We start from the raw sequence: 144,179 nt of genomic DNA on the forward strand, positions 1-144,179 counted from the left end.
ACTAGGGGTCAGGTCACACCTGTAGTCTACAGATAGTCAGGTTAACGGGAAGTACTAGGGAAGAACCGGTCATGATGGTTGATATAGCTGGTACTGAATATCCTTTTCTTGTAGACACAGAGGCGACCAGGTCAGTGATAAAATCTCCTGTTAATTTACAGGTGACCAAAGAGACAGTACCAACAATGGGTGTAACAGGTAAAGTGCAACATTATCCTTTAACAAAGTCCACAGAGGTTACTATTGGGCCGTTGCATACAAGGCATTCTGTCCTTCTGGCTGCTGCGGCTCCTACTAACCTGCTGGGTAGAGATTTGTTATGTAAGATGGGATGTGTCATATATTGCACCCCTGATGGTGTATTTCTAGATATCCCAAAAAGAGTTGCGCACGAGGTGCGGGATATGTTAGACACTCCCCAAAGGATAATGTATCACTCTACCAGTTTAAATGAAAATCCATCTCAGGTAGATCAAATGTTGTCCCAAATTCCAGATTCCTTTTGGACTAAGGATGGACAGGACACTGGATTAATGGCAAACGTAAGCCCCATAATGGTAACTTTAAAAGGCGGAAGGCAAGCTCCAAAAATTCCCCAGTACCCACTAAAACAGGAGGTAGAATTAGGAGTTTTTCCAATAATTGAGCGATTATTACAACAGGGAATTTTAATTCGTACAGCTAGTGTAGCCAACAGTCCCATCTTCGAAGGTGAAGAAGAGTGGTGGGAGGGGTTATAGGCTGGTACAAGACCTTAGAGGTGTTAATAAAGTAGTAGAGAGACAATTCCCCATAGTGCCAAATCCAGCTGTCATTCTTATGCAGATCCCTCCAAATGCAACCCATTTCACTGTCATTGACTTCTGTTCTGCTTTCTTCCCTGTGCCTCTCCACCCTGACTGTCAGTATTTATTCACATTTACATACAGAGGTGTACAATATACATGGACACGGTTGCCCCAAGGTTTCATAGACAGCCCCAGTATCTTCTTCCAGGCCTTGCACGACTATTTACAATCTTTTCAACCTGCCAATGGATCTGTTCTAATTAGGGGTGAGCGGGTTCGGATTTCTGAAATCCGAACCCCCCCGAGCCCCCCCGATCCGAGGCAGATCCGAGTCAGGCTCGACTTTTCCCACCTGACTCGGATCTGAAATCGAGGCAAAACGTCATCATCCCGCCTTCCGAGTCTCGCGGGTTGTGGAACCTATATAAGGTACCCGCGTCGGCGCCATTTTCTCACTCGGCTGTGGACAGTGAAGAGGGAGGGTGGGAGTTAGGGCTGGCTGTGTAGTGTAGTGTAGTGTAGTGCAGAGTAGTGTTGTGCTGTGCTGTGCTGCGCTGTGCTGCTGTTGTCCACTACTTCAAAGTCCATAGGGACTGGCTGTGTTGTGCTGTGCTGCTGTTGTTAATAGGGGCTGTGTCCACTACTTCAAAGTCCATAGGGGCTGGCTGGACTGTGTTGTGCAGTCAGTTCTCCATAGGGGCTGTGTCCACTCCAAAGTCCTGTGCAGTGTCCCAGTCCTAAAGGGGTGCTGTAGTGTTGTCCAGGGGGTGCTCTGTCCATCAGGGGTGCTCCCCCCAAGTGCTAAAAAAATAATATTTTTTGTGTGTTTGTGAATTGTGTGCGCAGTAGCCGCACGTGCATCAACAAAGTAGTGCCAAGCGTGCGTCTGTGTCATAAGTAAAGGGCCGGCTGGCTTGACCGTTAAAGGGTGCTGTAACCCCCAAAGTACACTCCAGTCCAAACCAAAAAAAAAAATATTTTCTGTGTTTGTGAATTGTGTGCGCAGTAGCCGCACGTGCATCAACAAAGTAGTGCCAAAGGTGCGCCTGTGTCATAAGTAAAGGGCCGGCTGGCTTGACCGTTAAGGGTGCTGTAACCCCCGAAAGTACACTCCAGTCCAAACCAAAAAAAAAATTATTTTCTGTGTTTGTGAATTGTGTGCGCAGTAGCCGCACGTGCATCAACAAAGTAGTGCCAAGCGTGTGCCTGTGTCATAAGTAAAGGGCCGGCTGCCTTGACTGTTAAAGGGTGCTGTAACCCCCAAAGTACACTCCAGTCCAAACCAAAAAAAAAATTATTTTCTGTGTTTGTGAATTGTGTGCGCAGTAGCCGCACGTGCATCAACAAAGGAGCAGCGCCAAGCGTGCGCCTGTGTCCCATAAGTAAAGAGACGGCTAACTCATTTCTTAAAGGCTGGTGTAACCCACAAAGTGCACTACTCTCCAGCAAAAATAAAAAAATATTTTCTGTGTTTAGCCGCACGTATATATCAAATCGATATAACATAAATGGAGGCCCAAACTTTCTCCGATAAAAATAAAATAGAGAAAGATCAAGAACCACTTCCTCCTAGTGCTGAAGCTGCTGCCACTAGTCATGACATAGACGATAACATGCCATCAACATCGTCTGCCAAGGCCGATGCCCAATGTCATAATAGAGGGCACATACAATCCCAAATGACAAAGTTCAGGAAAATGACCTTGAAAAAAACATTTAAATCAGCTGAAGAGAAACGTAAACTTGCCAATATGCCATTTACGACACGGAGTGGCAAGGAACGGCTAAGGTCAATCCCTAGTATGTTCATGACTAGTGGTTCAGCTTCACATGACGATGGAAGCCCTCCTCCCACTAAAAAAATCAAAAGAGTTAAGCTGGCAAAAGCACAGCGAAGAACTGTGCTTTCTAAGAAGATATCACAAATCCCCAAGGAGAGTCCAAGTGTGGTGGTGGTTGCGATGCCTGACCTTCCCAGCACTGGACGGGAAGAGGTGGCTCTTTCCACCATTTGCACACCCCCTGCAAGTGCTGAAAGGAGCACCCACAGTCCACTTGCTGATATGCAAATTGAAGATGTCACTGTTGAAGTACAACAGGATGAGGATACTGGTGTAACTGGCGCTGAGGAGGAAGTTGGCGAGGAGGATTCTGATGGTGATGTGGTTTGTTTAAATCAGGCTCCGGGGGAGACAGTTGTTGTCCGTGGGATGAAAAAGCCCATCACGGTCATGCCTGGGCAGAAGACCAAACATTCCACCTCTTTGGTCTGGCAATATTTCTATCCAAATCCGGACAACTGTCTTGCCATATGTACCTTATGTAAAGGTGGAATAAGTAGGGGTAGGGACGTTAACCACCTAGGAACATCCTCCCTTATACGGCACCTGCAGCGCGTTCATAATAAGTTACTGTCAAGTTCAGAAACTTTGGCTAAGACCGTAAGCAGTCCAGGGACACCTAAATCCCGTTGTCCTGTTGTATCCAAGCGCCTGCAAACCACACCGTCAACTCCCTCCTCGTCAATTTCCTCCTTAGTCAGGATCGGAAGTAGTCCTGCAGGCCATGTCACTGGCATGACTGACTCTCCTATCCCGGATTCCTCCGGAGGATCCTGCATTGCTACGCCTTCTGCTGCCGCTGCTGCTGTTGCTGCTGCTGGGAGTCGTTCATCATCCCAGAGAGGAAGTAGGAACACCACTACTTTTACTAAACAATTGACCCTCCAACAGTCCTTAGCGAGGAGGATGAAGTACGACAGCAGTCATCCTGAAGCAAAATGTATAACTGAGGCCTTGACTGCTATGTTGGTGTTAGACGTGCGTCCGGTATCCGCCATTAGTGCAGTGGGATTTAGACAATTGATGGAGGTAGTGTGTCCCCGGTTCCAAATCCCGTCTAGATTCCACTTCACTAGGCAGGCGATACCGAGACTGTACAGAAACGTCAGAAAAAGTGTCCTCAGTGTCCTGAAAAATGCCGTTGTACCCAATGTCCACTTAACCACGGACATGTGGACAAGTGGAACAGGGCAGACTAAGGACTATATGACTGGGTAGATGTATCACCTTACGCAGCAACAGCAGCAGCGTCACCAGTCGCAGCATCTCAGAAACGCCAGCTCGTTCCAAGGCAGGCTACGCTGTGTATCACCGGTTTCAGTAAGAGGCACACCGCCGACAACCTCTTAGAGAAACTGAGGGAAATCATCGCCCAGTGGCTTACCCCACTTAGACTCTCCTGGGGATTTGTGATATCTGACAACGCCACCAATATTGTGCGGGCATTACATCTGGGCAAATTCCAGCACGTCCCATGTTTTGCTCACACAATAAACTTGGTGGTGCAGAATTTTCTGAAAAGCGACAGGGGCGTGCAGGAGACGCTTTGGGTGGCCCGAAAAATTTCTGGCCACTTTCGCCATTCAGCGACTGCGTGCCGAAAACTGGAGCGCCAGCAAACACTCTTGAACCTGCCCCGCCATCACCTGAAGCAAGAGGTTGTGACGCGGTGGAACTCAACCCTCTATATGCTTCAGAGGATGGAGGAGCAGCAAAAGGCCATTCAAGCCTATACATCCACCTATGACATAGGCAAAGGAGGGGGTATGCACCTGACTCAAGCGCAGTGGAGAATGATTTCCGTGTTGTGCAAGGTTCTCCAGCCCTTCGAACTTGCCACACGTGAAGTCAGTTCAGACACTGCCAGCTTGAGTCAGGTCATTCCCCTCATCAGGCTTTTGCAGAAGCAGTTGGAGAAAGTGAAGGAGGAGCTAAGACGGAGCGATTCCTCTCGGCATGTGGGACTTGTGGATGAAGCCCTTCATTCGCTTTGCCAGGATTCCAGGGTGGTCAATCTGTTGAAATCAGACCACTACATTTTGGCCACCGTGCTCGATCCTAGGTTTAAAGCCTATGTGGTGTCTCTCTTTCCGGCCAACACAAGCCTGCAGAGGTGCAAAGACCTGCTGGTGAACACACTGTCAGCTGAAGCAGAACGTGACACGTCAACAGCTCCTTCTTCATTTTCTCCCGCAACTGGGGCTGCCAGGAAAAAACTTAGGTATCCTAAGCAACCCGCTGGCGGTGATGCAGGGCAGGCAGGACCAAGTTTGGACATCTGGTCCGGACTGAAGGACCTGGCAACAATTTCTGACATGTCTACTGTCACTGCATATGATACTGTCACCATTGACAGAATGGTGGAGGATTACATCGGTGACAGCATCCAAGTAGGCATGTCAGACAGTCCATACCTGTACTGGCAGGAAAAAGAGGCAATTTGGAGGCCCCTGTACAAACTGGCTCTATTTTACCTGAGTTGCCCCCCCTCCAGTGTGTACTCCGAAAGAATGTTTAGTGCAGCCGGGAACCTTGTCAGCGAAAGGCGTAGGAGGTTGCTTCCACAGAATGTGGAGAAGATGATGTTCATCAAAATGAATTATCAGCTCTTCCAGGGAGACCAGCCTCCAGAACGTACAGAGGGACCTGTGGTGGTGGATTCAAGTGGGGACGAGTTAATACTTTGTGAGGATGAGGATGTACACACTGAAGAGGGTGAGGAATCGGTGGATGAGGAGGATGAGGATGACATCTTGCCTCCGTAGAGCCAGTTTGTGCAGGGACAGATTAATTGCCAGCTTGTTTTGTGGGGGCCCAAACGAACCAATCATTTCAGCCACAGTCGTGTGGCAGACCCTGGTGCTGAAATGATTGGTTTGTTAAAGTGTGCATGTCCTGTTTATACAACATAAGGGTACGTGGGAGGGCCCAAGGACAATTCCATCTTTCACCTCTTTTTTTTCTTTGCATTATGTACAGTTTGGGGCCTAGTTTTTCAAACTGCCATCCTGTCTGCCACTGCAGTATCACGCCTAGATGGGTCACGTGTTTGTGCCGCCCACTCGTGTCGCTTAGCATAGTCATCCAGCTACCTCGGTGCAACCTTTTGGACATAAAAACACTATTGTGAGGTGTGAGGTGTTCAGAATAGACTGGAAATGAGTGGAAATTAAGGTTATTGAGGTTAATAATAGCATAGGGGCAGAAAAACCTACACATTCTGTGATTTTAGCTGTTTTTATGCTTTTTTAAAAAAAAATACAGATCCAAAACACAAAACCCAGAACCCAAAACACGGAAGGGTGGTTTTGGCAAAACCAATCCAGATCCAAAACACGGAGAAAGATCCAGATCCAAAACCAAAACACAAAAAGTGGCCGGTGCACACCCCTAGTTCTAATTCAATATGTGGACGAGTTATTGCTATGTTCTGATTTATTTATGTCTGGTTTGAATGATACTAAACTTTTGTTGCTTCATCTCTCGCATACAAGACACAAGGTTGCTAAGGACAAACTACAGCCGTGCCAATCCAGAGTAAAATATTTGGGACACTGCCTAACCCAGGGGTTAAGACATCTCACAAATGATAGAATCCAGGCCATACAGAACATGACACTGCCGAAGAATCAACAGCAAATTTGTACCTTCTTGGGAATGTGTGGATACTGTAGAATGTGGATCGCAGGTTTTTCTATTTTGGCCTTGCCTTTGCAGGACTTAGGGCCTGATTCAGAGCCGGACGCTATTTGCGCTCGCTCGTCAAGAAAATAGGGGTGGCTATTCAAATGAACCGTTCGCTGTTTGCGGTCTGTTCACGCCTCTAGGTCTCAACGAGCATACAAAACTTGCGGTCGTTTTTTGGGAAACTACGCCCCCTGGCCGCTCGCATCCTACGTCATGTCCGCTATTTATTAGATTAATCGAGTACATCGACCAGCGTATGAACTGCTTGCTATTCTTGTGGTTGGTTTTTGCTACCACAATTTTGCGAGCAGTTCTGGCTATAAAATAACCCAGTGACGTGGTCAATGATGCTGCTGTATTAATTATGTACACCCATAAAACGCCCGTTTTGACCTTTAAGCACGCCTGCGTTCTGATCTCCACTCCCCATTTTCAAGCACCTTCCCCTGTTACCACCCACAAACGCCTCATTCTGTCACTCAAAATAGCAGGCATTCGCAATTTAGCGAACAAACGATTTTCGGCCGCACTGACTGGTTCGCGCATGCGTATTATGATCCGTACGCATGCGCAGTTGGGCAAACATCGCTCGGAGCGAACGAGCAGCCACTTGCGTCTGGCTCTGAATCAGGCCCTTAGTCTCTTCCTCAAAGCCCGATCGTGTCATACACACAGAGGAATCAGAGCAGGCTTTCATTAATCTTAAGGATAGTCTGACAAAAGCACCTGCATTGGGAATACCTGATTATGAAAAACCTTTTGATTTGTATTGTATGGAAGCCGATGGTTGTGCTGCAGGTGTCCTCACACAAAAACATGGTGATGCCAGTAGGCCCGTAGCATACTACAGTGCCCAATTGGACACTGTGGCAAGATCACTCCCCACCTGTTTGAGAAGTGTAGCAGCTACCGCTCTATTGGTGAGTAAAAGTGAGGACGTAGTATTGGGTCATGATATGATTGTCTATACTCCCCACGCTGTATCTGCTCTGCTGAACTCTGCTCAACCAGACATGTCTCTTCAGCTAGGTTTACCAAATGGGAACAAGCTCTAAATGCACCTGCAAACATCACTGTTAAATGTTGCAGCACGCTGAGCCCAGCAACGTATTTACCATATGTACAACATGATGTACAAAGGGTGGAAGGAGACGCGTTGCTGGCGGGAGGTGAGTTCAGCAGACATAATGATGCACATGATTGTATGGAATATCTGAATCAGACCTTTACTGCTAGACCTGACATACATGACACACCTTTAGAGAATGTAGATGTAACTTTTTACACGGATGGGAGTTGTCATAGACAAACAGACACAGGTGAATTATGTACAGGTTATGCTGTTGTAAATGTCACAGACATCATAGAAGCTAAACCTCTTGGTCCTCCTCACTCAGCCCAGGTGGCAGAGTTGGTAGCACTAACTAGAGCGTGTGAACTGGCAGCAGGCAAGTCTGCTAAAATTTACACTGACTCGAGGTACGCGTTCGGGGTGGTGCACGATTTCGGGGCTCTATGGCATCTGAGAAATTTTATGACAGCAGCAGGCACACCAGTTGCACACTCCCGACACATCAAACATCTTTTAGAAGCAATCCAACTGCCCGAAGTGGTGGCAGTATTTAAGTGTAAAGCCCATACATGTGAGGATGATCTGGTGTCACTGGGCAACAACAGAGCTGATGAAGCTGCAAAATGGGCAGCAGGGTTAAAAATGTTTTCTCCAACTGAAAAAATTATGTCTTTTCAAACAATTGATATGCTGAATTTAATTGAGATGCAAAATTTGTGTTCAATCCAGGAAGTCTAAGGGATGTAGGCAAGAGTCCTCCGGGCTCTGGAGGGACGGACAAGGTAAACCAGTAAACCAGTAGCCCCCAAGGCATATTACCCCAGCCTGGCTGAGGCAGCACACGGTCTGACTCATATGGGAAAGCAAGGTATGTGCAAATTGGTAAGAGCATACTGGTGTGCACCAGGTTTTTCTTCACAAGCAGAAAAGAGAGCAATGTCCTGTCTGACCTGCTTGAGGAAGAACATAGGGAAAGCAATCCCTACTGAACCGTCCCACATTCCACCGGCTGATGGACCTTTCCAGGTGATACAAATTGATTTCATCCAATTACCACCCTGCAGGAATCTCAAGTATGTATTGGTGTGCACTGACGTATTTTCTAATTGGGTTGAGGCCTACCCAGCGGCCACTAATACTGCTGCATTTACTGCCAAGAAAATAGTTCAGGAATTTGTATGCAGATACAGTATCCCTAAAATCATCGAGAGTGACAGGGGTACTCATTTCACAGGTGATGTTTTTTAAAATATGTGTAAGCTGATGGGTATTAATAGCTGACTTCACACCCCCTACCGACCACAAGCCAGTGCCAAGGTAGAGAGGATGAACGGGACTATTAAAAATAAGTTAAGTAAATTCATGACAGAGACTGGACTAGGTTGGCCAGAAGCATTACCATTGGTCCTGCGTAGTATAAGGACCACTCCCAGACCCCCTCTAAATCTGTCTCCCTTTGAAATACTGTTCGGTAGACAACCTCATTTGATTATAAGTCCACAGGAAGACTTGAAAGGTAACAACGAGGTAACTGTAAGGTATCTTATATCAATGAGTAAGCAATTAAAACAGCAACAGCAGAAACTGAAATTGTTGCCCCATGATATGCCTGAAACTAACTGTCATGATGTTGAACCAGGAGAATATGTTATGATCAGAAATTTCTGGCGTTCAGGTTGTTTGATCGGTGGGAAGGTCCGTACCAGGTGCTGCTGACAAGTACTACATCTTTGAAGGTGGCTGAGAGAGATACCTGGGTCCATTCCACTCACTGCAAAAAGGTCAATCAACTGGCGGAGAAACAAGTCGGAGACAAGGCTGATAGCATGGACTTGTTGATCGCGAGCTTGTTCCGGGAGGATTGAAAAGGTCGTAGTGAGATACCTGAACTAAAAGAAATTTGAAGGTCTTGTTGTGGCAATGGACGGGCCTGCTGTGTTCATTTTCATATTCTCTTTTAGAGTGTTCACCATTCTGGTTGGTTCTGGGATATCCGATTTCTGTGATGGGGGACCGATTGAGGAGATGGGAGCTGATGGCAGTGCTGATGGAGTGGAGTCAGAAGGAGTGCAATGCCAATCAGGGGAGTGTCTGACCAATCTTAGTACTGTTATTGTTAAGAGAGCTGTTATTCCGGATACTCGGGGACGGTGTGGAAGTTTATAGTCTGAAGATTCCTGTATTTGTGAGCTTTGATGAGAACTGTATTCAACGGTGCCAGCCTAAATATAACCCGTACTGGGGTGGGTATCCTTTAGAGGATTATCATAGCATGGTAGGCAAAATATTAAATCAAACTGATTGCTGGGTGTGTTCACATGTGCCACAGGGACAGCATAATGTAGGGTTGGTGCCATTTCCACTGAATAGCACGGAAATTTTAGAATTGCAAAAAGGGAAAACATTGGATGGAAAATTCCTCTCATCCAAACCACCTCATTTTAAACTCTATCAATTCCAAGTAGATAGATCACTTTTGTGTTTGAACATAACCAACCCCAATAAACCCGGGAGTTGGGAAGTGACAGGAAATAATCAGACGATGACCTTTTCACAGAGAGCTGATAATAAGTCCGTAAATCATGATCTGTTACGTTCAATTAAATCTAGCGGGAAACATTTTAGGTACCGATATACATTGAGTTCCACCAAAGAAATTATTGGTAAGGTACCATATGGTTATTGTGCTAAAATAATACAACCAGAAACTTGCATATACCAGATGGAAGAGCCTGAGATAGGATTGTTTGCAAGGGAAATGTGTTTAATGATAATGATGCATACTATCCCTTATGTTCTCCCCGATAATGTGTATTTTATATGTGGAAGAAAGGCGTATAAGTGGCTCTCCCCGAGTTCCGAAGGTTTGTGTTACCTGGGAAGGGCAGTCCCAGAAGTTATGACCCTCACACATGTTGAAATGCTTGGTATCCATAAAAACACACCATCACCATACCTTCACACGCAATATGAACACAGAGACAAATGAAATATGATACCTGGTGACGTGCATAAAGCCACTCAGTTAATTAGTGACACAACTGGCTTCCAAGTTTTAGTCGCACTGGATCCCACCAGGATCGCTCGGGGTACATTAAATTTTAGATATATTCAGGGACTTGCTAAATTTATAGATAATATCAGCGAGATGTATGATGACACATTCAGGTATACAGGGAGAGAATTGCAAGCGTACAAGAAAGAACTGGTGCAACACAGGCTAGTGTTAAATTATTTAACTGCTGTTACTGGAGGGTACTGCGTAACTTTGACCACCCAATTTGGAGTAAAATGTTGCACCTATGTCACCAATGATACCATCGACCCCAAGGAGGTGATAGACCGGAAGATGGATGAAATTCTGCAGCTAAAATGGGAGTTTCGTAAGAACCTTAATGCTTCAGTGGCTGAAGTAGGGGAGAAGATAGGATGGGTTTCATGGCTGAACCCAGTGAAATGGTTCTCAGGTCTAGGGGAATGGGTCCAGGAAGTAATCGCCAGCATAGGCAAATTCTTGATCCTTATACTGATTGTCATCATAATAATTGGCATATGTGTCCGGTGTGTTCCTATTATGTTGAAGTGTGGAAAATATAAAAATAAAGTAAAACGAAAGAACAAAATTATGATGGTGGTCAGTAATGACAATATGAATACCGAGGTAAATATAGAACTGCATTACAACCCTGAACTAGGAAATACCATCATTTAATGTATTATATTTAGACCTGCATAGAATGTATTATTGAAATGTTATTTTTAAAACACCTCAGATAATGTAAAGTCTCAAATTCCCCTTCAAGACTGCCTTTATAGGAGGGTGTATCCCCACACCTTTCACATGATCTTCAAAGATCCGCGGTGTGCGTATAATAGAAGTTTTGTGTCCCCACTCAGAGACACATTATTGATGGATTAAGAACCATCCTGTGCCATCCCATAATAACACTAAATAATATATAAATGTAAGCCTAAATTAATCTTTAAAATCAGATTGTGATAGCATGTTGTTCGCTATCAAAGGGTGGACTGTCGAAGCTGGATAATTGGCTGAGACAAGATCAGCTTAAAATTAGATCGCAAAGACGCCATCTTGCGACTGGCCGCAAGACGCCATTTTAGAAAATGAGATGGCAAGACGCCATTTTGCGAATGGCCGCCCAAGTGTCATTTTAGGTAAACTCACACTTAAGTACATATGGCGATATTACTATTAGCATCATGCGATTGCATCTTTCACCATTTCTCATACACACATTAATACGCACAATTGCGCTGTTAACTAGTCGCATATTAGCGAATGCATAAGATCCTGTATGAAAACGCTGTTTATTAGCTTCATGTGCACGCATCTGCCCCAAGTTAACTAGCGTCTTTATATCAAACCCCAAATACATACACAGTACATATTCACATAAAAGGTCTCATAAGCTTTAAAGTATAAGATTCAAGTTTGTTCATTTATTATAATTGCTGAGAAATAAAGGTTATTTGGTAGCTAAGGTTTAATACATGATAAGTAAGTCATGTTTGATATTATACTGATCTGCACTCTTTCAACAGCATTTTGATATCGTCAGTGTGAAGATCGCAAGATGCACTCTCAACTTATGGACCGCAGAGACTTAAAGCACCGAAATGTACATTATATGACCAACTGTTAGGATGAGCATGAGGCAGGAAACCAGAGACAATCAGTTGTTAGAGGCTGGACTATGTCTATTTGAATCAACCTGTTAAATGCTCTGCAACAGATGCATCCTCCTGGGAACCAATGGCATCAGCGACAAGCCTCTCTATTGTGTTGTCTGTTTCTGTGAGAGTATAAACGTGTGTGTTGTGACCCCAGTCTGAGGATTCTTGCTGAATGCTGATTGACGGGGGTTTCTTGCTGATGCCTACATCTGGTCCAGAAGCGCTGCGTATGTATAACTGTACTTGGGTCTGTATAATTCTTTGCGCTAAATTGTACTTAGATCATAGCGTGTAACTGTCTGTACTTTTACTTGACATATCACTTTGTGCTATGGAACCACAGGTAAAAGGTCTGGAGTCTTTATTTACTATATGACTGCGTACGCAAAATAGCGTCATCCTTAGAGGTTTATAGGCAGGATATTAGAAGGTATAGGCAGGATATTAGAAGGTATAGGTAGGAGTGTATAGAGGTTCTAATTCAATATCCTTAACTGTTATGCGCACCCTGACATCTATAAAATACCATGCAAGGCATCTGGTCAAATAGGTTATGAAAATATGAATGGGTATGTATACATTTACAGTATATGCACTATGCAGTAAAATCATCAATACATCATGCACATGGAATATCTGGGGCTGGACATCTGAGACAGAAGAACCTGAACTCACAGCTCAGTGATCCACAGGGGAGACTGGATTCCTGGCTGTGGACAGATTATGGTCCACATGGGCCTGGAGCTGAAATTTACAAAGGGCCTATTGTGTGCCGCCTCAGGGGGTGTGACTACTGATGCGGTGGGGCATGACCAGTGCTGTGGGGGTGTGGTCTGAACAGTGAGTGTGGTATGCATCACGGGCTGTAGCTAGCGCCTTCCTTTAATCACCTCCACTCTGCTTATATCAACAGTGTGATGTGAAAGTCTACAAACAAAAAAAGAAAAATGGCACTTACTGATCATATGAATTTGAACCCTCTCTACAAAAGAGCATGTGGGTCAGTTAGTGATGTCATGATTGTGACATCTCTCTATATAAAAAGGACCTAATCTTATTACTAGTTATACCAAGAAGATATTCGATCTATATCCCATAGTGAGAACAACAAAAAAAAGCGACTCAGCGAGGCTTATACCTGTATACATATACAGTATATGTACACACACACATACATTATGTATGTAAAAGCAGAGAGAGGCGGCACACCAGGGACTGGCACAATGTAGAAAAAATATGTGGTGACAAGTTCTACATTGTGCCAGTCCCTGTAGGTATTTATGGTTTGGTTTTGGAAGGCACCAGGGCATCATATACTGAATTTACCGAATTACTTAAGAGTTCGGCGGCAGCAGTATGAGGTGACAGTCTCCTGTGGGCCTATTTTCAATGGGGGGCCTGGAGCTGCAGCTCCACCCGCCCCATTGTTAATCTGGCCCTGTAAGGACACCATTCACTTCTATTATTTATATGAATTTTGAGGTCTGTCATATTTATTCCTCTGTACACAGGATAGAATTAATCACACACTATAACTGGACAGTGCCACCAACTGTTCAAATCATAGCAATTAGTTCACTTCAACTGGAATTACTAAGAAAACAATACTAAATTGGAACCGAGTAAAGTATTTATTCGATATGTCAGTAGCCTGCAAGAAAATCCATGCCCAACACACATAAGTATTTCTTATCTTGAATATGTATTAACATTTCAAAAACAGATCTAATTTTCAAAGGATGAATAAAGGTTTGTAGGTACTGTACCAGTTATGAACATTGGGTGGCACCAACACAGAACCCATTCTAAACATGCAGTATTTACAGTACAATTGAATTTGTAGATTACTCTAGGGTAGGATTACTATATTCATTATGAGCCTGATGTAGAGTTGGGAGTATACATTGCTCAAAAGCATTGTGTATGGAAAATAATTGTATACTACCTATCCTGAGATGAGCCCACATCTGTAGTATATGCGCCTTATTTGCTACTAATCACAACACTAGTTACAAATGACTAGGCTTACCATACTGCCCCTTTAAACTGGGACACTCATGGAGTAAATGGCAATGTGCGAAAACACTGGTCCTGTGGCTGGCTGTCTTCAAGCCTGCATTTCACCTATTTTCAATCAGCCACAGAATCTGTGTAATTCATGAGTGTCCTGGTTTAAAGGGGCAGTATGGTAAGCCTACAAATGATACACCTCCGAAAAGGCATATGTTGGCTTATGTCCTGGTCTTGCCTATTTGAGAACACCCATTCTCTCCCTGTACTGCGTCTACAATGTAAATGTAAATGTGTTTGAAATGTGCATGACTCTATGTCACAGGTTCTCAAACTCAGGACCTGATTCAGAGCTGGACGCTATTTGCAGATGGTCGTTCCAAAAAAGGGGCCGGCTATTTAAATTGAGCGCTCGCTCTTTGCGGTTTGTTGAAGCCTCTATGTCTGAGCGAGCGAACGAAAAATGCGCTCGCTATTTTGTAAAGACGCCCCTTTGCCGTTCCCATCACACGTCATCTCCGGTATTTATTAGATTAATCGGGTACATCGAAAGGCATCTGAACTGCTCGCAGTGCTTGTGGTAGGTTTTTCCTACCGCAATCACTGCGAGCAGTTCAGGTTAAACGACAAATAAGTGACGTGGTCGATGACGCTCCTTTACTAATCATGCACTTCCATTAAACGCCCTTTTGACCGTTAGGCACGCCTGCGTTCGGATCTCCACTCCCCCGTTTCCAAGCACCTTCCCCTGTTACCACCCACAAACGGTACATTCTGTCAATCAAATTAGCAGCCCCTCGCTGTTTTGCGAGCGCACGATTTCCGACCACAATGACTGGTTTGCGCATGCGCATTATTACGACCCATATGGAGCGTACACACGGTCAGATTTGTCAGACTTGTCAGATTTGTCAGATGAACGACTGAACGATTAAACGATTTGAACGATTTGACCAAAGTTTTGAACGATTTGAACGATTGAACGATTTTTAACTGCATTAAAATGAATGGAATCGTCCAAGTCTGACTGCAAACCCATCAGATGTCAGATATCGTTATCTGACAAACGGGAACGCGCATCGTTGATCGTCCATCGTTCAGGCATGTAAGATATGAACGATTTTTCATCAGATATGAACGACTGAACGATTTTTAAATCGTTATCGTCCATATCTGAAGAAAAAATCTGATCGTGTGTATGCACCAATACGCATGTGCAGTTGTGCGAACATCGCTCAGAGCGAACGAGCGGCCACTTACGAGCGGCTCTGAATCAGGCCCTCAGTCCTCAGGACCCCAAACAGTGCATGTTTTCCAGGTCTCCTCACAGAATCGCAAGTGAAATAATTATCTCCACCAGAGGAACTTTTCAAATGTGTCAGTGAGTAATGAATACAACCGTGCACCTGCTAGGTGACCTGGAAAACGTGAACTGTGTGGGGCCTGAGGACCTCTATATCATCCATATTTGCACGTGCTCAATTTTGAAGTACTCGCAGTGCGAAAAGATGCAAGCTACCCTCTGTGAACAGGCATAAGTTCACTTCTGCAAATGCCCCTGTGTGCGTGATTACTAACCTGCCATGAGGTGAGGTGCCACTGGGGGCAGCATGTAGGTGGCAGCAAACCCTCTCTTTGATTTCCAACACTGGCATGAAGAGGTGACTATTATGGTGGGAGGTGAGGTGTGTGGAAGGATTGTAAAGCGTTTATGTATTTATTTGTATGCTGATATGAATCAGATGGCCTATAAATGCCTATAGGCCAGTAGCTTATCAAAAATGTAGTCTGGCATTTCACAAAGAGTGAATGGCACAAGTGGCAGGTCCCCCCCTTACACTTCTCCCCTGCCCACTACATTGCTGTGTGCAGGGCTAGGGAAGGAGGCTACTTCCACTGAGCAGTAGCAGTCTCTGCTCTCTCTCCCTGCCCAATGCGCCGCTGTGCTGCTATACAGCGGTAGTGGGCAAAGGAGAAGTGTTATTGGGGGCCAGCTCCCGACTCCTCCTGGTTCCACCCTGAATGCCACCAATCACAATCGGTGTCCTGTTCCTATTCTACTGTATATTTTACATTTTGGGGAAAATGTAGTAAAGGGTGGTATGTGTGTCGGTTTGGAACTGCTACACATCGTGGTGTTTAGTAATGGTAAAACAGACAGTGGGTTCACCCAAACTGTCACCATATAGTTAACTGACCAATCAGAAGGTAAGAAAGCATAACACATTTACTAGGTGGGCAATCATTATGTAGTAATCAAGGTATAAAAAAAAACATAACAACTATCTTATGGGGGCAATATTATTTAATGAATATATTACAGGACTCAATATTAATTATATTAAGCTGTCAATATCAAATAATTGCTAATAAGGCCATAAAAAAGTATTTATGATGGGTAAACAGTTATTATTTTATGATGTGTGCATCCTTAGTGACATAAAATATTGTTTCACCAGATACATTTGATGGCTCTATTAGTAATCATTTCATATTAGAAACTTAATATAATTATATAGATAATGTTAATCTAATTATTGTGCCTCCTCATCTTCTTATTTACCAGATTTTAAGCTTTCTCACTTGTCACAAATGCCTAATCTTTTCTGATAGTTTTTCTGTCAAATATGGTAATTTCTACCCTTTACATGTGAACAATCGGGACGACGATATGTAGTGTGAGGTTTTTCAAAAATTGGTCGCTTTTATATATCCATGATTTGCATTAAATAAGAATGAGGACTATGGCAATTTATATGAATGCTGTATTTAAATGATTATGATAATAAAATCTATTATATCCATATGCACTGCAACCCATGTTGGGGAGTGACTGAGGATCTCTACTCTTATTGATCAGGGATCTCAGTGGTGAAGGTCATAATTTGATTGCTGGCACTTTAGCTTCTCAGTTAACCCTTGCAGGAGGATGAGCACTGAACCCATGGAGGAAGCGGGCAGGAAGGGGCACTGTACCCATGCAAAGGGCTAGCAGTGTACCCATGCAGACACACACTCTACCCATGCAGAAGGGTTGGCATTGTACCTATGCAGGAGGATGAGATTTGCACTGTACCCATGGAGGAAATGGGCAGTGTACCCATGCAGGAAGCGGGCAGTGTACCCATGCAGGAAGGGGCACTGTACCCATGCTGATGAGCGAACAATGTACCCATGCAGAAGCACAGACACTCTAGTCTACCCGTGCAGGAGGGTTGGCATTGTATCTTTGCAGCGAGGATGAGGTTGGCAGTGGCACTGTACCCATGGAGGAAATGGGTAGTGTACCCATGCAGAAGGGCAAGCAGTGTACCCATGCAGAAGCACACTCTAGTCTACCCATGCAGGAAGTGGGTACTGAGTGACTGTACCCATGCAGGAGGGTGGGCAATGTGCCTATGAAGGAGGGCGGATACTGTACCCAACCCATGCAGGAGGTCGGGCAGTGTACTCATGCAGAAAGCGGGCACTGACTGTACTCTAACCCATTAAAGAGGACGGACAGTGTACCTATGGAGAAAGCGGCCATTGAGTGACTGTCTCAAACCCATGCAAGAAGCGGTCAGGTCACGGACTATAGTGTGTGTAGTGTAGTGTAGTGTAGCATGTATGAAGGCGGGCAGTGTACCCATGCAGGAGGGCGGGCACTGTAGCCGGCCTGGAGTCCCCTCCCAGCTCCCAGTACAGAGGAGGGGCAGGGGCTGGATGTACCTTGAGCAGCTGAGCAGGAGCAGACAGAGGCAGCGAGCTAGTGCTGGTTACACAGAGTCACAGACAGACAGCTGGAGGGGGAGCTGTGTCTAGAGAAGGAGACACGGATCCGGTACCCTGCTCTGGTGCCTCTACCCTCGGATCTTGGAGGTGGCACCTACTCTATAGATGCCCCGGTCTCTGACAGGGGTGCAGGAGAGTGACACAAGCGACCTTGGACGTGCCGTGTGTGAGAGCCCGTAGCCGACCGCCCCCTCCTCCCCTGTGACCGCTGCTACCTGGCTGTCACACAAGATGCCAGGCTATGATTACAAGTTCCTGGAGAAGCTCAGGCGCAAGTTTGTGTGCCCGCTGTGTGGCAAGGCGATGAGGGAGCCGGTGCAGGTGTCCACCTGTGGCCATCGCTTCTGTGACACCTGCCTGCAAGAGTTCCTCAGGTAAGGGAGGAGCAGTCATTCTGTAGCCCTTTCATTTTCCATGTACCAGTGTGTCCATTCTCCCTGTCTTGTCTCCTTTTGCCATATGATTGCTTGGCCTATGTCTCTCATATTGACCTGTCCTACCAGGGTATCACTTCCCAGGCTCAGTCAGTGCAATGTTGGAAAGCCTCATGTACAATGCAAAGTAATCAGCTGCATGCCCTTTGCATTTGTTTGCAGATCTGAGCCGAGCTTTTCTCAATACCAGTGTCTGTCATGTAAATATTCTTTATATTTCCACCCTTGCCCTGAGGAGCAGTGCTCTGCACAAGGCTGCTCTACTGGTTGTGTGCTGAGCAGCTCCTGTGATTGTCACCTCCAGTACAAGGAAGAGGTCTGAATGGAGCAGCAGGAGATTGCATTGTGCTGTGTGGTTGCTGGTTGTCAACAAACACAACAACTGAAAAGTGAATTTGTTGTGAAGCAGGCGAAATGCACAGAAGTGTTTAGGAAATAGGTGGAGATGAAGCTGTTAGTGGAATAATGGACAGGACAAGGGGCTGTGGATGCCCTTCAACTTAATCCTTTGTTCAGATCCTTTCTGCCTCTTACAGTCAGGAGGATTTACAGTGTCTTCGGTGCCTGTAAAACTGCCAAAAAAATCCTCATCTTTGTTGCCAGACGTATTCCCCATATACACTCGCTGTCAGACACACGGACAAGCTCACTTTGATTGCAGTCAATGGGATTTCACGCCTTAACTTTTTTTTTAAATCCTGATTGATTATAAACTCTTGCGGTTCTATGTGGCTTAATTGTTTTTTTGCCCCCTCTTTTTATTGGTCTTCTTTAAAAAAAAAAAAAAAAAAAAAAGCTGCAAACTTGTATTCTTCCTATTAAATTCTCATTTAAACATTTGCTCTGTGACATTAGGGGCTATTAAATAACATGAGACAGTGTGTGGAAGCACATGCTCTTTGACCTGTATAGATGTTTAAAGAATAATGGTACAGATTTAAAAGTATACACTACATCCATAGCATTGTATGTAGCTCCCAGGAGCAACTTTGTTATTGCTGTCATTAAAAAGGGTGCAGTCTTCTTCTAGAGTTTGTAAACATTTGCAGGGAAGGTGTCCTTATTACAACATTTTATTTTGCATGTAAACTGGTTATGGCAAAACCACAATTGCCACAAACGTAAGAGACATTGGTATGATAAAATTAACTTATGTCAACATTCTCCAAATTCTATCTGTACATACCTGGCCTAGATTCCTGCATCAAGTTATAGATATGTAATACTACTTTGGATGAATTCTCACATATTACTTTGGGGAAGAAAATAAGCACACAGGTGTATTTGTCACAGAAGTAAAAAGCTAAATTACTAAAAGGACTTGTAGTTGCTTGGTTGTGCGCGATTAATCACCTGCCATTACTGCGCTCTTTGCAACAGCTTGTTGCCTATGGGATGGACTACATAGGCATTTTGTTATTGGTTTGTTGTCCAAAAATTGCCTTCCACCAGGCAATGGCGGAACTTAACTGTGTTACTTGAACGTTTAAGTGATTAGTCGTGTCAGTTGACAGTAATAGGATGAATCTCCTATTCAGACGATTTTGGGCAGGAAATTTTGACATGAGTAATGAGATTGCAGAGGGCTTAATCTCATGAGATTTAATCGCAAAGACTATAAAGCGCCCGTGTGGTTTAGGCCTAAATGCACACAAGACATAATTAGCATTAGACTCACCTGCTGATGTTGTATAGCTGTTTAACTCATTTATTAGGCTGTAGCTCAGGGGGAAGGGTGGGAGATATTTCTGCTATATGCAGCCATCTTATTTCTGGAATAATTGTTGGATTTAAAAGGTGTGTGATGTAAGGGCTGGGGATGATCTGTACATTGGTCTTGTGAAGTTAGAGGCATGTTGTGGGTGAGTAACCGTACAATATCCGGCTCTCTTATGTCTCACAGTGGATCCACCCAGTTACATGCCCCCCGGATACACACCACATGCTAATATTGGGAGGAGGATTCTGTGTTAATACTTTCGTACAGCTACCGATGTCAGATTCTTAATCCTCAGCTAAAAGTGTTTTTCAAGTATTTGATAAATGTAATCCTAAATATGTAACATTTTTGCCACTTTTAATCATTGTGCCTGAGAGTCAACACACATGGTGGCCACCAGAGGGAACTTGTCTAGAATCAATGTGATCTTAGAACTCTAGCAATTTATTTAGTGGTGGTGACTTATTTCCTATGGACCCCAGTTATTCATTTTGTAGTTCTGTGTTGTCCCACTGGCAAATAAAGTTATTGGTCAAAGTGTCCACTTACTTGAATTAGGGCTCGATAAATACAGGGTGACAGGTCGCCACGGCGACTAAGAATTCAGTCCGGGGGCCTAGATTTTCTACGGTCTGCTCTATACTTTGATCCCAGTTTGCTGAGTCTAGAGTAGACCATTGTGAGTGACAAGAGGGAAGTTTCCACACTTCATGTGTAATGATAGAAAGTCTGCTGAATGAGGGCCCATCCTCATTTCTGTATTGGAGGAGGAGGGTTGAGAGCACTATTTCTGTTTTGACTGGCCAATTTTAAATCTCCCGCTGCAGAGCTCATCTCAGCTTTGTCAAACCGGGTATCATGGTTGCCTGATTCTGGCTGTCACTGAAGAGCTGCATGAGTAGGAGATCCTGTTGCCGAGTTTGATAAATGACACTGCAAGGCTGTCACTGTCCCCAGCTGGAGAGCTGTCAGGAAATGCACACTGCATGGGGTACACAGGGGTTTATGTACTAAACCTTGAAGAGAGCTAAAGTGGATGGAGATAAAGTACCAACCAATCAGCTCCCTGCACCCATTATAAATACGCCCCTGACTGTGTTTGAAAATTCAGTTAGAAGCTGATTTGTTGGTACTTTATCTCTATGCAAAGCTTAGTACATAGATCCCATAGTCATGTAAATTGACTGTGTTGGGCAGGGCAGAGCAGTGGGTCCTGGGACCTAACCGTATGTAGCTGGATCGCAGATGACATTGGTTTGCACATTTTGTCTGGTATTACTGGAGAGATCCTGGGTTGGCATGAGATACCATTCAATAGGAGTGTCCCCGGCCTGTCAGGTACAGTACCAGTCATCAACCCACAGACTTGCCGAGAGTAAGAAAGTGATGGAATGTCATGCTGGGGATATCTTGTCAGTTATAAGCAGTCAGAGGATTGTAGAACTACGGAAGGTATTATGCAGGCCATGGTCTACTGTTCAAAGATTTAGCATTTAGCCAGTAATGTGTATAGATTACACACAGTGTGGAATGGAGCGCTCTGATATTCCATCCAGCCCATTTGGCATCTAAGCCATGCTCCCGTATTTGGCTTCATTTAACATCTTCCCCTATAATATTATTCATTGGAGGCACTACTCTGGTATAACTGAATTGGGGGACACTAATGTGTGACACACTATGAATTGGGGACCAGCTAGGGGCATGTGGCAGGTCCTTGTTATAGCTGCTATGACACAACTTTAAAGGTCCTCCAATATAACTCTTTTGACCAGTAAAAGTTCTCTGCTACTAGGTTTCTGTAGTTACCTCTGCTGAATTCATCTTTAAAACAAGACAGTGTTTTCCTTAATGACTTCAGCACTGGAAGGTACAATATGAAATTAAACGGGAACTAGGGGAGCAGAGAATTAGGATGAAGGTGGCATAGAATAGATTTTGCAGGGGTTGGTTTACCCAATCCATAAGTGGAAGCCATTAGAGGCCAGGAAGAACATTTGCACTTAAGGCAATGTAACATGTAACGTTGACACCCACGCATTACTAAAAACGTGGTCTTTTGGGAAACATGATCAGACTGTTGAAAATCTACAATATAGGTGCTAGAGGGTGAGTTCCACATTCTTCACTCTGCAAGAAGTTATTAATAAAACAGAGTACAGAGATGATAAATATTTAATGGATTGTGTATAGTCCACCTCCCCCTCATGTGAGGTTTGTAAGCTTGGCTCTTACAGTACTTGCAGAAAGTTATTGTTACTGCTCAAGTTATGTGAAACCGTTTAACCTGGGTAAATATTTGTATCACCAAGCTCTGCCATATGCTCATTATAACCAGCTCCTGTGTAAGCTTTGCCTCAGTGTCCTCTAAAAACTCAAGCTGAACATTTTCTGACTTCTATTGATCGACTATTTAACTCTTTCTCAGCTATGTATAATAACCACGGAGGAATACATTAAAACTAAGGTGTTATTAAAACCTAAAATAACTAATGTGCTTATTGCTCAATTTACAGGATAATGATAACTAAGGAAGTGTTGCCTTCACAAGTATGATAAATGCAAGTTGAATAGCTTCAGTAGGTAATAATAATGGGTTGCAAGGACTTTGATAGCTGGACATTGCATTGCAGTAGGCTGCATTAATTTGCAGCAAACTAGTCTAACCTTGATGTAAAGTTGACTGTGAAAGTTTAACGAATGTTAATTTCTATCGTTTTATTTCATCCCGGTTTTCTGCCTGTCCAGATCAAACTAAGCTAAATAGTTTTGTATCTACATGGACATATGGACAGTCACTATCAGAATATTATCTCCCTACTCAAGTGGAACATCGCCTCCAAAACATTGTCCTTATCTTACTTCAGGTCTGTCCAATGTGATGAGTGAAGTGGGGGTTTCTACCTGCTATTGGATGACATCATGTTTTCAGTAGAACCTAGACAATACAATATATTAACATGTATGTTTCCTTCCTCTTTGAAATATGTGGGCAGTATGGTCATAGCTTATCGGCATGCTTTCTGGTGTGTGAAGACCATAATAGAGAGTAGGACAGCTGATGCCCTGTAGGCAAATAGATGAATTAAGTACTTGGTACACTTGTCAATAGGTAACATGATTACTCATGGTTTCTAAGCATTAATATTAACACTACTTTAAAAATCTTATAAATCTTCTGTAATATTATAAATATACTATATCCAGACACTTTGTACTTGCTACCGCTGGGGTTGCAGAGCTTATGATCCATCATGTGTTAATTATTTCCTTGGCCTTTATTGATAAACCTTGGCCAGGATCATTTCCCTTTTTGCCTTGGTTCTCCTCTGTTTTCCAGGTCTCTCTCTCTTGCTTATCTCTGATTTCACGGCAATTACGTTTTGTTGTTACAACAATGATTTTGATCATGGTGAAGCAGGGACATTTCCTTCCTTATTTCCTAGAAGACATATTTTGGTATAAAAAGCAAAAAATGTCACGTTTAAGTTAGTGTAAAGTTTACTTTACAACATCTGATAGCCGTTGTAATGAACAAAATTGTACGGTGTGTACCCAGCTTTACTCCTCTCCCAGTTATGCATGCGTGTCCCTGCAGCAACAGAAATTTAAAAATATGTACAATGCTTCGTATCCAGCTGTCATCAGTTAGGCCTATAAATGTGAAACCTCTATTGAAAAAAAAATGCATAAAATATAAACAATTGGTAACAATTTAATGAAACATTTTTTTCACTCTAATATATATATATATATATATATATATATATAGCAGCACACAGTAGCAGCGGCACTCCAAAAAATCAAGAATAGAAGCTGGGTTATAGAAACCTCAAGTTTTACTTCAACGTTGAAGTAAAGCTTGAGGTTTCTATAACCCAGCTTCTATTCTTGATTTTTTTTGGAGTGTCGCTGCTACTGTGTGCTGCTATTTGTGATTCCTGCAGAAGGCACCCACATTCACCTCCAGAGGATGAGTGCCGACCCCATGTTGTAAAAAAGAAAAAAAAAAATTATATATATATATATAATTTAATTTAATTTTTTTCTCTTGAGATGATAGACTCATTGTCCACATGGGAAACCTGCTCAGAGAGGGTGTTTTGGCCTTTGAGATGTTTAGCCATTAAATAAGACTTAATAATAATGTGTTTTCTGTATTGCTTAGTTCATTGGATAAGCAGAGCACTGGAGATAAGAGCTGCATAACCATTAATTCATTCCCTCCCCCACCATCGTCTGGGACATGATGAATATCCCCTCTCAATCCCTGACTTCATTAAGTGCCACTTGGCTGACACACAATGGCTGCTGCGCTGTGAGTGACACGGGGAGGAGTTGGATACACACAAGGAAAGGAGGGAGGGGGTTCATATCAGCAGCTGTTCCTCATATTGCTGCCTGTGCACGTGTACGTTGATACCCCCAACTCACCCGAGGGCTCTTTATACACACTTGTCAGTCTGATGAATGCATTTCCGGGCAGTTTTCTGAGTTTGTGCATTAGGAGGGGAGGGGATCAGTTTCTGCAGGTTCAGCAAAAAACACAAAACACTTCTGCTCAAATTTGTGTACTAACAAATTATACCTGTTCAAATCAACACTTAGAATTGGCCTAAACGTGCGCAAGTTTGTTTGTGGTTATACACAGGAGCATGTTCGTCAGTACAGATTAGCATAAAACATAGCTTGCTATACAAAGCATTAAAGGCCACAATAATATACACTGTATAAGCTATTATATTGAAATGAAGAACCAAGTGGACCCTCTGTCTTGGAGAAGCTTATTCAGAAAGATGTGGCCAAAGAGGGATTGTCTATTTTTTTTGCATGCTTTTAAATAATACTCTTATGCTATTAGCATTCTACAGCTCTCTTACTTTCCTGTTCAAAACTGATTTCTTTGGTATAATGTTATATCTTTAGTTAGACTGATAATTGAAGACGATCAGGGAGAGAGAGGCACAAGTCTGCAATCACATAAATAGAGCTTCTTACTATCCCACAACTGTATAATTTATAGGGAAAGCTGCCATGACCTGATTAACATAAATATTAAGCCTTTCTCCACTCTGGCTGTGTGCGCCAAGCGTGGGGGACAGGTCCTGTCTTGTGGAAACCTCATTGTTTCATGATAGTGTGAGGAGCAGAGACGGGGCCTGCTCATACCTGTCCTAATATATCATCAAGGAACTTGACAGTGATACACATGGATGCATATATGGTTATACACATCAGAAGAAATGAGTGTGGCTGCATATTCCCCCTAAAACATTGGACAAAGTATGGTCATTTTCGCTGGCCTCACTTTTTGCTTACTTTGTTTCCATAATCTGTCCTGTTGCTGTTATTCCAAACATGTTATTGTATATTTATCTTTGAGAAGGGACTCGCTGAACCCATCAACACCCTAATACCACAACTGAGGCACATAAGCATAGACACAATACAGAATTGTTGTAAATACAAAAAGGAACAGACATTAAAAAAAAAAAAAAACGGAACCTTTTTTTTTTCTTTCATTATTTACTCTGTAATGCAAGTTCTAGACTAATCTTTTCAGAAGATCTACAATAGTAATTGGAATGCTGCTGGTCCCTTACAATCAGTACATACTGGTCACAGTAGAGCTAGAGAACCGGTTGGGTGTTTGCACGAAATTAAGGCCGCACCCACAGAGCTGCTCTGCCACCTGCACGTTATATGCTGCTAACCTGCTCCCTCCGCTAGCTGGAGCAAATTGCGCCATGGAGCAGTCCCCAGGGCTTTAGATACAGGGGGACGTTTGTAACCTGAAATGTGTAGGTGCTAATGCAGCTTTAACTTTGATCAATGGCAAAAGATGTTCTTGCAGCACACACCCCGGTTTTATCACTATGTGGGCATGTCCAGCACTCCCGGAGATGCCGGTCTGCCCCCAAAGACCCTCCCCACACTGCCGGCTCATCCTCAGTGAATGGGAGCCGGGAGCTGCACAATACCATCACATTAAGTCACCTGTGGTCAAGCATGGATATCCTTAAAACCTAACTGTTAAGGTACCTTGAGGACCGAGTTTGGGAACCTCTTCTCTAGAACAGTGTTTCCACAGGGAGCACTAACAGTGCATGTTTTCAATTTTTCCTAGTTGGCGCACAGGTGTATTCATTACTGGCTGGCACATTTTGAAAGATCCACAGGTGGAGCTAATTATTTCACTTGCGATTCTCTGAGGAGACCTGGAAAACATGCACTGTTTGTTCTTCCAGAGGAATGAGTTTGGGAAACACTGGTCTAGGTCATATGCTGGTAACTAGGCTAATACATAACCTACTGTGACTCCCAGCTGAATAATTCAGGGTTGCAATGACAGGTAATGTACTAGTATCACACTAACCTGTATATGACTCAAATAAGAGAGTAGTAGGTCATCTCATGATGTATCATATGCAGAAGCTATTCTATTAGTGCCAACTATATGAATAATACTTTACACTCTAATTATAGGCAAATTATGTAAGACTAAAAACACACTGTGGCATAGGAAGGAATCCTGTATCTGGCAGGGAGTTCACAATGCAGTGTAGATCAGAGTCAGGCGATATGCAGTCGGGAAGTCGGAGGACCTAATCCGGACAGCCGGCTTCCCGATTGTCATATCCCGGCAAGGGTCTAAAGACAGGCGTCGATATGCCGTCGCCTGTCATTAGACGTATGCCGAGAGCCCGACACCTGGCATCTCAATCGAAGGAACGCCGGGCACCGATAGACGCGGGGGGGAGGGAAGGGTTAGGTTTAGGGTTCCCAGGGGATACTTAGGGTTAGGCACCCCCCGAGAGGTTAGGTTTAGGCTAGGGGAAGGGGGGGTTAGGGTTAGGCACCCCCACGGGGACTTAGGTTTAGGCAGTGGGGAAAGGTGGTTAGGTTTAGGCACTTAGAGGGGGGATTAGGGTTAGGTACTGGGGGGAGGTTAGGGTTAGGCACTCCTAAGGGAGGGTTAGGGTTAGGGGGTAGAATTAGGTTAGCTAATACTTACCTGAGGACGATCGGGATTTCCACAGCTGCCGGGATGCTGGTGTCGGGATTCCGCACGACCGGCGGTAAATCATATCGATTCCAAGCCAGGCAAACTGTGGCTTTCCAATTGTGGTGGAACTAAAAGGTGCTGTAGTTGCCATGGCATGCTGGATCTTGCAGTTTCACCACAGGCACAGCTGAAGAGCCACAAGGTGCCAAGTCAGCAGCGAATAACATACAGCAAGATCTGTACAGGAGGAAGTGAAGCAGTGTGGACAATAGAGAGACAATAGATACAGGTTAATTTCAGAAAAACAAACTCACAAGGTGCTTAATAGCCTCCTACTGGCTAGTCCGGTTTGCATAGGTTGTAGATCCTCACCATGAGCGCACTCTGCCTAGCAACAGATGGTGTAGCTGTGCTGACATCTGTCTGCTTGTAATAGGTGTGAGGAAGGAGACCTAGGCTTTGTTTGGTAATAAGGCTGTGCTCAAACAAAGAGCAGTATTTTTTTGTTTACTTATTTAACAAATAAGTAGTAAATATAGCACATTTTGTATCATTTTGTCTATGTCCTTGATACATTACAACCTATTAGGTATTATATAGAGGTAGTGTTTTTCTGTTGTTACAAAGCTATGTTAGCGTCCCCAGAGTAAAGATGTCAGGGGAAGATGCAGGAAGTGTAAAGTGATCCTCTGTATCATGTTAATTTTAGTGAGAGACCTTGATGGGTTGTGTCTCATTACTTCTTGCAATATGTCGTCTCCTTCTGGGTCTGTGCTGAGGTCAAAGGTGCAGTATCACTGAAACTCACACTGATGGCAGATATGGACCATTTGGCTTCTAGCAAGCATCATTGTCTAGGTGTTTTTTTTTTTTAAATCACGGAGCTCAAATGGGATTAAAAGAAAGCACCCATGATTATTATTATTACTACTATATTTCTATTTTATTGGTACAAGTAGTATTATTTACTGCTTATTGTTTGGTATAGGTAAGGGTGTTCAATTAGTCGCAGTAATTTACAGCAGGCTAATTGATTGCCGTGGGCAAAAAAGAAATCCCTAATAAGTGTACTCTTTATCAGGTGATAACAGCCAGTTAACGCAGTGTTAACGGTACCAGCCCGTTAACACGTTCATTTAATTATTAACACGGGTATTGAGGGGAAAAGGGAGTATAGTTGAATAGCCTTTAGCTGGCCACACACTAGACCAACTTACATCCAACTAGCCAACTAGTTGACTGGTTGGAATGAAAATCTGGTAAGGAATGGAAGTAAATGATGATCAGCAATTTGCTCCTAAATGCCAGAAAACAGATGAAAATGGTCGTTCAGACAAGTTTGTTAAATGTTTGATCTAAACAATTTGTTCAAACAACAGTTTTTGTCCATTTTCCGGCATTTGGGAGCAAATTGCTGATTGTCATTTGCTGTCATACCTTACCAGATTTTCATTCCAACCAATCAATTAGTTGGCTGGTTGGATTTAAGTTGGTCTAGTGTGTGGCCAGCTTTAGGTGATAAAGCCTGAGGCTACCTCCCTTTTTCACCCTTGATAATTTATCGGGGCTAATTGAAACTCCCCCTAAGTCCATCCATGTAAACGGACACGTCCCATTTCCAAGCCTACTGTGCATGCTCCTGAATCGCAAGACACGGTGTGCACATGCCCCGCACGATGTTTCTGAAGTCGCGAGTAGGTTCATGTGTGCCACATCTCGTGCGAACGGAGACCAGCATGAAGGATGTGTAACTGTGAGGCAAGTATCAGGATGCATGGAGCAATTATTTCTGATGGGAATGTCGTGGGCATGTACAGTCAGGTGCATAAATATTGACTACCACAATGGCTTTGAAAGGAAACAAAGATGTGCTTTAACTACAGACTTTCAGATTTAATTTGAGGGTAATTACATCCAAATCAGGTGAATGGTGTAGGAATTACAACGGTTTCTATATGTGCCTCCCACTTTTTAAGGGGCCAAAAGTAATGGGACAAACTAAACAATCCTAAATCTAACTTTCACTTTTTAATACTTTGTGGCAAATCCTTTGCAGGCAATTACAGCCTGAAGTCTGGACATCACCAGACGCTGGGTTTCATCCCTGGTGATGCTCTGCCAGGCCTCTACTGCAAATGTCTTCAGTTCCTGCTTGTTCTTGGGGCATTTTCCCTTCAGTTTTGTCTTTATCAAGTGAAATGCATGCTCAATCGGATTCAGGTCAGGGGATTGACTTGGCCATTGCTTAACAGTCCACTTTTTAGCCTTAAACTCTTTGGTTGCTTTTGCAGTATGCTTCGGGTCATTGTCCATCTGCACTGTGAAGCGCCATCCAATGAGTTCTGAAGCATTTGACTGAATATGAGCATATAATATTGCCCAAAACACTTCAGAATTCATTCTGCTGCTTTTGTCAGCAGTCACATCATCAATAAATACAAGGGAACCAGTTCCATTGGCAGCCATACATGCCCACGCCATGACACTACCACCACCACTGATGAGGTGGTATGTTTTGGATCATGAGCAGTTCCTTTCCTTCTCCATACTCTTCTCTTCCCATCACTCTGGTACAAGTTGATCTTTGTCTCATCTGTCCATAGGATGTTGTTCCAGAACTGTAATGGCTTTTTTAGATGTTGTTTGGCAAACTCTAATCTGGTCTTCCTGTTTTTGTGGCTCATCAATGGTTTACATCTTGTGGTGAACCCTCTATATTCACTCTTGTGAAGTCTTCTCTTGATTGTTGACTTTGACACATATACACCTACCTCCTGGAGAGTGTTCTTGATTTGGCCAACTGTTGTGAAGGGTTTTTCTTCACCAGGGAAATAATTCTTCTGTCATCCACCACAGTTGTTTTCCGTGGTCTTCCGGGTCTTTTGGTGTTGCTGAGCTCTCCGGTGCGTTCTTTCTTTTTAAGAATGTTCCAAACAGTTGATTTGGCCACTCCTAATGTTTTTGCTATCTCTCTGATGGGTTTGTTTTGATTTTTCAGCCTAATGATGGCTTGCTTCACTAATAGTGACAGCTCTTTGGATCTCATATTGAGAGTCGACAGCAACTGATTCCAAATGCAAATGTCACACCTAGAATCAACTCCAGACCTTTTACCTGCTTAATGAAATGAATTGATAATGAAATAACGAGGGAATAGCCCACACCTGTCCATGAAATAGCTTTTGAGCTGATAGTCCAATTACTTTTGGCACCTTAAAAAGTGGGAGGCACATATAGAAACGGTTGTAATTCCTACACCGTTCACCTGATTTGGATGTAATTACCCTCAAATTAAATCTGAAAGTCTGCAGTTAAAGCACATCTTGTTTGTTTCATTTCAAAGCCATTGTAGTGGTAAATAGAGGCCAAAATATGAAAATTCTGTCAATGTCCCAATATTTATGCACCAGACTGTATCTAAACCTCCGTGTGAGTCGTGTGTACAAGAAATAGATGCCTGTGTTAGACGGATCTCTTACACCTAGCACGGAGCTGTTGCAATTGCTGATACAAATGATGACGATTGCGTCTGCGACGTTACAACAATACGCGGGATAGGCTTTCATACAACAGTGCGCGGGATAGGCTTTCATACAACAGTGCGCGGGATAGGCTTTCATACAACAGTGCGCGGGATAGGCTTTCATACAACAGTGCGCGGGATAGGCTTTCATACAACAGTGTGCCGGATAGGCTTTCATACAACATATTTTTGGGTACACACCTAAAACTATATCTGTCCAATCTGTCATCTCTCTGGTGGGAAGGAAAATCTGGTAATGTATGAGAGCAAATAACAATAGAATTCTGCTCGCAAAACACTGGAGAATGGACCAGATTTTCCTTCTCACCAGACAGATTAGACAGAAATATCTATATGTGTGTATGCAACCTAGATTTAGATTTCAGCTTTTATCTCAGGTTAATAGTTAATGATGTAGGACTAACAGAAGATACCTTACTTTTATTATGGCTGCATTTAGTAGGGACAGATTAGTGGCAGAATCTATTTTTGGTTGAGAAAGTTAAAAAGCTGGTTACACACTGGGCGATATATATCAGCTGTTCAATGGAACGGTTGCTATATCGCGAGCGCGTCAGCGGGTGTATACCTCCGATATGTCTGTCGTTCACAGACCTATGGCATCAGCTGTGCAGTACAGCAGATTGCTGATATATCTGCAGATATACTGTAGCTGCGCATCTGCTGGTGTGTACAGGTGGTCAGCCGTCTGCCCGTACACTTTCTGCAGAGACTGACTTCACAGCCGCCCATCTGTGATGTCAGGACGATCTGTCTAGCGGCTGATCGATTAGTATGTATTGCTTACCTGATCGGCCGCTGGGTCGATGGATCCAGCTTAACCATACAGCTTGAGTTACAGAGAATCTGCCTCAGCCCCAACATTTGTCACATAACACTAAACATAGTTTATATAGACTGTTTTATAGCCATTGTAATCTGTAAAACCCCAATCTGTATTAAGTAGCCGATTTGTATGAACCACTCCCTGCATGGCTGCTATTCAAAATACAATCTGTTTTTATCAGCTAAAGTTAATGTCTCTATTCACTTCCCAGCTGAGATATCTTGTGTGAACAATAGGTTGTTTTTTTTTCTTTTTTCTGACTTTTGGATAAAATGTCTTTTATCCTAATGCACACTGACTTATTTTCAAAGCAAACAGCTGCTGGCTTCTCTTACCACAAACATCCTATCCAAACCTCCCTGATAGGAGATGTCAAACGTTGGCAGGTATTTTCAAACCTGCATTCTCCTCAGCTGCAGGAGAACAGAATCTCCTCATTGTTCTAGTGCCCCTGAATAACCTTAGCCATGGGAAGTGCTGCTGGCTGGAAGCAGAGGTGAATGGGAAGGAAATGTGCATGTTTCATGGCCACATAATACACAGCACTTTCTCCAGAGGGAGCGTACAACATCACTTAGTATATCTTGTATACTTGGAAGTGGTATGATGACTGAAATCTGCCACGTGTTGGCCATGCCCTGTGCAGACCATGGAATTCCAGTCCTTTGCTACAAGATATAGCAACAGCACAGGACTAGTGTTTGTGAAGAAAGTTTATGGCTTTTCACAAGGGCATGGTCACACATCATGGCTTATCCTTGTTCTCTTCCCCTTAGAGTATAATTTTATAAGTTTGTACAATTCCAAGGTCTAGATCGATAATCTGGATAGTAATGTAACTATGTATCGATAACCAGGAGGAAATGATCAATATTTTGGACTATCAATAAAATGAGCATGAGAACCGGGAAAAAACTTCTTTGTTTGCATCTGAGCTTTCATTGGCTGAGGTTCATGTATTGAAGCCTAATGACAGCTAGGAAGTTTGACGGTCTTCCTATCAGACGGAGGGAGCGAGAGTCCCGTCTGCACGTTACACCAGCAACAACGCTGTGAGGCTTCTACACAGCACCTTCCGTCCCGAGGGCCACCATATCGGTTAGGTCTATACTATACAAGGCTGATGGACCTGTGACGTCACACCCACGTGACCCGGCCTGAAAGGGGGAGGGGCGGGGATGCTAACGGGGGACCAAAAGTGTCCCCTCGCGGGCTCGCTACGCTCGCCACGCTTCAGGCACGATGGCTCGCTTCGCTCGCCATAAATATTTATTCCCCCTCTATGCCCTAGTGGGTGGTAACGCAGGAGCGGTCCAGCCTCCTGCAGCAGTCACGTGGTGGCTACGTCGCAGAGGTCCTTTAGCCACATAGAAAATAGCAGCAACCCCACCATATCGCCAGGAGCGCCAGTCATGGCCGTGACAGTGACCTTTGTCAACAGTTGCTGGGTTAAATATGTATATTAGGGTAGATTTAGTGATTGATCATATCAATTTCTATATTCCAGCAAAATTATAGATGCAGGTACTAAATTGGAAATCCTGTATAGATCAGAAGTTGTGCCAATATGAAGCCCTGAAGTTCTCACAATGCTCCTGTATAATGTTGCAGGTCTGTGGCATAGCAAGACCAGATTATGTGCACAATGTGTTAAGGGTAACTGAAAGTGGACATGTCACTTGCAAATGGTGGTGTCAGACTGAATATTGGCTACACTCATAAATTACTATTATCTCACTAGATTCTAGTGGGATCAATGAGGCTCCTTGTGTGTTCTGCCTCAGTTATTTCTCTAGATCTCAGTGAATTGACAACCAAACCTTCCACCTCCTGTTAATAAGGTGGCATTCACATATTAGTAAAAATAAGTAGTTATAACTGTCCAATTTATGCTTTACATTCCCTCCTCTATTGACACTTAGGGGTCAACCCAATTAGGTGCGAGTTTGCGAAAGCAAGTTTGCAACATGAACCTTGCATATCATGTGAATGCGTGCACCCAAGAAATGAATGATCCAATTAGAAGTGTCAATTCGCGGTGAGATTCTGCAAGTTTTCCACTAAAAGTGAAATGGCGTTTAAACGGTCAGACAAGCCTGCATTTACCTAACCACCCCTCCGTTACCTCCCCCAAACGCTGACCACATGACACTCGCTTTACGAATGGATCTGCTGTGCGTATGTAATCACAAAGTAATCACAACGCACACGTAGTGCGACTTACAAACATGCGCAATGGCAAATAATTGCTCGATCTTCGTAAATATCGGCATTGTGTCTGCTGCTGAATCATTCACTCAGTTGTCACTTTTTCGGGTTCCCCCATTGATGATAAATGCAAAAATCATCCATTTGACACTTTTTAATGAATCTTCCATACTTTCCTTATGGCCATTAGCAGCTTTCTATAAGGTTCTGCTATCTTCTGCTCCACGGGAGGTTTCTGTCCTGCCTGAGCTCGCCTTAGGACACCTGCGTTACGGTTTGACAGGTGTACCACCCCACTAATTTTTTTGGTGTGCAGGATGGTTTCCTCACTTTATCATGCACTTCTCCCAGTTCACTTTTAGTGGAAAAGTCGTACAACCTAGACACAAGTTCAGCAAGTTGGCATTTCTAATTGGATCTCGGATTTGTCAGGTGCAATGTGTGCCAGTTTAGTGATGCCACTCACATTTGAAAAAATTGCTCATATCAAATTGCACATAAAATCATGCTAACTGTATTGTATACTATATAATAATCAATTATATAGCATAACAAAACCCAAATTACAAATGCTAGACAGAAGTTAATATTGTATTGTAACTAGCACCACTATGTATGCAGTTAACGCAAAATACTTAGTATAGTTTTTTTTTTTACGCTGTGAAGGAGTGTGTGTGTGTGTGTGTATGTATGTATATATATATATATATAAAATATGTTAATTCTAGCACCCTGCACCTGTGCAGTACCTCTTTCCTGCCTAGGATGTCGCTCTCTGCTCTGGTGCTTCTCGCACACTCAGCTGATGCAACAAACTTCTGATATACAGAACAAGGCGTGCTAGAAGCACCAGAGCAGAGAGATGTGATAAGTGCATGGTGCTAGAATGAAGCCTAAATATATATATATATATATATATATATATATATATATTAGCCACAAGAAACAGGTGGCACTCGGAGTCTAGTAAACAGAATACCCTCACCAGGGGGATTTAATTGGTCAACGTTTCGAGGTGCAGTTCACCCCTTCCTCAGGACAAAAATATGTTTTGTTGTCCTGAGGAAGGGGTGAACTGCACCTCGAAACGTTGACCAATTAAATCCCTCCGGTGAGGGTATTCTGTTTACTAGACTCCGAGTGCCACCTGTTGCTTGTGGCTATTATAATTTGGGGGTGCTGTCCCCCTTGGAGGGCACCGACGCAAGCCAGAGTGCAGGAGTGCCGGTGCATTGGATAGTGTGTGTATATGTGTGTGTGTGTGTGTGTGTGTGTGTATATATATATATATGTATATATATATATAGATAGATAGATATACACACAACGAAAAAGACAGCGGCACTCAGGGTCTTGAAAAAATCAAACTGGTGTATTTAGAAAATATCACGACATAAGTCCAACGTTTCAGAGCCCGTAGCCCCTTTGTCAAAGGGGCTACGGGCTCTGAAACATTGGACTTTTGTCGTGATATTTTCTAAATACACCAGGGAATTGCTCTCCCCCCATTGTGTGTTGTGTCAGTAAGTGTAATGGTGCTGTAGACAGTATATTATATACTCCCAAGGTGGTTCCTCACTAGGGACCCCTGACCAATGAATATGGGAGCCAGGAGGCGAAGTCTGGAAGAAGGATATAAGAGAATCACTCGCTGAAGAGGAGGGATCAGCTGCTGTGACTGGGACTGGATCCGAGGGAGTGGAGTTGTGCCTATGGTGAAGCTACTACACTGCTGTGACCTAACTGTTGGAGCCCCTGCACTGTCACTCTGCGCAGGGCCGGCTCCTGGCATGTTCCGTATGTGCAATGTCCCCGTCCTCCACCCAGCTGCGGCTCTGATAATATTATGGGGGAGGATGCAGATAGGGGAAGGGGCGGACGCGATGCACTGGACGGCGCTGGGTGCCGAGTCACCTAGCACCGGCCCTGACTCTACGCGGCGGGAGACTGTTGTGCTGCCGGGCCGACAAAGAGGACACTTACCGCATGGAAGCCCAGTCGCTGACACCAGTGAACTCCGCCCAATTCTATTTCCCTCACCTTGAGAAGACCCATCAGCAGCCTGTCTGAACCCGGCAGACGCTGTGGCTGCAGGGGCCGGGGAGCGAGGAGACAGTGTGCAGCACTGTCGTTGCCCACTGGCTCAGCCACCGACAGAGCGGTGGCCGCGGCTAGCTTTACAAGCACAGCGGCCACCATTATTAGTAAAATACCCGTCATTATGGGCTGCGAGTGGCACACTCCAGTGGCCTGCGCCCCTATGCAGCTGCCTTAAGTTGCCTAATGGTGGCGCCGGCCCTGTGTATATCTATATATATATATAGATTATCTATCAATGAGCGGATTTCAATTGATTACGCGGTCCGGATCTCCCCTCTAAAGTGACGGGAGATCGCGGGCCGCTATTCAATCGAGGCAGTTTTTCGCACTGATCGCATCCATAGAGGTCAGGTTTAGCCGCGTAAAGCAGCTAAACCCGACCAAAGTGCTGGGCGCGACCGCGAAAAGTGCTGTTTGGGTGCCCAAACAGGTCACTTTTCGCACATTTCAGCTCTCATCCACCTGGGGCTGCGAGCTGAAATGTAGCGCTGGCAGCTGATCGCGCCCGAAAGGAGCAAGAATTGAATAGCTCCGTCGGGCGCGATAGGGGCTGGAATCAATTGAATTCCGCCCTATATGTCTTCCTACTGCGCTGTTTTAGCAGGACTCCGATTTTAAAATGGCAAAATGTGCCCTGCACCATCTGTCGGCGCCCTGCTGAAACAGCCTGCCGGGTGCCGTCCCCAACAGCGGGCCGCAGTGTCCCGCTGGGGGGAAAAATTGTGGTGCGGTAATCGCTGCCAGTAAATAGATGCCTTGCCTTGGGGACAGCCCAGCATGTCCATGAGTGCAGGGCACACCCCCAAGAGTTACGAGAAGGGGGCATGTCTTAAGAATATGCCCCCTTTTCGGGCGCACATGCGCCAATGGCGTGCGCAATAGTGCCCTGCCCAGCGCCGGACCTAGAATTAACACTGTGTGTATGTGTGTATTACATGCCAATGTGGTAGATTTGCTTTGAAGAAGTTTGATAGCATACAGCGTAATTCTGGAATTGTGCTTGCTACATTTTTTATTAATATATATATAGAGAGAGAGAGGTCAGAAGGTAGCAGGTTATTTGGGGTTTTGTGCTGTCTGCAGTTTAAAGTGATTATACTACTTTATTTCAATGTGTTTTTGCCAGTATATAATCAAATGAGGTAATCATTTGGAAGCCTTGGAGTTTAAGAGGTCACTATTGTTCTGTGCTCATTAAATGGATCCTCTGCTTGTCTTTGCACTCTGGATGTTCTCTCCCTTTGACAGATGAAATTGACTCTCAGTGCTGCTTTGACCTTCTCTGACAGTCTCTGGCTGTGCTGCTACTGCTGAAGCTGTCTCTCTGGCACAAGTTTTTGGTAATACTGCTGAAGCTGTCTCTATGATACTAGTCTCTGACTTTGCTGCTGAAGCTGACTCAATGACATTAGTCTCTGACTGTGCTGCTACTACTGAACCTGTCACTGACGCTAGTCTCTGTTTGCACTGCTACTGCTGAAGCTGTCTCTATGACACTAGATTCTGGCTGCACTGCTACTGCTGAATCTGTCTCTATGACATGACTAGTCTCTGACTGCATTGCTGCTGTTGAAGCTGTCTCTACGACACTAGTCTCTGGCTGCAATGCTACTGCTGAAGCTGTTTCTAACTCTAGTCTTTGGCTGCGCTGCTACTGCTGAAGCTGACTCTATGACACTAGTCTCTGGCTGCAATGCTACTGCTGAAGCTGTCTCTAACACTAGTCTCTGGCTGCGCTGCTACTGCTGAAGCTGTCTCTATGACACTAGTCTCTGGCTGCACTGCTACTGCTGAAGCTGTCTCTCTGGCACAAGTTTTTGGTTATACTGCTGAAGCTGTCTCTATGATACTAGTCTCTGACTTTGCTGCTGAAGCTGACTCAATGACATTAGTCTCTGACTGTGCTGCTACTACTGAACCTGTCACTGATGCTAGTCTCTGTTTGCACTGCCACTGCTGAAGCTGTCTCTATGACACTAGTTTCTGGCTGCACTGCTACTGCTGAATCTGTCTCTATGACACTAGTCTCTGGCTGCACTGCTACTGCTGAAGCTGTCTCTATGACACTAGTTTCTGGCTGCACTGCTACTGCTGAATCTGTCTCTATGACACTAGTCTCTGGTTGTGCTGCTACTGCTGAAGCTGTCTCTAACGCTAGTCTCTGGCTGCGCTGCTACTGCTGAAGCTGTCTCTATGACACTAGTCTCTGGCTGTGCTGCTACTGCTGAAGCTGTCTCTAACGCTAGTCTCTGTCTGCACTGCTACTGCTGAAGCTGTCTCTGACACTAGTCTTTGGCTGCACTGCTAATACTATTGCCCCTCTGCTCCACAGGAGGTTTCAGTCCTCCCTGAGCTTGCCTTAGGACACCTGCGTTACGGTTTGACAGGTGTACCACCCCAGTCAAACTCCCCACCTCCTGCACACCTGCTGCTGAAGCTGTCGCTGACACTAGTCTCTGGCTGTGCTGCTACTGCTGAGACAATATAGTATCTGGCTGCCAGTCCCAGTTTCTGACACATGTACTGAGTGCAAATGTCATTATATTTTAAATATTGATTCTGTTTTGTGTTGCCATGTACTTGAGAAGATAATGAGCTTTTCCCTATGCTTCTCTTATAGTGTAAGCAGATGTATGCTTGGCACCCACAAAATTACTGATTTTGCTTCCCAGATAAACAACCGCCAGAAATTGGTCCTTAAGCTCCTACAAACTCAATCATGGTCTTTCTACCTTCATTGTGACACTAGAGTGGTCAAATCTGTAGGAAACAGAAAACAGCTCCTAGAATACTTGTAAAGGGTGGGGGGGCTGTTACAATTTTAGACAGGGAGTCCTGATTCGCAAACATCCAAAGGGGCAGCGTGTACATGAAAGTGGGGAAGGGTATAGTCTTATTGGTACAGTTCTTATTTTGTCATAATTTTCATATTTAAATGTTGGTACGCAGGGGCCCCATAGCAACATTTTTAAGGGGGCCCCCTAACTTAGGTCTTACACAATAACCATAGTAGTTCCCCTAAAACATTAAATGCCCACTGTAATGGTGCTCCTTACGCAGTGCCCCCAGTAGTGAGCCCCCTGTAGTTGCCCACAGTAATGAGCCCCCTGTAATGCCCCCAGTAGTGAGCCCCTTGTAGCTGCCTCCAGTAGTGAGCCCCCTGTAGTTGCCCCCAGTAGCGAGATCCCAGTAGTGAGCCCCCTGTAGCTGCCCTCAGTAGTGAGCCCCTTGTAGCTGCCCCCTGTAATGCCCCCTGTAGCTGCCACCTGTAATGCCCCCAGTAGTGAGATCCCAGTAGCTGCCCCCCCCCGTCACCAAGCGCGCGCACGCACACACACACACAAAAAAAAAACACTTACCTTTATCCCCGCTCTTGTGAAGCGAAGCCGCTGTCCGCCCCGGCGCCCGCTCCTCGGCACTGTGGGAGTGATGTCATGATGTCACTCCCATAGTGCACTGCGGGACCCGGAAGACTGAGTGAGCTCCGTCTTCCGGCTGCCGTCGGAGGTTTGAATAGGAGCCGGGCGTCCGCTGGTAACACAATCTCAGCGGGCGTCCCGCATATGGAGGGTGCAGGGGGTGCGATTGCTGGACCGGCGGGCCCCTTAAGCCCGGGCCCCATAGCAACCGCACCCCCTGCACCCTCCATAGTTACGCCACTGTTGGTACGTATGTCTTATCCTGTCAGCACTCTACAGACAGATTTATGGTAACATTATGGGGCTGATGTAGAGGTGCACCTTATTGTAGCCGAGACTGCGTCTCTTTCCATACCGCGACTGCGTCTTTATGCTAATGCCGCAGCGATGGGATTCGTACAGAGATGCCAACTAGCTGCGTCGCTGATCCGCTACTTTGCGAATTAAGACACACCATTGGCCGCACATCAGTCACACTATTGAACTTTGCACCAACCTTTGGATGCACAGAATGTCCGTCTGAACATGGCCGGCGAAATCCGTGCAACTGCGGGAAAAGCCACAGACACTGACCGCGACAAGCAGGTGTCTGGCTAGCCACCCTCTTACCACCCAGGAACAACCACTAAAATTGCCTCTCTCTGCGTCCAAATTTGTTCTACATTACTTGGTGGTAACCATTGGGATGCATGTGCAGTGCGATTTGGACGCAGTCACAGACTTAAAACATCGGTCGCTTGCGTCCAACATAAACACTGCATCTACTTTTGAATCAGGCCTTAACTCACTAAGGGCGGGATGTACTAAAGGCAGAACTGTGGTCAAGCCCCGAAAATGCTATTTTTGGGGGTTTAACTGCATTTCTCATATGTACGTACTAAGCGGGGGGGCGGTGATGTGATTCACACTGAATCGTGTCATATTGGCCCCACCCCCGCTTCACAGTGCCTGTAATATTGGCATTGTGTAGCAGGGGCGGAGCCAAAATGACGCAACCGCACACAAATGGTCATCATCTGTCCGGCCACGCCCTCTTTTGCCGGCCATTGCCCCCTGCCCTGCCGATCTCGCTGCTCCCTCCCGGAAGGGGCAGCCAGAAAGTCGGTAACCATGAGTTTATATACATTGCTGCAATAACGATCATAACACACAAAAATAAGCAGCAGGGCGTCAGCTACCAAGTGTTAGGTGCCCCTGTAGGGAGTTTGGAGTAGATGATCGTATGAGTGAGGGAAGGAGAAGCACATAAGGGAAGAGAGCCCTGCTCGTTAGAGCTTTCATTCTAAATGTTTTTCAGTTGTATTAGTAATTTGGTGAAACTGACAATTAAAATCTATTAAACTGTCTCTGGGTCTCATTCAGACCCGGTCGCAAGCGCTGAGCGCTCGCAACCGGGTCGATGACGGAACGCCTGCCGTTTTGTGGGCGGCCGCACTGACATCAGCAGTGATGTCAGTGGGGAGCTCCCTGCTCGATCAGAGCAGGAAGCTCCCTGGGGCTTGTTGTTACCGAGACCCAACCTTAGGGTCTCGACGCAAGCCCCGATGGTCGCGATGGTCTTGACCATCACCCTGGTCGGTCGTTGAAGCTGTGGGTGGTAACCCACAGCTTAGCTAGCGACCAGGAGGCCGCACTAAAAAAAACAAGCGGCCGCCCTCATTCAGAACGAGCGCCTCTGAATGAGGGCCTCTGGACCTCATTCAAAGGCGGTTTTTAGTTGCAAGCGGTCGCACTGAATCACGGCGGCCGCTTGCATCCTGAACGACCGCCTCCTTGTCGATAGTTAAGCTGTGGGTTACCACCCACAGCTTAACGACCGACCAAGTTGATGGTCGCGATGGTGATCACCATCGCGACCATCGGGGCTTACGACCAGACCCTAAGGTTGGGTCTGGGCACTCGTAAGCCCCAGGGAGCTTTCTGCTCTGATGGAGCAGGAAGCTCCCCACTGACATCACTGATGATGTCAGTGCGGCTGCCCACAAAACGGTAGGCATTCGTAAAGGAACGCCTCCGTTTTGGAAACCACCACCCCGGCCCGCCTACCAAACGGGGCTAGCTGTCGATCAACATCGACAGCCGCCCCTTTGGTAACGAGCTCTGAAGCGACAGAGTTTCTCTGACGCTCCAGGGCTTGCGCACGCGCAGTGCGGCTGCTGCGCATGCGCAGGCCTGACCATCGAGTCGGTTACGAGCGCATCGGCACTTGCGACCCACTCTGAATAAGGTCCACTATCCCTTAGCTAAATGGTGTAAACTGAATACTGTGGTATTATGCATGGATGGTATTTTTAAAGGTATGTAGAATCATTTCTAGCACAAAATAATGGGGGTTTCCTACAATTAAATGTTTATTAGAAAATACTTATTCTATATATGTGCTCCTCTTCACTTGCATTTCTAGTCAAAATTGTGTGTAAGGAAATGTTGTTTTTGTTTTGTTTTGATGAGAGCCAGAATATTGACTTTTCCAAGAACAAAGCATTGTATGAGCGCATAGGATAGGACAGGTGCCGGAGTACTGCACACACTTTATTCTGTAATGTTCCACAGGGAACCCCCGTGTCATGTTAAACAGCAGGTGATTGGCAGGAAACAGCTTTGGCCCTTCTTAGTGAAAGTGGGAATTCCATAGAAGAATTCCCACAGCATTCTTGGGCGTGGAAACAAGCAGCTGCCTGGCACAGCCGAGTAGGATCTGTGTGTTGTACAGTATGAAACACAAGTCTGTATATGACATCTGCTATTGGCATTGCACAGGTTCCGGATGTATTACTACAGAGTCTGACTATACATAAAATATATACACAGATATATAGTGTGCATTTATAGAGCTTTAAAGTTTAATCACGACGTGGAGCTTGTGACGTTTGCTGCTTTCACAACCAACATAGATGAGTGGTTTGTGCCAACATGAGCAGACCCTGTGTACTTGCCCCTGAAGCCATGTGTCAGGATGTGCTGCTAGTGTGTTTTTAACAATGCATGACTTATTGGCCACAGAGCCTGATTCACGACGGATCGCTATTCTGCTTATACGCACGCAACGCAGTTGCTAATATCAGCGGTGATATGTAAATGTTTGCATTCGCACTTCGATCGCAGCCTGACATAAAGACGCCCACTTCCCCTTACTCACATCTGTATACTTGGCCAACCAATCGGTAACATCGGACAGTTAATGAAGCCCAGGCCTTACTCAGGAATTGCTTCAGCGCACGCTATGACGCCTCAGGCGGCATCTGGTATTGCAGTGGCTAATTTATGCACGCCCCTGCAACGGCGTTGAAACGCACTGGCATGCCTGCATTCGCCCGTTCACAACGTCACCACCCACAAACAGCACTTCCTATCGATCATGGGTCTGCGTATCCTCTGCGATCGCTGTCCTGGTTGCAGGGTCTGGTTCGCGCACACGCCCTGCGTCTTCGCAGTGTGAATGAATTGACCGATTGTGCGCGTATATAAGCAACTGCGTTCCTTGCTGAATCAGGCCCACGGTTCGCTAGATGCCTCTGATCTTTGTTTATATATATATATATATATATATATATATATAAAGATTTCTATGTGGAATAACCTATGGACTTAGCCTTATGTGAGTAATAAATTGTATTTACAAATAGGCTTTGTTCTTCCTGACGACGTCATCTACTTCAATAATGCTACGCCCTTACATAACTGGCATAATATCTATCTTTAGTGCTGTGTTAATATCTAGAAAGTGACTCGCTCAGGGACATCCCTATTCCCCAGACAGTAAGAGCAGAAGAACTTTGCTCTCTCCAGATGACAAGGTGTGTACAGTAATACTGGTTGTCAGTATGCTGGCCCCTGCTTCTGGCTGTCAGTGTGCTGGTTGCTGCTCTGGGTGCTGGCCCCTGCTTCTGGCTTTCAGTGTGCTGGTCCCTGCTCTGGGTGCTGGCTGTCAGTGTGCTGACCCCTGCTTTTGGCTGTCAGTGTGCTGACCCCTGCTCCTGGTCTGTGAGGTGGGTGAAATAAAGTAATTGCTCAGAGAGAGAATGTACAGTTCAGAGAGAATGTCAGTGTAGGTTACAGTATAACCTGTATGTCCTTACATTTGGTCATTCACGTGGCTGTGGCTTCATGTTCTTGTTTATTCGTGGCTGTGGCTTCATGTTTTTGTTTATTTTCACTGCAAGGGGGTACAGTTATAGATTAAATTGGTTGGGGGTATGTTCTAGCCAGTGTGGCAGAGACACTGAGGCTGACCTCATGTCGTCAGACTCCTCTCTACCTCCTTTTTATATCCCTGATTCTGAAGGGCAACAACACATTAAAATGTTTGTTTGTTTTTTTCCTATTTGGTGGTTTTGTTATGTGGGGAGACATGGTTATAGGGGCGATGGGTAACAGGCCGTAACTGAGCATTGTGATTAATAGTATTAAGTAGTGAAATTGTCAGTAACCTTTGTGCTGTTAATAACTTACCATATAGGAATGCACTTGGAATTATCTTCCTCAACACTGGGCTCTACTTGAGAGGCATGTGAAATGCACCACAGAGTACTTTACACGTAGACCATTGTGTGAGGCGCACACACATCATTATAGTATGTACAGTATTTGCTCTTGTAGCAGAGCTGAGGTTATATATAGGGAGGAAGTTACCAGAGTGGGGAGAGAGTTCAGAATAAAAGTTTCAGCTGCCAGCTGGCAAGATGGAGTACAGCAGCATCTGCAAGTTAGGCCAGATGTGCTCTGTAATTGAGTTCATATTGAGTCATTTGTAGCATGGAGGGAACGCTAGTAAGACAAATCCTGCAACTGCTTACCAGATTTAGAAGTCCCACTGTGAGAATCTTTACTTGGTCGTGTGTGTGTGTGTGTGAGTGTCTTATAAATAGATATACAGTGCATCCGGAAAGTATTCACAGCGCTTCACTTTTTCCACATTTTGTTATGTTACAGCCTTATTCCAAAACGTAATAAATTCATTTTTGTCCTCAAAATTCTACACAAAATACCCCATAATGAGAACGTGTAAAAAGTTTTTTTGAGATTTTTGCAAATGTAATAAAAAAAAAAACAACTAAGAAATCACATGTACATAAGTATTCACAGCCTTTGCTCAATACTTTGTTAATGCACCTGTGGCAGCAATTACAGCCTCAAGTCTTTTGAATATGATGCCACAAGCTTGGCACACTTATCTTTGGCAGTTTCACCCATTCCTCTTTGCAGCACTTCTCAAGCTCCATCAGGTTGGATGGGAAGCGTCGGTACACAGCCATTTTCAGATCTCTCCAGAGATGTTCAATCTGATTCAAGTCTGTGCTCTGGCTGGGCCACTCAAGGACTTTCACAGAGTTGTCCTGAAGCCACTTCTTTGATATCTTGGCTGTGTGCGTAGGGTCGTTGTCCTGCTGAAAGATGAACTGTCGCCCCAGTCTGAGGTCAAGAGCGCTCTGGAGCAGGTTTTCATCCAGGATGTCTCTGTACATTGCTGCATTCATCTTTCCCTCTATCCTGACTAGTCTCCCAGTTCCTGCCACTGAAAAACATCCCCACAGCATGATGCTGCCACCACCATGCTTCACTGTAGGGATGGTATTGGCCTGGTGATGAGCGGTGCCTGGTTTCCTCCAAACATAACGCCTGACATTCACCTTAAAGAGTTCAATCTTTGTCTCATCAGACCAGAGAATTTTGTTTCTCATGGTCTGAGAGTCCTTCAGGTGCATTTTGGCAAACTCCAGACGGGCTGCCATGTGCTTTTTACTAAGGAGTGGCTTCCGTCTGGCCACTCTACCATACAGGCCTGATTGGTGGATTGCTGCAGAGATGGTTGTCCTTCTGGAAGGTTCGCCTCTCTCCACTGAGGAATGCTGTGGCTTTGACAGAGTGACCATCGGGTTCTTGGTCACCTCCCTGACTAGGGCCCTTCTCCCACGATCGCTCAGTTTAGACGGCCGGCCAACTCTAGGAAGAGTCCTGGTGGTTCCGAACTTCTTCCATTTATGGATGATGGAGGCCACTGTGCTCATTGGGACCTTCAAAGCAGCAGATATTTTTCTGTACCCTTCCCCAGATTTGTGCCTCGAGACAATCCTGTCTCGGAGGCCTACAGACAATTCCATGGACTTCATGCTTGGTTTGTGCTCTGACATGCACTGTCAAGTGTGGGACCTTATATAGACTGTGTATGCCTTTCAAAATCATGTCCAAACAACTGAATTTACCACAGGTAGACTCCAATTAAGCTATAGGAACATCTCAAGGATGATCAGTGGAAACAGGATGCACCTGAGCTCAATATTGAACTTCATGGCAAAGGCTGCATCATATTCAAAAAGACTTGAGGCTGTAATTGCTGCCAAAGGTGCATTAACAAAGTATTGAGCAAAGGCTGTGAATACTTATGTACATGTGATTTCTTAGTTTTTTTAAATTAAATTTGCAAAAATCTAAAAAAAATTTTACACGTCATTATGGGGTATTGTGTGTAGAATTTTGGGGACAAAAATTAATTTATTCCATTTGGTTTAAGGCTGTAACATAACAAAATGTGGAAAAAGTGAAGCACTGTGAATACTTTCCAGATGCACTGTATATCAAACCAAGGGTACTGATAACGAGTAGGGGTTCACCACAAACTTACATACAACTATGCATATGGGCAAATCTATGCTAACGCTGCATCAGCCTCTAGCCTTTTATAGGTTGTTACAATTTACTGTAGATTCAAAGGTCATTTTCACACACGTCTTCAAACTATCACGGAGGTGCATGTTTTATGCTCAAATACACATTACATCTAAAGTGCATTTTACTTTTAGTCCAGGGTTATGCCATGCCAAATTGATTTACATGCACTATTTGTTTTACATAATATGCGATAATATAATATCCCTATAATTATCTTTGCGTAAAGCCACTTCTAATACTGTTGTGTTTGCTATACATAATTCTATTTTTACAACATTATAGAAAATGGCCTAAGGCCCAGACATCTCCTGTTCAATTTAGTTATGGCTGTACGGTAACGTCATTAAATACTATCACTAGATACAAGTAAACTCTTTCATCTCCGAGAAATAAAACAAGCTAGCTTGCAGAATACTAGAACAAACACTTCTGTCATATTATTAAGGTTATGGCTGTGGGCTGTTCTTAGCGTATAATTTTTTTTTTCCCTAACCATCTTTCTATCTAAATTTACTTTTAGTTTTTTTTTTCATTTTTTGTGCACATTTTTGGAAAGAGTTGAAAGCTTGATATTGACCCTAAATTTGAATCAGCAAATAGAAGGGAACATTAACCACATGATAGCCAGTAACATATGTGTAATTTAGTTTTTTTTTTTTTTTTTTTTTAAACATGAGGAAGACCGTCAGAGGGTATGCAGTCGGGAAGCCGGCGGACCTAATCCCGACAGCCAGCTTCCCGACTGCTTATTCCTGGCGAGGGTTAAATGACAGGCGTATAAATCTAGATGCCTGTCATTTTACTGATGCTGGGAGACCGGCGCCCGGCATTCCGATCGAAGGAACACCAGGTGCCGAGCGCGGATAGCCGCGGTGGGGGGAGGGTTAGGTTTAGGGCTCCCGGGGGGGACTTAGGTTAGGCACCCCCCCGGGAGGTTAGGTTTAGGCTAGGGGAAGGGGGGGTTAGCGTTGGGTACCCCCGGGGGGGACTTAGGGTTAGGCACCCCCCCAGGGGACTTAGGTTTAGGTGGCGGGGAAGGGGGATTAGGTTTAGGCACTGGGGGGGGAAGGTCAGGGTTAGGCACACCTAAGGGAGGGTTAGGGGGTAGAATTAGGTTAGAGAATACTTACCTTGGACGATCAGGATTTCCTCCTCTGCCGGGATACCGCTGTCGGGAAACAAAATAACCCATTTGCGCAAGCATCAGCATTCCGACCGTCTCTGCATCAGGCCCGAAATCCGCAAAATGCTAATTTACAAATACATTGTGGAATTGCGCTCTACAGAATGGAACTCAAAGCCTGAACATCACATCCCTGAGCCGCATTCAAACAACAAGTTCAGAATTGTTCTCACCTGTAGCCAACAGTTCCACACAGTCCGTGACTGGAGTATGAAGGGGCTACATGCAAATGTAGCTAGGTGGGCCCTATTGGATCAGTCCAAGCTGGGGAAAAAAAACACTTTAAATAAACACTTACCTATATCAGATAATGTATATAATTATAATCATGTTAGAATACTGTGGGTGCTCTAGAGAATTATAAATGTTACCATGCTTCACTAGCAGAGAATTATAAATGTTACCATGCTTCACTAGTATTAGACTTGCAATAGGGGCCACTATTGCAAAGACTCCTGAGTTAAACTAAAATATACAAAAAACAATATTAAGGGCAAGAACAAACTTACAGTCTATGGGCCTGATTCAGAGCCGTTCGCTATTTGTGGTCGTTCGTTCAAAAACAAGGGGTGGCTATTCAAATGATCCGTTCGCAAATTGCAGTCTGTTCCCACCTCTAAGTCTGAACAAGCGAGCAAAACATACGCTCGTTTATTTGATTAAAAACGCCCCCTGGCCGCACGCACCATACGTCATGTCCGCTATTTATTAGATTAATCGAGTACATCGTACAGTGTATGAACTGCTCGCTATTCTGTGGTTGGTGTTTTCAACCGCTATTTTGCGAGCAGTTCTGAGTTAAAAAAAACCAAGTGACGTGGTCAATGACGCTGCTGTATTAATTATGCACTCCCTTAAAACGCCCGTTTTGACCTTTAAGCACGCCTGCGTTCGGATCTCCATTCCCCGTTTTCAAGCACCTTCCCCTGTTACCACCCACATACGCCTCATTCTGTCACTCAAAATAGCAGGCCCTCGCTATATTGCGTACCAACGATTTTCGGCCGCACTGACTGGTTCGCGCATGCGTACTAAAAACCGTACGCATGCGCAGATGTGCGAACATCGCTCGGAACGAGCGTACTGCCGCTAGCGAGTGGCTCTGAATGAGGGCCTATATCCCATCCAGAAAATCCAGAAATCTGAAATGACCCCATGGTTTTAATCTTAGACACATCATTCCAAGCCTCACAATTGGTATTGGTTACATATACATGGGCACAAAAAAGATTGTTGTGCTCCAAAATGATTTGTTGTGGTATCCAATTAGCCCCGATATATTTTTTCAGATAATCCCTGTTTTTTGACGATTTTTTTTTCCACAAATAAATAGCGCCATTGCCTGAAAACACATCGTATCCGTGATAAGTTCACGGACCTATATGTTTTCACCATTGCGCTGGCGAAAAAACTGCACTTTTCGGGATAATTTTTCGGGACACATCGGGTCAAAACAAAAATCCAAATAAGTGCAGGTATCGGGCCGGACTTCGGGGCTAATTGAATAGCCCCAGGGTATCCATTAGCGCCTGAACAATGTTCGGGGCTAATTGGATACCGCCCTTGATCTGAAATGTTCTTATGTTTAGTTTGCAAATAGATGTCATTAGCCTATGTGCGTATACCGATCTGCCACTAACAGGCCTCTGTTGTCAATTGCCACAAGTTTATCTCACTAATGAGTGCATCTATGGGACCTTTATCCTCTAATCCAAACCAGACAACTGCCTATTTCAGAGGTTCCCAAACGCGGTCCACACGACTCCCCAACAGTTCTGGTTTTGGAGATATCCATGGTTGAGCACAGGTGACGTAATTAGTACCTCAGTCAATTTGATTTTACCACCTGTGCTCATCCATGGATATCTCGAATACCTGAATTGTTGGGGAGCCTTGAGGACCGTGTCTGGGAACCTCTGGCCTACTTCATCATATATATTCTTTCAAAGATTATGTCATGGATAGATACCTAAATATTCAATTGTTGTTCTAATTGTTACATTCATCTATTTAACCTTCTGTTTTCCTTTGCAGTGAAGGTGTGTTTAAATGTCCAGAAGACCAACTTCCACTTGACTACGCAAAGGTAAGAGTATATTCATTATTTATAAGCCACTTAACAGACCTTGGTGTTCCTGTGTTTTGTAAGGGAAGGAAAGTACATGCACTCCAATTAAAATAATATTATTTTCAAATTATTGTTATTAACTTGCTTCATTCTGAAAAATCAAGCCAATATTAACATACTTTCCAACCAATCTACTTGTGAGCCTTAAGCAGCCCCAAGTCCTTTAGCGTTTTACTTATCTCTGCTACCTTGTGCTCTTAAGTTGTAATGAAAACGAAAAGTATTTTATCCTTCGCAGTCAACATTTCTATTTTAATTATATTTTATACCTTTTATTCTTTTTTTTTTTTTTTTTTTTTTTTTTACAAATTAGGCAGCTTTAGTTATGCAAATATTTTTTCAACGTGAACTGCCCTTTATTTTGTCATCGTACCGAATTTTATGACACTCATTTAAACAAACCTAGATAAATTGTGGCTACACAACGTTGACTGACCTGCAATTTGCCAAATTCTCATGGTCTCCTTGGTCATGTTACATGCTGTAACCTCATTGCAAGAAAAGGCTAACCACATCGTTGCTCTATGAGGAGTGTAAATATTTTCAGGCTGTTCTCCAATTCATGACTACAGGAGTAAATCAGGATATGGACAGTTCAGTCTCCTAACTCTAATGCTGGGTACACAGTTGTTTTATATATATATATATATATATATATATATATATATATATATATAAATGTGTTTGATCATCGAACAACGAACAATATATTGTGGTGTGTGCCAATATATCATGGTGTGTACACCTGATGTCTGTGAACAACATAATTCACAGACATATCAGGTCGGCCCTGCAGCACAGCCGATTCATCTGCATGTGTGTACTGGCGACCCACCGACGCTGACATTACAACCGGACAGGGCAAATTTAATTGCCCGCCCAGTTGTGATGTCAGGGTAGATACATCGAGTGGCTGATCAGTAAGTGTTTTATAGCTTACCAATCGGCCACTCGTTCAGCAGACTGATCTGCACACCAATCCGTCATGATAGTGTGTCCCCAGCATTAACCTGTCAGGCCTGATATTAACAGTGAATCCAAAATCTATCCTTAGTGATCTTGATAATTATTTGATGGTGATTGCACAGCCATTTATTTTTTTTGCATAGAAGGGTTTTTGAAACCCATCAATAGATTGCATTTAGAGTGCTGTAGCTGACAGACCTCTCCTTTTAACATTCACTCTTACCAGGGAATGTCCTGAACTCTTGGACTCTGGTTCTCTTTTTAAAGGGAAACATTTTTTCATGCCATTGGAAGGTCAGTTTGTTAGTATGCAAAAGATATGTTTGTTCCTCTTCAGAGACAGATATTTGTGTTGATCTTGAGGATCTGCCTTCTAGAATAGCCACTGGCAATGCTAGCCAGTAGAGCTTTTGCCAAAGAAAACTTCTACAGAACCACTATGTGCTGAGCCCAGGAGACACTACATCCCACAACAATGCCCGTCTGTTCCAGACGCCTTTTTAAATGCAGCTCGTACAGGAGCATAAACCATGCTTTTGTGTCTTGCGTCTGAGCCAAACCCAGCACAGACTGGAGATAAAGCAACATCAGTACAGTTTTGAGATGCATTAGAGAAAAGGGGCATTGTGGTAGCTGCATTAGGGGAGAGGCTGTGCTGGTGTGTACCGGGCCTCCCTGTGAATTGGGAATCTGAATGTGTACTGCCAGTCCAGCCTACTATTATACATGGAGTGGCTGAGCACAGCGCTGTCCCCTTTCCTTCTATTAAATCTCTACTGTTTCCTGTCGCACGTGTTCCGTAAGGAGGGATGAATATGACTGAAGCTCCTTTCTTTGTGTGGCAATAAATGACAAATGCATTTCTGATAGAGACACAGCTGAGCTAGCAGCTGTCATGTGAGTTTTTATTACACATTTTTGCGGACAATTGGCATTGGCTTTGCTCAAGACATGGACGCACTCAGAGATGGCAGGTGGCACCCCGAGGAAAATGTGTCCATTGTTTTTCTTGCAGAATATATTTTCCTTCTTTGTAAACCCACATTCCTGTTCATTTTATCTCATGTGTTTTTCTAAATGTCTCTGGCACAGATTTACCCAGACCGAGAGCTGGAAACGCAAGTGCTCAGCCTGACAATTCGATGTATACACAGTGAGGAGGGCTGCCGCTGGAGCGGGCAGCTAAAGCAACTCCAGGTGAGGAGCTAGGTGACCGCAGCTAGAATAATGCCAGGGATGATTCTGTGACACTTGGTAGCCCATGTATGCAAAACATGACTGAAAAAAATGTGTATATATATTCCGCGATATCCCTCCCTCTGTCCCGCTCAGCCCAGTGTTATTTTTATTTGTGTGTTTCCATTATATTGCAGCATGTTGCAGTGGGTTGTTGTATTAGTTGTGTCCTCGTGGAGGTTAATAAAAGCTTGTTTTATGATTCATCAATCTCTGAGCTAGTATTAATACCACACATTGGTACTCAGTACCTCTGTTGCTTAGTCCATAAAAGTTGTTCAGTGAAACCAGGTTACAATTTGGGATAAGTGAGGAGAATCCATGTGAACTTGAGCTTTGCAATTAGTCCTTTTTAATGTGTAGTCACATATAAAGCAGCTACATAACAGGGCAAAGCTTTGCTATCGCAGACATTTATGGTGTGACTTTTATCAAAGGTAAGGCGTGTCTGCAACGTAATAACATTTTCATTATCAAGGCCCTAAGCATACACCAGGTCAGACCTGCCCTACAATAAGCATGTGCAGTAACACAATGAGACCTTTGTTTCCTTAGTCTAACTTGTACAAAACTGATTACATTGACCACTGGGTCACAAAACATGTGGACTTTTTACCATATTAGTAAATCACATTTTAAGTGTTAAAGTCGGGAGGCATGGCCATGCATAGTATGGAGCAGTCACGTCCCCCAGTGTGCCAGGGTCATGTCCCTCCCGACTCTGGACAATCAAATGTTGGGAATTAAGGGCCTGATTCAGAGCCGGACGCTATTTGCGCTCGCTCGTTCAGAAAAAGGGGCCGGATATTTAAATAGAGCGCTCGCTCTTTGCGGTCTGTTGACGCCTCTATGTCTGAACGAGCGAATGAAACATGCGCTCGCTATTTTTTAAAATACACCCCCCGGCCGCTCGCATCCTACGTCATCTCCGCTATTTATTAGATTAATCGAGTACATCGAAAGGCGTATGAACTGCTCGCAGTGCTTGTGGTTGGATTTTCCTACCGCAATCATGCGAGCAGTTCAGGCTAAAAGACAACCAAGTGACGTGGTCGATGACGCTGCTTTGTTAATTATGCACACCCTTAAAACGCCTGTTTTGACCGTTTGGCACGCCTGCGTTCGGATTTCCACTCCCCGTTTTCAAGCACCTTCCCCTGTTACCACCCACAAACGCCTCATTCTGTCACTGAAATTAGCAGGCATTCGCTATTTTGCGAGCACACAATTTTCGACCACAATGACTGGTTCGCGCATGCGTATTACGACCCATACGCATGCGCAGTTGTGCGAACATCGCTCGGAGCGAACAAGCGGCCGCTTACGAGCGGCTCTGAATCAGGCCCCAAGTCTGTTTTAGGTTTTTAAATGAGTAGGAGCCTGACAATATCTTTGGTACCTATAAGAGCACAATGTTGTAGTGTCTTCACCAGCAAGATGCAGCAGGGTTTAAGTTATTGAATACTGTATATAAGAAAAAAGATCAGCTCTTTTAAGTCGGTCACTGAAACATTCAAGCTTATCGGAAGCATTTTGACTAATGCTATTTTTTTTTTTATTAACCTCAATTCCAATTTGCAACTTCAAAAATAGACTAATTTAGTAATTATTTTGTCCCCTCAGACTCATCTCAACATTTGTGCCTTCAATGTGATCCCCTGCCCGAACCGATGTAGCACCAAACTTATCCGCAGAGATTTGCCGGAGCACATGCAGCATGACTGCCCCAAACGCAAAGTCCGCTGTGAGTTCTGCGGCAACGACTTCACAGGAGAGGCCTATGAGGTGAGACTTCATGCGTCCTTGCTGGGCACGACGGACTGAACTACATAGGACTGTATTGCTCTGCAGATTTAGGTCTGATTCTGTAGATCTGTGATATTGGGTCTGTTTTTGTTAAAAAGTAGTTTTAGTATTTTTATTTATTGGTAACAAATAGAACATTGCTGCATGAGGGTTGTGAGTGTATGTTTATGCCTAGTGGTGATGTTGAATCTAATTATGTCATACCATTCCACACTTAGGGGTCTATTTACTAAGCAGTGTTAGGCGACAGAGTGAAAAGTGATAAAGTGCCAGCCAATCAGCTCCCAACTGTCATTTTTCAAAAACAGCCTGTGAGATGACAGTTGGGAGCTGATTGGCTGGCACCTTATCACTTTCTTATCACTTTTAACTCTGTCTCCTAACACTGCTTAGTAAATAGACTCCTTAATAGTAAACACATTTTACATATGTTCCCTCTAATGTTATTTTTACTCTTGCTATATTTAGGACCATTTAAATCCGTTTACTTGTAAGGTAATTTTAAAAAAACCTCTGAAAATCCTTGCTATGCCAGCTCCAGTATGTGAGCTCTGTATTCATCCCAATATTTCCCATTTGCAGCTAGTGACTTGCACACTTACAATTGGGAGCAGTAATCTTTGATGCATTAGTTGTGTGAAATGTGTAAATGTTTCTCCTCTATCTCATGTATTTGCTTACGCAGAGAATACTGAGAAACAATTCTTAATTGCATGAACCCGTTCTTTGTTCCCTTGCTCTCCGTAGGATCACCAGGGCTGCTGTCCCCATGAAAGCGTGTACTGTGAGAACAAGTGCGGCGCCCGCATGATGAGACGCGTGTTATCTCAGCATTCGCTATCTGAATGCCCTAAGCGTACTCAGCCGTGCCCTTACTGCAGCAAGGAGTTTGTATTTGACACCATCCAGGTAATGATCAGCAGCTTATAACATAAGGGTATGAGGGGTAGAGGAGTGGCACACACCATGTTTCTGTGGCAGTCTGGTGGCTTTCTGTATTTCTGTTGGTTTTCTCACAGTCCAGATGCTGTGTGGAAGTCAGTGTAGCTTGCTGCAAGTTTAACTATGATATGATGTCCTGCACCTCCTGTACGCAGCATGAACTGTGGTAACCAAGCCACATACAGGTGGGCGAGACGTCCAATCTCAGTTTATTCTGCAGCGATCTGTGATGACTTCACATAAAGCAGCTTGAGCATGAGAATACGGGAGAGTGAAGACTCACCAGACTTCTGCAAAATCATGGATGAAGGGGGGTGGTGAGACTATTGTATTACTATGTACTACTGACCACCCACAGCACATGGCTTTTGTTTTTGATTCCTTTCTTTTTTAGGCGCAGAATCGCCTTAATAATGACGAATCACCTTTTATTAGACTGCTTATGTCCTCATTAGTGGTGACCACATCTTGCCTCCCTTTTAAAGAGCACTGAGATGTTTGTTGTTGGGTGATTGCTAACTTATATTGTCCTCTACTCCCATATGCCATCTGTAATCATGTTCATGCCTACTCTATCTTAAAATTGATTTCTGGTAATCCATATCATCATAAATTCCCACTGATCAGAACAGTAAGACAGGGGTGACTCCTATCCATTCCAGTAAATGTGTGATAAATTAGAGGATATGTGACACTTTTATTAGTTAAAGTTAATACAACAGGGAAATGGAGAAAAGGTGACAGAGGTCTGCATAGTAAAGTGAAACTCAAGCCTTCTAGTCTCTCAAGGTTTACCCAATATTTTTCTATACATAAAGTAAGACATTAAAGATGTTAACCTTTGGTAGTTGTACATAGCTCCCTGTGCCCTCCAGAACAGCAGGGGTAAGGTACAGCAATTCCTTATGAAGCTAGGTGTCACTGCAGTGTGAAAACTTTAATGTGGTCACAATAATAACTATCAACAGCCATCATTGCTGGTATCTAATTTAAAATACAAAACAAAAAAAATTATAAAATCACAAATGTTTAGGTTTTGTTTCCATCACTTTCTCTTGGTCTTGTGTACAAGGAAGCCATAACTATAGATGTGGCCATGGTTAGGCTTGCCACAATCCCACAATAGTATAGCAGAGAAGCCACTCAGCCGATGGCTATGATCTGAATGTGTGTAAAGGCTCATACACACTAGACGATGTGCTGTATGAGCGATACTGGTGAAAGATACTGGTGTACACATATCGTTAACGATCTAGTTCAGTGACGTCATCCTGCCACATCCCTGACTAGGCACTTTCTGACGATATCGTCAGATTGGTCTGCATGCATGCACGACAGCAAACATTGTTAACGACCCACGAGAGCGCTCATCGTTGGTCGTTTGGTGCCTACACACTGGACGATATGAACGATATATCTTTGAACAATATCGTTATTGTTCACTTTTATTGACTAGTGTGTATGCCTCTTAGGTCATACTGCATGCATTCCAATTTGGCCTCATGCATTGCCACCAACACCAACACTATTTGTCACTGCCACTGACCTTGGTCTTAACTATGACATTTTTCAGTCTTATGGGTGTGCGAGGTACCTTGAGCACCCCCAATCATTAAACATGTGGTTCCTGACTACAAAGGTGGGCTTAAATTCTAAAAGGCTTACTAAATTATATTTTAACATAGTTTGTAACGTAGGACTCAATCCAATTGTCTGCAATGACCTAACGGGGGCAAGTTATTGCGGCAACAGCCGCACTTGACGGCAGCCTTACCTCCCACAAAAGTGCTCGCAGCCCCATAGAGCTCTGAGTAAAATTGTGCAAATTCAGGCACGGAGCTGGTCGCGAGGTGCCATCACCGGCGTTTTAATGAAATGGCAACAGCAACTGGCACCCTTCGTGGCTAATTGGATTGAGCTCTATGTTTGCCACATATCCTGGAATAGCTGATGACCTTTTTTTTTTTCGTTTTGCAGAGTCACCAGTACCAATGTCCTCGATACCCAGTCTCCTGTCCCAACCAGTGCGGTATTGCCACTATTGCCAGGGAAGACTTGAGTGGGCATTTAAAGGAGAGCTGCAGTTCTGCATTAGTACTTTGTCCTTTCAAGGAGTCTGGCTGTAAACATAGGGTAAGTTTTCCATGATGATCCATATCTGATCTGTATGAGAAAAAAAATGGCACTTTAAAATCGCTGCAGAACAGGGTTGTGAGGGGTAGAACCAATGAGAGGCCACAACATCTGTGAGTGCAGCTTCTCATAGGTCCTTCCACTCACATTCTTCACCAAATCATCACACTGACTCGGCTCCAGGAAGGAGGCAGAACTATAACGTTCCTCCAAATGCAAAGTTGTTGTAACGGGCTGGGTATGAACTGCCGGTTCAAGTCCAGACTCCGGAACTCTCCCCCCCCCTTAACCCTCCCTTGGTGGTGCCTTACCCTAACCCCCCCATCCCCGCAGCCTAACCCTTCCCGGGGGGTTGCCTAACTCTAATTTCCCCCCGGGGGTTCCTAAAGCTAACACGGATCCTTCGTTCGGGATTCCGACGCCAGTATCCTGAGCCCATTCGGGATATCGGCATCAGCAATTTGCTGGGCAGCAGGATTCCAGCTTCTGTATTTTGACGTCCAGCATCCCATCCACCGGCATATGCACTACATCCCGTTGTAACACATGCTACACCAGAGTTAGGCAATCTGTGACACTACACATCCCAGCATGCCCTTCCACTTACTGTTAGGGCATGCTGGGATGTGTAGTGCCACAGGTTGCCTACCTCTGTGCTAGAACAACAAAAGTTTTATTTGTGTTATTTTTAAATATATATTTTTAGTATGGCTCAAAAACATAGACCATGCATCTAACAAAGTGAGCACATTTAATGTCCCTGACAACACAGGATAAATTAATGGTTTTATTATGTGGCTAAAGGAAGAATCGCATTAAAATGTATATAAAATAAAACAATATAAAAGCCACTTTGGTAGATAAAGTTATTCCCTGTGATTCCAATGCACTGCAAAAAAGGGGACAATGGTGTGAACTCGTGTTTGTTTTTGAGTTTCCATTATAACTAGGAGAATTCACCTCTTACATACAACTTGCATGTAAATTCATATTCTAGAGGACAGTGAGGAACATGCCAGCCTCATTGCTAGTATAGGTGACTTCTGTATGGTTCATAGTCCAAGCACAGGGTGGCCATAGATAAAACTATTCAGAGCCATCTGTAGCTTGAGCGAACAATCATGTTGTCTGTCCATTTTCACACTATTTTCACATTGTACGGCGCAATATTACCACCTATCTGCGTCTTTTTGCATTAAATTTTTTTTTCACAAAATCCTGTTACCCATGTTCTTAAGTCACCGTGCCAAACTTGGTGACATTCTGACTGTAAGATATGGATATATTTTTCAGGTTGTAAGATATGGATATATTGTGCCAAATTTGGTGACATTCTGATTGCAAGATATGGACATTCTGATTGTATGATATGGATATAATTTGCTGCAACTTGGTAACAGCCCCAAACTGGAACTTCTACAATTCATTTCTTAAGAAACTTGAACTTGTTTCCTCATTCCACCTAAAATCCTTACTAAATATGGTGCTTGTCTACAAGGGTCAAGAGGACAATTGTCTATGTATTTATGAGAGATATTGTATTCCACAGTCCAGCAGATGCTAATTGTGTTTTGTTTTCCACTTACTAGTGCCCTAAGATTGGTATGAGCAGGCATCTGGAAGAAAATATGAGAGCCCACCTCAGCATGATGTCCTCGCTGGTCAGCCGACAGAGGCAAGAGATCCTAGAGCTGAGAAAGCAAGTGGAGGAGCTGTCTGTGAGCAGTGAAGGGGTACTAATCTGGAAGATCAGCGACTATACTCGAAAAGTGCAGGAAGCAAAGGTTCGGGGCAACTATGAGTCATTTAGCCCACCATTCTACACACACAGATATGGTTACAAGCTCCAGGTCTCGGTCTTCTTAAATGGAAATGGCAGTGGGGAAGGCAGCTATCTTTCAGTCTACATAAGGGTCCTCCCTGGGGAGTACGACAATCTACTAGAATGGCCTTTTTCATATCGTGTCACTTTTTCCTTGCTTGACCAAAGCGATCCATCATTGTCCAAACCCCAACATATTACTGAGACTTTCAACCCTGACCCCAACTGGAAGAACTTCCAAAAACCAAGTGGGTCTCGAAATTCCCTGGACGAAAGCACCCTTGGCTTTGGATATCCCAAGTTTATCTCTCATGAGGACATACGAAAGCGCAACTATGTACGAGATGCTGCTATATTCCTTAAAGCATCTGTGGACATTCCTCAGAAAATCATTGCATAGTCAAGCGTTTTGGACCTATTGGAGAGGAGATTTGGCCTCTTACTAAAGTCAGTAGTGTTTTGCTTTTTTAGTTCTTGATCGGCATCACTATTGAAGATGCTTGAGCTCCGAGAAGGAGGATAGTTACAATTAAGGTACAAAAACTTGTCATCCAACACTGTACATTTTATTTTCAGTTAATATGACCAACTCAACTGTGAAAAAGAAGATGGTTTTCTGCACCATTCATGCTTTTTGTTTTTTGGAGATGATGTCCCAAAATAAACAACAAAAGTGTACATGACCAAAAGTTCATCTCTATTCTTCTCTTTGGGCACCAATATAACAACTGCTGCAAAGTAATACTACAATTGTTACCTGGCATGTAACAATGGTGTGCCTTTTGGAATCGGACACACGACATTGGGTTTGCCTGTTTCTTGAGTGCAAATGAAATAGGCAGTGCAACACATTGCTGAGCAACCTTGTAACAGTGGACAATTGGAGTAATTTAGTCCCATCAGTCACTGAAATGTGTTTCTGAGGTCAACACTCTAACCTGAGAAGGTTTCATTCAGAGAGCATAACTAAAGACAGGTGTAACCTGAAGCCAAAGTGTCCAATCGGAGTGAGGTCGGAGAGGTGTGTCCCAAGCAATAGAACACAGGAGTGGGTCTACCTCAGGGGTATTTGCGGTGCTGGCCTTGTGTGCAAAGCAGTACATAGTGCTCTTAACCTGACTGAGTTATTTGGCTGCAAAGGGTCCAAGTGGTTTAAAAAGAAGACACAGCCAATAAGTACACTATAAAATGCACATGTCCTGTGACAAAACAGCACCATATGTTGAGGTCCTTTCTCACATAGTCTGGCCGCCAGGTTTATTTGTATTCTGTGCAGCAGCATTTTCTACTCTGAATTTTTTAGTCTTTTTACTCCTTATTTTGTAATTGACCGTTTGATAATGAAATGTTATGGACGGCTTTGGGATATGATTCTGATGATTTCGTAGCTGGGGAATTCAGTTATTGATCAATTATATGACAAAAAATGTTTTGTTTGTTGTGACGTCTCTATATGTGAGCACTGCAGCTCTGTACATTTCAGTGACAGAACCTACAGTAACCGTTGAGAACAGAGCATAGTACTGAGTTACAAGCCTGAAATTACACATGGCTCTATAGCACAACACTAAGTGACCTAACAGCAGTGGCAGAGATAATGTTTTGAAGTTATCTTCTACATAATCCATATCCATAAGAGAACTGTAGCAGGTCTATTGTCAGTGCAATGTTTTAAACCCTTACATGATAGCTCGGCCTCGACCAATCATTTCACTAGGAACTAGTGATATCAGCAGACATGAAGCACGGAGGGATCTCTCTAGTCTCTACTGAATTGATTGGCTGTACTCATCAATTTCAGCCCATAAAATATCTGTCTACCTTGTGAATAGGTGTCTATTCAAAAATATTACTTTCTGGCTAAATCTCAATAGTAATCTTATCCTGTAGCCTACGGTTGCAGTATTGTCCTCTGTCTGAACAGGCTTTTATACAGCTTCAATTTATTGCATAAAATAAGCATAAAACAGTGACAAATTTTAAATTCACACTTGGAGACTACGGTGCGTGCACATCTCCCAGCTGTCCTGATTTAGGCATATCCGGAGTTATGTTATTATGGGAACAAAGACTTAATTTACTTATTTGGGGGTAATTATGTTAAATGTCTAGACATATTTAAATACAGTGTATTTTACATTTCTTATATATAAGAAATGTAAATATTACACTTCCCCCTATCATGAGTACAATAAAGTTACTGCTAAAGGGAATAATGAGCAGGTTACAGGCAAGAATATACTGTATATCAGAGTCTAGTCTGACACATCTAGAACTGTCAGCAGGTAGGATATCCTGTACCTATCTCCTATACACACAGGAGGCAGCTATTTGTGGGCTGAACCAGTATTCATAGGAACACAGCCTATCAAATCACACATAACCAGTGCCTATTGGCTATGGTGTTCCATGATGTCATTAGGATCCTAGTGACCATTTGCATTCTCTATTCACTATTCTCTATTCAGCCAATCGTTCCCTTAATTGTGAATATACAAGTGCTGTTTAAATAGTCTGTTGTTGCAGAAAATTAATTCCATGCTGTACATTCTCTGACACCACCATTCAGTTCTTTAACCACTTAACTGATGATTTTATTCCCAGCAAGACCATTCAGAAATTTACTTTTTTATTTATTTAGTTGAAAAATAGTTAAAAATATATTTAAATATTTTATTGAAAAGAAATATGTTCATAGGCCTCCATTATAACATGACCTCCCACCTCCCATTGGCAATAGACCCCCCCAGTGGTCATAAACCATAATAAATCCTAATAACAGTACCCGACACACACACCCTTAGTAGAAGTAAACAATACATGTTTTATAAACACCCCCCCCCCCCCCTGTAAAAAGTCGCTGGCTTTTTTAGCACCTCCTCCCCCTACCCTGTGACCAGAGTAATTTTTTATTTTTTATTTTAACCCCACCCCCAGCATCATATTGCTCTCCCACTAATACTAGATCCTCCCCCACATGCCGAGCGTGTGTCAGCTGATCTCTGTACTATACTTGCAGAGATCAGCCAAATAATACTCCGGTGAACTCTTCACACTTTGATACCCAGAGCTTGCGCTTCAGAATGTCAATCGCACAGCATTCTGGGGCGGGATTACGGCAGTGATGTCAGTGGTCATAGACCTCCGCATCACTACCGGGGTATCCGGGAAGTCAGAGGAGATCGTGGTCGCATGTGATGTGACCTTGTCAGCTGAAGCACATCTGGGTGCGGTTGCATCACATGCGACCATGCTAGTTAAGTGGTTAAGGCACAATCAAAATGACTTGATAACCCCCTGAAAGGTATTGCTGTTCCCATTTTCAGGGCTTCATGGTAGATTCTCTAGAAAAAATACATTACGGTAAAATAATCCACATCTGCTTAATACCGTATCTTCCATGTAAATAAATCTACTGCTGATGTGCCAATAGGCAATAAGGTCTACGGTGCACTGTGTAAATAGCAGATGACGCCAACTCACGAGCCATATCCAGAGCTATACACTTTGCAGTGATGGTGCTACAAGGAAATGATCTGCTTGTTTATCTGAAATATTCTGGAACCTGTTGACAACTGTAGATCTCAGAACACAGTGTGATGGATCTGGCGACAGTTACAATGGTGTTATGTAGCGTCTCTGAATTATGTTGAATTATTGTCCTTATTTATTGTCTAAGAATTTCTGTTGAATGAAGAATTAATGTATTGTGTGGGAGGGGCAGCTGATTGCCTTTATACTTTTGTATAATAAATCCTCTCCATATTGAAAATCCAAATCTTTCTGTTTTTTTATCATTTTCTGGGAGATCCAATGCCTCACTTATAACCTTTTAAATGTTCAAAGCATGACTCTGAATCCTCGGAGTAAATTTACTAAAAGTCGATTTTGGTTCCATTTAAAATCAAATACTTTTACTGTGATTCGCTGTATAACATGTGCTTAAAGAAAAATAAAAAGTCCACCAAAATAGAACCAACATCTCCACAAAATCGACCAGTGTTTCTATTCAAAATAGATCATTTACTAACAGTCGATTTTGGGTTCCATTCTGATCTCGATGGTGCATTGGTTTCTATTTGAAGTTCTAAATGTGTTCTATTTGCCCTCAATAGAGCCCAAAATAGACACAAAATTATACAAAATTAATTCCTATTGACCAAAACATGTCACATGCTCTGTATTTCCCACATACACCTTCATCCCAGTGCTAATTTGCATATTCACGATTTTTAAAGTCATACCTTTTAAATGCCTGATTTATAGAGTCAGAATACCCCAAATCCTTCTCTTCCATGTTTTTTTTTTTTTTGACAATTCTACATGATTTAAAATAGAACTGTTTCTGATGGTTCTATTGAAAATGGTGATTTTTGGGTCGAGTTTTGTTCTATTTTCAAATGGACTGTTAGTAAATACGTTTTTCTGCTGAAGGCTTTGGAGAAGTACCGATGGTCTATTTGAAGTTCTATATGTGTGTGAAGTCGAATTTCTGGAGATTTGAGTTAATTTTGCCCGATTGTCAAAATCAACACCAATTCATCTTAAAATCACTACAAAATAGAATGGAATTGAAAATCGACCCTTAGTAAATTTACCCCCTCATGTTATGTCTTTTACTCATGGTTCAACTATAATACGCAAGTCACAAGCACAACAAAGCCACACGACTTGCACTTTGTTGTACAAGCCAGGTGGAACTTTATTGTTGAGGTGTGGTCTTGTCACATAAGTGTGATGTTCCTGCACATTATGACATGGGTATGTCTCACAATTTATGTTCTGCAATGATAGGATTCATACTGTATATCTACAGCAAGTGAGACCCTGGAGGTCATTTATGAAGCTCAGGGCCTGATTCCTAGGTGGACGCAATGTTGATGTTTGTGCAGTTGAATCATTATTTGCCACTGGTCATGCGGGAAAACTCCTGAAAACCCCAATGGCACATGCCTTCCCCTGAATGTACGCAAAGACGTGCTGTTGCCGTATGAGATCAATGGCATTAGAACTGGAGGAGCAAGACAATGGCCGTTGCTGGGAGGTGGCCTAAAGTGATTGTAAAAAAAGGGCATCTCATGGGCGTGTTATGGGAATGTCTGTGAACATGGTTGCGTTCCCAAACGTAGGGCTACAGCCACAGAAGTTATGTTTGGAGCTAAAGGCTGGTTCAAGGGTTGATGGTGGACGCATTGGTTCGCCGATGGTGGAGTGTTCAGTACACGGGCATTGAAAGTGGGTGTCTCAGTCCAGCATGTGCTAGTGCACATTTGCACATTAATGTCGCTACAACCACAGCTGCAATAGCGTTTATCTCTGAATCAGCCCCTCAGTATAAATGCTTTGTTTTTTTTCCGATGTTTCGCCCTGTGCATACTCTTGGGTGGCATCACCACAAATGAGTACACCTCCGTGTGCAAAGCGTTGGGCATATTTTCAGAATCTATAAAGAACATCGAAACCAGCGCTAAACTAAAATTAAAAATGATGGACTGTTTAAAATTAACCACCAAATATTTATTCAATTAACTAAAATCTGCACATCTGTGTAGAGCAACGCGTGAAGTTTATACATAAAAAACACTGATATAAGGTGCATAATACAGTTAATAATATAACCCCACTGAAGTCCGCTCCTATAATAATTGAATTGGAATTTTAGGGCTCGTTTTCTAATCAAGGTATATTTAGGAGCACAAAAACTTTACCAAGTAGGAAGTCCTTTGGCATTCAGCAGGTCTAAAATTAGGGCTGAAGCACAATCCACAAGGTATCATCCAGGGAGAAACAATGAGTCCAACAAGTGTCCACCAGGTCCCAGGAGTCCGGATAAGGGGTCAGAGTCTCAACACATTTCGCTGAGCAATGGACGCTCAGCTTCCACAGAATCGCATACTCACTGCGCAAACCCACCTAAAAATCCAACCTCCTATCACTTCATTAAAGCTTCTTTCTATAGAAAAAGATTTTCTGGTTTCCGTAAAATGAAAGACAGAAGTGTAATCTACACAATACTGTGCATACCATACGTTTCCATTGATAGTTGCCAAATTAGTCTCCATGGGGCAGAAAAAGACTTCCTGACCATAAAAATACAGATTCTCTGATCAACCAACCCCATAATGTCCTCTAATTATATGTCTGAATGGTGTCCTTTCACAAATACACCCCTGACTGAAGTCTACAATGTCCTCTTCTGATAGACTGTTGCTATACAACCTATCTCTTGGTGGTTTTTAGTCATTTTAGCAGACAAACATAATTTTCTAGAAGGCCAGCTCTTTATCTTCCACAGTTATTTTCCTACTTTTATCATTTAGGGGAGAATTCAATTGGGCCACGAGGGTTATAAGGCAGCCCGCAAGCTGTCCTTAATGGGGATGAAGCGATAATTAGGCTGTTAACGGGTGAAGAGACCCCGTTGATGCATAGGTCCGTGAACTTATCATGGGTCCTATATGTTAATTGTTAACGCGTTAATTTAACAGGTGTTAAATATGTTCTCAGTCGAAAAAGGGGCTTTAATTGAATAGCCCCGGACGTTAAAGCTCGAAGGCTACCACCCCTTTTTACACCCGTTAAAATAACGAATATAATTGCGCAGTCCCGATTACTGCACATGAGCGGCGCCCATTGCCGGCGGAGGGATCGGGAAGATCACTCCGCCAGCTGAAATGCGGTGAGTGCCCATAGGACACAGCGGCTAACGCTATCTTCAGATAGCATTCCCGATATTGATACATTTGGCAGCATCGCATCCCCCATAGAAACCTATGGGGGAGGCGGCTGCCGGTGGCAATGGAGGATTCGCAGCAGGTATCTCCGATACCTGCTGCGGTCCCTCCTTCATACATTCGGGGGATACTTAGTATTTGAGGTAAACCCCCGAAAACACCTCAAATGCACTTTGATAAATGGGCCCCTTAGTGTCCCTATAAATGTAGTTTTATATTTCATGCAGTTTATATATTTAAATCATTTTAGGATTATTCTTACTATATTTTGCAATCCATTTACAGTCTTTACTTGTCTGATTTTCCTTTTTGTGTATTTTGCTACATTTGTTGTCTTTCCGTAATTACTTAATTTTCTGTCCTTTCTAATTCTAACAATCCATGGGGCTGATGTAATACGGCCAGTGTGCTGCCAAACATCCCTGCGGTCACAGCACTGGCAACAACGCTAAATTTCCTGCTCACCCCTATGGGTTGCAAGGCAAAACACTAGCGATATTACCGGTGTCAATGTGCCATTATAGAGCGGCACATTGTGGCCGTCACGTTTAATGGAATCGCCCATCTCTCACCAATCGCTCATCTCTCATACAATCGCCCATCTCTCACGATTTTTAAAGTCATACCTTTTAAATGCCTGATTTATAGAGCCAGAATACCCCAAATCCTTCTCTTCCATGTTTTTTTTTTTTGACAATTCTACATGATTTAAAATAGAACTGTTTCTGATGGTTCTATTGAAAATGGTGATTTTTGGGTCGAGTTTTGTTCTATTTTCAAATGGACTGTTACGACATTTGCATAGCTTTGCTTCGCAGCTATGTACACATACTCAGCAGTGCCGGCATTAGCATAATACTCTGAATAAGCCAAATATCCGCTCAGCTGCGCTCCCACTCCAGTTGGTTCTTCTACCACTTGCAAAAAAGTGTTTTTAACATAGCTTAAGACTGGCTTCCATTGCCTACTAATCACAGATCTACTGGTTCCATTGTCCCAATGTCTCTCAGTATAGTAAAACTATCCATGTGGATGAACATGTTTACTTTGCTGTACTTTCATTTTGTATGCACAAGTGCACCCAACCCAATGACCTGCAACTGCCATGATGTAGGTTAATTTCTTGAAATCATTGTCGAGGACCATCAATCTACCTGTAGCTTTGTCAAACTGCTCCATGACGCAGGTTCCTCCCCTATTTACTCCAATATACTATTAACCCAATCCACAATGTCTGAAGCATTTTACTACACAGTCCGAGTGTACCTGGGAATGTGCTTCACCACCAAAGTGCAACATGTAGATACAAGGGGTGTAAATGACTGAATCTAGGCACACCGTACTTCATACAGACCACTCTCCCTCCAAACAACCCCTCTCTCTCTCTTTCATTTATAGTCATTCATTTTATCATGGAAGTGGCTGATCAGAAGTCATGTGGTGAATAACGCCTTTCTGTGGTAACTCATGATGACTTGCTTCCATTCATTATGGTGTTATCAGCATTCTGTGTTAGAGGCAGATGAAGGAAAGCGGTTATCAGATGTCTCTGTGAGGTAGGTTGCTTATTTTTATTCAGTTCTCATGTATTTATTTTATATAAATATTAGTGAAAAGAGGATATCACACACAAATATAAATTCCTTCTCTATGAAAAGCTATTTGGAAATGTCCTGTCTATATGGAATGATTTTACGGACTTTGCAATACGGAGGCAAATCTTCTTTGTACAATCTGTCTTGTCGGAATAATGTTATTTATTTGTAACTCGTTTCCAGTGACCTAAACAACCACTTTAGCAGCGATACTACTGATGCTCTCCAATCCCCATGATGAAAGGTTATGTGTATGGTACAGGGGCCTATAGAGAAATTAGTAATCACCGATAATGTGAAAATTACCACAATTATATAAATTATGTATTTATGTTGCACAGAAGAACGACTGTGTTTCCTGGAGTCTGTGTATGAGTAGAGTTCATTGTTTTATACTCACAATTTTCTTTGCAACAGATGATTCAAAAGTTTGATCTCTAGGGAACACAATATTGTGACATAAATATCTCTGCACCGGTAACAGTATGACCATATGCAAATGTTAGATAAGTGAACAGAGCTGTATTTGTGCAGGTGTTGTGGTCATACATGTCATTATGACTGACAAGGGCCAGGATGCATTAATAATCTTGGGGAGGTGTACTAAGGTCTGGAAAGTGATAAATTGTAGGGCTGGCTCCAGGAGGAGCCGTGTCCTGTGCAAGAACAGGATGTGCCCCGTCCAAAAGGGGGTGTGGCCCTATATGGCAGTACTTGGCCACACCCCTATATGATGTTACTTCGGAGCATGCCCATATGGCACGCATCCTGTTTCATGTCAGGCTGGGGGCAAGCCCAGCACTCCGTCAGCAGCTGGGCTGTCCCCAGCCATCTCCCAGCACTGAATGGACCCAGGGTGCATGCACACAGCATCCGTTCAGCTTGCTCTGCTTAGCAAAGCAGAGCTGCAGGGTGGGGGTCCCCAACCTCTTGCTGGACACTTTGGCCTGCAGGTGAAACAGCAGGACAGTGCCCGAAAAACAGGCATGACCCGCTGTAATTGGGACAGTTGGGAGGGGTGCACCCTCTATGGGGTGGCGCCCCTGTTTGATCGCACTGGTTGAACGCCCCAAGAGCCGGCCCTAATAAATAGGACAGTGATAAACTACCTACCACTCCACTCCTAACTGTCATGTTACAGACAGTGTTTGAAAAATGACAGGAGCTGATTGGTTGGTAGCTTATCACTCTGCAATTGATCTCTTTCGAGAGCTTAGTACATCTGACCCTATGTGGATGACACACACAAAATACTTGCCTACTTTTTAATTCTCTTCTCCGGGAGAGGCCCGAAAAGAGATGGAAATGACCACTTTGGGGCAGACGCTTTACTTTATTTTAGCCCCGCCCCCTATCTAAGTAGTTGCAATTCCTGGTATTATGTCCCAATCCCGCTCAGTCCACCGATGGTCATCCCTAGGACAGAGCAGTCAGATTTATTTTAGAATAATTCCAGAGAATACATTTTGGACACCATACTATATTGACCCGACAAGTGCACCAGATATTAGTCTTATCTTTCTCTTCTGTTTTTTTAATTAATGCTAATTATAAGACTATCACGGAGCACCTCCACATGTACTAAAAAATATCAGATATTAAGAGATATGGATGGAGTCTCTTTGGGTCATAGAAAATCAACATAATATCTATTCTCTGTAGTGGATATATATTTTGGTGCGGGATCACCTTTGTAATTTCTTTTCATTTATGTTCATTAATGTCTCCTAGAATTGTACTATCAGTATGTGCTATTATATTCATAAATAGGCTAACCTAGATCCTCAGCTAATAGTGTTCCCCACCTTTGGATGACTTGTTTAGTAGCTTATACAGTATGTCCTTTCCTGCATCATTTACTAAATACATCGATTTTCTTTCTGGATTTCTTATAAGTTTTTCAGGATGACCTATACATCAGTGATTTATATGTGTTGCTTTTGTATACAAATTATATCTGATCTGCACATTGATATAACTGTATCCAGAGATACAAATATATATATACAGGTTGAGTCTCCCATATCCAAATATTCCGAAATACGGAATATTCCGAAATACGGAATATTTTTAGCATGAATGAAATAGTGAAAACTTTGATTTTTGATGGTTCAATGTACACAAACTTTGTTTAAGGCACAAAATTATTAAAAATAAAGTATAAAATGACCTATAGGCTGTGTGTATAAGGTGTATATGACACATAATGAATTTCATGTATGTACACAAACTTTGTTCGAGCCACAAAATTATTGAAAATATTGTATAAAATTACCTTCAGGCTGTGTGTATAAGGTGTATATAAATCATAAATGCATTCTGTGTTTAGATTTGGGCCCTATTCCTAAGACTTTCAATATGGTATGCAATTATTCCAAAATACGGAATATTCCGATATCCAAAATACACCTGGTCCCAAGCATTTTGGATATGGGAGACTCAACCTGTATATGTATTTTTGATGCTGAGACTAAACAACTACAACGACAGAAATAAGAAAATGAAAGGAAAAAATGCAACCTTCACATGAAATCCATTAGAATTGAAACTACTATTAAGTAAATTTGAGGACTGTCCATTTCTGTAAATTACCTCAGCTGAAATGGATCAAACTAAAGAGAATTAATTACAATTACATTCTAAAAGTGCATTGCTATTGGGCAGTATCATTTAGCTGTCAGAGGCCATTTGGTAAGTAGCAATCGGTATTGGCAATAAATCAGTACCTGTCCAAAGTGGCACAAGTCCAAATGTGTTTTAAAATAAACCCCGGTAAGTAGTTTCTGTGAGCAGAGCAGAAGAACCAACATGAAACAAAAGATGAGTCTTATATATTGTTAGTGCTCATGTAATGAGTCTGAATAACTTTATTGCTGCTTCATATTTCTAATCTAAACACATTCCTTGATCTTCTTTACAACTGTCAGGATTATAGACTGAATCAAATGATATTTCATTTCATCACTGCTTTGAACTTTATAATCATCATAAAACATCATCCTTCTATTGGCAGTATCAAAACATTGCTCTATTTATAGGCAGTGGTGCAAGTAGAATTTTTTTCCACAGGTACTCTGTGTGCACAAATGGTGTGGCCACACTTCACAAGGAGCCTGGACACATGTCACGAGGGTCGTGTCTGCTCGGCACTCTGGGGGCCCTATTGGTTACCCTCTTCCTGGGGCCTATTTACAAAATACATTCTGTCCTTAAAACATTCACAACAGTCTGTTTGCATAGTACCTGTGCCAAATTGAATTGCATGTGCTGGGGTTTTGGAATTGTTGCGAGCAGAGCAATGAGCTGCAACACAAAAGATGTCACCTGTAAAATTGCTTTTCCACATACTTTGTTTTGCAGCTCATTGAATTCTCTCTCTCTGCATATCCAAAGTCCCAGCACATGTACTATGTGCAATTCTAATATATCTGGCACAGCCCAGTCTCTCAGCGAGTATACAGTCACTATGCAAGTCTTGGTCTGGACTGAAACTTGCATAAAGCGAGGCAAGCAGCAGCAGAAAAGCTGAGCTCTGAACTGTAGACAGAGAGTAAAGCTGGCCACACACTAGAACAACTTACATCCAACCAGCCAACTTGTTGATTGGTTGGAATTAAAATCTGGTAACGTATGGGAGTAACTGATGATCAGCAATTTGCTACTAAAGGCCAGAAAACAGATGAAAATGTTCGTTCGGACAAGTTTGTTAAATGTGTGATCTAAACTATGTGTTCAAACAACAGTTTTGGTCCATTTTCCAGCGTTTGGGAGCAAATTGCTGATCGTCATTTGCTTTCATACCTTACCAGGTTTTCATTGCAACCAATCAACTAGTTGGCTGGTTGGACAGATAATCTTTAGATGTGTGGCCAGCTTAAGAGACTCTCTCTAGTCTACAGTTGATCTCTGAGACCAGACAGGGATGCCGATAGAAGTGTGCGGCAGGAGGCTCGGCTGTTCTTCGCACCAGAGCATGGAGCGTGACGTGATGTCAGCATTGCGCTCTGGCAAAAATAGGAGGAGCTGTCACGCTGCCGAGCACTGTAACTTGCTCGGTGACCAAGACCAGTTCTATTCCAAGTAGAGTCAAGGAAATTTGTATGTACTAAATAAAAATACACCTAACCTATGTGGTGGTTACTCTCCAGTGAGGAATTTCTTAAGAATTTGGTACTGCCTGGGCAGATGGTGTCTTCAGTTGGGATTCATTATTCATGCAGGAAATCCAATGGTCAGGAAGATGCCTGTTTGTGTTGGAATTTAACCAATGTCATCATTATACAATATAGGTTCAACCAGACTCATAACCCCTGTGTGATCGCTTCCCCTGTGTCCTTTCCAGCCTCGTGCTCCTTGTGTTACTTCCAGCCTCATGCTCCATGTGTTACCTCCAGCCCCCTGTGTCTTTTCAGCCTCATGTCCCCTGTCACATCCTGTCCTTGTGCCTTTCCAGCCACATTCCCCCTGTGTTACCCGCTGTGTCCCCCAAGCCTCCTTCCCAGTGTCATTCCAACCTCGTGAAATGTCACCTCCTGCCTTGTGTTTTTCCAGCCACATGCCCCCTGCTTCACCTCCTGTGTATCCTTCAGCCTCCTTCACCATGTCACTCCAACCTTGTGCCCTGTCACCTCCTGCCCCGTGTCTTTCCAGCCACATGCCCCATGTGTCATTCCACCCTAGTGCCCTGTGTCACCCCAGGCTCTTGTTCCCTGTGTTCCCTCCAGCGTCCTACCCCATGTCACTCCATCCTCATGCCTCCGTCACCTTCTGGCCCCTGTGTCTTTCCAGCATCCTACCCCATGTCACTTCAGTCTTGTGCCGTCTCTCCAGCATCCTTCCACCTGTGTTACTTACAGTCCCATGCTTCCTGTGTCATTCCATCCTTGTACCTCTGTCACCTCCTGCCCCGTGTCTTTCCAGCCATATGCTCCCTGTGTCCCTTCCAGCCTCCTACCCTGTATCACTCCACCCTCGTGCCCTCTGTCACCTCCTGACATGTCTTTCCAGCCACATGCTCCCTGTGTCACTCCAGCTCCCCCATGTCACTAGTTATCCAATGTCACTCCAGCCCCCAGGTGTCACTCTGGTCCCCCGTCAGTCCAGCTCTCCCTTGTGTCACAGAGTCCAGTTCCCTCTGGGTCACTTTAGTCCAGTCCCTCCCCATGCCACTCCAGTTCCCCAGTGTCACTCCAGCTCCCCCATGCCACTCCAGCTCTCCATGTGTCACTCCAGCTGCCCCGTGTCACTATTTCCCCAATGTCACTCCAGCCACCCATGTGACACTCCAATCCCCCCTCTTAACTCCAGCTACTCCTTGTGACACTCTAGCTCCAGCCCAAACTTACCATCTTGGGTTTCTGCCTGCAGCTCTGTTCCTCTTCTCTTTGCTGCTCCTCTAAAATGTTCTGCTGCCCTGGTGCAGTGCTACATCTTGATGTCACACACGCTGTGCTGACTAGTAACGAGGAGAAAGGGCTTCACTTCTCCTTTTTGCTTGCGGCAACTGGACAGGACAGGGCACCCCCTGTTGCCAGCCCTGGGAGACCAGCAGCAGCAGTAAGGTGGTCAGCAGTATGGTGTACCGCTACTAATTTCTTAATGGTATGCCCCATTGGCCCGTACCGCCTTTCTTTCACTAAGGTGATAACTAGCTGCAGTAACAAAATAGTCACTGTGATACTGTAATTTAGATGTGGCCAAGTTTAATCCAATATTAACTGACTAGGAAAAACTGTTAATATTAATACCTACAGGCCTACCACACTGACATCAGAGCTCAGTCTGTCTCATGTATTCCAGCCAAGTTGAAAAGGGAAAGAGAGGGATCTTTTGGATGCTTCTCCATGGCTTTTTTGCATAAAGGAGCCCACAGTCTTCGTCTGAGGTTTTACCACATTTTTCTTATTGATACATGGGGAAGCAATGATTGGTTGAAAGCTCCATTTCCAATCAGCACTTCCACCATTCATTCTTATAAGAGTGACCGGTAATAGTCTACTATTACTCGCTAGTACTGCACCAAGTGTACATTACTGCTGTTTGAGCACGGGAATTTTCTTTTGTCTTCTGAAGACCAGTGGACTACTACATGAACCATAGAGGAGCCGATCCAATGGGTTTGGTAAGTATGATCTTTTTATTTATTTTTTAAATAAAGGACCTCGGCGTGGGTGTACTGTCATTATTTTAATATTTTCTTTACAGGCAGACTACAGGTGCCAGCGATCCCTTAATAACTATTCATGCTGGTACTTGTTGTTTTACAAGTGCCAGCATGCCAGGGCAGGCTTGTTGGAACCTGAAGTCCCACTGTATAAAACAATATTATTTACTATTTTTTACACCATTAACCCCACACCCATTGCCCCCCAGGCCTGGGGGTTTCTCAGGAGGGAGTCACAACTTCCCAATGAATTCCAGGTCTGGGCTGACCGGTTCGGGGCTGGTTTACCTTATGGCAGGGTAACCGCACACTGTGCTTGGCGTAAGCCCCCCAACTGGTTCAGTCCAGGAATTTCAGGTTGACTCCACACCATTTCCCCCCCAAATCTTTCAGTAACGGACCAGGCTGAGAGGTCCGGAGCTGGTTATGGTTTTAGGAGGGACCCCTACACATTTTATTTCTTTACTTTAAACGATTTCTATCCTTTTATACGTAAGAAGCCTGCTCTGATCCTGTTTGGACCAGGTTGCCGTCGTTTTTGCTCTTCAATTTGACTTCGGTTTTGAACTGAGAGATCAAAATCAACAACTATTAGAGTTGCAAAAACTAACTGGCATCGGCGTCAGGTTTCAATTGAAGCTGAAACCTGACGGATGATAAATATCTGGTTTCTCCAACGGCGATAATGATCGGTTTTGGTCTAGAACCAAGACCAACCTTTAGTAAATATACCCCTTCGTCTTGAAACGAGTAATTGCTTGAACTGCCTACTGCAATAGGCATTTATGGGGCTGTTCTGCAGGATCACTGGGTCTGGGCAGAGAAAAACTATGGGCTTTATTCAGCTTTGAACGGTATTGCAAAGCTGCTCGCAAGCAGCTTTGTGATTCCGACTGTACAGATATGGTAATGCAGGTATCATGCCTCCTGCTACATTACTTCTCCAAGCTGCATTGTCCAGTGCAGCATCGGATAATCTGCGGAACATAAGCCGGCTATAGTGACCCATGGGGTCACACAGACGGCCGCCACTGATGAGAGGAAGAAGCCAGGAAATCTCTGTTAGCCGATGGACATTCTGGCCTCTTCCCTCCCCACCAACGGTGGCGACAGGCCTCCGTTTCAGGAAATGGAGGCTATCGCAGCCCCCTCCCTGGCCACAAACGGCAGCAGACTGTCAATCAATAACAGTCTGCTGCCAGTCTACTTGCAGGATTGCAGACTCGGTCATCGGGAATCTGCATTCAGCAGTGCACTAGCATCCCTATGTCCCTCTTTCAGTGCATACCTGGGATAAAAACTGAATCTGGAACCTCTGTCTCACTCACAGCTGCAACTCATCCCAGCGCCTGCATCTCTCTCCGGTGTTTCCTGTCTGTCCAGCCTCTTTCTCTGGCAGCACTTCTCTCCCCCTTTACCCCCTCTTGCTGGGTTACATTTACCTTCTCCATCTGTCCTCATTGTACTGGTGGGTTTCTCCCTTTGTCTCTGGGCCTGATTCAGTAAGGACCACAATTGCAAAGCAGCACGCAGGCAGCTTTGCAATTGCAATCCTTGCAGATATGGTAATGCAGAAAAAAGAAATATATGATTAAGTGCCGGGCCAGCGTCAAGGCTCCTCTAACATTAGGGGTGTCGAAGCTGAATAATTGAGTGAGACAAGTTCAGTTTAAAATTTAATCGCAGCGACGCCATCTTGTGAGTGGCCGCAAGACTCCATTTTAGAAATGCGATCGCAAGACGCCATTTTGCGAATGGCCGCCTAAGCGCCATTTTAGGTGAACTCACAATATAGTACATGTGGCGATATTTTTATTAGCACTATGCGATCGCTTCTTTCACCATTTTTCATACGCACAATTATACCCACAAGGGTGCTATTAAATAATTGCAATTAGTGAATGCATGAGACTTAGGGCCTGATTCAGACCCACTCGCAAGCGGCTGTCCGCCCGCAAGTGGGTCGATGGTGTGCACTGAGCATGCGCACGACAGAGGGAGCTCCGTCGTGCGCATGCGCCAGACGCGACGAGCGAAGGAAAGTCCTTCGCTCGTTGTGTCTGATCAAACGGGGCGTGCTGTCGATGTTGATTGACAGCACGCCCCCTTTGGTAGGCGTGCCAGGGGCATGCCTCCCTGACAGGGGCGTTCCCACGGGAACGCCTCCCATCAGAAGCCGGCCCACTGACATCACTAGTGATGTCAGTGGGAGTGATTTTGGCTCTGATAGAGCCAAAATCACTCCGGAGCTTGCGGTTGAAAACCTCAACCGCAGGCTCCGGCTCGCAGTTTCGATGGTCGCGATGGTCAAGACCATCGCGGCCATCAAACTGCACGCTCGTATAGCCTGTGGGTGGTGACCCACAGCTATACGAGCGTCCAGGAGGACGCTCCATTTTCATGGAGGGCGGCCCTCATTCAGAGCGTGCGCTCTCTTCAGAGCGTACGGCTCTGAATGAGGGCCTTAGTATGAAACCGCTGAAAAAGTAGCTTTATGCGCACGCATCTGCCCCAAATTATCTAGCGTCCTTATATCAAACCCCGAATACTCACACACTATATATTCGCACACAAGGTTCCATTAGCATCAAATTGTATGATTCAAGTTGGTTAAGTTAGTTTAAATGCTAAGAAATAGAGGGTTTTGATATCTAAGGTATTATACATGATAAGCAAGGTGTGTTTGGTCTCGTTCTGATGCGTACGCTTTTACAGCATCCCGGTGTTATCGGTGGAGAGATCGCATCATGCAAACTCAAGTTACGGATCGCAGAACTTACAAGCAACAAAATGTTTAGCTGATGGAATGTTACAGGAGGCGTTACCAGAAAGACTCCGGCTGTTAGAGGCAGGGAAAGTCTATTTGAAACAACCTGTTAAATGTGTCGTAACATACGCTTCTCCTCAGGGAACCAATGAGATCAGCAGGAAGTTCTCCCTTTGTCCTGTTTCAGTCTGGGGGGGAATAAATACATGTGTCCGAACACTGGTTTGCCAGTTCATGCAGAATTTTGGGTGAACTGAGGATATCTAGTCTGAGGTCTATCTCTGGGTCCAGAGGCGCAGCGTATGTATAACTGTACTTGGGTCTGTATTATTTCCTTTTACGCCTAACTTGTGTATGTATAGATTGCGTGTAACTGACTGTACTTTTACCTGAATAATACTTGTGCGTTGGAAACACAGATTCCACTCCTGTCTTTATTTGCAGTTATACTGCGTACGCAATTAGCGTTCTGTTTAGAGGTTATAGGCAGGTTTTTGTCTTAGAGGTTCTAGGCAAGTGAATCTTAGAGGTTTATAGGCAGGAATATATTAAAGGTTAATACTGACGATTCAACAGTTGGGGGCTCATAGGTTTATCACACTATCTGATACACGATAACACTCGGTCAGTCCTCTCTCAACAAAAGGGTGGAGGCGCCTTTTGAGAGACGCATTAGTCTTTCATTACCACAGTGTTGCTGAGAGCGTACTGCCGGTTATTGTGTAGAGGAAGCGCTGATTAGAATCCAGGGACAAGAGAGGAAAAAAAAGTTTGTTTTTCCTCTGTTGATAGAACCTTGTGTTTAGAGGGGTGCTGCAGTATTTGCGTACGCAGCTGAAACGCATTTTTGCGTACGCAGTTAAAAAAAGTAATTATACGCTTGTGTGGTAGTCGCATAATTGTGTATGCGGACGATTGCACAATAGCGTATACGTACTTCCGGTTCTGCTGCCACGTGTTTGAACAAAGCCATTGAGGTTTACATTTTTTTTTCTATCTACCAATATCTGGGTAAACGTTTATTTTCTGCGCAGAGAAAAAGTGTGTAACAGTGTGTGTATTGTTGGTAGGGGTAATTTATTCCCTAAAGTTAAGGGTACCATATGATCCTTAAGGGCTAGGTGCAAGGGTTAGCCTAGTCGCTCGGTAAGCAGCTTTACCGTTCTAAACACAGTAGCAGGTGTACATGTTGTCTTTGTTGTATAGAGGTGCGTGAGAGTGGCCGACATATAAACTCTCATAGGTCTGGAAGTTACCTTACTAAAGCTTATCCGGGTCTGGAAGTTGCCTGTTTCAAAACTTATCTAGGTGTGGAAGTGGCCTTACGAAATCTTATCCAGGTGTGTGGGCACCGCCGACTTAAATCGTTCACATGTAAGTGAAAGTATCTTGATTGTCTTTCACCAGTTTACATTTTTATTGAAAAGCGTAGGAGTTGTCTCAGAATGGGAGCCACGCAAACAGTAGAAATGTTAAGCAATGATGTGCTGCTAATGGAGGCTCCGATTGGATCAACCCGTCGTATTATGCATACTAAGTACGGTACTTATGCAATAAGGTATTGTGATATATGGTTTAATATGACGAGAAAGAGTGTTAGACCGTTTCCCAGAATTGGTAGTTTTGACAAAACTGTGTTAGATAATGTCCAGGATCACATCAGTATGGTGCGATCCCGAGAGAAAAAGATTAAGTATTTTGAATGTTTAAAAATATGGCAGCATGAAGGGGATGCTTGGCTTAAAAATGTGCAAACGACGCAAACTAGCATTGCGAACGCATTGCCAGAAAATACATCCACAACGCTGAGATGCAATACCGGCGAGCCGCAAATTGGCGCGCACGTGCGGCAAAGTAGCGTCGTGGAGAGTATTGCCAGCAGTTCACGCTCACCTCCCCCACCTTATGTGGATGGAGGTGCAAGTACAGTTACCAAAAATACCAATAAAAATGTAACAAGTAATGTACCCCCTCTTAAGTAACCATAAAGAAAATGTTTATGATGTAGAAGATGAGCCTATTGTAATGTCTGCCATTTCCCATGCTGTACAAATGATAGATGCTGCATCACCACAATCACGGGTGGTGCTGCCATCTCCATCGGTAACAGCAAGGGAAGTGTTAATACACTCGGCATCCATTGAGGAAGTTGTTAATACCATACGTAGCAGCAGCAGATTAAACCCCCAGCCAGGTAACCAGGTCAGAGGTAGCAACGCTGCCGGTCTGCATCCCATTCGGACAATAACTGTTCCGAATGGAAATGCGGATGCAAACGGTGTAGTGCCCACGAGGGAAGTAGTAATGCATTGTCCATGGACAAGAGCAGAACTGAATTCCATCATAAATGATTTCCCCAATCCCAAAAAGGAACTAGCCAAATGTCAAAGATTTTTGAGAAATTTGGGTAGTTCTCATGAGCCCACTAATAAAGATTGGCGTGTGGTGTTAAGGGCCTGCCTGCCACACAATACCGACGTGACAAAATTTATCACGGACTGTGTATTGGATGGCGACGTTCCCTTAACAGACCAAGTAAACCAAGGTAACATTTCCCGCATTGTGACTCAATTGGGTGTATATTTTCCAGTAGTAGTTAACTGGAACAAAATCTTCACAATCAAACAAAAAGAGAGTGAAACTGCAGAAGAATATTGCGACCGGGCTCTGCAGGCTATTACCCAGTACACTGGGATAGAAGAGATTAAAGATAGCACTCACCACAGGGGAATGATAGTCATGATATTAATGGATGGGTTAAAAGAGAATTTAAAAACTCGGGTTCAGACCTCACAGCCTGGCTGGCGGGGACTTACAATAGATAACCTCATAGAGTCTGCCATAGAACATGACAAAAACATCTCAAAAAAGAGGGAGACCCAGAGCGAAAAATTAATGGCTGTCAGTATACAAGCTCTGGAGAGAATGACGTTAACATCACAGCCAACAGACACGCTTGCACTTGCACACACACTCATGCCAGAACAAGTTGCTCTCACTAACCCCACTCAACAACAAACACAACTCTATCCCACTAACCCAATGCAACCACAGGTCCCAGGATATCCACCCACTTCTTTTCCCCCACAATACCCTTACTCTCCCTATCCTTACCCATATCCACCACCTTTGCCCTCTGCTCAAACTTCACAACAACACATGCTTTCACCTGAATCACGGACATGTTTTAATTGCAAACAAACAGGACACTTAAGTAGAAACTGCACAGTAAAAAGAGTATGGACCCCACACCAAGGGAAACCTGGATATCCCCATAAGGGATATGCACAGAGATCAGCAAATATTCAGCAAGCACCAGCTCCAATTGTAGCCGTAAATGCTTTATTGGAGAATGGTAGCCAACGCTAGGGGTCAGGTCATACCTGTAGTCTACAGATAGTCAGGTTAACGGGAAGTACTAGGGAAGAACCGGTCTTGATGGTTGATGTAGCTGGTACTGAATATCCTTTTCTTGTAGACACAGGGGCAACCAAGTCAGTGATGAAATCTCCCGTTAATTTACAGGTGACCAACGAGACAATACCAACAATGGGTGTGACAGGTAAAGTGGAACGTTATCCTTTAACCATACCCGCAGAAGTTAGTATTGGGCCATTGCATACCAGACATTCTTTTCTTCTGGCTGCCGCGGCTCCTACTAACCTGCTGGGCAGAGACTTGTTATGTAAAATGGGATGTGTCATATATTGCACCCCTGATGGTGTATATTTAGATATCCCAGAGAGAATGGTATACGAGGTGCGGGATATGTTAGACACCCCACAAAGGATAATGTACCACTCTACAGTTTTAAAAGAAAATCCATCACAAGTAAATGAAATGTTGTCCCAAATTCCAGATTCCCTTTGGACAAAAGATGGACAGGACACTGGATTAATGGCAAATGTAAGCCCGGTAATGATACACTTAAAAAGCGGTAGGCAAGCTCCAAAAATTCCCCAGTACCCACTAAAACAGGAAGTAGAACTAGGGGTGTTTCCAATAATCGAGCGATTATTGCAACAGGGAATTTTAGTTTGCACAGCTAGTGTAGGCAACAGTCCCATCTTTCCAGTAAAGAAGAGTGGTGGGAGGGGTTATAGGCTGGTGCAAGACCTTAGAGGTGTTAATAAGGTAGTAGAGAGCCAATTCCCTGTAGTGCCGAATCCAGCTGTCATCCTGATGCAGATCCCACCAAATGCAACCCATTTCACTGTCATTGACCTCTGTTCTGCTTTCTTCTCTGTGCCTCTCCACCCTGACTGTCAGTATTTATTCACATTTACATACAGAGGTGTACAATATACATGGACACGGTTGCCCCAAGGTTTCATAGATAGCCCCAGTATCTTCTTCCAGGCCTTGCACGACTGTTTACAATCTTTTCAACCTGCCAATGGATCTGTTCTAATTCAATATGTGGACGATTTATTGCTATGTACTGATTTGTTTATGTCATGTTTGAATGATACTAAACTTTTGTTGCTTCATCTCTCGCATACAAGACACAAGGTTGCTAAGGACAAACTACAGCCGTGCCAATCCAGAGTAAAATATTTGGGACACTGCCTAACCCAGGGGTGAAGACATCTCACAAATGATAGAATCCAGGCCATACAAAACTTGACACTGCCGCAGAATCAACAGCAAATTCGTACCTTCTTGGGAATGTGTGGATATTGCCGAATGTGGATCCCAGGTTTTTCTATTTTGGCCTTGCCTTTACAGGAACTAGTCTCTTCCTCAAAACCCGATCGCGTCACACACACAGAGGAATCAGAACAGGCTTTTCTTAATCTTAAGGATAGCCTGACAAAAGCTCCTGCATTGGGAATACCCGATTATGAAAAACCTTTTGATTTATATTGTACGGTAGCCGATGGTTGTGCTGCAGGTGTCCTTACACAAAAACATGGTGATGCCAGTAGGCCCGTAGCATACTACAGTGCCCAATTGGACACGGTAGCAAGATCACTACCCACCTGTTTGAGAAGTGTAGCAGCTACCACTTTATTGGTGAGTAAAAGTGAGGACGTAGTATTGGGCCATGATATGATTGTCTACACTCCCCATGCTGTATCTGCTCTGTTGAACTCAGCTCAAACCAGACACGTCTCCTCTGCTAGGTTCACCAAATGGGAACTAGCCCTAATCGCTCCTGCAAATATTACAGTTAAACGTTGCAGTACACTGAATCCAGCAACATACCTGCCATATGTACAACATGATGTACAAAGGGTGGAAGGAGAGGAGTTGCTGGCGGGACGTGAGTTCAGCAGACATGATGACACTCACGATTGTATGACATATCTGAATCAGACCTTTACTGCTACACCTGACATACATGACACACCTTTAGATAATGTGGATGTGACTTTCTATATGGATGGGAGTTGTCATAGACAAACAGACACAGGTGAATTATGTACAGGTTATGCTGTTGTAAATGACACAGACATCATGGAAGCTAAACCTCTTGGTCCTCCTCACTCAGCCCAGGTGGCAGAGTTAGTAGCACTGACTAGAGCATGTGAACTGGCAGCAGGCAAATCTGCTAACATTTACACTGACTCGAGGTACGTGTTCGGGGTGGTGCACGATTTTGGAGCTCTATGGCGTCTGAGAAATTTTATGACAGCAGCAGGCACACCAGTTGCACACTCCCGACACATAAATTATCTCTTAGAAGCAATCCAACTGCCCAAAGCAGTGGCAGTAATTAAATGCAAAGCCCACACATGTGAGGATGACCCAGTGTCACTGGGCAACAACAGAGCTGACGAAGCTGCAAAATGGGCAGCGGGGTTAAAAATGCCTTCTCCAATTGAAACAATTATGTCATTCCAAACCATTGATATGCTGAAATTAATTGAGATGCAAAATTTGTATTCAATTCAGGAAAAATCCATATGGATGTCCAAGGGGTGTGGGCAAGAGTCCTCCGGGCTCTGGAGAGACGGACATGGTAAGCCAGTAGCCCCCAAGGCATATTACCCCAGCCTGGCTGAAGCAGCACACGGTCTGACTCATCTGGGTAAACAGGGCATGTGCAAGTTGGTGAGGGCATACTGGTGCGCACCAGGGTTTTCTTCACAAGCAGAGAAGATAGCAATGTCCTGTCTGACTTGCTTGAGAAAGAACATAGGGAAAGCGATCCCTACTGAACCGTCCCACATTCCACCGACTGATGGACCTTTCCAGGTGATACAAATTGATTTCATCCAATTACCACCCTGCAGGAACCTTAAGTATGTATTAGTGTGCACAGACGTATTCTCTAACTGGGTTGAGGCCTACCCAGCAGCCACTAATACTGCTGCAATTACTGCCAAGAAAATAGTTCAGGAATTTGTATGCAGGTACGGAATCCCTAGAATCATCGAAAGTGATAGGGGTACCCATTTCACAGGTGATGTTTTCCAAAATATATGTAAGCTGATGGGTATTAATAGCCGACTTCACACCCCCTACCGACCGCAAGCCAGTGCCAAGGTAGAGAGTATGAACGGGACTATTAAAAATAAGCTAAGTAAAATCATGGCGGAGACTGGACTAGGATGGCCAGAAGCTTTACCTTTGGTCCTACATAGTATAAGGACCACTCCTAGATTTCCTCTGAACCTGTCTCCATTTCAAATATTGTTTGGTAGACAACCTCATTTGATTATAAGTCCACAGGAAGATCTAAAGGGTAACAACGAGGTAACTGTGAAGTATCTTATATCAATGAGTAAGCAGTTAAAGCAACAGCAGCAGAAACTGAAATTGTTGTCCCATGATATGCCTGAAATGAACTGTCATGATGTTGAACCAGGAGAAAATGTAATGATCCGAAATTTCTTACGTTCAGGTTGTTTGACTGATCGGTGGGAAGGTCCGTACCAGGTGCTGCTGACAAGTACTACATCTTTGAAGGTGGCCGAGAGAGATACCTGGGTCCATTCCACTCACTGTAAAAAGGTCAATCAACCGGTGGAGAAACAGGTCGGAGACAAAGCTGATAGTGTGGATCTGTCACTCGCGAGCCTGTTCCGGGAGGATTGAAAAGGTTGTAGTGAGATACCTGAACTGAGAGAAATTTGCAGGTCTTGTTGTGACAATGGACGGGCCTGCTGTGTTAATTTTCATATTCTCTTTTAGAGTGTTCACCATCCTGGTCAGTTCGGGAATACCCAGTGTCTGTGATGGGGGACCTATTGAGGAAACAGGAGCTGATGGCAGTGCTGATGGAGTGGAGAAAGGAGGAGTGCAATGCCAGTCAGGGGAGTGTCTGACCAATCTTAGTACTGTTATTGTTAAGAGAGCTGTCATTCCGGATACTTGGGGAAGGTGTGAAGGGTTATCGTCTGAAGATTCCTGTATTTGTGAGTTTTGTGGGTCCCTAGTTGATGAGAACTGTATTCAACGGTGCCAACCTAAATATAACCCGTACTGGGGAGGGTACCCTTTAGAGGATTATCACAGCATGGTAGGCAAAGTGTTAAATCAAACTGATTGCTGGGTGTGTTCACATGTGCCACAGGGACAGCATAATGTAGGGTTGGTGCCATTTCCGCTGAATATCACGGAAATTTTAGAATTACAAAAGGGGAAAACATTGGATGGAAAATTCCTCTCATCCAAACCGCCTCATTTCAAACTCTATCAATTTCAAGTAGATAAATCACTTTTGTGTTTAAACATAACCAACCCCAATAAACCCGGAGGTTGGGAAGTGACGGGGAATAATCAGACGATGACCTTCTCACAAAGAGCTGATAATGAGTCCATAAACTATGATCTGCTACGCTCAATTAAATCAAGTGGGAAATATTTTAGGTACCAGTATACATTGAGTTCCACCAAAGAAATGATTGGTAAAGTACCAGATGGTTATTGTGCTAAAATAATACAACCAGAAACTTGCATATACCAGATGGAAGAACCTGAGATAGGATTGTTTGCAAGAGAAATGTGTTTAATGATAATGATGCATACCATTCCTTATATTCTCCCTGATAATGTATATTTTATATGTGGAAGAAAAGCGTATAAATGGCTCTCCCCGAGTTCCGAAGGTTTGTGTTATCTGGGAAGAGTAGTCCCAGAAGTTATGACCCTCACACATGTTGAAATGTTGGGAATACATAAAAACACACCGTCACCATATCTTCACACACAGTATGAACACAGAGGCAAGAGAAATATGATACCTGGTGATATGCATAAAGCCGCTCAGTTAATCAGTGAGACAACTGGCTTCCAAGTTTTAGTCGCCCTGGATCCCACCAGAATTGCTAGGGGTACATTAAATTTTAGATATATCCAGGAACTTGCTAAATTAATAGATAATATCACCGAGATGTACGATGACACATTCAGGTACACAGGGAGAGAATTGCAAGCGTACAAGAAAGAACTAGTGCAACACAGGCTAGTGTTGAATTATTTAACTGCTGTTACTGGAGGGTATTGCGTAACATTCGCCACCCAATTTGGAGTAAAGTGTTGCACCTATGTCACCAATGATACCAGCGACCCTAAGGAAGTGATAGACCAGAAGATGGATGAGATTCTGCAGCTAAAGTGGGAATTTCGTAAGAACCATAACGCATCAGTGGCTGAAGCAGGGGAAAAGATAGAAGGATGGGTGTCATGGCTGAACCCAGTGAAATGGTTCTCGGGTCTAGGAGAGTGGGTCCAGGAAGTGGTCGCCAGTGTAGGCAAATTCTTGATCCTTGTACTGATTGTCATCATAGTAATTGGCATATGCGTCCGGTGTGTTCCTATTGTGTTGAAGTGTGGAAAATGTGAAAACAGAGTGAAATGAAGGAATGAAACTATGATGGTGGTCAGAAATGATAATATGTATACCGAGGTAGATACAGAACTGCACTACAACCCTGAGCGAGGAAGTACCATAATTTAAATGTATAATATTTAGACATGCATACAAGATATTATTGAAATGCTATCTATAGAACACCCAGACAATGTAAAGTCTCAAATTCCCCTTCAAAACTACTGTTATAAGACTGGTGCATTCCCACATCTGTCACATGATCTCCCAAGATCCGCGGTGTGCGTATAATAGTAGTTTTATGCCCCCGCCTAGAGACACATTGTTGATGGATTAAGAACCACCTTGTGCCATCCCATGATAACACTAAATAATACGTGAATGTAAGCCCAAAATAAATTTTTATAGCAGATTGTGATAGCATGTTGTTTGCTATCAAAGGGTGGACTGTCGAAGCTGAATAATTGAGTGAGACAAGTTCAGTTTAAAATTTAATCGCAGCGACGCCATCTTGCAAATGGCCGCAAGACTCCATTTTAGAAATGCGATTGTAAGACGCCATTTTGCAAATGGCTGCCTAAGCTCACAATATAGTACATGTGGCGATATTTTTATTAGCACTATGCGATCACTTCTTTCACCATTTTTCATACGCACAATTATACCCACAAGGGCACTATTGAATAATCGCAATTAGCGAATGCATGAGACTTAGTATGAAACCGCTGAAAAAGTAGCTTTATGCGCACGCATCTGCCCCAAATTATCTAGCGTCCTTATATCAAACCCCGAATACTCACACACTACATATTCGCACACAAGGTTCCATTAGCATCAAATTGTATGATTCAAGTTGGTTAAGTTAGTTTAAATGCTAAGAAATAGAAGGTTTTGATATCTAAGGTATTATACATGATAAGCAAGGTGTGTTTGGTCTCGTTCTGATGCGTACGCTTTTTACAGCATCCCGGTGTTATCGGTGGAGAGATCGCATCATGCAAACTCAAGTTACGGATCGCAGAACTTACAAGCAACAAAATGTTTAGCTGATGGAATGTTACAGGAGGCGTTACCAGAAAGACTCCGGCTGTTAGAGGCAGGGAAAGTCTATTTGAAACAACCTGTTAAATGTGTCGTAACATACGCTTCTCCTCTGGGAACCAATGAGATCAGCAGGAAGTTCTCCCTTTGTCCTGTTTCAGTCTGGGGGGGAATAAATACATGTGTCCGAACACTGGTTTGCCAGTTCATGCTGAATTTTGGGTGAACTGAGGATATCTAGTCTGAGGTCTATCTCTGGGTCCAGAGGCGCAGCGTATGTATAACTGTACTTGGGTCTGTATTATTTCCTTTTACGCCTAACTTGTGTATGTATAGATTGCGTGTAACTGACTGTACTTTTACCTGAATAATACTTGTGCGTTGGAAACACAGATTCCACTCCTGTCTTTATTTGCGGTTATACTGCGTACGCAATTAGCGTTCTGTTTAGAGGTTATAGGCAGGTTTTTGTCTTAGAGGTTCTAGGCAGGTGAATCTTAGAGGTTTATAGGCAGGAATATATTAAAGGTTAATACTGACGATTCAACAGGGGGTTCACGTCCGAGGCGCAGGGCAGCCCAAAAGAATCCAGCCAAGGACCAGTCCCAGGGCATCACACGAAAAATGGAAGAAAGGTGATAGTGAAGTGTAAAGTACAGATGTGTCAAGATAATCAATAAGTGTTAATATAACAAGAATTAAAATTACATAAATAATAAACAAATAAATAGAAAGGTGAGGAAAAAATATATCTATGTGAATTAAGTGGTGATGCCCTGAAAGAGGCCCAGCCAGAGCCACTCCAGGGGCCCCACACCCAAACGCTCACCCCAAAATAATGATTACTACAAAATAGTAGCACCCACTCTGGGTCATATAATTACAATTAATGTACTGCATGATAACAGCACATGTATAAGCTGAGAGCTGACTCACCTAGGAGGTACCCCAAAAACCTCCAAATGGCACTGTACGGACCAGCACATTCTCCCTTCATGCCTCTCAGAACTGCAAATAGAAAGTATGGTGGTCGCTCACATCAGCTTAATGATATTGCTCAGGTGCTTGTAAAGGGCAGGGTTTACACTGAACCACAGAAAAAAAAAAAAAAAAGATTCCCTCCAACACACTGCAGCAATATTAGCAAAAATACTTGAATCCTACATGATAATAGAAATTCAGAGGTATTGGTTGCATACATTTGCAAATATATGATTAAGCGCCGGGCCAGCGTCAAGTATACCGGTGTCCCTAACATTAGGGGGTTCACATCCGAGGCGCAAGGCAGCCCAAAAGAATCCAGCCAAGGACCAGTCCCAGGGCATCACACGAAAAATGGAAGAAAGGTGACAGTGAAGTGTAAAGTACAGATGTGTCAAGATAATGAATAAGTGTTAATATAATACCTCTGAATTTCTATTATCATGTAGGATTCAAGTTTATTTGCTAATTAGGCCCTCTGTCTCTTCCCATTGCCCAAGGGCTGCTGTGAAGTGTAGTTCTGGGTGCTCCTTCGGCGGAGCTGTTTTCCTAAAGTTCGGCTGGGACAAAACTCTGAATGCTGATAGCAGCAGGGGTTACTTACAGGTAATATCACCGAGGCATGAGGCACAAAGTGTATCAACCAGTTCCTAGTCACTTGATAAGCAACATTCTCTTAAACATTCGTTGTGCCCACAAAATGGCTACCTACAACCTATAATTGGTAGGTCCTCATTAAGAAGATATTGGGGAAGATGTATTATAGCGGCACTTAACGTGCCGCTATAACGCTTCCCGCTTCGCCTCTTTACCGAGGCGAAGCAGGAAGCACTACCGATGAGATGTATAAACATCTCATCGGCTGGAGAGGGGGAGCGTTAACTCCCCCCTCCGGTGCTACCCGCTAGAGACAGCAGCGCATCAGCCTAGTGCTGATGCGCTGTGTCTCTCTCCCGGCCGGCTCCACTGAGCATGCGCGGGATCTCGCAAGTATCGCGAGATCCCCGTGTGGAGCCCTGGAGCCGGCAGCCGCCACAGCAGGGACAGCGCTGTCCCTGCTGTGGGGATAGGCTAACGCCAGGCTGTAGCTGTCAATAATGACAGCTAAAGTCGGCCGAACGGTCATGCGTTATGACCGTTCGTACATGGCCCTGCCGTCGGCATTGCTATCTTATAGATAGCAGCGCCGATAATGACAGGGGTGCACAGCGCCCCTGTCATTTACAGCCCAGACCCCCGATCATACATCGGGGAGAAGCGGTATCAGCGCACATAACTTGCGCTGATATCGTTTCTGGGCTTCGTACATCTCCCCCATTTTATCCAGACAAAATCAGGACAAAATAAGCCATGTCCCCAATTCACAGAGCCCCTATAACTAATTAGTGGCGTGTGCTTTGGAGGCTTGAGACACAAGGGGGGAGATGTATGAAGCCCAGAAGCGGTATCAGCGCACGTTATGTGCGCTGATACCGCTTCTTCCCATGTATGATCGTGGGGGCTGGGCGGTAAATGACAGGGGCGCTTTGCGCCCGTCATTATCGGCGCTGCTATCTACAAGATAGCAGCGCCGAGTGGCAGGGCCATGTACGTACGGTCATTCCACTATAAGACGCGTCCCCTTTTCGTCATACTTGGGGGCGTGCCCGGCGCTTACGGACATGCCGGGCAGCCCCCAAGCACTGCAGAAAGGGAGAATAGATGCCGGGCGCATGCGCCCGGCGTCTATTCTCCGGCGGTGACTGGGACACCGCATGTTTCTCCACCCGCGGCACACTGCATCCCGCGGTTGAGAACGGCACCCGCAGGCTGTGAGGGCAGGGTGCTTTTTGCCCTCCTCCTGGAAGGCAGGGTGCTTTTCACCCTCCAGAAGGAGGGCAGGGCGCCGCGCCCCGCTAAAACAGCCTAGCGGGAACGCTATACATACATATACACACACATAGATATACACACACACATACATCATACTTGGGGGCATGGCCGGGACAAGGGGGAGTGGCCAGGTGGGTGACTGACATTTCTGGATGGGGCGGGGTCGAGCCCACACGTAATTGTGGCCTCGCACCCGCTCCACAATGCCGATAATACAGGCATTGTGGAGCAGGGGGCAGGGCCAAAATTATGCGATTCAGTGTGAATCGCGTCACTGGCCTCCTCCGCTGCGGGGGTTTAAATATTAATCATGGGTGGGGTAGTCGGGGGGATCGGCGGTTGCCGGGAGGATTGACTGCCTTTCCGGGAGGCCGGAAGCTGCCCCCGATTTTCGGAAGGCTCCCGGCAAAATCGGGAGGGTAGGCAAGCCTGACATACATACACACATATATACAGTACAAATACATATACACTTTAAAAACGACAGTAACAGTCACTTACCCTGCACACTTGAACGGGACCAGCCGGACCCAGAGTGTGTGTGTGTCGGGGGAGGGTCGGTGGCGCCACGAGTGGGGGATGTTGGAGGTGCCATGAGGGGGGGCGCTGCAGAGAAGTTGAAGGAAGTTGATGGGACAGGAGAGGTTCAGGAAGGAAGCAGGAGGGGTGAGGTGCCGGGGCTGGGTGCAAGGGAATGTGTGGCCCAGGAGGAGGAGCACCAGCCCCTGCGTGACCCGGTTTTGACTGGGGAAGGATGTCAGTGGGCGGGGCTTCGGCTGGGCGGCTGCTGTCACAGTACAGCAGCTGTTTAAAGAGTTTTACTAGGTGCTGCTGCCCCGTTTTTATCTCTCCCTGGTCCTTAGGACCCTAAGTTCTGATCCTCGAGGCCCGGTATGGGTGTGCCCTTTGTCCCTCCCTGTCGCCTGGCCTGTATACATCCCATAGAAGCTACTAATTTCCATGCACAACTCCAGTAGTTTGCGTTAGACTAGAGCGGTTAAAAGATTATTTCCATCATATGGGTCCCATGCAATGAAGATTGCTGTTTTGTTCTATTGCATTCTTATAATAAATGCCAAAACTGGTGCTTGTCAGTAAAAAACAAAAATGTCATTAAATTTTTATTGGTTGTCCTAGCAGGGAAGGGAACCTTAGTAAGGCACGGTTAAGCCAGCTGCAAAGATGCCAAAAGTATGTCATATTTAAATAGATAATCCTACTCTTGGAATATTGTTCTCTAAATTAATATTTAATCCCTAACAAGGTCCCTGCTTTAAATATCAAACAAAAGCACAATATTGGTTCCTTGTTCTGTTCTTTTACTGTATACTAAATATTTCTTTTTAAGGAAGTAGTCAATATTCAGGATTAGATGTTACATGAGAACATTTAGTATGTGAATTCTTACACGCGGGGTAAATTTATGCAACTGTCGTTTGAAATTCAGAACAAGAAACAAAAGGACATTTGAATGTGTCTCTTTGATGCCTGTTCCTTTAGTAAACTGCATCTTGTAACTGCAAAATCCTGAGCGTTGCACCCATAATACAAAGTCATCTTTGTTGCCTAACGTATGTTTCCCACCCCCTCCTTCCTACTAGTCTATCCTGCCTCCGGCTCGCAGTGTAGTTTGCATGCATATATCGTGACAGGAGATGCTGTGTTGTTTATTATAGGAAAGGACAATAACAGAAATAGTAGTAAGAAGTCTGCCAATGATCTCACTCTTTACTGTAATTAAGAAATATATTATTTTTCATTCCAATGTGAAGTGTACTGTTTCCATCAGGATTACAGACTGGTGTGATACTGCTGTACCTACTGTAAATGATATGGCTATTAGGAGTCACATGGAGTTACCTGAGTATGTAAGTGTACAAGAGTGAACCCTGAATGCCTATTGTATTTTCCCATGCACTGTAGGTGTACAAGGGTGAACCGTGAATGCTTTTATACAGGTCACAGAAACCCGAAGTGACTTCTATACTATGATAATGTACTGTGTATAGTTTCACTGTCATTTATTTGTACACAAAGTATCACTAAGAATATATAGGTGATAAGATGTTTAAATGAGCAGTGATTTAAAGCAAACAACACATTAATTTGCAATGATGAAGATAATATTATTGTATATTTGGTGACACAGAAATCCAGGCCATTGTAGCATAATAAATGATTTCACTGTGCTTGCTGATTGGCTGTCCTGTCCGTAGACTAGATGTCATGGGATTCTCAGATTTTCATGTGAAACAGGAGAATGTAGGTCATTGTCAGACCAATAGCCCTAGGCAGTGAGCACAGTTAGCATAAATCACTCTACTTGTATTAGGTGCTTGATCGTAGAAAGCCCAGTGAAGCAAAATAATTTTTTGGGTGTATATTAGAAAACTCAATGAAAAAGACATTTACAATAAGACACAATGGCCTTCTTGGCGCAGTTGCGCCTGTTTTTGAGGATGTTGCGCATGTTATGCTGGTCATTACGATGGGAATTATTTTTTTCTGCTCATGACCTTGCAGTGCTTTGCTGTTACAAGTGGTATGTACTGGGAATACCTCTCACGGAAAGTCTGGGAGAGTCCCAAATATAGGGGAGGCTCTGCCAACCTCCTGAGTTGGCCCATTGTCTGTATATCACCCACTTCCCTAGTGAAGTGGGCAGACCTGGGGTTGGATGATGCATTTTCTTTAACCCCATTGATTAATGCAGCCATTCGCTATTTTAAAGTTTAGTAAGAATGGAATGCACAACCAAAATCCTGCAGTGGGCAGCAGTTCTGTGGGTGAAATTGACTTGTTAATAAGAGAGGTCAGGAGAGAATTGTCAGACTGGTTCAAGCTCACAGGAAGGCAAAAGTAATTAAAATGACCATGTATTAAAACAGTGATATGCAGAAGAGTATCTATGAATGCGCAGCATATCGAACCTTAAAGTGGGTGGACTACTGCAGCAGGAGACGAAGGGCTTGTGGTTCGTGGTTGCTGACAGGTGTTTGCGGTCTTGTGCCGGGCTTGTGAATGTCGCGGTCTCGACTGGTTCCTTTGGCAGTGTCTCCCAGTGCTCCGTATTCCGTGCTAACAGAGGGCCTGATTCAGAGCCAGACGCTATTTGCGCTCGCTCGTTCAGAAAAAGGGGCCGGCTATTTAAATTGAGCGCTCGCTCTTTGCGGTCTGTTGATGCCTCTATGTCTGAGCGAGCGAACGAAATATGCGCTCGCTATTTTGTAAAGACGCCCCCTGGCTGCTCGCATCCTACGTCATCTCCGCTATTTATTTGATTAATCGAGTACATCGAAAGGCATCTGAACTGCTCGCAGTGCTTGTGGTTGGATTTTCCTACCACAATCATGCGAACAGTTCAGGCTAAGAAACAACCAAGTGACGTGGTCGATGACGCTGCTTTGTTAATTATGCACACCCTTAAAACGCCCGTTTTGACCTTTTGGCACGCCTGCGTTCAGATCGCCACTCCCCGTTTTCAAGCACCTTCCCCTGTTACCACCCGCAAACGCCTCATTCTGTCACTCAAATTAGCAGGCATTCGCTATTTTGCGAGCACACAATTTCCGACCGCAATGACTGGTTCGCGCATGCGTATTACAACCCATACGCATGTGCAGTTGTGCGAACATCGTTCGGAGCGAACAAGCGGCCGCTTACGAGCGGCTCTGAATCAGGCCCAGAGTCTCTGGTTCTGTAAAGGAGGTGTATGCCGGAGGTCCGGCCGGCATGTGCAGCAGGGGCAGCTCCGTCTGGCAGAGCTCTTACCTACGGAGCTGTCCTTACTGCTGCTGCGGTATCACGTGTGGCTTAAGGGTGTGGGGGTTGAATGATGACGTTTAGTGGGTCTATATGTTTGCGATTTTTTGTGAATTTGTTAACCAGTAACATATACATATTAAACAGTTATTTCTCAAACAACATATATGCATTATATTTCTATTTACATATGTTGAAATTGACATTCCATGACCTAACATCTGACACCCACACAATTTTTAATACACTCCAACTATGTGCGCCTTATAAGACCCAACCCATAACCAATCTTGCTATCTTAGTGATCTTGAAAGGGATCACAGTGGTCTGTGGCAGCCTAAAAACACATTTTAAAGGCTACTCTTCCATTCCACCCAAAAACAGCACGGAAAACACCCCCATTATATATTATTAAAGCTGCAGCAGTGCATTGTGGGCAGGGACTTGGATACTGCAGCCTCCTAGCCAGGACCTTAGCGCTCGTCTGCGCTATATAAAAGCAACTGCACCCTGGAGAGTTTCAGCTAAGACAACGAGCAGTAAGTGACAAATAACGCTCGTTGTTAGATAGTATCACACTGCTGTTTCTTGTGCAGATATGAAATTAAAATAGCGCTGCCTTAAAAAAGCGGTGTCTGTCATGATAAATAGCTGTGGCTGTAATTAACATACGCAACAAGCTTGTAATGGATCAAACTTGTTAGTAAATGGAGCCCCAATCCCGGTTCCACTCATTTCAACTAAGAGCAGGAAACTGAGGCTGCAGTGGGCACCGGTTCTGCTCCTGGCTGAGGGGTTAACTGCGCCCCCCAAGGCCAGATTAAGGGCCACAAGGCCTGGAGCTAAAAATGATCAAGGACCTATTGTGAGAAGCAGAGGAGGTGTGACCAGTCCTATGTGAGTGTGGCCAGCGCCATGTTGGCGTGTACCCCCCTTACACTATGAGCCCCAAATGTCTCCCTAAATACATAACAATAGAATAATTTCATCATTTTGTGACTACTTCTGTTATGATATCATGCTGATGGGCTCATTTTTATGTGCAGGTATGGGGATGTAGTCCTATCAGGACCATTGTTAATCTGGCCCTGCACGCCTGGCACCCATCTTTCTGCTCCCATCACTTGTTCTGTGACAACCTGATATTCACCTGTGAAGGGGGCAAGAGGTGCCCCTTCAGGTAGTCGCTGCACCCTACTATGGCACTGGTTTGCACAGATGCGCAATAGTGAAGATATGCATCTGTGTGTATCTTCGGGTGAGACGGACGCATGTCTGCTGGTACTATAGTATATGTCCTCTGTGTCTGTGAAATTTAAGTTTCTTGTGGGAGTGTCTAGGACAGGTAGCCAGTGCTGCGTCCAGTGGTGGCTCCAGAGGTGGGGCTGCAGCGCAGAATTCAAATAGGGGAGCCACACCAACTGCCAGTGGCTCCAGAACGGCGTTTGAGGTGGCAGTTGGTGTGGTTGCCCTATTTGAATTTTGGACCGCACTGCAGCCCCGCCTCTGGAGCCACCACTGGTTACATCCTATACTGTGTCATGCATATGCTGGGGTATGCCTGCTTCAGAGGGATCTCTTGTTCCTAGCAGGTAACTGAGGTACGGACACATAATCAGGAACACGGGGGCCATAAAACATTGGAGCATGGAAATGTGCACATAGACTAAACAAAGGAAATAAGCGGGTACCATAGAAGTGAGAATAGCATATTTAGTTGGCAACTGCCATTAACACAGCTTTAAAAGTCTGCCTCACGACGGGTGACCCCATGGACCAATAGGAAGCTGCAATCTCTAATCATGCAACTTCCTATTGGTCAGCTACCTCAAACACCCTTAGCCCACAGCTGATAGCTTATTTCCCAGAGTCAGCTAATAGAAAGAAGCGCATCAATTGATTTCTATGTAACTTGTGGCTTTTCTCACAAAATCCCCATAAGGCTGAATTTGGATAAACTCCAAAAACACATATAAATATAGCAGATACTGGGTCTGTTCCATAAATGAAATTTGTTGTTGGCAACATTTCCCCCTTAATGTACAACACTGCGTAACATGATGGCACTGTAGAAACAATGCTAATACATTAAGCATATACTGGTAGGTTGATTGACTTTTCCATGTGGTAAGAGGTCTATATTTTATAGGGAGGTAAACAAATATTTATTTTTTATTTTATTTTTTAGTGAATCCGCAACTGGAAGCCTAAATCCCTTAATCTAAGCTTCCAGTGCAGTGCGCATGTGTGATCTGGCAAAACTGGGTCACAAATGTGTTAAGAGGACCAGGACTGACCATCAATGAGGGGAGTGTCTGGGTGCTGCTGTTTACCGCCCAGACCCCCGATCATACATCGGGGAGAAGCGGCATCAGCGCACCTAACGTGCGCTCATACTGCTTCTGGGCTTCTTACATCTCCCCCCATTGTACCCAGTGGCGGTACAATGTTAGCATTCCACGGCCGCCTGGCAGTGGGAGTACTGTCAAGCAGTCACAGATGATTCTTCAGCACCAATTAGCTTCTAGAGAGTGGGTTGGCTGTATTTCCCCTTCGCGCTAGGGACCTGGAAGTGACATGAGTGAGGGCGGAAGTGCAGTTCGTGCCCATGACAGCCAGCTAAAGAAGCAGTTTGTCCCCACTTACACAAGTTTGTTGTCCCCTCGAGGGCTCACTGCGCTCGCCACGCTTCGGGCACGGTGGCTCGCTGTGCTCGCCACATGGTTATATTCCCCCTCTATGCACACTTGGATGGCAGGGAATGACGCTGGACACTGGTTGATGACGTCAGGGTCCTCTCGGAGAAGGGGATTTAGACATTACCCTAGAAAAGAGCTGAGACTAGTTGCAGAGGCTAATAAAAAATGGCTGCCCCCATACCAAGCTACAAAGAAATGGCCGCTGTCGACCAATGGGGAGCCAGGTTTCTTTCACAGGGAACCCTAGAGGCTGAAAAGTTTTAAAAAGGGGGCGGGGCTTATCGGGGAGTCTGTCAGGGAAGAGCAGCTGAAAAAGAAGTTTGATGGCACCCAGGGAGAAGGAAGACAGAGAGGGCAGAGGTGAGGAGTGATCCTTTTAGAAACCAGGTAAGTGAAGGGTGGAGTTTATATACAGTGTATGTGTCTCTAAAGCTCTCTATCTATCTATCTATCTATCTATCTATCTATCTAACTATCATATCTTGTATACAAATTATATGCGTCAGTGTGGCATAAACTTTGCAAGGTTTTTTTTTGTTCCTTACAATATTTATTGTCGGAATTAAATTCAGCGCGATGATGAATATCCCCAGGGGGAGCTCCCTGGAGCTATTCAGCGAGCTGTTAAGTCGGAGAAAGCCGGATCTCACAACTTAACCTGGGTGTTTAGTCGTGCGCTAAGCTGGCAAACAGCCGTGTGGCCACCAGTTTTGTTGGATTTCTCCTCGCATCCCCAGGGGGGTGCGAGAAGAAATCCTTTAGCCAGACCAAACATCGCGTTGAATTGAATAGCTTCAGGAGCTACATCCCGGGGCTATTACAACATCGCTTTGAATTGAATTCCCCTGTGTGTGTGTGGACTTAATGTGTCTGTGTGTTTGTACATATTAGTGTTCCCACTAGGTACTTTTAGCAGGGCACTATGCCCTGCCCATTTTGTTAGCTGTGAAATGCACCCTGCCTGTTTTGTGATTGATGAATTGTGCCCCACTTTCTCCTGGTCAGACACACACACTGTGGGACGGAGCTTTAGGGGAAGACGTCACGAAGCGCCGGGCGCAGCTGCTCAACCCAGTCCCCAGGAGACGCACACAATGGATGGTATTTATTTATAGCTCTTTGTCATAATAATTTTACCATCATATACTTAATTTGCTATTTAAACCACATGCACATTAAGTAAACCATTTTGTTTTAATCCAATAATTTTTATTAATTTTTAAGTGTACAATAAGTTTACATTCTATAAACACTATAACACAATAAAAGCAACAATACAAAAATCCAAAATATAATTGTGTGTGGTTTCTGTACGCATCCTCCATGAATATTGTATTCCCTCTTACGCATGGATGTCAATCATCCACTATTTTATTTTGACACATACATATATGGTAATAACATGTTACATACTAATTTTTAAATATTCTTGTAACGTAATGTATATCTTGAAAATAAACATTTAACATGTTAGGCACCACCATCCTTGAACGACAATGCGGAGAATCAAGCCATCTTTCCCAAGTAACGTAATACTTCTGCACTGCGTCTCTAGCGGTATACACATACTTTTTGTGCGCAGCAACCGCCCCAACCAAAGATAACCAGGTTTCCAGGTTTGGCCCAGTAGTCGCCATCCAATCCCTTGCTATGCATACATTGGCAAGTGTACAGAGGTTAGTAGTGTATCGTATGGCATATTTGTCTATTGTGTCTGCATCTATCACAGCCAGAATGCATGCCGTAGGGGTAAGAATATCCTGAGGTATACCCGTAGAAACAATCACACGGAATACCCCTTGCCAAAAAGAATTTACCAAAGGACATGACCATATTAGATGCCAAAAGTTCCCCTCGGATGAATTACATTTAGGACAATTTTAATCCGTCCTACCCCCTATTCTTAATAATCTAGCGGGTGTCATATATACTCTGTGTATTATAAAGTATTGTATCTGCTGATATCTAACAGACTTGGTGGCAATGCGAGGGCTGGCAAGAGCTGTCCTCCAGTCATCATCCTCCAATAAATATCATTTTCCCATTGCTGCTTTAAAGATAATAGATCAGACTTATGATGCTTGTTCAATAGATTAGAGTAAATCACAGATATTAAGTGGCTAGAACTAGCAGATTGCAATAAAGTTTTAAGGGGAGACTCCTGTATAGACAAAGGAACTTCAGAGAACTGGGCATTGATAGCATGTCTAAGCTGTAGATATCTAAAGAAGAAATGATTGGGAACATCAAACTCTAGCCGCAATTGATGGAAGGATTTTAGAGTTTCTGCCTGAAATATCTGTCCAATAGTCACTACACCCCACTGACCCCAGGCTTCTCCAACCAGAAGAGCAGAGAGCTCCCTGAGACAATTAGCATGAGCAAGAGGAGTCTCTGGATCTATGCCCTCCGCTTGTAATAGACGTGAGAACAATCTCCAGATAGTGATGGCCTGCCTAATTAAGGGCATATTAACAATATGTATATTATCACTTAATAGTAGCCGCAATGGTGTTAAACCTGTCTTGGATTGAGCCATAACAAGGGCAGGTAAGGAATTATCACTTTTATCATTAATCCATTCCCATAAATGTGTCAGTTCTGCAGCAAAATAATAACATTTAAAAAAGGGTAATGCCAAGCCTCCAGAATCACGAGGTCTAGTTAAAGTATCTAATTTGATCCTGACTCTTTTGTTGGCCCAGAGTAATGAAAATAAAAGGTCATCAATCTGTTTAAAACATTTCTGAGGGATATACACCGGAGAATGATAGAGAATGTACAGGATTTTAGGTTGGAGAACCATTTTATCAAGATTTACTCTTCCCGTTAAAGTTAAAGGCAATTTACTCCATATTGGGACCCTAGACTTAAGATATTCAATTTGCGCCAGTATGTTCAGTGGTAAATATTGTTGAGGGGTATTAGAGATCCATATTCCTAAATATTTAAATGAATCCACCCATTTTAAAGGAAGATTAATAATAGGATCTTTGGGGTACGTAAACCATTGTTGTCACACCAATTTTTACATTGCATTCGCTAGTAGAAAAACTGGGCCACTTGCTTGTGTCTGTCCCCCAGGCTGAAAGTTGCCAGCCAGCCCCTGATTGTACCTCTGCGATACAAGACTATTTGCGCACCAGGATACACTTTACCACATTGCTATTGTGTTCAGGGTTTTAACTAAGCCACGTCTGTGCTGGAAAGTAGTTCTGGAACCTGATTGAGACACCATTGTGAGATATCTGAAGAAATTTGCCTGTATCTAATTTAATTGCTAGGTTAGTCATTTATTGAAGTCTCGAAATATGTTAACATTTATATTTCCTTGTCCATTGAAGTGTCTATTTATTTGTCAACAAACAAGTTATTGAATTGTCCCAAGAGATTTCATTGTCCATAAAGGTATTATTGAATGTGTTATGTCCAGGTTGTCTTTAGCCATCTTAACCTATTTTAATCCAGAAAATAAAGGGTTAAAGGATCTCGATGTCGGTTATTGAGTTGGGAGTAAGTATGCTTTGCCAGTATCACTGCCTCTCTGTCACTTATATTCATTCTCATATCAGCTGAATCTACATTGTGAGGAAGGAGAAAGAACTGCGGTGAAGAACGGAAGTAAGTCTTGGCATTGTAGTCACTCCCTTCCTCCAGAGTGTTACACCATGGCCAGGCTACAAAGAACCTGGAGCTGGGGCTGGGTGGTGGCTATGGGTCCCGGCGGCCGCGGCTGGAACAGTGAGTCCGCCATCCGCGGCCCCGTGTTGTGCCTGTCTGGACCTCGGGGCCTGGTACGGGTGTCCCCTTAGTCCCCCCCTGTCGCCGGACCTGGCTGCTGGGGTGTTGGTGGTGAAAACACTTGAGGGGGGGCACCACCATCTATTGGTATGAAGTTAGGCCCGTGTACTGCTGACTGTAAATGACTATGACTATCAGGGCCATAGAGAGCCCGGCCGGGCCCAGGCAAAGGAGGGGTGTGGCCTAATCGCAGGAGGCATGGCCACTCCCCCTTGACAAAAAAAATAATAAATGACTTTTGCAGGACCGCGTAGCGGCACTGCGCACTGGGGAGTGGGGCGTTGTAAGCCCCCAGCCAGGCACTAAGAGGGGAGGGCGCAATCACTGTGATCGCTCCCCCCCACAGCCATAGGAGACTGCTCTGGCTGCTGCAGCAGCCGTGAGCAATCTCGCAGTGCAACCCACCACAAGCTGTGTGCTGAGCTGCTGTGAGGGAGGGGGGGGGCGATGCCGGGCCCTGCCTGGCCCTTCTAGCAAGCCCAGGTAAACTGTACCCAGTCCCCCCCTTTCTCGGCACCCATGACGACTATTAGATGTCAGAGAGGGTTCCCGTGACCTGTATAAAATCACTTGGCCCCATGTAAATAATAGGTTCACTGGCAATACCCGGTGATTCCTAACATACTTATAATTTACAGTAAGTGGCGCATTATCCCATATGTACAGCACTGATCATCATATAAAATTATTAACACTGTAACATACGTAAACCAGTCAAAATATATTGGATGATTGCTATTATAAAAAAGGTTTATATTATAGAGGTGTATACATTATACATAAACGAGGGACCATCTTAAAGGAAGAAGGGACAGCAGAATTTGAGTATGCCTAATCCCACCATTTATGAGTTTCTGACTGCATGTATACATCTACTGGATTTCAGGAAATAATTAGTTTACACAGTCAAGAAAAACTAGTTATCTCTGGTAGCAGAACCTCATGCACTGTGGACCATACATGCTCCCTCTGCATGAACCGTCTTCCCCTCTACTACATAGGACAGTGGTGCTGGTAAAGTACAGAAACGGGTAAAGTAAAGACTAGTTATATATGATACATGTATATGCTGGAGTCTCTCCAGGACTACATAGTACAGTGCAAGGTATTGTACCTGCTCCCTCCTGTGCACAGCGGTGACTTTAGTTTTCTCATTATTTCAGTGTCCGGTTGCTACCAGCCAATTCAGTTGCCGAAGAAGTTGGGGTCCTCTTGTTCTAATACTTCTCTTTCTTTGAAGAATGTCTCCTTCCTTTACCTTGTTAAAACCCTTTATATATTTGAATGTTTCTATCATGTCCCCCCTTTCCCTTCTCTGCTCCAAACTATACATATTAAGATCTTTTAGTCTTTCCTGGTATGTTTTGTGGTGTAGACCTTGCACCATTTTAGTTGCCCTTCTTTGTACAGTCTCTAATGTATTAATATCCTTCTGGAGATATGGCCTCCAGAACTGAACACAGTATTCGAGATGAGGACGTACCAATAACCTATACTAAGTGGTATTATCACTTTTCTTTCTGCTACTGATTCCTCTCCCTATACAACCAAGCATCTGACTTGCCTTCCTCATTGCTTTGTTACAATGTTTGCTTGCCTTTAAGTCGCCTGAAATAGTGACTCCTAGATCCCTTTCCTCTTCAGTAGTTTCCAGTATGGTGCCATTAATATTATATTTAGCCTTTGGATTTTTGAGACCCAAGTGCATTTTTTGGCATTAAACTGTAGTTGCCATGTTCTTGACCATTGCTCTAGTCTACCTAGATCATCAATTATTTGTTTTACCCCTTCTGGTGTGTCTACCCTGTTGCATACCTTTGTGTCATCTGCGAAAGGCTTAGTTTCCCTTCAATACCATTTGCAATGTCACAAATAAAGATATTAAAAAGCACTGGTCCAAGTACAGATCCCTTAGGTACTCCACTGGTAATATTTCCCTCTTGAGACTGCACTCAGTTTACGACAACTCTCTGTTTCCTATCATGCAGCCATGATCTTATCCATTCAACTATCTTTGGATCCAATCCCATGCTTTCCAGTTTATTTAACAGTCTGTGATGTGGAACAATGTCAAAAGCCTTACTAAAGTCTAGATAAGCTATATCTATCCCCCCCCCCTTTATCTATTTCCTTAGTCGCCCAGTCAAAAAAGTCAATAATATTTGTTTGACATGAACTCCCCCCAGTAAATTCATGCTGTTTTGGATACTGAAAATTGCTGGATTTGAGATAATCTACGACTCTTTCTTTTAAGAATGTTTCCATCAATTTCCCTACTACTGATGTAAGGCTCACTGGTCGGTAGTTGCTTGCCTCTTCCTTGCTTCCACTTTTGTGCAGAGGGACAATGTTTAGTCTTTTCCAGTCCTCTGGAATTACTCCAGTAGCTAGTGACTGGTTGAATAATTCTGTTAATGGTGTTACCAGCACCCCTTTAAGCTCTTTTAGTATCCTTGGATGTATCCTATCTGGCCCCATTGATTTATCCACTTTCAGTTTTGAGAGTTCTCTTAGGATCTTCTCCTCTCTAAACATGCTTATTCCTACCTCATTTTTCTGATTATACCTGCAACTTAACTGTGGCTCTTGCCCTCTCTCTCAGTAGTGAATACTGAACAAAAATAATTATTAAGAGGATCAGCTATTACATATATGGAGGATCAGCTCCCTACTCTGTGACCTTGAACATCACATTGGACTTAAATCCCCTGTATGACATTTACACAAGCCAACATAACTAGGGCTACAATATCAAATTCTGCTTAAAAGTGAATGGTACTCTCGTGTCAACCTATTATCTATTGACTGGAACCCGGCTCTGTAAGTTAAGTCTGGGGAGGAAGGAAGGGTGCTCCTATTTAGAAACCTGTGGGCTCCTTCAAAATGTTGCTATGGGTCCTCAAAGTACTAGTTACAACCCTTACAGTACTAGTACAACATATTAATAGAAGTTGATGGCAATTAATTGCAAGAGTGCAGGATCCATCCAGTATTTCTCAGCAGATGGAAAATGTGACCAAGTATCAAAGTATAGTAAATTTCTAAGTTGTATTTCTTTTGTCTTTTAATATTCTACTAGTATATCAGTTGCGAACATTTCGCCAATTTGAACCCAAAACAAAAGTACGGGAAATGATTTGTTAGATAATGGCTAGATCATAATGTTAATATGACAGAATCGGGGAATAAAAGCTGTGTGTGAAACATAAATTCACATTTCATTTCTCAGTTTATTGAGTAAGAATAAAATTAAAAACGTATAATATCATTGACAAAGTTTTTGAAGTACATAATGAAAATCAAATAAAATTATTATTTTATAGTTTATTGACAAATCCTGTAGGTGCTTTGGGAAGTCTTGTTGTGGTGGTATCAGTACTTTTCCTTTATGACAACAACTATTGAATTTCAGATATGATGACTTCTCTGCAAAAAAGTTTATAGTATGGCAGTCCTCACACTTTACATCCATTGGCCCTCAGTTGAACTGTTCAGTTTCAATGAACTATGGACATTGATCTATGATGCACTCTTGCTCGTGCGTGGCTTTGAGAGTTTCATTGCAGTCTAATGTGATTTTGGTCAACAGTTTAATTTGCTACTCTATTTGCAAATCTGTCTTTTTCAATCCCACGTCTCCTGTTTATTTCATCCTGTCTTCTTTTGTTCGCTTTGCGTTCAGCATCTTTTCTTCTTTCTTCATCTTTATCTGTATTTGTCTGTCGTGCTTTGTATCGGATCATGCTTTCTTGAGCTTGCCTTCGACGTCTTTGCGAAGCACTCTCCAGCATTGTTTTGCATACACTTTTCCATTTACATTTTTTTGTACATTAACAAAAAAATTCATTCATTGCAAAGGAAGCATACTAACTTGCATTAGTAGATAATGACATTTTAGTACAGTAAATAATTTACAATTTAAACAACTCTGATGAGAATCATGTGTACAGGTCACATGATCACCACTCACCAGCTAAACTACACCCTTTTATGGTTTTTGGTGATTTTTTTATTGTAATGTTTTGCCAATTTGTAAGTGCGATGATATATGTGGCCATGGACTCTGAAGCAAAATGGACCGTTTCCAGGGGGTATTCAAAGCTGAGCCCCTATAGATGCAAATGATAATGGACTGTTACTCCGCCTCACCGTCTCCCAGCCTCCCGCCAATAAGCGGATGCTGGCAGCTCTTGTGGAAAGCAGAGAAAAGAGGCGTTGCTTTCGAGGTGCCAACCTGGTGCTGATTGGATGGGAGTTGTGAGGCTGGAATCGACATGTTGGAGAAAGTAGATGAGGGAAGAGCGCCCCCTATGGAAGCAGCCTTAAGTGTTGTGCTGCCCACGCGCCCTCCCTGATTATGTAATAGCTTTGTCACACAGCCAGGTGAAATTAGAATAAAATTTGATGAAATGGTATACGGTGCGGATGACACAGATTGGACACGGTTACTAAATACATGGCGTAAGGACAGATTGGGGAATGCCGAGGCCTCTGGACTTGTACCATGTGTTTCTTGGCCTATTCAATCTGCCGTCTCTGATACACCGTATACCATATAGCTGCCTAGCTATTGGATAAAACTTGTTGATAAAACTTGTTGATAATGCAGTTTTTAGACATTTAAAACCATGTTGGTTTTAAATGTATAAAACATACGGTACGTAGGTTTTGAATCTTGCTCTTAACTCACTTCGAACAAGCCTCATCATGGTAGGGCAAGCTAAACGTGACCAGGTCATCTATGGCAGCAGCTTTCTTCTCTTTTTTGCTGTATGCTTTGGATATAGGGCCTGATTCAGACCCGCTCGTGAGCGCTGTGCGCTTGCAAGCGGGTCGATGGTGGCTCAGTGCGCATGCAAACGACGGAGCCGGCTCCGTTGTGCGCATGCGCGAGACCTGGATAGCGACGGGCAAACTGTCGCTCCGGGTCTCGTACCAAAGGGGGCGTGCTGTCGATGTTGAGTGACAGCACGCCCCATTTGGTGGGCGGGCCAGGGGCATGGCTGCCCAGACGGAGGCGTTCCCATGGAACCTACCGTCTGGGGCCGGCCCCACTGACATCCCAAGTGATGTCAGTGGGAGAGCTTTCGGCTCTGTTAGAGCCGAAAGCTCTCTGGGGCTTGCGGCAATGAGACTCTACCACAAGGGTCTCGTCGCAAGCCCAATGGTCGCGATGGTCTTGACCATCGCGACCATCATCATCAAGCTATTCGAGCGGCCAGGAGGCCGCTCTAAAAAAACAGAGACCAGCCCTGATTCAGAGCAAGCTCTGTCAGAGCGTCCGGCTCTGAATCAGGCCCTTAATTCAATTATGTAGGTGAAAAGGAATGGCGCTAATGCCTCAGATGGATGTAGAATATATATGTATCCCAATCAAGGATAAAGCAGAGAACAAAATGTATTTAAAACACACACATATATATATATATATATATGTGTGTATTCTATAAAATCAAGATGACAGAAATATTGGGATAACCAGAAAACAGCTTCTCACCGTTAGATAAGGCTGCGGTGGGCTTGATGCAAACAAAGCTAAATCCAAGAGGTCCTGGGCAATGAAGCTCGGCACAACTGCAGAGAATGTAAATTGTCCTGGCTTGCTGCTAATCAAAGGTTCCCTTGTAGCATGTAGTCCATAACGTGTTTCGATTTGTGATCAATTCTTCTTCAGATGTGGATCTAATTCGCCATAGGCAGTCGTGGGTGCGATAACACTCCAGAAGCCGGTGATAAATTGGCGCTCTCTTGCACTGGTCATTTCTGTTGGAAAACAGAACAGAAGCTATATTAAGACATAGTTTGAATATTTTACCAGTTGGATTATTTTAATTAGTTTATATGTTTTTAATGTGTTCAAAATACATTTTTAAAAGTGTGACAGTGAATTTTCATAGTACATTTATCTGCACCATTGAGTGGGCGTTATATTTAAAAAAATTGGGGAACAACTTGCATTGTGCTACACTGTCATAACATTGGCAGGGGCTGGGTATATTGCGGGTGCTGTGGATATTAACCATTGATGGGCCAGTACGTTGGTGGCATTGGGTACATTGGTGGGGCAGGGGTTAATATAACTTGGTGGTGCAGGAGAAACTAAACTTAGGTGGTGCAGGGGTTAATACACATTGGTGGGGCAGGGGTTAATACACATTGGTGGGACAGGGTGTACAATGGTGTTGTAGTAGAATACTACAGGCAATGTATATACTCACTTTAAAATATCCAAAACTTATCCAGACAGACTATCCTCCACGCTGCTGCTTGCTGATCTCTTCTCCAACGTCATCTGTCACAAAATGGAGGAGGTGAGTGGCCAGGGACTTGTCACCACATCGTACATCGGATCGCTCATCAAGCAAAACAGCGAACGATGTGTGTCACATCGTGCACGATAGGTCGAAATCTTTCTGCAGGTTCAGTTGATCAATGATCGTAATCGTCACTTTTTACACAATTGATCGTTACGATTGATCGAAAATGGCAAAATCGTGAAAAAAAAATCACACTTTTAGTCTTTGAGATATTGAATTTCAAAGAGCGTTCCAGACAAAGGGACTAAGTAATTTATACTAGGGGTGTGCACCGGCCACTTTTCTGTGTTTTGGTTTTGGATCTGGATCTTTCTTCGTGTTTTGGATCTGGATTGGTTTTGCCAAAACCACCCTTCCGTGTTTTGGGTTCTGGGTTTTGTGTTTTGGATCTGTATTTTTTTTTTAAAAAGCATAAAAACAGCTAAAATCACAGAATTTGTAGGTTTTTCTGCTCCTATGCTATTATTAACCTCAATAACCTTAATTTCCACTCATTTCCAGTCTATTCTGAACACCTCACACCTCACAATAGTGTTTTTATGTCCAAAAGGTTGCACCGAGGTAGCTGGATGACTATGCTGAGCGACACGGGTGGGCGGCACAAACACGTGACCCATCTAGGCGTGAAACTGCAGTGGCAGACAGGATGGCATTGAAAAACTAGGCCCCAAACTGTACATAATGCAAAGAAAAAAAAGAGGTGCAAGATGGAATTGTCCTTGGGCCCTCCCACCCACCCTTATGTTGTATAAACAGGACATGCACACTTTAACAAACCAATCATTTCAGCGCCAGGGTCTGCCACACAACTGTGGCTGAAATGATTGGTTCGTTTGGGCCCCCACAAAACAAGCTGGCAATTAATCTGTCCCTGCACAAACTGGCTCTACGGAGGCAAGATGTCATCCTCATCCTCCTCATCCACCGATTCCTCACCCTCTTCAGTGTGTACATCCTCATCCTCACAGAGTATTAATTCGTCCCCGCTGGAATCCACAACCACAGGTCCCTCTGTACGTTCTGGAGGCTGGTCTCCCTGGAAGAGTTGATAATTCATTTTATGAACATCATCTTCTCCACATTTTGTGGAAGCAACCTCCTACGCCTTTCACTGACAAGGTTCCCGGCTGCACTAAACACTCTTTCGGAGTACACACTGGAGGGGGGGCAACTCAGGTAAAATAGAGCCAGTTTGTACAGGGACCTCCAAATTGCTTCTTTTTCCTGCCAGTACAGGTACGGACTGTCTGACATGCCTACTTGGATGCTGTCACCGATGTAATCCTTTAACAGACAGACGCACGCTTGTCGCTGCTGCTTTGAGGATGCAAGTGCGGCTACAGCCCACACAATTCACAAAGACAGAAAAAAAAAGAAGAATATTTTTATTGTTTGTGGAGCGCACTTTGAGGGTTACACCACCCTTTAACAGACAGACGCACGCTTGTTACTGCTGTTTTGAGGATGCAAGTGCGGCTACAGCCCACACAATTCACAAAGAGAAAAAAAAAGAACAATATTTTTATTGTTTGTGTAGCACACTTTGAGGGTGTCACCACCCTTTAACAGACAGACGCACGCTTGTCGCTGCTGCTTTAAGGATGCAGGTGCGGCTACAGCCCACACATTTCACAAAGACAGAAAAAAAAAGAACAATATTTTTATTGTTTGTGTAGCACACTTTGAGGGTGTCACCACCCTTTAACAGACAGACGCACGCTTGTCGCTGCTGCTTTAAGGATGCAGGTGCGGCTACAGCCCACACATTTCACAAAGACCGAAAAAAAAGAACAATATTTTTATTGTTTGTGTAGCACACTTTGAGGGTGTCACCACCCTTTAACAGACAGACGCACGCTTGTCGCTGCTGCTTTGAGGATGCAGGTGGAATCTAGACGGGATTTGGAACCGGGGACACACTACCTCCATCAATTGTCTAAATCCCACTGCACTAATGGCGGATACCGGACGCACGTCTAACACCAACATAGCAGTCAAGGCCTCAGTTATACGTTTTGCTTCAGGATGACTGCTGTCGTACTTCATCCTCATCGCTAGGGACTGTTGGAGGGTCAATTGTTTAGTAAAAGTAGTGATGTTCCTACTTCCTCTCTGGGATGATGAACAACTCCCAGCAGCAGCAACAGCACTAGGAGGAAGTGGTTCTTGATCTTTCCCTATTTTATTTTTATCGGAGAAAGTTTGGTCCTCCATTTATGTTATATTGATATATACGTGCGGCTAAAGCGCACACAAACACAGAAAATATTTTTTTATTTTTGCTGGAGAGTAGTGCACTTTGTGGGTTACACCACCCTTTAAGAAATCAGCCAGCCGGCTCTTTACTTATGGGACACAGGCGCACGCTTGGTGCTGCTCCTTTGTTGATGCACGTGCAGCCACAGTGTACACAAGTCACAAACACAGAAAATATTATTTTTTGGGGTTTGGACTGGAGTGTACTTTGGGGGTTACAGCACCCTTTAACGGTCAAGCCAGCCAGCCCTTTACTTATGACACAGGCGCACGCTTGGCACTACTTTGTTGATGCACGTGCGGCTACTGCGCACACAATTCACAAACACAGAAAATATATATTTTTTTGGTTTGGACTGGAGTGTACTTTGGGGGTTACAGCACCCTTTAACGGTCAAGCCAGCCGGCCCTTTACTTATGACACAGGCGCACGCTTGGCACTACTTTGTTGATGCACGTGCGGCTACTGCGCACACAATTCACAAACACAGAAAATATATATTTTTTTGGTTTGGACTGGAGTGTACTTTGGGGGTTACAGCACCCTTTAACGGTCAAGCCAGCCGGCCCTTTACTTATGACACAGGCGCACGCTTGGCACTACTTTGTTGATGCACGTGCGGCTACTGCGCACACAATTCACAAACACAGAAAATAATTTTTTTGGGGGTTTGGACTGGAGTGTACTTTGGGGGTTACAGCACCCTTTAACGGTCAAGCTGGCCCTTTACTTATGACACAGGCGCACGCTTGGCACTACTTTGTTGATGCACGTGCGGCTACTGCACACACAATTCACAAACACAGAAAATAATATTTTTTTTGGTTTGGACTGGAGTGTACTTTGGGGGTTACAGCACCCTTTAACGGTCAAGCCAGCCGGCCCTTTACTTATGACACAGGCGCACGCTTGGCACTACTTTGTTGATACACGTGCGGCTACTGCGCACACAATTCACAAACACAGAAAATAATTTTTTTTTTGGTTTGGACTGGAGTGTACTTTGGGGGTTACAGCACCCTTTAACGGTCAAGCCAGCCGGCCCTTTACTTATGACACAGGCGCACGCTTGGCACTACTTTGTTGATGCACGTGCGGCTACTGCGCACACAATTCACAAACACAGAAAATAATTTTTTTTCTGGTTTGGACTGGAGTGTACTTTGGGGGTTACAGCACCCTTTAACGGTCAAGCCAGCCGGCCCTTTACTTATGACACAGGCGCACGCTTGGCACAACTTTGTTGATGCATGTGCGGCTACTGCGCACACAATTCACAAACACAGAAAATATATAATTTTTTTAGCACTTGGGGGGAGCACCCCTGATGGACAGAGCACCCCCTGGACAACACTACAGCACCCCTTTAGGACTGGGACACTGCACAGGACTTTGGAGTGGACACAGCCCCTATGGAGAACTGACTGCACAAAACAGTCCAGCCAGCCCCTATGGACTTTGAAGTAGTGGACACAGCCCCTATTAACAACAGCAGCACAGCACAACACAGCCAGCCCCTATGGACTTTGAAGTAGTGGACAACAGCAGCACTACACTACACTACACTACACAGCCCAGCCAGCCCTAACTCCCACCCTCCCTCTTCACTGTCCACAGCCGAGTGAGAAAATGGCGCCGACGCGGGTACCTTATATAGGATCCAAAACCCGCGAGACTCGGAAGGCGGGATGATGACGTTTTGCCTCGATTTCAGATCCGAGTCAGGCGGGAAAAGTCGAGCCTGACTCGGATCAGACTCGGATCGGGGGGGTTCGGATTTCAGAAATCCGAACCCGCTCACCCCTAATTTATACTGTATATATAAGATGTGTTTACACTTACTTTTTGGTTATATATAATTTGTTATATTGTTTTTACCAGCCACATGTTCCCATGTAAGAGTAATGAAGGGAGCAAGGAGTATGGATATAGGGGAATGATGGTCTCATTCAGACCCGCTCACAAGCGCTGTTGAGGCCCTGCGCATGCGCAAGCCCCGGAGCGAGAGAGAAATTCTCTCGCTCCGGGGCACAATACAAAATGGGCGGCTGTCGATGGTGATCGACAGCTCGCACCGTTTTGTAGGCGGGGTGGGGCGGTGGCTGGCCAAACGGAGGTGTTCCCGAAGGAACGCCTGCTGTTTGGGGCCGGCCCCACTGACATCACTAGTGTTCACTCTAGCTCCGGCGGCAGGCAGGCATGGCGCCGGAGCTAGAGAGGGCAACTTTGTGCGCGCGCCCAAAAAGGGAGCGTGTCTACAAGACGCGTCCCCATTTCGTCATACTTGGGGGCATGCCCGACACTTACGGACACGCCGGGCAGCCCCCAAGCGCTGCAGACAGTGAGAATAGATGCCGGGCGCATGCGCCCGGCGACTATTCTCCGGCGGTGACCGGGTCACCGCACATTTCTCCACCTGCGGGACACTGCGACCCGCGGGTGAAGACGGCACCCGCAGGCTGTGAGGGCAGGGCGCTTTTTGCCCTCCAAAACAGCCTAGCGGGAACGCTACATCACTCGTGATGTCAGTGGTGAGCTTCCGGCTCTAATAGAGCCGAAAGCTCACTGGGGCTTGCGGCAGACGAGACCCTACCACAAGGGTCTCGTCGCAAGCCCCGATGGTCGCGATGGTCTTGACCATTGAGGCCATCAACCTGGCCGCTCGCTAAAGCTGTGGGTGGTCGCCCACAGCTTAGCGAGCGGCCATGAGGCCGGCTCATTATAGAGAAGCAGCCGCCCTCATTCAGAGCGAGCGAGCAGCTCTGAATGAGGTCCTGAGTGTGTAAGGTCAACAATTAGTCCACAATTAGTAATATAATATGTAAGATGAATAATTAAGGCAGCATCAACTTACTGGTTCTAGGGTTTAATGGAAAAACTTTACAACTTGTTGTGGTGCTTGAGTTAATCTTATTGATAGAGCTAGAGCAAATGGTTGGATTAGGGCTAGCGACACAATAGCTAGATTGAGCTAATTATTTATTCAAATATAATTTTTTTCTGCCAGCTTTGAGGCGGTAGTGCCATATGTACACAACTGTCTTTATTTTCAGTTTCTGCAAACATTTCCAGGGTTACATTGCCATGGAGTATATGGCCTGCCCGTGTCTCCTGGCCTGCCACATTGGAGGCTGGAGGCAGCCCAAGTGCTTGGCACGGGACTATGGCTTCCACCTGGGCAATATATACTCTCTTTTTTATTTATGAATGTATAATAATTATCCTGTTGCAGGTGTTTTATTTGGCTTCTATCAAGCTATTTCTTATTTAATTATTTATTATTATACTAGCAAGAAATGCATTAAGTGTATTCTCTCGTTTTCAGGTATGTCCTAGATACATCACAGAGTTGTGACCTAAATACAGAGAAAAGGCGATAAGTATTACATTTACAAAGGCTTTCAGAATCAAATGACAAGTGGCAGTTGTAAAAGACTTGGGCCAGGGGGCAAATGAACTAAATTGCCGTTTAGACGATGAGTTTAAAACCACCGGTGTTGCCTGTAATACATTTTTTTTTTTACACCAGCAACTCGGCTGCTACCATGTATCTGTGCAAAGCAAATTAAAGATTTGGAACAAGTCATATGCACAAGCGGCATGCTAATGTCAGATATACGTTGGAGCTTACTAGAAGAACTTTTTTTTGTCCCAAATAACATGGAAACTATTTATGCTTTCAGTTATCCATTTTGAAATTTAGATTGTGGCTGCATGCATACCAGGTCTTATGAGTATATGTGTGTGTATATATATAAAATTTTGTGGTCACACTTGCTAGGGCACCCTGTTTTTCAAATGTAAGACAAACTTTTTTCTTTTTCCAGGTGCTTATTAACTGATAGCCCTGGGTGTGGTCCTGTCTCTTTAAGGCAGGACCCAGTTTCATGTTTAAAATATATGCAAGCTTGAGCCCAAGATGGCAGATCAAGTTCATGTATCTGAGAATCAGTGTAGGGACTGGCTAGATGGGAATGACCGTGAAGCGGTGGCCAGCTTAACAAATGATTGCAATATTTTGGAACCAACATTCCCTATGTTTAAAGGAGTTGCAGTTTGAAAAGCATGTGAGTGCCGAGTTTGTGTGATATTTTTTTTTACATATATATATATATACATATATATATATATATATACATATATACACACACATACATATATATATATACTGTATATATAATATAGATAGACAGATTTATATGGATATATACATACATACATAGAAGCTGATTACAGAATGTTGTAGATCATTTCTAAATATGAAAAGTAGTGATCCCTCTACCTTGCCTCAATGAACCTGGAAGATACAACTATATAATATAAATAATAGGAGTGAAACCTCTTTAGCTGGGGACCGAACTTTGCTTCACAGTGTAATGTAATCAGGAGCAGTTTAACATGTATCACTGCTTCAGATAACACTAATATCAACATCAACAACTACCCCCCTGGAGCTCCGGGCGAGGAGATGCAGGTGGCCGGTGCCGAGGACACAAATCGCATCACCATAGCCAGGCACGCTGCTCCGCAATGCCTCTATTCACATATCACTAGGAAGTGGGTAGGATTCTGGAGGGTGACAAGTTCTTCTGAGAGTCTCCGAACTTTGCGAGTCCGCTGGACATTCTGGAAGAGTAGGTAAGTATGACCAGCACTGGCTGTTTGGTTTCTTTTCTTTTACTTAAAATTAGATGTAATGTGGACAATTAACTTGCACTTACGACTTATTAATTGTACGCCTTAAATCTGTGTTGTGTTTTTTCTGAAATTTGTTTTGCTTGTTTCGAAAGTTTCATAAATATTACTCGTCAAGTTTTTGCAACAATTGTCTTGAGAATGAAGACAGTTTTTGTTGCATTCAGAGTTGCTGCCTTGGTGCTAGAAATTGGATGATGTTGGAAAGAAATAGAAGTATAAGGTAGAACTAGAGAACGCCTAATTTTCAAATGACAAATCTGGACATGAAGTTTGCTTTTGTCACAAAAACACCGAATAAGGTAAAACCTTATCCCCAACATCTGTTTATTTTTGGGCTTACTTAGAAATTCTATTTTAAGTTTTCTGAAGGAAAAACAAACAAAACTTTTTTGTGAAAATTGGGATCCATATGAACACCCGGTATAAAGGCCCCCATACATCAGAGATTGATTGCAGCAATCGTGCAATTTGCAATTCGATTGTGTATAAAAATCTTTCCCTTTTCCAATAGATTGCAGAATTGCCACAATCGATTGAAAAAGGGAAAGATTTTTTATACACAATCGATTGCAAATTACACGATTGCTGCAATCAATCTCTGATGTATGGGGGCCTTTAGATATAACCGAGATTAAAAATAAGGCAGAATGATTGCTGACTCTGTCAAATACATTTATTTACCTGTCTACAATTAAGAAACTCCTCAAAGCATGACCCGTAGTTTGTACTTGAGGACTGGTCTAAAGTTGATGTTATATTGTGTTCTGGCATATATATGCAAAAAGAAAGGCCTGCAGGCTGCATGGCAATAAAGGAGTTAAATACTATGTACCTCAGCTGCAGCAAATGTGAGGAGTGAAGGGATTACATTTATAGAGCGAGAAAAGTGGTGACGATATGGGGGGAAGGAGAAATACATGTCCCAGAGGGAATCCCATGGTTAATCGCTCAACTGACTGCAAGCGTACAGAACGTTAACCAAGCTGACAAGTTTATTTTCAAATGCACTAATTGGAACTTGCCTCAGGGATTTCAAGAACAAACTTCTCCCTCATGGAAAAATGTCAACGGCTATCTCATGCACACATAATCCGATAGGGATACCCTCAGCACTCATGTCCGGACGCAGACAGACAGCTTTGTTTTCCTGTTATTCATAATTCTTACACATTACTGAAGAGTATACCGAGGTCACAGTGTCACTGTAAGAATTAATTGGGACTAGATGCACCGCTGAATATCTGAAACTGTACTTCTGCATGGAAACTAAAAACCAATGGTCTTGAATAAAGAGACTTGAATTTGATTCAAATTGCTTCTCCTACTGCTTTGTCAAAATTGCTCTAAAGTTTTAAAATGTACTTAACTTCAAAAAGACTAAAAACATTTAAGCTAAATTCAAGCAGGCGAACAGTTTTTGAAGCGCAAACTTCAAACTCAAACTTATATACAGTCATGTTTACTGCTCGATTAAAAAAAGGAATTTTAAAATACTCTCAAAAGCAGATATATATATATATATATATATATATGTGCAGCACAGACGGTGTAATGGTTAGCATTACTGCCTCACAGCACTGATTTTGTGGGTTCAATTCCTCCCCACGGCCCTAACTGTGTTGTGTTTGTATATTCTCCCTGTGCTTGCGTGGGTTTCCTCCGGGTACTCCGGTTTCCTCCCACACTCCAAAAATATACTGGTAGGTTAATTGGCTCCCAATAAAAATTAACCCTAGTGTGTATGTATGTGTGTGCATGTGGTAGGGAATATAGATTGTAAACTCCACTGGGGCAGGGACTGATGTGAATGGACAAATATTCTCTGTAAAGCGCTGCGGAATATGTGTGCGCTGTATAAATAACTGGTAATAATAATATATATGTATATATATATATATATATATATATATATATATATAGTTTAAATTATTAGTTTTACCTGCTAATTCGAACTCTGAACTGCAATTTCAGCTCTGACAACCAAACCCAAAATGATCCAGTCCAAAAATCATGAATGAAAGACAGCTAACAGGGTCAATACCCTTAAACTACCTACTAGTCAATCACATTTTAAACCAACTTGAGTAGTTTAGCTGCAGTCCACATTGAGTGAGGTTTTTTTAGGTGATTTAATAAAAATTGTATTTCTAGTTTTAGACAAGAACATTCCCACATCTGAGTAATAACAATAATAGGGCTCATGCATCTGCAATGGATGGCCCCAATTCTACCGACGACGGGGAATCAGAGAAATCCAACATGTTGTAAATCCTCGATTTGTCGATCTTGACCAAAAAAAATGTTTGGGATCATCTAGATGGGATTTTTAACATGCTGTTTTATCATCAATGTCCGCAGATTGGTGATTTTGATTTCCAAATAGTGGATCAGATCAGCGCCAACAGAATAGGGAATCAGGCCATAGATGTATGCATTACACCACTGGGGGCACTATTCTATTGGTTGGCAAGGTTGATATTTACTGAACCAACACGTCCTTCTGATCGGTTCTGCCTGCCAACTTGTGAATGGTATACCATAGGCTACACGTTTTCTAAACTTCCATTGGGCTCCTCCTTCGCTGACCTCAGGAGCGGAGTACAGAACATAATGTGGTCTATTCACTAAGCCTTGGAAAGAGATAAAATGGAGAAAGATAAGTACCAGCCAATCAGCTCCCAACTGCCAGTTTTACAGGCTTTGTTAGAAAAATGACAGTTAGGAGCTCATTGGCTGGTACTCATATTTCTCCATTTTATCTCTCTCCAAGGCTTAGTTACTAGACCCCATCTCATCCAATACTGTTAAATGTTCTTACTACTCAGTCAGCATTCTAGTAAATATCAGGACAAAACTGGCCTCTCCCCAGTTCAGCGCTGACGATCCATCCAGTCATATTCTGATTTTATGGTGATCACACACAGAACCATTAAGTTATGTAAAATCTGTATATACTGCAAATCTGACTCAATTGGAGCAGTATGGGCAGGGTCAGTGGTACCACTAGGCAAACCTAGGTAGAATAGGGTGCCATGCTTTAGGATGCATTGGGGGCTATTTACTAAGCCTTGGATGGAGATAAAGTGGACAGATAAAGTGCCAACCAGCAGCAGATGCTGCCCTCTTACCTGAGGTGGGCTGCCGCTGCTGCTGGCTTGGGTCCCGGCGCATGCTCAATGAATTTGGCAGGTGTCAGGACCTGCGCATGAGTGGCGGCGGTGCAGCGCATGTGCATGCATAACACCAGTTTCTTGGGGCTGCATTGGTTGCAGGCCCGAGAAGCCCTGTAGGGCTACATGAAAAGCAGAGCAATGGCTTCCACTGGAAGTCGCTGTCTGCTGATCGCAGCCCGGACTGGCAGTCCCAGTGGGAGGAAACACCTCCCCTGGCTGCCAGTCTTCAGTGTGACTGGCAGGTGGCGCTTCCAATAGGAAGCCATCTCCAGTCACAGTGAAGCCAATGCAGTCATAGTGGTGGATTGTACTGGGGGGGCTGCAGCCTTGCAGCCCCTAGGTAAGATCCACCACTGGTGCCAACCAATCAGCTCCTAACTGCCATGTCACAGGCTGTGTTTGTAAAATGACAGGAGCTTTCTGTTTGGTACTTTATCTCCGTCCACTTTATCTCTAGCCAAGGCTTAATAAATATACCCCATTGTCTAATTGCTGTGTAGTCAGAAGGTATGTTCGTCTATTACTGCTCTGCATAGTAAAGCCGTAATGAACGGATGCCGCAGTTACAGGAGCAAGACTGGCAGCCTAGATTTTGTCAGCGCTAGGCATGCCGCATGTCCCAGGTAGGCCAACTGAAGATGCATGCATAATGTTAAAGGTTTCCTGGCAACATCTCAATGTACCTCTGTTCCTGTTGTCACTTGTCACACTGGCAGAGAATTCTATGTACAGAGAGGGAGATTTATCAGTCCTTCTAAAGAGGACAAGTGGAGGTGTTACCCATAGCAACCAATCAGATATCTATAAGTTTAGAGAATGCACTAGATAAATGATAGCTTAATAAAATTGTTGGTTGCTGTGGGTAACAACTCCACATGTCCTCTTTAGAAGGTTTGTCAGCATGTCAGGTGTTTCCAAACAATTTCCTAATTGTATTGGTCTGCCCATATGTCACCCTTACATGCGATGCATCCAGCCGCTTTTGCATGCATGACGGTGTTGGTAACGCCGGTATGCATGACGAACACCGCAAAGGGCTGCTCTCTCGGTAAGAACAGCCCTTTGCGATGGAGGAACTTCCGGGTCTATGACCCAGAAGCCCCTCTGGCGTCCTTCTGCACATGCCGCTGGGGGTGCTGGAAGGGATCCTATTGGATCCCTCTCTTAGCACTCTCCCATAGGCTTCTATAGGGTAACACCATCAGGAAGATGGGGTTACCCACCGTAACAAAGCCCCGGAGTGCATCACACTCCGGTGCTTGGTGCATATGGGAAATGCCATCAAACCCGCAATTTTCGGGGTTTGACCACATTTCTCCCCTTGCTGCATCCCACCCAGAGAATGATATACACAGAGTGTCAGGAGTTTCCTAGCAACAGCGCACTGTACCTGTCTTCCCAGAACTATGTATCATTACTAGAGATGAGTGGTTCGGATTCTGTGGAATCCGAACCGTTCCGAACATTGGGGATCCGAGTCCACCCGAACCCTGTTCGGGTGTTCACCGCCTGACTCGGATCCCTGTTCGGGGCCGAACGGCAGCCGCCTGATGTCGGATTCTCACTAGAGAATCCGACATCAGGGCTCCTATTGTGTAGGGCAGACCGCTGTGATAGCGGTCTGCCCTACACAGAACAAACACACAGCTGCCAGCGGCAGCTGTGTGTTTGTTACAGCAGCCAATGAGAGTCACACAGACTCTCATTGGCTGCTGCACGGAGGGAGCTGGCTGGAGCTCACTCAGGAGCTCCGTCTTCCGGCTCCCTCCTCAGCGCGTGGATGCAGACCGGATGGCGCGGGAGCGGGGATACAGGTACGTTTTTTTTTTTACTTGTGTAAGGGCCAGGGGCGCTACTGGGGGGGTCTGCTACTGGGGGTGCCGGGGGGGCCATGCTACTTGGGGGGCCACACTACTAGGGGGGTCCTGCTACTGGGGGGGTCTGCTACTGGGGGGGCCTGCTACTGGGGGACTGGGGGGGGCCTGCTACTGGGGGGGCCATACTACTGGGGGCCATACTACGGGGGGGCTACTACTGGGGGGGCCTGCTACTGGGGGGGCCGGGGGGGCCACACTACTGGGGGGGCCACACTACTGGGGGGTCCTGCTACTGGGGGGGGCATACTACTGAGGGGCCTGCTACTGGGGGGGCCTACTACTGGGGGGGCCATACTACTGGGGGGCCAAGCTACTGGGGGGGCCATACTACTAGGGGGGCCATACTACAGGGGGGCCAGCTACTGGGGGGGCCATACTACTGGGGCAGCCTACTACTGGGGGGGCCTGCTACTGGGGCAGCCTACTACTGGGGGGCTATACAACTGGGGGGGCCTACTACTGGGGCGGCTGCTAATGGGGGGCATACTACTGGGAGGGCATACTACTGGGGGGCCTGCTAATGGGGGGCATACTACTGGGGGCACTGCATAGGGGACCCTACTACTAAGGGGACTGCATAGGGGGCACCACTGCTGGGGGCATTGTGTAAGGGACACCACTACTGTAGGTATTGTGTAAAAGGGGCACTACTGTGGGCATTGTGTAAAAGGGGCACTACTGTGGGCATTGTGTTAAAGGGTCACTACTGTGGGCATTGTGTAAAAGGGGCACTACTGTGTGTCGTAACATAAATAAGAGACACTACTTTATGGTGTAATGTGAATCAGGCCCTATGTGCGGTGTAATGTGAATAAGATTGTGCACTGTGACTCCTTGGGCCGTAGCCCACTATGTAAACAAGTACTATGACTCTGCTGGCCTTACCCCACTGGGTGGGTGCACTACTTTTCATTTCTGCCACTGCTGTGTGGCAATGTGTCATAGATGTGCTTTGTACTGTGGTGTCTGTGTCGTTGTGCCGCTGCTTTGTCGCTTAGTAACCAGTCAGCTCACTGCAACCTTTGGCCAATAATGTTGAAAACAATATTATAAGCTGTGATATGGTCTAAATTGACTGGAAATTAATGTTATTGAGGTTAATAATACTCTAGGAAGAAAAAAAAAGACCAATTTATGTGATTTTAGCTTTTTTTGTCAATTTTTGTAAAAAAATCCAAATCCAAAGCCAGTCACCGCAGTTTGGCAAATCCAAATCCAAAGCCGGACGACGAACTAGAACCAAATCCGGCAAAAATGGTCCGGCGCACATCCCTAATCATTACCTGAATCTTTCACACAAATATTTTTTATCTATTTGCAATATTTTAATATTCTCATAATAGCTAATAAAAATGACAATTGTCTATAAAATACTCTGTGTATTTAAGTACTATATGGAAATTTGTTAATATAGAATAACCTATTCTGATAATTTTGCATGCAACATATTAATATTAGGGGTGAGCGGGTTCGGATTTCTGAAATCCGAACCCCCCCGAGCCCCCCCGATCCGAGTCCAATCCGAGTCAGGCTCGACTTTTCCCGCCTGACTCGGATCTGAAATCGAGGCAAAACGTCATCATCCCGCCTTCCGAGTCTCGCGGGTTTTGGATCCTATATAAGGTACCCGCGTCGGCGCCATTTTCTCACTCGGCTGTGGACAGTGAAGAGGGAGGGTGGGAGTTAGGGCTGTGTAGTGTAGTGTAGTGTAGTGCTGCTGTTGTCCACTACTTCAAAGTCCATAGGGGCTGGCTGTGTTGTGCTGTGCTGCTGTTGTTAATAGGGGCTGTGTCCACTACTTCAAAGTCCATAGGGGCTGGCTGGACTGTGTTGTGCAGTCAGTTCTCCATAGGGGCTGTGTCCACTCCACAGTCCTGTGCAGTGTCCCAGTCCTAAAGGGGTGCTGTAGTGTTGTCCAGGGGGTGCTCTGTCCATCAGGGGTGCTCCCCCCAAGTGCTAAAAAAATAATATATTTTCTGTGTTTGTGAATTGTGTGCGCAGTAGCCGCACATGCATCAACAAAGTAGTGCCAAGCGTGCGCCTGTGTCATAAGTAAAGGGCCGGCTGGCTTGACCGTTAAAGGGTGCTGTAACCCCCGAAAGTACACTCCAGTCCAAACCAAAAAAAAAATTATTTTCTGTGTTTGTGAATTGTGTAAGCAGTAGCCGCACGTGCATCAACAAAGTAGTGCCAAGCGTGCGCCTGTGTCATAAGTAAAGGGCAGGCTGGCTTGACCGTTAAAGGGTGCTGTAACCCCCGAAAGTACACTCCAGTCCAAACCAAAAAAAAATTATTTTCTGTGTTTGTGAATTGTGTGCGCAGTAGCCGCACGTGCATCAACAAAGTAGTGCCAAGCGTGCGCCTGTGTCATAAGTAAAGGGCCGGCTGGCTTGACCGTTAAAGGGTGCTGTAACCCCCAAAGTACACTCCAGTCCAAACCAAAAAAAAAATTATTTTCTGTGTTTGTGAATTGTGTGCGCAGTAGCCGCACGTGCATCAACAAAGTAGTGCCAAGCGTGCGCCTGTGTCATAAGTAAAGGGCCGGCTGGCTTGACCGTTAAGGGTGCTGTAACCCCCGAAAGTACACTCCAGTCCAAACCAAAAAAAAAATTATTTTCTGTGTTTAGCCGCACGTATATATCAAATCGATATAACATAAATGGAGGACCAAACTTTCTCCAATAAAAATAAAATAGAGAAAGATCAAGAACCACTTCCTCCTAGTGCTGAAGCTGCTGCCACTAGTCATGACATAGACGATAACATGCCATCAACGTCGTCTGCCAAGGCCGATGCCCAATGTCATAGTAGAGGGCACATACAATCCCAAATGGCAAAGTTCAGGAAAATGACCTTGAAAAAGACATTTAAATCAGCTGAAGAGAAACGTAAACTTGCCAATATGCCATTTACGACACGGAGTGGCAAGGAACGGCTAAGGTCGATCCCTAGTATGTTCATGACTAGTGGTTCAGCTTCACATGACGATGGAAGCCCTCCTCCCACTAAAAAAATCAAAAGAGTTAAGCTGGCAAAAGCACAGCGAAGAACTGTGCTTTCTAAGAAGATATCACAAATCCCCAAGGAGAGTCCAAGTGTGGTGGTGGTTGCGATGCCTGACCTTCCCAGCACTGGACGGGAAGAGGTGGCTCTTTCCACCATTTGCACGCCCCCTGCAAGTGCTGAAAGGAGCACCCACAGTCCACTTGCTGATATGCAAATTGAAGATGTCACTGTTGAAGTACAACAGGATGAGGATACTGGTGTAGCTGGCGCTGAGGAGGAAGTTGGCGAGGAGGATTCTGATGGTGATGTGGTTTGTTTAAATCAGGCTCCGGGGGAGACAGTTGTTGTCCGTGGGATGAAAAAGCCCATCACGGTCATGCCTGGGCAGAAGACCAAACATTCCACCTCTTTGGTCTGGCAATATTTCTATCCAAATCCGGACAACAACTGTCTTGCCATATGTACCATATGTAAAGGTGAAATAAGTAGGGGTAGGGACGTCAACCACCTAGGAACATCCTCCCTTATACGGCACCTGCAGCGCGTTCATAAAAAGTTACTGTCAAGTTCAGAAACTTTGGCTAAGACCGTAAGCAGTCCAGGGACACCTAAATCCCGTTGTCCTGTTGTATCCAAGCGCCTGCAAACCACACCGTCAACTCCCTCCTCGTCAATTTCCTCCTTAGTCAGGATCGGAAGTAGTCCTGCAGGCCATGTCACTGGCATGACTGACTCTCCTATCCGGGATTCCTCTGGAGGATCCTGCATTGCTACGCCTACTGCTGCCGCTGCTGTTGCTGCTGCTGGGAGTCGTTCATCATCCCAGAGAGGAAGTAGGAACACCACTACTTTTACTAAACAATTGACCCTCCAACAGTCCTTAGCGAGGAGGATGAAGTACGACAGCAGTCATCCTGAAGCAAAAGTATAACTGAGGCCTTGACTGCTATGTTGGTGCTAGACGTGCGTCCGGTATCCGCCATTAGTGCAGTGGGATTTAGACAATTGATGGAGGTAGTGTGTCCCTGGTTCCAAATCCCGTCTAGATTCCACTTCACTAGGCAGGCGATACCGAGACTGTACAGAAACGTCAGAAAAAGTGTCCTCAGTGTCCTGAAAAATGCCGTTGTACACAATGTCCACTTAACCACGGACATGTGGACAAGTGGAACAGGGCAGACTAAGGACTATATGACTGTGACAGCCCACTGGGTAGATGTATCACCTTACGCAGCAACAGCAGCAGCGTCACCAGTAGCAGCATCTCAGAAACGCCAGCTCGTTACAAGGCAGGCTACGCTGTGTATCACCGGTTTCAGTAAGAGGCACACCGCCGACAACCTCTTAGAGAAACTGAGGGAAATCATCGCCCAGTGGCTTACCCCACTTAGACTCTCCTGGGGATTTGTGATATCTGACAACGCCACCAATATTGTGCGGGCATTACATCTGGGCAAATTCCAGCACGTCCCATGTTTTGCTCACACAATAAACTTGGTGGTGCAGAATTTTCTGAAAAGCGACAGGGGCGTGCAGGAGACGCTTTGGGTGGCCCGAAAAATTTCAGGCCACTTTCGCCATTCAGCGACTGCATGCCGAAGACTGGAGCGCCAGCAAACACTCTTGAACCTGCCCCGCCATCACCTGAAGCAAGAGGTTGTGACGCGGTGGAACTCAACCCTCTATATGCTTCAGAGGATGGAGGAGCAGCAAAAGGCCATACAAGCCTATACATCCACCTATGACATAGGCAAAGGAGGGGGTATGCACCTGACTCAAGCGCAGTGGAGAATGATTTCCGTGTTGTGCAAGGTTCTCCAGCCCTTCGAACTTGCCACACGTGAAGTCAGTTCAGACACAGCCAGCTTGAGTCAGGTCATTCCCCTCATCAGGCTTTTGCAGAAGCAGCTGGAGAAAGTGAAGGAGGAGCTAAGACGGAGCGATTCCGCTCGGCATGTGGGACTTGTGGATGAAGCCCTTCATTCGCTTTGCCAGGATTCCAGGGTGGTCAATCTGTTGAAATCAGACCACTACATTTTGGCCACCGTGCTTGATCCTAGGTTTAAAGCCTATGTGGTGTCTCTCTTTCCGGCCGACACAAGCCTGCAGAGGTGCAAAGACCTGCTGGTGAACACACGGTCAGCTGAAGCAGAACGTGACACGTCAACGGCTCCTTCTTCATTTTCTCCCGCAACTGGGGCTGCCAGGAAAAAACTTAGGTATCCTAAGCAACCCGCTGGCGGTGATGCAGGGCAGGCAGGACCAAGTTTGGACATCTGGCCCGGACTGAAGGACCTGGCAACAATTTCTGACATGTCTACTGTCACTGCATATGATACTGTCACCATTGACAGAATGGTGGAGGATTACATCGGTGACAGCATCCAAGTAGGCATGTCAGACAGTCCATACCTGTACTGGCAGGAAAAAGAGGCAATTTGGAGGCCCCTGTACAAGCTGGCTCTATTTTACCTGAGTTGCCCCCCCTTCAGTGTGTACTCCGAAAGAGTGTTTAGTGCAGCCGGGAACCTTGTCAGCGAAAGGCGTAGGAGGTTGCTTCCACAGAATGTGGAGAAGATGATGTTCATCAAAATGAATTATCAGCTCTTCCAGGGAGACCAGCCTCCAGAAGGTACAGAGGGACCTGTGGTGGTGGATTCAAGTGGGGACGAGTTAATACTTTGTGAGGATGAGGATGTACACACTGAAGAGGGTGAGGAATCGGTGGATGAGGAGGATGAGGATGACATCTTGCCTCCGTAGAGCCAGTTTGTGCAGGGACACATTAATTGCCAGCTTGTTTTGTGGGGGCCCAAACGAACCAATCATTTCAGCCACAGTTGTGTGGCAGACCCTGGCGCTGAAATGATTGATTTGTTAAAGTGTGCATGTCCTGTTTATACAACATAAGGGTGGGTGGGAGGGCCCAAGGACAATTCCATCTTGCACTTCTTTTTTTTCTTTGCATTATGTACAGTTTGGGGCCTAGTTTTTCTAACTGCCATCCTGTCTGCCACTGCAGTGTCACTCCTAGATGGGTCACGTGTTTGTGCCGCTCACTCGTGTCGCTTAGCATAGTCATCCAGCTACCTCGGTGCAACCTTTTGGACATAAAAACACTATTGTGAGGTGTGAGGTGTTCAGAATAGACTGGAAATGAGTGGAAATTAAGGTTATTGAGGTTAATAATAGCATAGGAGCAGAGAAACCAACAAATTCTGTGATTTTAGCTGTTTTTATGCTTTTTTTCAAAAAAATACAGATCCAAAACACAAAACCGAGAACCCAAAACACGGAAGGTTGGTTTTGGCAAAACCAATCCAAATCCAAAACACGAAGAAAGATCCAGATCCAAAACCAAAACACAAAACACGAAAAGTGGCCGGTGCACACCCCTAATTAATATAGGCATGTGAGAACATATTTGTGCAATAGAAGTATAATCTCTTTGTGACCACTGCCTTCTACATTTGTATTTATATGATATCATTAACGGATTAGCTTCAACAACATTTTGCAACAGACAAAAGCTTTACCCATTCATTGATGGAACAATAACACTGATTTAAAAAAATGTATGAGGAACACTTGAAAACATGGCATTCATTGACTTAACTAGCAGGGAATTAGGAACATAACATTGTGGTTCTCTGATAAAAGGAATTCCACTTCATGTAATTGGAGTTTTTCCCCCAAGATAATGGAGATACAGAGAAATGGCTGGGGAAGATGAAGCAGTGCATTCTGGGATGTTGGTAAGATGGCTTATTCATGTCACCAATCTGCTCTCCCTTCCTCTCAGACACGGCTCATTTGCTCTCTCCACAGCTTCTCCATCCTAATCCCCGTTTCCTCTGTTTCTTTGCCATTTCCTCCACTTCTGTTTATAAAAGATTAGGCACTAGTTTTTCTGTAATTCGAATATAGGGTTGAGCCTGTTTTACACTTATTATGGTTTAAATGTTCCATCCTTTCAACTGCATAATTTACATTTGTCTTCATTAAACGTGCGGTCATGTGCAAATTCTGCCTAGCTGAGGGCATTCACAATACCTCTAAAACACTTCTTTGTGTAGATAAGAGAACCTGGGAGTACATCTTCTACATATGTGAAGTAAATTATATCAATATCTGTCTCAAATTATTTACATTTATGTATTTTATAGTACATTGAGACCTAACTGCCTGTTTGGTTCCTTGTACCAGTCATTATGTTGATATTAAAAATGTCAACATTCAGAATGTCGACATGGACAAAATGTCCACAGTCAAAATGTCGACATGGAAACAGCTTGATATTATAATGTATATCTAAGAATGCTACATTCTCATAAATATTAGTGCAGGCCAGAAAATAGCTGCGTCCAACTGGGTGTAGATGACAGGTTCACTTTAAAACAATTTAGAATGGAAGTTTCACTGCTTGTTTAATCCTCAGATTCCTACTATACCACATGAGGGAGCAAGGTAAAAACCATCGTAAAATGTCTGTAGCCAAACAACAGGATGGGATGTCCGTCTTGCATGGTCATCTCCACTTTTAGTCCATTTAAAAATCATAGCTAAACAAAGCAGACTCAATATTTGTACCTAGATAATGGAGACCTAAGACAAGCGTGGTCATCATAATCTAGAATCCGAATACTAATAATAACCATGGCTTTTCCAGTGTTCTCCCCAGAATTTTTTCCAGCCGGGTGGTATCAAGAAGTATCCGGGTGGGGGCCTTCACAATAATAAAATGTTTTAAACCCTGACCTTATAATGTTTTAAACTTGAAATTAACATTTTATATATTAATTCTTCTCTAATGATTATCAGTCGTCTGATTATGAAAAAGCTGCAAAGTCTGCAGGATCTGGTCCATTTTATACAGCTCCCAGATACTGTCCCCACTTGCAGGCTCCCAAAGTGCCGGGTGGTGCACCCGCAAAAATCGGCCTGGGGAGAACACTGCTTTTCTGCTGTGAACAATCAATATAAATGATACCTGTTTTGAGCCAGCATCACAAACAGACTGTAGATCTATCTTGTTACTAGCACGCAACATTGGCAGCAACACTTTGCAGTGGACAAAGAATGCCATGTGATTGTGTCATACACTGTTTATGGCATTAACTATATAAGAGAGTGTATACTAGAAACACTTGCTGTGCAATGATAGCTTGCAAAGGCCGTGACATGGGATCAGCTGTGGCTCCTACCTTGAACCTCCAGGGAGTCTGCTCTCTGCCAGTCTGTGCAGCCGGCTTGTGCGCAGGATCATGACACCACACATGTACACCGATTGATAAGAAGCCCAGGTTTCTAGGGTCTAAAACGGCTGCAGCCCGTAGAAGCCAGATTGGGCTTCCATCATAGCAGTGGCCGTGGCTTCCCATGGCTAATTGAAATCCGGACTGGCAGTCTCAGGGGGAGAAAACACCTTCCCTGGGACCGCCTGTCCAGCTGTGATTAGCACGGAGCGCTTCCGGTGGGAAGCCACGGCCACTGCTAGACAGTCCCTGCAGCTGGTATAACTGTGGGGAAGGGGGAGGCTGCAGTCCTTAGGTAAAATCCACCACTGTATGGGATCATGGCTCAGGGCCTGATTCAGAGACTGCCGCAAAGCCAATGTTACGCAGTTGATAGATTATCTGTTATCTGCGGATGCGTCTGAGTTACACTGCACATGCCTCAGGTTTCATTACCACTTTTGCTCAACTGCAGGCATCACGCAACCAATTTCGTGGCATGCCTCAGCCTGTGACCCTGTACGCAATAAAAATGGCTCCAGTGTCTCAGTTCCCACGGCCATTCTGCGCGACTATAGCATTACTCAGAAGGTCGATTATAAACTGATCTGTGACAAATGCTGCGTCTTTGTATGCAGCGCTTGGATTTGAGTAGCCGCCTGTGGGCCTCTTAATACAAATCACAGCAGCTGCGACATTTGCATATTTCCGCAGAGCCACTGCGTACAAATTTGCAGCTGCGGTGGGATTAGCGTACATCTCGGAATCAGACCCTCACTCTTATATAAAGCCTAATCCGGATTACTTTTGCTATGCTTGGAATATGTGACCCAAACTTGACATATATGACTTTTGTTTACTCATTTCCTCTGGTTCTCTGGAACATGACTCGTAGCTACTACTATAGGCAGCTAAGAAATGCCTTTAAATAGCACCAACCACTTAGTACGCCTCAGGGGTAGGAGTGTCTGCGGCTAGGCCAGTGTTCCAAGGGTGGAGAGTGTCACAGATGGAAGGAGGTAATTATAAGATTGTAGGGTGGTTCTAACCACAGGCTGAAATGCTGAAGCACTAGTTGGATATGCACACACATACCTTTAGTTGAGAAAATGAAGCGAAGTTAGTCTAAATAAAAAAGGATCAAATGGAAATACATGGGAAACAGTGGCCGTGGCACACTGGGGATGTGACCATACCCCCTGTGTGCATGTTTTAAAGAAAAATCCAAGTTTTGATGCCACACGCTTTGGAGACATGTGCCCACACAGTGTTGGCTGTGCAACACTTCCCAACATGCCTGAAAATCAGGACCATGGGACAGTCCTCAAAAATGAGGACTTTCCCAGCAAAAGTGGGATGTTTGGGAGGTACGGTATAATGTACAAAAAGTACTACTACATGTTTTATTCCTCTACAACCAGATATACTGACACAACCCTCACAAGACAACTAAGATCCTTCACATGCTATTGAGAATATACATGAACATACATGAAGCAGCATGCTGTGAGTTGTAGTTCTACAAGAGCTCAGAAGCCACAGGATGCACACCTCAGACAAAGGAATACATTACTGCAGAACTGAGGGATGCTGAGTACACACAACGAATTAGTGATATAGAGGTTTCCTCATCTACCAGCCTATGCTGCACACACCCTTTCTCCGACAACCACCCATGGTCACTTTGTAAAACCTTTTTAAAATCAAGCAGAGTCTATGTATAGTGATAATGATTTTCAGTTTTATCCATTTTCCAGTTTATCCAATTACAATAAACTGAACCAAAGTAACTTTATGATCAATTTTGAATTCAGCCCATTTTATTGCAACTGCAAAATAAGTGTAGGAAGAAAAGGCAGAATATTGCTGAATAGTAATACCAATTAATTAGTTTTGCCCAGATTAAATTACACAATTATTATTACATTATTGCTATAAAACAGTTTAGGTTGAATGAAACGGGTTGGGTATGATATGCCAGTGGCTGAACTGCCGCCGGTTCAAATCCCGATGCCAGAAGCATGATGGAGTCAAATCCCAACAGGGGCAGTAATTACCCTAACCCTCCCCCTCCTAACCCAAACCTTCCCTTGGTGGTGCCTAACCCTAACCTCCCCAGGGGGTGCCTAACCTCCCTCCCCCATGGTGGTGCCTAACCCTCCCCAGGGGATGCCTAACCCTCCCCCGAGCTGCCTAACCTCCCCGCGGTGCCTAAACCTAATCCCCCCAGGGGTGCCTAAACCTAATCCCCCAACCCCGGGCTAAGTATCATACTTACCCATCTTCTTACCTTCGGGATGGTGGGGGTCAGGATGCCGACGTTGGTATCCTGATCCTCTTCGGGATATCGTCGGCAGCATTATGCCGGGCGTAGGGATTCCGGTGTCGGTATTTTGACGCCTGGGATCCCGTCCACCGGTATATTCAACATATCCCGAATGAAACAACTGCCCAGGCTACAAATGTGAATATAGGGCTTGAATCAGAGTAGCAGGCAATTCTGTCTGTGTGCAGATCTCCCCAATTTAGCAGCCAGCACATGCCTCACAATTACGGATGATTCAGGGACCTGCACACCTCAGTCGCATTTCCACTTGTTACGCATTTATTTCCGAATGTATAAAGCTGCTACAACTGAGGCCGTTTATGTGCAATTCTGAAGAAGGCCCATAGTCTGTGGCAAGCATAGAAAGTGGTTAAGGCACACATCTTATTATTATTTATCTTTTATTTAAATGGTGCCACAAAGGCACCACAGTCTTGTAAATAGGGTAAAACATACAACAAAGGGTAAACGTACAAATTTACATACTTGCCCACTCTCCTGTAACGGCCGGTAGACTCCAGAAAATCAGATGGAGCTCCTGGCTGCATAGTGAGTTTTCATGTCTCCTGGAGCCGACCGCCACCTGCCTGCAAATCCCCCCCAGCCGCCCACTTACCAAACAAAAGTGTGCATTCCTGAGGGGCAATAACTAGTCCGCTGCCATGCCCCTTCTGTGCCGACCTGGCTGCACTCTCCCGGAGGGAGCAGCCAAAAAGTTGGCAAGTATGCTTTACATATGTACATAATTGCAGTGCTCATGTAATACCCCGCTATGCAAGGGATTACTTATGACGAGGAGTATCTCGCTAAAGTTTATGCGCATGTCATTACACAGACAGACCACTGACTGCAGTTCCCAGCAGCCTTTGTGCCGCCTGCTCAAAGGTCAGGAGGACACCACATGGGCTGTGTCGGCTGGTGTGAGAAATTACCGTTGGAGGCAAGAGGCAGTTGGTGCAGGCGAGGTGTGAGGTAGGAGGTGAGGCAGTGTGTGTGCTGGTGTCAGGCAGGAGAGACACAGAGAGAGAGTGTTATATGCAGTAAGAGACAGCAGCAGAAATAAATATAAAGAGCAGAGAAGAGACAAGCGCATTGCCCAGAGTAGCGGAATCGCAGAGCTGAGCAGTAACGTACTCACTGGATGTAAATCAGCAGTTATCAGGCCTAATACTTACCTACAGACTAGGAGGCCCTGATTACAGGAGGGACTGTTTACACTACAGGAAAAAGTTTTGCAACCAGAATCTAATGACCGTCCGCAGCATAAAGAAGACAATGGCCCTCATTCAGAGCCGTACGCTCTGAGCAGAGCGCACGCTCTGAATGAGGACCGGGCTCCATTTTCATGGAGCGTCCTCCTGGACGCTCGTATAGCTGTGGGTCACCACCCACAGGCTATACGAGCGTGCATTTTGATGGCCGCGATGGTCGTGACCATCGCGACCATCGAAATTGCGAGCCGGAGCCTGCGGTTGAGGTTTTCAACCGCAAGCTCCGGAGTGATTTTGGCTCTATCAGAGCCAAAATCACTCCCACTGACATCACTAGTGATGTCAGTGGGCCGGCTTCTGACGGGAGGCGTTCCCGTGGGAACGCCCCCGTCAGGGAGGCACGCCCACCAAAGGGGGCGTGCTGTCAATCAACATTGACAGCACGCCCCCTTTGATCGGACACAACGAGCGAAGGAAAGTCCTTCGCTCGTCGTGTCTGGCGCATGCGCACGACGGAGCTCCCTCCGTCGTGCGCATGCTCAGTGCAGACCATCGACCCACTTGCGAGCGGACAGCCGCTCGCGAGTGGGTCTGAATCAGGCCCAATATGTGCACCACCCCAAGTCCGGTACCGAACTGATTACACTTCCAAATATACAAATGTATGGGTTTACTAACGAGACTCTTGAAAAGAACTATACTTTATTTATGATGTCGATACTAACTTATGATGGTTACAGGTATTTATGCATCTGAATACTGTATAGCTGTAGCATATTTTACATATTTATTGAATTCTTAGGCATCTAATGTGTTTTATTTCTTTTTAATGTATATATATTTATTGAACATAGTATTAAGAAAGGGTTCTTACATTTTAACATTCCTTCAATATTGGTCTTGTGGTTGTTCTGCACCTATGAGTTAATAATACATTTATTGAAAGAAAACCTGGCAGAACTTTTTAGGTTTCTATTAGCAGACAAACAATGGGCAGGAATTTATTAATAAAGAAACATAATTTAATATTCAATAGTGTCCCCAAATTCTGTGAGGCCTAACTGTCTGTACATTGTTGGTGAGATCTTTGCCTCTCTGCCTTGGGTGTGTCAGGAACTTCGGGTCAAGAAAAATTAAGAGAACATCAAGCTTCTTCAAGCAAGTTTCTGTTGTCAGCACCCAGTTTATTACCCTATTACCTGTGTGTTACACTCAGATTACATAATCATAGGGAATACACAGGGGAGAGGGCCTGATTTAAGAGAGTTTACATTTTAGAGGGGCTGTGGGTGGATACAAAGAGGATAAGGGGACCAGAGTAGGAGAGTGCAGAGGCTGCAGACTAGAAGTACGAGTGGTAGGCTTCAAATAAGAGATTAATTTTAATTACACATTTGAAAGTTGGGAGGCTGTGGCCATATCTGGACCCTCAGAATAGGAGATGGCAAATGTAGGAGACGAACTCTGAACCCTCAGGCAGTGGCGTATCTACCCCTTTGCCAGAAAGGCATGTCGAAGCTGAATAATTGGCTCAGACAAGTTCAGTTTAAAATGTAATCGTGGCGACGCCATCTTGCGACTGGCCGCAAGACGCCATCTTGAAAATGAGATCGCAAGATGCCATTTTGCAAATGGCCACCTAAGCGCCATTTTGGATAAACTCACATTTTAGTACATGTGGTGATAATACTAATAGCACCCTGCGATTGCATTTTTCATCATTTCCCATACGCACATGAATACATACAATAGCGCTGTTAACTAGTCGCATATTAGTGAATGCATAGGACTTTGTATGAAACCGCTGTTTTATTAGCTTTATGCGCATGCATCTGCCCCAAGTTAACTAGCGTCCTTATATCAAACCCTCAATACCCACACTTTACATATCCACACATAAGGTTCAATAAGCTTTAAAGTGTATGATTTAAATAGGTTCAGTTAGTTTAAATGCTGAGAAATAAAGATATTTGATAACTAAGGTATTATACATGCTAAACCAGCCGTGTTTGGAGTTGTACTGATGCGTACTCTTTTCACAGTATTCCGGTGTTATCGGTGGGGAGATCGCATCATGCATTCCCGAGTTATGGATCGCAGAGCCTACAAGCAACAAAATGTATATTTTAGAAACAACCGTTAGGATGCTGCCGGAGGCGTGAAGAGGAAGACCCCCAGCTGTTAGAGGCAGGGAGAGTCTGTTTGAACCAGCCTGTTAAATGTGCTGTAACAGATGCTTCACCCCTGAGAACCAATGATATCAGCAACAGACTTCCCTATTGTCCTGTTTATTCTGGGGGGGTATAAATATAAGTGCACGAACGCTGATTCGGAGTCTTTGTGCTGAATGCTGAATGATGAGGGGTCTCTTGCTGATGTCTATCTCTGGGTCTGGAAGCGCCTGCTTACGTATACTGTACTTGGGTCTGTATAATTTCCTTTTGCTCCTAAATTGTGTCTTGATCAATTGCATGTAACTGTCTGAACTTTTACCTGAATATCACTTGTGCTTTGGAACCACAGATTCCACGTCTAAGTCTTTATTTATGGTGTGACTGCGTACGCAAATTAGCATCATCCTTAGAAGCTATAGGCAGGACATTAGAAGGTATAGGCAGGACATTAGAAGGTATAGGAAGGTGTGTATAGAGGTTCTGATCCAGTATCGTTAGTTGGGGGCTCGTAGTGAAGTCACTTACCTGCTCACACGGTACATACGGTCATCGATATTTCAGCAAAGGGTGGAGTGGCCACATGCAGGGTTTGCCTGCAACCGCTTTGTGCTGAAAAGTCGCTATCCATCTCCGTGTGAATCAAGGGAGCTGACTAGAATCCAGGGACAAGAGAGGAAAAAGTTTGTTTTCCTCTGTTGATAGAACCTTACGTTTAAAGGGGTGTCGCAGTACTGAGTACGCGGCTAAGTCGCAGGTTTGCGCATAGCAAAGACGCACTTTTGCGTAAGCAGTTAAAAAAGCCATTATACGGTTGTGGGGTAGTTGCATTATTGTGTATGCAACTGGTCGCACAATAGCGTATACGTACTTCCGGTTGTGCTGCCACGTGTTTGAACAAAGCCATTGGGGTTTTCATTTTTTTCTATTACCAATATCTGGGTTATCGTGTATTTTTCTGCGCAGGAAAAAACTGTGTAACAGTGAATATTTGTTGAACAAAGTTAAGGGTATCGTATGATCCTTAAAGGCTAGGTACAAGGGTTAGTCTAGCCGCTCGGTAAGCAGCTTTACCGTTCTATACACAGTAGCAGGTGTACATGTTGTCTTTGTTGTAGAGAGGTGCATGAGAGTAGTCGACATACAAACTCTCATAGGTGTGGAAGTTGCCTTACTAAATCTTATCCGGGTGTGGAAGTTGCCTTTTTCAAATCTTATCCAGGTGTGGAAGTTGCCTTACTAAATCTTATCCAGGTGTGTGGGCGCCGCCGACTTAAATCGTCCACAGGTAAGTGAAAGTGTCTTGATTGTCCTTCACCGGTTTAAATCTTTATTGAAAAGCATAGGAGTTGTCTCAGAATGGGAGCCACGCAAACAGTAGAGATGTTAGGCAATGATGTGCTGCTAATGGAGGCGCCGATCGGATCGGCCCGTCGTATCATGCATACCAAGTATGGTACTTATGCAATAAGGTATTGTGATTTATGGTTTAATATGACGAGAAAGAGTGTTAGACCATTTCCCAGAATTGGTAGTTTCGATAAAAATGTGTTAGACAATGTCCGGGATCACATCAGTTTGATCCGCTCCCGAGAGAAAAAGGTTAAATATTTTGAATGTTTAAAACTGTGGCAGCATGAAGGGGATGCGTGGCTTAACAATGTGCAAACGCCGCAAACTACCGTCGCGAGCACATTGTCAGAAAATACATCTGCGACGCTAAATTGCAATGCGGGCGAGCCGCAAAATGGCACACACGTGTGACAATGTAGCGTCGTGGAGAGTATTGCCAGCAATTCACGCTCACCTCCCCCACCTTATATGGATGAAGGTGCAAGTACAGTAACCAAAAATACCCATAAAAATGTAACAAGCAACTTGTACCCTCTCTTAAGCAACTATAAAGAAAATGTTCATGATGCGGATGATGAGCCTATTGTAATGTCTGCCATTTCCCATGCTGTGCAGATGATAGATGCTGCATCACCACAATCACGAGTGGTGCCGCCATCTCCATCGGTAACAGCAAGGGAAGTGTTAGTGTCCTCTGCACCTGTAGAGGAACTCGTTCATACCATACACAGCAGCAGCAGACTTAACCCCCAGCCAGGTAACCAGGTCAAAGGTAGCAGCGCTAACGGTCTGCATCCCATTCGGACAATAACTGTTCCAAATGGAAATGCAGACGCAAACGGTATAGTGCCCACAAGGGAAGTAGTAATGCATTGTCCTTGGACAAGAGCAGAACTAAATTCCATCATAAATGATTTCCCCGATCCCAAAAAGGAATTAGCCAAATGTCAAAGATTTTTGAGAAATTTGGGTAGTTCACATGAGCCCACTAATAAAGATTGGCGTGTGGTGTTAAGGGCCTGTCTGCCACGCAATACTGACGTGACAAAATTTATCACGGATTGTGTATTGGATGGTGACGTTCCCTTAACAGACCAAGTAAGCCAAGGTAACATTTCCCACATTGTAACTCAATTGGGTATATATTTTCCAGTAGTAGTTAACTGGAACAAAATTTTCACCATTAAACAAAAAGAGAGTGAGACTGCAGCAGATTACTGCGATCGGGCTCTGCGATCTATCCCAGTACACTGGGATATAAGATATTAAAGATAGCACTCACCACAGGGGAATGATAGTTATGGTACTTGTGGACGGTGTGAAAGAGAGTTTAAAAACTCGGGTTCAGACCTCACAGCCTGGCTGGCGGGGACTTACAATAGATACCCTCATAGAAACCGCTATTGAACATGATAAAAACATCTCCAAAAAGAGAGAAGCCCAGAGCGAAAAACTAATGGCTGTCAGTATACAATCTCAAGAGGGAATGACGGTAACACCACAGCCAACAGACACACTTGCACTTGCACACACACTCACTTCTGAACAAGTATGTGCTCTCACTAACCCCACTCAACAACAAACACAACTCTATCCCACTAGCCCAATGCAACCACAGGTCCCAGGCTATCCACCAACCTCTTATCCCCCACAATACCCTTACCCTCCCTATCCTTACCCATATCCACCACCTTTACCCTCTGCGCAAACCTCACAACACCACGTCTTCACCCGAAACACGAACATGTTTTAACTGTAAACAAACAGGACACTTAAGTAGAAACTGTACAGTAAAAGGAGTAGGGATGTCACATCAGGGAAGACCTAGATATCCCCATAAGGGATATGCACAGAGGCCAGCAAATGTTCAGCAGGCACCAGCTCCAATTGTAGCCGTAAATGCTTTATTGGAGAATGGTAGCCAACGCTAGGGGTCAGGTCATACCTGTAGTCTACAGATGGTCAGGTTAACGGGAAGAACCGTTCATGATGGTTGATGTAGCTGGTACTGAATATCCTTTTCTTGTAGACACAGGGGCGACCAGGTCGGTGATAAAATCTCCCGCTAATTTGCAGGTGACCAACGAGACAGTACCAACAATCGGTGTAACAGGTAAAGTGGAACATTATCCTTTAACAAAGTCCACAGAGGTTACTATTGGCCCGTTGCATACCAGGCATTCTTTTCTCCTGGCTGCTACGGCTCCTACTAACCTACTGGGCAGAGACTTGTTATGTAAGATGGGATGTGTTATATATTGCACCCCTGATGGTGTATTTTTAGATATCCCGCACCCCATATACCATTCTCTCTGGGATATGTTAGACACTCCTCAAAGGATAATGTATCACTCTACCGTTTTAAATGAAACTCCATCACAAGTAGATGAAATGTTGTCCCTAATTCCAGATTCCCTTTGGACTAAAGATGGACAGGACACTGGATTAATGGCAAACGTAAGCCCAGTAATGGTAAATTTAAAAAGCGGAAGGCAAGCTCCAAAAATTCCCCAGTACCCACTAAAGCAGGAGGTAGAACTAGGGGTTTTTCCAATAATTGAGCGATTATTGCAACAGGGAATTTTAGTTCGTACAGCTAGTGTAGCCAACAGTCCCATCTTTCCAGTGAAGAAGAGTGGTGGGAGGGGTTATAGGCTGGTACAAGACCTTAGAGGTGTTAATAAGGTAGTAGAGAGCCAATTCCCCATAGTGCCGAATCCAGCTGTCATTTTGATGCAAATCCCACCAAATGCAACCCATTTCACTGTCATTGACCTCTGTTCAGCTTTCTTCTCTGTGCCTCTCCATCCTGACTGTCAGTATCTATTCGCATTTACATACAGAGGTTTACAATACACATGGACACGATTACCCCAAGGTTTCATAGACAGGCCCAGTATCTTCTCCCAGGCATTGCACGACTGTTTACAATCTTTTCAACCTGCCAATGGATCTGTTCTAATTCAATATGTGGATGATTTATTGCTATGTTCTGACTCGTTTATGTCATGTTTGAATGATACTAAACTTTTGTTACTTCATCTCTCACAAACAGGACACAAGGTGGCTAAGGACAAACTACAGCCGTGCCAATCCAGAGTAAAATATTTGGGACACTGCCTAACCCAGGGGTTACGACACCTTACAACAGATAGAATCCAGGCCATACAAAACATGACACTGCCGCAGAATCAACAGCAAATTTGTACCTTCTTGGGAATGTGTGGATACTGTAGAATGTGGATACCAGGTTTTTCTATTTTGGCCTTACCTTTACAGGAATTAGTCTCTTCCTCAAAGCCCGATCGTGTCATACACACAGAGGAATCAGAACAGGCTTTCCTCAATCTTAAGGATAGCCTGACAAGAGCTCCTGCATTGGGAATACCTGATTATGAAAAACCTTTTGATTTGTATTGTACGGAAGCCGATGGTTGTGCTGCAGGTGTCCTTACACAAAAACATGGTGATGCCAGTAGGCCCGTAGCATACTACAGTGCCCAATTGGACACGGTAGCAAGATCACTCCTACCTGTTTGAGAAGTGTAGCAGCTACCGCTTTATTGGTGAGTAAAAGTGAGGATGTAGTATTGGGCCATGATATGATTGTCTACACCCATGCTGTATCTGCTCTGTTGAACTCAGCTCAAACCAGACACATCTCCTCGGCTCGGTTCACCAAATGGGAACTAGTTCTAATCGCTCCTGCAAATATTACTGTTAAACATTGCAGTACGCTGAATCCAGCAACATACCTACCATATGTACAACATGATATACAAAGGGTGGAAGGAGAGGAGTTGCTGGCGGGAGGTGAGTTCGGCAGACATAATGATACGCACGATTGTATGACATATCTGAATCAGACCTTTACTGCTAGACCTGACATACATGACACACCTTTAGAGAATGTGGATGTAACTTTTTATATGGATGGGAGTTGTCATAGACAAAGAGACACAGGTGAATTATGTACAGGTTATGCTGTTGTAAATGACACAGACACCATAGAAGCTAAACCTCTCGGTCCTCCTCACTCAGCCCAGGTGGCAGAGTTAGTAGCACTGACTAGAGCATGTGAACTGGCAGCAGGCAAATCTGCTAACATTTACACTGACTCGAGGTACGCGTTCGGGGTGGTGCACGATTTTGGGGCTCTATGGCCTCTGAGAAATTTTATGACAGTAGCAGGCACACCAGTTGCACATTCCCGACACATAAAACATCTTTTAGAAGCAATCCAACTGCCCAAAGCAGTGGCAGTAATTAAATGCAAAGCCCACACATGTGAGGATGACCCAGTGTCACTGGGCAACAACAGAGCTGACGAAGCTGCAAAATGGGCAGCAGGGTTAAAAATGTTTCCTCCAACTGAAACAATTATGTCATTTCAAACTATTGATATGCTGAAATTAATTGAGATGCAAAATTTGTGTTCACTTCAGGAAAAATCCATTTGGAAGTCCAAGGGGTGTGGGCAAGAGTCCTCTGGGCTCTGGAGGGACGGACATGGTAAGCCAGTAGCCCCCAAGGCATATTACCCCAGCCTGGCTGAGGCAGCACACGGTCTGACTCATCTGGGTAAACAGGGTATGTGCAAGTTGGTGAGGGCATACTGGTGCGCACAAGGTTTTTCTTCACAAGCAGAGAGATTGCAATGTCCTGTCTGACCTGTTTGAGAAAGAACATAGGGAAAGCGATCCCTACCGAACTGTCCCACATTCCACCGACTGATGGACCTTTCCAGGTGATACAAATTATTTCATCCAATTACCACCCTGCAGGAACCTTAAGTATGTATTAGTGTGTACAGACGTATTTTCTAACTGGGTTGAGGCTTACCCAGCGGTCACTAATACTGCCGCATTTACTGCTAAGAAAATAGTTCAGGAATTTGTATGCAGGTACGGTATCCCTAAAATCATCGAGAGTGACAGGGGAACCCATTTCACAGGTGATGTTTTTCAAAATATGTGTAAGCTGATGGGTATTAATAGCCGACTTCACACCCCCTACCGACCGCAAGCCAGTGCCAAGGTAGAGAGGATGAACGGGACTATTAAAAATAAGCTAAGTAAAATCATGGCAGAGACTGGACTAGGATGGCCAGAAGCTTTACCTTTGGTCCTACATAGCATAAGGACCACTCCCAGACCCCCTCTAAATCTGTCTCCCTTTGAAATATTGTTCAGTAGACAACCTCATTTGATTATAAGTCCACAGGAAGATCTAAAGGGTAACAACGAGGTAACTGTGAAGTATCTTATATCAATGAATAAGCAGTTAAAGCAACAGCAGCAGAAACTGAAATTGTTGTCTAATGATATGCCTGAAACGAATTGTCATGATGTTGAACCAGGAGAATATGTAATGATCAGAAATTTCTTGCGTTCAGGTTGTTTGACTGATCGGTGGGAAGGTCCGTACCAGGTGCTGCTGACGAGTACTACATCTTTGAAGGTGGCCGAGAGAGATACCTGGGTCCATTCCACTCACTGCAAAAAGGTCAATCAACCGGTGGAGAAACAAGTCGGAGACAAAGCTGATAGCGTGGATCTGTTGCTCGCGAGCTTGTTCCGGGAGGATTGAAAAGGTCGTAGTAAGATACCTGAACTGAGAGAAATTTGCAGGTCTTGTTGTGATAATGGACGGGCCTGCTGTGTTCATTTTCATATTCTCTTTTAGAGTGTTCACCATCCTGGTCAGTCCGGGGATATCCAGTGTCTGTGATGGGGGACCGATTGAGGAAACGGGAGCTGGTGGCAGTGCTGATGGAGTGGAATCAGGAGGAATGCAATGCCAATCAGGGGAGTGTCTTTCCAATCTTAGTACTGTTATTGTTAAAAGAGCTGTCATTCGGGATACTCGGGGAAGGTGTGGAGGGTTATCGTCTGAAGATTCCTGTATTTGTGAGCTTTGTGGGTCCCTAGTTGATGAGAACTGTATCCAACGGTGCCAACCTAAATATAATCCGTACTGGGGTGGGTATCCTTTAGAGGATTATCATAGCATGGTAGGCAAAGTGTTAAATCAAACTGATTGCTGGGTGTGTTCACATGTGCCCCAGGAACAGCATAGCGTAGGGTTGGTGCCATTTCCGCTGAATATCACGGAAATTTTAGAATTACAAAAGGGAAAACATTGGATGGAAAATTCCTCTCATCCAAATCACCTAATTTCAAACTCTATCAATTCCAAGTAGATAGATCACTTTTGTGTTTAAACATAACCAACCCCAATAAACCCGGGAGTTGGGAAGTGACGGGGAATAATCAGATGATGACCTCACAAAGAGCTGATAATGAGTCCATAAACCATGATCTGCTGCACTCCATTAAGTCTGGTGGGAAACATTTTAGGTATCGGTATACATTGAGTTCCACCAAAGAAATTATTGGTAAGGTGCCAAATGGTTATTGTGCTAAAATAATACAGCCAGAAACTTGCATGTACCAGATGGAAGAACCAGAAATAGGATTGTTTGCAAGGGAAATGTGCTTAATGATAATGATGCATAGCATTCCTTATGTTCTCCCTGATAATGTATATTTCATCTGTGGAAGAAAAGTGTATAAATGGCTCTCCCCTAGTTCCGAAGGTTTGTATTACCTGGGAAGAGTAGTCCCAGAAGTTATGAACCTCACACATGTTGAAATGCTGGGTATACATAAAAACACACCGTCACCATATCTTCACACACAATATGAACACAGAGGCAAAAGAAATATGGTACCTGGTGATATACATAAAGCCACTCAGTTAATCAGTGAGACAACTGGCTTTCAAGTTCTGGTCGAATTGGACCCCACTAGGATCGCTCGGGGTACATAAAATTTTAGATATATCCAGGAACTTGTTAAATGAATAGATAATATCACTGAGATGTACGATGACACATTCAGGTATACAGGGAAAGAATTGCAAGCGTACAATAAAGAACTGGTGCAACACAAGCTAGTGTTGAATTATTTAACTGCTGTTACTGGAGGGTATTGCGTAACATTGGCCACCCAATTTGGAGTAAAATGTTGCACCTATGTCACCAATGATACCAGCGACCCTAAGGAGGTGATAGACCGGAAGATGGATGAAATTCTACAGCTAAAGTGGGAATTTCGCAAGAACCATAACGCTTCAGTGGCTGAAGTAGGGGAAAAGATTGAAGGATGGGTGTCATGTCTGAACCCAGTGAAATGGTTCTCAGGTCTAGGAATGGGTACAGGAAGTGATCGCCAGCATAGGCAAATTCTTAATCCTTATACTGATTGTCATCATAATAATTGGCATATGCGTCCGGTGTGTTCCTATTGTGTTGAAGTATGGAAAATGTAAAAACAGAGTGAAACGAAAGAATGAAACTATGATGGTGGTTAGTATTGACCATATGTATACCGAGGTAAATATTGAATTGCATTACAACCCTGAACTAGGAAATACAATTGTTTGATGTATTATATTTAGACATGCAATGTATTATTGAAATGTTATTCATAGAACACCTCAGATGATGTAAAGTCTCAATTCCCCTTCAAGACTGCTATTATAAGACTGGTGCATTCCCACACCTTTCACATGATCTTCCAAGATCCGCGGTGTGCGTATAATAGTAGTTTTATGTCCCCACCCAGAGACACATTATTGATGGATAAAGAACCACCTTGTGCCATCCCATAATATCACCAAATAATATGTAAATGTAAGCCTAAATTAAATTCTAATAGCAGATTGTGGTAGCATGTTGCTTGCTATCAAAGGGTGGACTGTCGAAGCTGAATAATTGGCTGAGACAAGTTCAGTTTAAAATGTAATCGCGGTGACTGGCCGCAAGACGCCATCTTGAAAATGAGATCGCAAGACGCCATTTTGCGAATGGCCACCTAAGCGCCATTTTGGATAAACTCACATTTTAGTACATGTGGCGATAATACTAATAGCACCCTGCGATTGCATTTTTCATCATTTCCCATACGCATATTAATACATACAATAGCACTGTTAACTAGTCGCATATTAGCGAATGCATAGGACTTTGTATGAAACCGCTGTTTTATTAGCTTTATGCGCATGCATCTGCCCCAAGTTAACTAGCGTCCTTATATCAAACCCTCAATACCCACACATTACATATCCACACATAAGGTTCAATAAGCTTTAAAGTGTATGATTTAAGTAGGTTCAGTTTAAATGCTGAGAAATAAAGATATTTGATAACTAAGGTATTATACATGCTAAACCAGCCGTGTTTGGAGTTGTACTGATGTGTACTCTTTTCACAGTATTCCGGTGTTATCGGTGGGGAGATCGCATCATGCATTCCCGAGTTATGGATCGCAGAGCCTACAAGCAACAAAATGTATATATTAGAAACAACTGTTAGGATGCTGCCGGAGGTGTGAAGAGGAAGACCCCCAGCTGTTAGAGGCAGGGAGAGTCTGTTTGAACCAGCCTGTTAAATGTGCTGTAACATGCTTCACCCCTGAGAACCAATGATATCAGCAACAGACTTCCCTATTGTCCTGTTTATTCTGGGGGGGTATAAATATAAGTGCACGAACGCTGATTCGAAGTCTTCGTGCTGAATGCTGAATGATGAGGGGTCTCTTGCTGATGCCTATCTCTGGGTCCGGAAGCGCCTGCGTACGTATACTGTACTTGGGTCTGTATAATTTCCTTTTGCGCCTAAATTGTGTCTTGATCAATTGCGTGTAACTGTCTGAACTTTTACCTGAATATCACTTGTGCTTTGGAACCACAGATTCCACGTCTAAGTCTTTATTTATGGTGTGACTGCGTACACAAATTAGCGTCATCCTTAGAAGCTATAGGCAGGACATTAGAAGGTATAGGAAGGTGTGTATAGAGGTTCTGATCCAGTATAGTTAGATGGGGGCTCGTAGTGAAGTCACTTACCTGCTCACACGGTACATACAGTATCGTTAGGCACTCGCCAGGGGTGGTGCCAGCTGCGGCCAGGGGGGGTATCCCTTTCCTGACAATTTACAGGCCCCCATCCACACAGCCTTGCATTGTGTACCTGTTGTAACAACCATCATTAACCCTGTGTTATCCTGCAACCTGTTCTGCCTGGTTAATAAACCAAATCCCTGGTTATGTTAGTCACTGTGTGAAATGACCTCCATTACACACAAATATCAACATCTATAGGATCTGCCAATATAAACCACTGGTAACAATTGTTATTGATAAATAGACATGTGAATGTGAGAGGTGATTCTCCTGGCACAAACTCATTGAGCCTAAGGACTACGCTACTCATATTTCAGCCCACGATAGGTTGCACATGACCACAAGTTACAATCATGTGAGATTGGTGGTGTAACTCACAGATCCCTATGGCACATATGGAAATTCTGTTTGAGGGCTGAAGAGCAATAGGTCATGTGTAGAGTATGTGGTACATCATTAAAATACCAATTTCACGGAGGTTGACTCCCCCCTCCCCCCCCAGCAAACCCTGCACAGGAGAAGTATGGCAGGGCAGAGGCAAGCCCGGACTTGACATACAATGGCTGGCAGTCAGGTTAGAGGAAAAGAGAATAAAGAAGTGGGAAGAAATGTATAACCATGCCCTTGTTTCAATCAACTTCAATTACCTATTTCTAGTACCTTTATCATACATGCCTACCCTCCCGGTTTTCGCGGGAGGCTCACGATTTTTCGGGTAACCCCCAGCACCCCCGGAAGGGTAGGCATTTCTCCCCCATTCTGCCCACTTCCTAGTGAAGTGGGCAGAATGAGAATACCCGCGGCGATCGTGGGTCTCCGTGAAGGGGACGGGGCGTAAGACGTGATTCTGCATGAATCACAGCATTTGGCCCTGCCCCCTATGTAAATTGTACCCAATCGCGGCAATTTTACCATGAGGGGGCGGGGCTTAATGACGCAAACCATAAAGCCCCCCCCCCCCGTCGGCCCCCTGCTGCTTCTCTTACCCGGGCTTCTCCCGGGAAGAGATTATTAAAGGTAGGCAAGTATGCTTTACATGCTTCCATCACCGGGAATTAAGTAAGGTTAGGCAGATAATGGGGGAGATGTATTAACGGCAAAATGCGGTAAAATGCCGTTTTCGGGGGTTTTACCGCATTCCCCGTATGTATTAAGCAGCAGAATGCACTGCATTCTGCTGCTTCGCATCGCTAGGTAACGCCACCTTCAGGAGGCGTTACCCAATAGAAGCCTATGGGCTTCTTAGCGCGACGCTCGGGGCCGGGAGCGATCCGATCGGATAACTCCCATGAGCCCCCACGGCCCGCGGCCTTCTGCGCATGTGCAGAAGGACTTCTGGGTGTTCAACCCGGAAGTCCCTCTGCCCGGCCGCATCGCAAAGGACAGCTCTCATCGAGAGGGCTGTCCTTTGCGAAATCCTTGGTACATACCGCGGTAATGAACCGCGGTATGTACTCGAAGTCGGGGGGGAAGTACCGCAACGGCGATGTCGCCGTTAATACATCTCCCCCAATGTGCCATAAAGTGTTATTATATGAAAATAAGAAACTTCTCATAGGAGCCACGAAAATGATGCACTCAGAAGAGACGGTTCCTGTCTGTGCTTTCTTATCTTTAGTTTACAGTACCCTTAAATGAGAAGTCATGTATGAAAATGATAGTGTAAAAGGCATATAGACAGTGCTGTGACCTCTGATAGTCAGCGATGTTCAGGAGGGATATACATTTGAAAACGAGATGAGTGTTAGTACAAGGGGTCAAGCTCTGAAGCTGGAGGGTGGAAAGCTGACAGGTAATGCTGACAAGTACCACTTTACTGAGGGCGTGGGGAATGCTGATAATAAGTACCCACCACATGTGGTAGAAGCAAATTAGTGAAACTGTGTAAAAATTGTGTAGAAGGTCACAGGGGTGTGCTGACCTTAATTTGTAAATCAGGTATAATTGTAAGGTGCACGAAATGGGTAGAATATTTCTTTGTCAGCGATTACAAATAGGCAGCTAGCACCTGTTCTATGACCAGAGATTTGGTGTACAAAAACAAACAGGTGCACATGGAATAAGGGGGGAGATGTACGAAGCCCAGAAACGGTATCAGCGCACGTTATGTGCGCTGATACCACTTCTCCCCAATGTATGATAGGGAGTCTGGGCGGTAAATGACAGGGGCACTATGCGCCCCTGTCCATATCGGCGCTGCTATCTACAAGATAGTAGCGCCGAGCGGCAGGGCCATGTATGAACGGTCATAATGCATGACTGTTCGGCCGGCTGTAGCTGTCGTTATCGACAGCTACAGCCTGGCGCTAGCCTATCCCCACAGCAGGGACAGCGCTGTCCCTGTGCGGCGGCTGCCGGCTCCAGGGCTCCACGCGGGGATCTCGCGATACTTGCAAGATCCCGCACATGCTCAGTGGAGCCGGCCGGGAAGAGACAGCGCATCAGCACTAGGCTGATGCGCTGCGGTCTCTAAAGGGTAGCGCCGGAGGGGGAGTTAACGCTCCCCCTCTCCGGCCGATGAGATGTTCTTACATCTCATCGGTAGTGCTTCCTGCTTCGCCTCGGTAAAGAGGCGAAGCGGGAAGCGTTATAGCGGCACGGTACGTGCTGCTATAATACATCTACCCCAAGGTGCGAAGCCCAATTACCAACAATTCATATTCTAGGGGATATATTTATTAAAGTGCTGTTTTTTAGAAGTGGAGATGTTGCCCATAGCAGCCAATCAAATTCTAGCTATTATCTTCTATAAGGTGCTATATAAATGTTAAGTCAGTGGTCGAAGTGGGAATTTTGAAGTGGGGGTATTAAAAATCAAACCACAGATTTGCCACCCCCCACACACACTCCCCTTATTAAAAGGAATGCACTACACACACACACGCCAAAATGAGAAATAATGCCACAAATACTCTTTCATTACACATCTGCCTCCCCTTTTTATTAAAATATATGGTTGATCTGAAATCTTTTCTCCCTCCCTCATTGCAAATAGTATAACAGACCTCAGATCTATGAGGCGACCCAACCATGGAACCTACTGTACTTACCCTGCTGCAATCTCTTGCCTAATCCTGCTACTTTCTGAAAATTCTGATTGGTGAATAGCTCCAGCCATCCACCACTGTGATAGCCCCAGCCATCCACCAATCGGCATTCTGCCAAACACAGCTGGACGCTGTGGCTGCAGGACAGCTATGTGACAGGCGGCAGAGAGACAGAAAGAAGAAGCTCCCTTGCCGTTCTGACTGAATGGATCGGTCGGGGAGCTTCTTCTCTCTGTCTCCCGGCCGCAGGGTATGTAATGCAGCGGCGGCCCCTATCTTTTAAATTGCAGTGGCCCGGGGGGCAGATGTCACCCTTCCCCCCTCCACCAGGCCCAGCCC

General features: G+C 44.4%; 1 protein-coding gene across 1 annotated transcript; it reads left to right on the forward strand.

Moving 5' to 3' along the window:
• Nucleotides 1-17,843: 17,843 nt before the first annotated feature.
• TRAF4 (TNF receptor associated factor 4) lies at nt 17,844-61,787 on the forward strand. The gene is made up of 7 exons (XM_088459010.1): nt 17,844-18,241; nt 49,011-49,062; nt 51,163-51,267; nt 52,930-53,091; nt 53,860-54,021; nt 56,032-56,187; nt 57,777-61,787. The coding sequence occupies exons 1-7, from the start codon at nt 18,099-18,101 to the stop codon at nt 58,407-58,409; spliced, it is 1,413 nt and encodes a 470-aa protein (XP_088315136.1). The 5' UTR covers nt 17,844-18,098; the 3' UTR covers nt 58,410-61,787.
• Nucleotides 61,788-144,179: the final 82,392 nt, after the last annotated feature.

This window comes from Taudactylus pleione, unplaced genomic scaffold, assembly GCF_031769625.1.
Source record: "Taudactylus pleione unplaced genomic scaffold, aTauple2 ptg000886l, whole genome shotgun sequence".
NCBI lineage: Eukaryota > Metazoa > Chordata > Amphibia > Anura > Myobatrachidae > Taudactylus > Taudactylus pleione.

Coding starts and splice junctions, on each gene's coding strand:
- TRAF4 (XM_088459010.1), top strand. CDS start 18,099: ATGCCAGGCTATGATTACAAGTTCCTGGAGAAGCTCAGGCGCAAGTTT. Junction 18,242..49,010: donor TGCCTGCAAGAGTTCCTCAG/GTAAGGGAGGAG, acceptor TTTCCTTTGCAG/TGAAGGTGTGTTTAAATGTC. Junction 53,092..53,859: donor TCACAGGAGAGGCCTATGAG/GTGAGACTTCAT, acceptor TGCTCTCCGTAG/GATCACCAGGGCTGCTGTCC.